This window comes from Vigna umbellata, chromosome 5 (assembly GCF_029865625.1).
Source record: "Vigna umbellata cultivar VRB3 chromosome 5, Vumbellata_1.0, whole genome shotgun sequence".
Classification (NCBI taxonomy): domain Eukaryota; kingdom Viridiplantae; phylum Streptophyta; class Magnoliopsida; order Fabales; family Fabaceae; genus Vigna; species Vigna umbellata.
The window spans coordinates 21,081,281-21,225,459 of record NC_142169.1 but is presented as its reverse complement, the minus strand read 5'-3'; the positions used below and the strand labels follow the sequence as shown (position 1 = coordinate 21,225,459).

General features: G+C 31.4%; 5 protein-coding genes across 8 annotated transcripts; 1 reads left to right on the top strand and 4 right to left on the bottom strand.

Moving 5' to 3' along the window:
* Nucleotides 1–29,420: 29,420 nt before the first annotated feature.
* LOC124844272 (ferredoxin-dependent glutamate synthase, chloroplastic-like) lies at nt 29,421–62,815 on the bottom strand. Of its 2 annotated transcripts, none has more exons than XM_088114912.1 (33): nt 62,402–62,815; nt 59,704–60,031; nt 56,334–56,776; nt 56,125–56,256; nt 55,264–55,362; nt 53,041–53,111; nt 52,316–52,412; nt 51,647–51,739; nt 49,589–49,734; nt 47,404–47,563; nt 45,755–45,865; nt 45,435–45,650; nt 39,624–39,781; nt 37,271–37,400; nt 36,508–36,566; nt 36,242–36,347; nt 35,492–35,588; nt 35,200–35,315; nt 34,923–35,120; nt 34,663–34,773; nt 33,837–34,076; nt 33,665–33,763; nt 33,457–33,552; nt 33,164–33,361; nt 33,002–33,076; nt 32,719–32,847; nt 32,522–32,620; nt 31,747–31,889; nt 31,572–31,665; nt 30,941–31,179; nt 30,576–30,654; nt 30,036–30,119; nt 29,421–29,899 (listed from the first exon to the last, which is right to left on the bottom strand). In XM_088114912.1, the coding sequence occupies exons 1-33, from the start codon at nt 62,660–62,662 to the stop codon at nt 29,738–29,740; spliced, it is 4,869 nt and encodes a 1,622-aa protein (XP_087971038.1). In that variant the 5' UTR covers nt 62,663–62,815; the 3' UTR covers nt 29,421–29,737. The 2 variants fall into 2 exon arrangements, with proteins under 2 accessions (XP_087971038.1, XP_047177128.1); XM_047321172.2 differs by having other exon boundaries at nt 59,704–60,016.
* A 12,438-nt stretch (nt 62,816–75,253) lies between these two features.
* On the bottom strand, nt 75,254–79,677 carry LOC124844271 (phosphatidylinositol 4-phosphate 5-kinase 5-like). The gene is made up of 8 exons (XM_047321169.2): nt 77,967–79,677; nt 77,683–77,850; nt 77,248–77,413; nt 77,041–77,157; nt 76,621–76,814; nt 76,206–76,336; nt 76,025–76,097; nt 75,254–75,818 (listed from the first exon to the last, which is right to left on the bottom strand). Exons 1-8 carry the CDS (start codon nt 79,169–79,171, stop codon nt 75,539–75,541), a joined length of 2,334 nt encoding a protein of 777 aa, XP_047177125.1. The 5' UTR covers nt 79,172–79,677; the 3' UTR covers nt 75,254–75,538.
* Nucleotides 79,678–80,860: 1,183 nt separating this feature from the next.
* LOC124844276 (uncharacterized) lies at nt 80,861–82,375 on the bottom strand. Of its 3 annotated transcripts, none has more exons than XM_047321177.2 (4): nt 82,186–82,375; nt 81,882–82,009; nt 81,684–81,756; nt 80,861–81,219 (listed from the first exon to the last, which is right to left on the bottom strand). In XM_047321177.2, exons 1-4 carry the CDS (start codon nt 82,291–82,293, stop codon nt 80,962–80,964), a joined length of 567 nt encoding a protein of 188 aa, XP_047177133.2. In that variant the 5' UTR covers nt 82,294–82,375; the 3' UTR covers nt 80,861–80,961. The 3 variants fall into 3 exon arrangements, with proteins under 3 accessions (XP_047177133.2, XP_087947962.1, XP_047177134.2); XM_088091836.1 differs by having other exon boundaries at nt 80,861–81,216; XM_047321178.2 differs by having other exon boundaries at nt 81,882–82,005; nt 82,186–82,354.
* An 8,625-nt stretch (nt 82,376–91,000) lies between these two features.
* On the top strand, nt 91,001–96,006 carry LOC124844277 (amino acid transporter AVT1A-like). The gene is made up of 12 exons (XM_088115677.1): nt 91,001–91,191; nt 91,972–92,246; nt 92,600–92,814; nt 92,929–92,952; nt 93,048–93,228; nt 93,315–93,534; nt 93,672–93,807; nt 93,894–93,910; nt 94,009–94,157; nt 94,322–94,365; nt 95,527–95,589; nt 95,917–96,006. Exons 1-12 carry the CDS (start codon nt 91,001–91,003, stop codon nt 96,004–96,006), a joined length of 1,605 nt encoding a protein of 534 aa, XP_087971803.1.
* Nucleotides 96,007–104,004: 7,998 nt separating this feature from the next.
* On the bottom strand, nt 104,005–104,785 carry SIB2 (VQ motif-containing protein). Its single transcript, XM_047301550.2, has one exon. The coding sequence runs from the start codon at nt 104,604–104,606 to the stop codon at nt 104,160–104,162; it is 447 nt and encodes a 148-aa protein (XP_047157506.1). The 5' UTR covers nt 104,607–104,785; the 3' UTR covers nt 104,005–104,159.
* Between the last annotated feature and the right edge of the window lie 39,394 nt (nt 104,786–144,179).

Here is a 144,179-nt window from a genome sequence, read left to right as displayed (position 1 = left end):
TATCTACTAGCTCAAAGAAAATTGCTTGTTCGTTGATCTCCCTCCAAAGTTTGATCTACAAACACCTCATCACTCTTTGCTCAAACCCACTAGATGATCGTAGCCAAGACAATCAAAGCACCAAGGCATACCAATGAAATACAGGGAAAAAAGTAAGCTAGATACAAAAAAAAATCATATTATACTTAAAGCAATGCATACATGAATCATATATAACATGAATTATATATAACATGAATCAAACTAAACATATTAACATGCAAAGACCTAGACTGGACTATCCAGATTTAGTATGAAGGTCGAGCTATATTAGGTTGTGCACTTGTGGTGGCCTTTACTACTTTGCAAAGTCATTGTTAATGGGTTCAACCCTACCACACTCACAAGGTTAGTCTATACCGCGTATTAGGTCATACTAAAAGCACCTAGACTAAGACCTCCTACTACTCTCACCACATGTGTCAATCTTCTCTACTTGAGAATGAATACCCATTAAATTGTTAGAATAACCCCTAAGATTAACTTTCCTGCATTCATACTAACAATACTCGAAACATTCAACACAAGGTTCCTCCTTGAAACTATTTCCACAACTTTCATTTCCATATACAATTAAGCATACCACTTCATATATCACCATAGAACTCATAATAAACCATTACACACACATCAAAGAATACAAAACATTGCATAAGAAAAACACAACACCCTAAAACTAAAAAACAAAAATTGGCTCAAGGACGCTCAACGCTTAAGAAAGGGACCCCCAGGCGCCAAACACACTGGAATGGGGCTCCTGGGGGGCACTCGGGCACCAAACCTCACTAGAATGAGGCACACAATGGGCACTTCAGGGCGCTTGGGCGAGTTCCTCTTGGCAAAAAGGGCGCTCAGGGGGAGCCCAACGTGACACCATATTTTAATCTACCTCTAATATGCTCTTTGCTACCCTCTATACAAGTTTAATTGAATCCTAATACCTTTTAGACACTGAGAGACATCTACAAACACATCTCTAACTCTGAATAGTTACCTCAAACCCAAATTGACTACTTTAAACTCATCTAAACTCTAATATACTACTTATAACAACAACTTCAGCAAAGGAAAATATTAAACCAGTCCTATATGCCTCATTAACCAACTCCAAACTCCTCCATTTTGTCCCAACCACTTACTTCACTACTCAAAACCCCAAATATGCACTGAAAACCCTCTAAAACACCTACAATGGACTATCCCCTGGTTCTATATCATTTTTCAACCCATTGACACTTCTAACAAATCTCAAATGACTCCATAATAGATTCCTTATGTCTTATGACTCCACAAGTCCCTTTAGTAGAATTTGATTCCTTATGCTTTCTTTGGATGATGTCACTTTCACTGTTAATAGTTTGTAAGATTTACAACAATTATATTCAACTGATAGTAGTTCTTAATCCTTTGACATTATTAAGGTTTGTTTTGAGCAAGAATTGAAAATAGCTTCTAAATGAGCTAATATACTTAATAAGAGGAAATATTTTAACTATAAAAAGTGTTATGAATCAGTTCAAAGAACAAGAAAACATGTAGGCTAAAGAAAGTTAATAGTAAATCCTCCAAAATAAAAATTTCTAAAAAGTAAAGATCTTTTTTAGATTGTGAGAGGATTTGCTAAATGATAAATTTTTTAATATGTTGAGGAATTTTCTATTTTCCTTATATAAAAAGTTTAAAATATGAAATGATTTTCATGAAGGAAATTATGAATAAATTGTGTGGTGTAATTTTATTATGGTTTAGTGTGGTCCTCATATTGTTCTTTATTTTTTTTAATAAAATCTTCATTTAATGAAAACTTTGTTTAACATGAATTTATTTAAAAATTAATTAATAAATTTATTAGTTTTAAAATTATATATTATTAACAACTTGATCTTTGCTAATTTTTTCTTTTACAAAAAAGAAATAAAATATATCCATTACTAATGTATGTGTCTTATTAAATCAATAAAGAGTTAGAAATAAGTTCCTAGAATACTTTATTAAGAATAAATTTAATATAGGTTAATCACAAGATTCTTAGCTCAAAGCATAAAATTGGAACCTGGTTCACTATTGGAGTTCTCCACGTTGGGAAATTATTCCTTTATATAAGGAACATTCCTAATATCCAAGAAACGATTCCTTATCTTACAATAATGGTTCATGCTTTTAAAAGAAGTACTCGTCATCATGTTTTGACCTATAGATGCTTACAAGTTGTTTATATGACTCAATGTTACCATTGATTTGTTCTATGGGAATAAAGGCACCATATATAGAGGAAGAATAAAGCAAAGGTTTTCATCAACAATTCCGGATTCACTGTGTTACAAATATCGTGGAATTGATTATTATACAATATCAGAAAGCATAGAATCAATTAAATAAGATACCTGAGATAGTTTTTTTTTTAATCTTTTATTCTTGTAGATATTTCAAGTATCTGTTATGCTCTATTAATGGCTATGTTGTATGTTATATATAGTTAAACAAAAGTAAATAATTTTTTATTCTTTTTTAATAATTTGTAATAGATTGTTTATATTTAAGTCATATATATAATGGAGGTAAAAACATTTGTGTTTGAATGGCATATTATATATCTATGTAATAATTATGATCAATAGAACACTTTCGATATCTTCATTTACCATCGAAAACACATGAGAGTATTAATAGACAAAAAATATGGTATAATTATTGTTTACCTCTTTTTTTGTAAAAGTTCAATATAGATAGAGACATAATGATGACAAAGATTTTGCAATCAAATATATGTTACTTTGAATAATTGTCCTTTTTTTTTTAATAATGTTACATGTTTTAAACATGTTCATCCAAGAAACAATATACTTTTTTGGGGGATAAATTTAGAAGATTCAACAGTGAAGAATAATAAATAATTCATCATTAAATTACAACAGTTTTACTTTAAAATAATTTGTAGGTTTTTCTTATTACATTTTACATTTTTTTTGTTTTTATTCAATTAAAACTCAAACCAATTAAATTCATAACATTAAAACAATATTAATGTGGAATGCATGCATCGAAAAAGAAAATAATACAGCTTTCTTAATATTTTAAGTTAAATAATTGAATATGATGAACAAGATTTGTCATTCAGCTCCGGAAAAGTACTTTTACACAAAATAATCATTATAAAATTACAAACATGTCCGAAATAGCCGCATCACAAAATTTACGAATTTAACATGATTTTTTAAAATAAGTTCAAATAATAACGTTAAAAGCAATTATAATATTTTGGAATATCAAGTTCTCACCATGCAGTGAATGAAACAAGTTTAATATTTGTAAGAAAAATATATAAGCTAAATTAGCTAAATTTGTCAAAACTCTTAATCAAACCTAACATATATTCAATAACATAATGTACAATGTAATTATCGAGAGTGATTCAAAAACACATATAATAATAACTTGTATTATTCTCGTTATCATTTCAATTGTTGAGGCATATAATGTGCTTTATCCCCATTTTGTAACATATTAAGAAAAAAAAAACTTCTTTATATCTAATAAAAAAAATCCATTGCCAATGTTAAGTAGACTTAATACACCATGTGATGTAGATTCCAAACATAAAGATAACGAAAATAAAATTTTATTTTAAGTAATGCGTATATTTATTATATTCTATATTTTAATTTGATTAAAAAATACTTCCTATATTTTTTAATTTGCAATGTTTCAAAGCATTAATTTTAAAAAATATGCATAAAGAACATAAAAAAAAGTGGAGTACGACATACTGAAATTGTTAGTAAATTCTCTATCAACAAAAATATAGTGTAATAAACCTAAGATTAGAAAAAAAGATTGTGATGCACTTGAAGAGATAAAAACGTTATAAACGTAAGAAATAAGATGAAAATTAGAAAAGAGAAGTTCAAAGAGATGTGAGAGAGAATGAAAAAGAAGAAGAAAAAAAATGGAAAGAGGAAGACAGAAGAGGAAGGGCCCCATAATAGTTGTTAATGGTTGTAGGAGGTAACCAGTTAAAAGTATGAGATGATGATGTTTAATGATTCCAAATGATTTGACAAGACAATGAGTGAGTGCATGTGAAGGATGCGATGCAGACATTTGAACTGACGTTTCGAGCAAAGGCTACAATCATAATAATAATAATAAATAATAATAAATAATAATAAATAATATAAATAATAATAATAATAATAAATAATGAGTAATGAAGAGAGAAGGATGAGTCCACTAAGTAACTCTCTCTGCATTCTGAGACTCTCTCTGACTCTGCTCTGAAGCATCAACACCTACACAGTGCATGGCTAGCCTTTCCACCAGAAAACGGCTACCGTCCGTACCATTCTCTATGGAGACGTTCTTCTGATTGGGTTCTCCATTCGATCGGACCCTACACGTGTCCATGAGGTTCTCTCTCTTCCATCGACCCTCCCTGCTCTCTTTCATCTTCAACAGTCTTTGCTTTCTTGTATGTTAAGGACAAAGTACTATTTTGGAGGAGGGCAAGCATTTATATGTTTTGGGGGGTCTCTCATGCATGGCACTGACTTCCACGTGCATTCTCTCTTTTCTTGCAGATGCATACATTACACATAGATACATGGACATGCATCAGTGATCACTGATGAGCGATCAGAGAGAGCCATGGGACTTCTGTGACCAAGAGAAAGAGAGTACCTTTTCCATTTCTTGAAATTACAAAACAAACACAGAGTCATGTTGTGTTGTGTGGCCTGGTGTGGGGCACCAACCATTTGCATTTATTCACCACTACACAATATTATAGAGTTTGTATGTGTGTGAGTGACAGAGAGGTATCTTCATCAATGCTGCCTTCATTCATCATCACTCACAACTCTCACGTCTCTTCCTCTCTATCAAGATCAAGTCTCACTCATTCCTTTTGCTCTTAACTCTCACACTAAGCACGTCACTCCATTCTTCCATTTCTTTTTTCTTTTTTTCTCTCTCTCAGGTTTTCGCCTGTTTGCTGTGATCTTCTATAGACCCCACAGTCCTAACTGCAGTTAAGCGTGTAGCCATTGGCTACCACTCGGGACTGTTGTTCAGACAGACACATCTCTCTCTTAATTACGAATAATACAAGCTGGTTTTAACTCCTGTTCTTACTGAACTTTTTTTCCAAATGGAAAAGTTACTTTTACATGCATTTTTAAAAGAAATGACACAAAGTAATGACCACTGACAATAAGTTTCTTTACAAACTCATTTATAACTAATTAATCCATCTCTTTTTTCAGTCATATTTATTATTATTTATTATTGCTATGCTTTTTAAGCTTGAAGTTTATTTGGAAAGTTACCATTAAGGAAAATAAAAAAAGTAAAATAATAGCAAAATAATCATGTAAACAATATGAATGAGAGAGGTTTTTTTGGTTGTAAAGTTATCACAGGAATCACAACTTACAACTTATGATGTCATTTACACTGTTCAAATTCCTTTAATATTTGATTGAGTAGAGAAAATTCTTTCATAATTTAAATTTATAGGTATTATTTTTAATTTGGAGGGATATTTGTATTTGAGCTGGATGCTTTAATTTTATACAAACCTTAATTTGTAGACCAATGAACTAATATTCTTTTGTAACAATAAATAAATTATAAAATTATGGAAATAAACAGTGTTTCTGAAACATATATTTGAAACAAAAATTTCTAAATATGATTTAAAATTAATGTGTTCATTAACTTTTTAAAATTAATGTGCTTCTTAGATGTCTATGTTTTAGAAAGTGAATTACTGTTTTGTTAAAAACATATGTATAATATTGTCAAAAGAATGAAAAAAAATATAAGAGAGATAAAGTTGTAAAGAAATGAAATATGAGTGTTAATTTTATTAAGTACAGGTGAAAAGAAAAATCATCATGGGAGGAAACATTCTTGTAACAAAGTTTCTAAGATGGTGTAAAAAATGCACATTAATGAAATATAATAGATTATGTGGGCTAAAACTTAGTTTAAGTATGTGTTTTTTTTATAGTGTGACGTTTTTTTAAGTATAAATGTTTTTTCTTTAAATTTTTATCATTACAATAAAAAGTAAAAAACCTTAATAACATTTTGAATATTAATTAATAATATATAAATTTATCAATAAGAAATAAAATTATTTTTCTACTTATTTATCTCTCATCAAACAATTTTTCTCTCTACTCATTTTTACTTCTTTCTATCTATTTTTCTCTCTACTCATTTTTACTTCTTTCTATCTATTTTTCTGTGTGTAGATGGAAGCATTAATAAAAATTCTCAATTGACTATTCAACCCCTACTCTTCCATTAGCACATATGTCTTGTCAATTTTTTTCATCTTTAGTTTTTTCTAATTTTTTATAATTTATAAGAAGTCATTAATTATCGAAAATCTTATGATGTTATTAATTATAAGTGTTCAAAACTTAAATATATAATTAGTTATACATTAACTAGAACTACACGTAAAGCATTAGTCTTTTTTTTTTACTTTCTATTATTAGTGAAAAGGTCTGATTAACTATTTTGATTTATGATGTTTATCACACTAACACAATGAAATCCAAATACAATGGCGTGTTGTAAATACAAGAAATTAAATTTTTTAAAAGGCAAAATCATGACGGTTTTCTTTAAAACCATAGTGGAAGTTTAGAAAATCATAATGGTTTGACTTAGAACCATTGTGGAACAAAATAATCATAACAGTTTGGTTACTTAACTATCGTTATATAGCTCACGAAAATTAAAAAAAAGTTTTATCTTTTCATTTTGCTACATGTGCACAGTTCTTCTCTCGTCTTCCTATTGTCAAAACCCACTTCACCACCATCATATCTTCATCGCAATCCAACTGCATAGTTTGTCACTTTTGTTTCTTCTTTCGTCATCGTTACTCTTCGTTCTTCTACATGATCACCTCATTTCATTGAACCAGCAAAGTCATCACCTCTCTTGTTGTTCTCTTCAAAACCAATAAAGGATCCTTTTTGTCTTCACTCCAGCCTAGTGTCTCATCCACTTTCTTTAGTTCAGCGTAGTGTCGTTGTGGTATTCTAGGCACACAAGTCTCATTTCTTTACTCTCTTGACTTTTCTCATAGTGTTATTCTTCGTTCCAAGGAAGTTGAATTTTTTATTTGATTTTTGAATTTGGTTAGTATTTTTTATTTTTAAATTATAAATTATCCATGATTTAGATTAGTTGAACATGTTGATATTGAGTCAATAGATGTCTGACCCTTGACAAATATTATTTACTATTATTTTTCTTGCACTATTTCATTGAGAAATCTTTAGATATACATTGATAGAAAAATAATTTCGATCATGTATATACAGAACATAAACATAGATCAAAGTTGAATTAATTTACGAAATATAAGTGATGATTACAAGAGATGATGGAAGAGTTATTACAGTTCACTCAACGTAATACTGATAATGTAGAAAATATAGTAGGGATGAAGTATCACTGTATGACTTGTTTGAATGGGAGAAGATTGGATGTTGACAAAATTAGAGAGCATCTTTTGTGTGATGGATTTCTGAAGAATTATATAAAATGAATGTCACATGGTGAGTTGTTAACATTTCAAGTGTGTTTGAAACATATGAGAGATTAGACTGGCCACATTGAGGGAAGTTGTTGCATCCATATGTATAGACCTAGCAAAGATTTCTCGGGATGCCACTAATTTTAGAAGATAAAGCGAGCTTCGATTAAGATCTGATTTGGAGAAGATCTTAATATGAAATCAAGAGTTAACCATATTTTTTGTCGAGTTATGGATCATGTAAGTTAATTTTTAATCATATTTTTTTCGTTACTTTATACAGAATGAAAATGTTATTAATGTATAAAATTTAGGTACTTGCATGGTTTGTACTTGGAAATATGGGGAAAGATGGTACATATGGGTTTATAGACCCTCAAGTCACGTAACCAGTCCATAACTCCCGTATAGAAAGACGAATATATATCAACAAAGCCATACTAGATGAAAATAAACAAATTTACATTGCTCAATATATAGTGAAGTAAGTCTATCCTTATTTAATAAGGTATATTTTAGTCTTTTAAATATGTTTTTAACTAATTTTCAATGAAGTCGTTATTAACACTTGTTAGTTATATCAATATTAGATCGCACCGTTGTATGGTTTTGCTCCTTGCATAAAAAGTCCCATAGTGCATTGAAAAATGTAATAGATACGTAAGTCTATTTTAAGAAAATCCTATGACTTTATTGACTTTGAACATAATGAGTTGTAGATCAAGCGCCACAAATCAACAAATCACATGAAAATTCCTTAAGGTATTTATAATACTATATCATTAGCTTATTATGTATTATCATATAATTTATCTCATAGTTTAACTATGGTGTACTACAATAGAAAAATTGGTGGCTTTGAGGTTGGCTACTATTTCATGCAATACCATTGTAGAAGTTGGTTATAAAAGCGTTTAAGATGAGGTTATATGATATATCTTATTTAAAAGTATGTTGTACTTCACTTTCATATATAATAATTTTAACTTCAATTTACTTTTATGAAATTTTGTTCACGAACAACCAATGGATTCAAAAACATTATCCTATGTTCAGAAAACATGGGCAAAGTATTTTATTTGTAGATATAAGAATTTAGAAGTTGATAGTTAGATTGAGTTTAGTAGTTTTAAATGTTTAAAAACTTTATTCAAAGATTATATAATTATTACACTTGTTTGTGAACTGAGTGCCTTTTTGAAAGTTTTAATAGGTTTTTGGTAAAACAAAATTGTAAATAGGTTATTTAAAAAAAAATACCAACTCCCATGAATGTTGTTGCGATAATCGTCATGATATATGGTACTTCCATGATGTTTATGACACAAACAGTTATGATATAGGCTCGCCAGAACAAAATACTTTTAATTTGAAAATAAAAAATATCATAATGGTTTGGTGCTTAACCATCATAATAATTTAATTTCTGATTTTAAATTTTTTATGTAATTTATTTGTATAACGACGGTGAATAACATTGTCATAGTTTACAAGAATCATGATTTTAGTTAATTTTTTCACGATAGTGTGACCAATAACAAGAAAGAATCTATAATAAAAAGACTCTTTTGACCATCGAATTACAATTTTCTTTTTTACACTAGTATATACAATTATATCTTGAACAATTATATACTACAAGCAAAATTCCTTTCTTAATTTTATGACATCAATAAGTTGGTTTTAGCTCATCTCTTCTAAACTATTTTGTTTAATTTTGTGAATCTTAGTTTACTAAATGTTTTACCACTCTATAATATTTTCTTAAACAAAAGAAAATTTTAATGTAGTAACAAGTCCTACACAAGAGGAATTGAATAAGTAAGTAGAATGATACTATAATATAATAGAATATAATAGAATTGTATGCAAAATACATGAAAAAAAAACGGTACACACATCAAACAATTCAGCATAAAATTTCACAAAAATATGATTGTTATAGTATAAGATTTATAAAAGTAATTTGTTCGCATACCGTTGCCTAAGTAGTAGTGATTTGTAACAATAGTTCAAAATGATATTGTAGGTTTGATGAGAAGTAGATTCACGGGGTGACACCAATTGTAGATTCTATGAGTAAACTGCTTAATTTCTTTATTATAAAGATAGCATATATACCTCACTTATTCAATGATCACGGAAAGTTTATAACATAAAAGTTTACACATAAACTAAAACAAAAAGAGTAAAAGTTAGAGAATAAGAAAATGCTCTGGGCAGTTTATAATTTTATTTTTATAAAATGTTTTCGTAAATTTAAATTAATTTATATATGACATAAAACTGAAGATTTTAAAAAATTATACATGAAAGTTGCTTCCAATTAACTTATATAAAAGTTAATTTTAGTTTATAGAAAAGTTAAACTGTTTTTTTCAAATTCTCCCATGAAGAATGTGTAAAGAAACTTTTTCAAATATATTTTAATATAAGTGAACACATGTATTGTTAAACAATAATATTTTCTTAACCATTTAAGCAAAAGGGTTGTATTAAATCAAAGTTAAAGGAATGAAAGTAAAGAACACCACGTTCCATATAAAAAGAATTCGGCAGTTAAAATATGAAAAAAGTGTCTAACATAATATAGATATTTTCTAATCGCATTAATGACGACAATTAGTATAAAAAATATTTAGTAATAGATAATAGGTTTAATAATTAAGTTTTAAATTTTTAATAAATTTGAATATTTTAAGAATTTTTATTAAACATTTTATCTACTAAGTTTTAAAAATAAATCAGTTATGTATTTGTCGTTCAATATCTTAGCTAAGTATATTTTTTTATTATTTTGTTTGCTTGTCTTTATTTAAGATATTTGAGGTCATATGATTAATATAAATTAAAAAAATATTACAGTTAATTTAAAATGGTTAAAGATTATTATTATTTTAATTGAAAGCTTATTTAATAATTAGATTATCATCTTCTTCGATAACTTTCATGCAATCATCTACTGTAACAACAAGGAAATGCTAAATTATCGAAAAAAAATTATTGATAAAAACCATTTGTGGATAACATAAGATTTACAAATTAATTTTATATGAATTTTAGAATTCTAAATACAAAATGAAATATTTGGCAACAATGGGTCCATCAAATATATATTGACTATAAATTTATCAATAACATCAATTAATAAAATTCATCAATAATTTAAAATGTTTCTTATTGATAAAAAATTTGTCGATAGATTTTATTAATAAAATACGCATCAAACTTTTTGCTCAAAGCTTTGACCACGTGCGAATTAGTAATTGAAATTTTTAAAAATTCATCACCAAATTCATTTGTAATGGATTGGTTTTGAAAAACCATCGATAATTCAATTTTTGTAAGATTTGTCGGTTAATCCATTAATAATTGTATTTTTTTAAATCTATTATTATTTTTAATGTTATATTTGTCAAATTTGATGAAATATTTGTTATACATTAATTGGAGAAGAAGAAGATATGAAGCAGAGGAGAAGAAGGACGATAAGAAAAGGAAGGAAGAGAAAGAGGAGTAGAGGAAGAAAAGAAGATAGTAGTAACAGTCGTAGGGGGTGATGTTGACAACGAGGTGATAACTAATTATGTAGGAGAAGGAAAAGGAAGAATTAACAATGATGATGATAGACTTGTTAATTTGACTCACCTCACAGAGGGTTGGCCCCAACCCATTGGAGTTAGGGCCAAAGAGACCAACATGGCAAACAAAAAAGTCTCAATTGAAAAAAATCTCATTTCAATCAAATTTCACAAATCAATCACAAACGTCATCATACAAACATCAATTACAACTTGTACCAATCAAATTCAATTAAACTAGCTTCCCTTAACTGATTAACACTCCAACGGTTCTAAAAATGCTAAAGTTCCTCCTACAATTCCAAGATCTCTATTTGCGCCTACAATAGTTTCATCATAGCATACCCTCAGTACCACTGATCAATAGAAAGTCTTATAAAATACTCAGGCCTCAAAGAATTTACAAACCCCGTACATGCAAAGACACTAAAATCAAGGGAAAAAGTGTAGTAATCAACTTACTTTTTAACTAAAATCAACCGGATAAGAAGTAAGATCTCACCTCAAGGATATCTTAGACAATTTTTTATCTTAAAATAAATGAATAGGGAGTGAGATTCGCTATAGAGGTAATAGAGGAAACTTAAAAAAGAGAATTCTAGAAAGATAAAACTTTTTAGATAATGAAAGTCTTGATTATAAAATTTTATTTATACTTTTGATATTTTTAAAAGAAAAATATGAAGTATCATTATTTAAAACAGTCTATCACCTCTAATATTCAATTTTCCGAGTGACTTACATAATATCTATTTATATTTATGAGCACCATTAGTTTATTTATTCATATATAGTTATTATAACTTATGGTTTGGTTATTGATTTTCAATGCGTTCATATGATTATTAAAAAAATCATATCTTATATCTTGAAGATGTTATTAATTCATTATGTGATTCCTGTTATTTGTAATTAAGGATGACTTCATATAAAAGGTAAAAAGTAGATTCAACCACCTATATATCTTCAATAAGTTTAAATTGTAATGGTGTAAAAGATGTAATTTTATATTTCTTATATGGATTAACAAGGATTTAGTTACTTTTTCTCCCTTTATTGGGAAACTTGTGTAAATATGTATTTTTATATTAAAATCAATCGATTCTAAAATAATATTAAAAGGAAGAAATAATGTTTGAAAAGAAAACTATACATGTAAGAGTAGGCTTGAAAATAAATTTAACTTTGTCAATTTTGTAAGTTGTGTTTTAATTTACAATGAATTAAAATACGACTTGTTTTTATACATTTTATGAAATTTATTCTGGAAATCTCGTTTATTAACATAACTTTTGAAATTTCTAAACAAACAAAAACAAAAAGTATGTTTGTTAGAATTATTTTTTCTTTCAAAAAATGTTTTTAAAAATATTAATTAAAATAAATATTACAAAACCCACTTTTAAAAAGAAAAATAAAAATTAATAAGAAAATTATAAAATTGTGTTTCGAAATACAATTTTTTCTATTGTAAATCATTGATCTTTGGAAGACATATTTTTTTTCAAATTCTTCTGAGATGTACTTGGATAAACTTAAAATGAAAACAGAAACTCGGCCTTTAAGTGCTTGATGTACTTGTCAGTTATTATCAATAAAAGTTGTGGAAAAGACTTTGTATGATTTGCCACGTCAGAGAATCTTCTCCCACTTGCCTAATCCTTTAATTTATGCTTCTTTCTAAGCTCACCTTTAGAAAGTGATTATGATTCTAATGAAGTCTTTGGGTGTTGAAAAAACAAATTAGTATAGTGATGATTATATTACTAAAATAATATATAATTAATTAGGGTTTAATGTGTCAAAATCGAAGTTTAAGAGCCACTCTACTGTCTTTTGGGACATAAAAAAAAGATAGAAGCTTATGAAACTTGGAAAGTAATAGGTGAGTAGGTGACACTACAAATTGTTTAAGCTTGTCCATGACTTTTGGGAACACCAAATTCTTTCACCTAATTTTGTTTAAAGGATCAAAATCAACCCCAAAGTTTTAGGGAACTTTAGGAAAAAAGCATGAAGGAAAGACCATAATTAGAATGGAGAGAAGTAAGTAAACTTAATTGCTTAATTGCATTGACTGAAAAGTGTTTTTATTTTTCTCTCACTTTTTTTTTATAAAAATTTATTAGGTTAATCATTTGGAAAGAAAGGATGAAGATGTTAATGATTATTCATGCACACAATTCAATCTTACCTCTAATGAATGAGTTTTTTTTTTAATATTTTATATTTGTGTAAATTTTGGACAAAACAATATATTCCATGAGATAGACTCTGAGTGCACCAAAGAATTGAAAAAATTAATAGTATATTAGTACTATTCCATAGTTAGACAGGTTTTTTCTTTATAAATTTCCTTGATTTTTAATTATATTTTCTTCTTAAACTTTTATTTTTATTTCAGTTAATAATGAAATACTGTATTTGCATATAGTCATTGGTTTTATTTTTTATTTATGTTATGAAATTATTAGTAATTCATTATATATTGTAATGATGACTGTAGGAACCATATTAGAAAGGTGACAACATGTTATAATGAGTTTTTTTATTTGAGTCAATTCAAAAAAATATTGCAGTTTGTACTAATTAATTTTAAAATTAAAAAGAAAATATTGCATCGATAATTAGATGAGATATTAAGACTCGGGAATAACATATACTATCTCTAATAATGCATGATAAAAGAAGAAAAGAAAATTTCACGGCACAAAATTCATTTGTGTAATAAATAAGAATTATCTTAGATTATTTTGAGAGAGAGAGATCCCTAATTAAAATCTTAAGATTTTATACATTATGGATAAAATCTTCATCGCAAACAATTATAAAAAAAAATATTTTAAAAATATCACAAAAAGAATTTATTATTAGAAATAAAAAAGTTACTTAAAATTGTAAAGTGAGTTATATTATTAAAATAAAAATTAAACGAAATCCTTTTGTGTATAACTCGAAAGAATCTACCAAAAAATAATATAAAATCTCAAAATAGGAACTTATATGAAAAGTTTCTTAAGAATTTTTTATTCATTTTCTTTATTTTTTAAAATCTTGAACATAATATATATTTGAATAAAAAATATTTTTCTTCCGAAATTGAAATTACCTTTATTCAATTCTATTGATTCAACTGCCAATGTAGTGGCATATAAAATAATATTGATAAAAGTTATATATAGTTAAAAAGAGAACGTTGTACTGTATTTTAATTATAGTATATTTATTATGAGATTCTAATATATTGCTGAGTTGACGGTGGGCCTTTCTTTGCCTAACACATACCACAATAATGAATCTTTCCTTATAAATAATTAATTGTATATTATCTTTTCCATCATCTCTTTTGCAAAGCACAACCCTTTTATTAGATGTCCCCAAAGAGGAAATATTTGACTTTAGATCAAATCATGAAAGTAAAGCAAGAATTAACTAAATTAGCAAGTGGGGTAGTGCACACAGTAATATATAATATATACTTACAATTCTAATGTTATTTATTTCATTGCTGAATACATATATACTGATTACATGTTGCATAGAAATCTGATAATGGATATAAGCATGTGATTAATGAAAGCAAACAATGATAATGTTTTTTATTTATTTAAATTGATTGATATTTTCAGTTTTAATAAAGTCTTTTATTTATAAATTTCCAATCAATTATTATTTTAAATTCATGTAAAAAAAAAAACTTAAAACAGTTATTATATTATGAAACGAAAGTGGTATATCTTTTGTTTTGTGTATTTAAAAGGTAATTATTTATGATTGTGCAATAGTCATGCAAAAGAATGATTCAGTAATAATAAAAAGTGATATTTAGTCTATAGACAGGCCTGATATTCAGCAAAGTGTACAAAAACATGAAACGGGTGGTTGTGGAGACATGGAAAGCTACTCTGACTATCTTCATATACGAATCAGAGAGCTTAAAATGTTGATGGAAGGGTTTTTGTTCTTTGAGAAAAATCTGGGTTTTAGAGTTATGGATTATGAAAATAGGTAAGAAGAATGATAAAGGAGCACGGGGAAATCCAGTGGATGATGAAATCGAGCACGATGGAATTGAAATCCCTCACGCGTGGAAATCCAGAAATATTTGTACACAATGATGAGTAGTCAAGTCAAGCATGATCTGATGAACACACATAGATGCATGCAGACACAGTGATAATGTTTTCTTGCTTCTGACCTCATGTGATTGCCATATAAACCAGCACAGATTTAACAATAGAAGAAGGGAAGTAGTTGTGTTTCCTCATGTGTGGTGACAATGGACAACACAGGCACAAGTACTGAATCCTTAAAACCCTTCAAGGGGAAAAAAAAATAAAAAATAAGGTATTGCAGAAGCAGAAGCAGATGGAAAAAAGCAGTGCCATGCATTATATAATATTAATTGAAAGAATGCATGGCATGCGATGGCAGAGAGAGGATTGTGTACTGGGGAGACATGGACGGTGCTGTCTTGTCATGTCACCTTCGATTTTGTCTCCCATTTATATGTTACCAAGTCTTGCTTACGTTGCTTGGTTCTTTCTTTTACCTTGTTGCCCTCTTCTGTATCTTATCATATCATATCAACTTCACGTTCCTTTATGGGACAACTTATTATTAAACTTACCTTCCTTCTCTTTATCCGTCTGCACAAGCTTAATTCTTCACCTGCAGTTTCGCCTCACACATATAAAATAGAGTGTGTTCATCCTTTTGTCTGCATGCACTTTCCCAGCACAAACAGCTTTTGAGGTCAAACAATGAATCGTGTTCTCTAGGATACTACCACCATACTAGACCCTGCTATTTCTTGTCACATTCCATGACATCTAAATGATGCAATCACTACCTGATTTCTGAGTGGTTTCTCTAGGTATAGCCTTCATTATCATAAAACAACAAACATGAAATATTACCCTTCTCAACTTATCCATCTTATTTCTATCACTTTCAACAATCTTAAGTTTAGGGATCAAACTTTCAAAAAATTTAAATATTTTTTCTTCTTTTTGAAACATTTTTTAAAAATAAAATAGTGATAGATAAAACTCTGATGAGCATTTTTCTTCTAAATAAAATTAAAGTATAAACATGATAATCAAATATTGATATTTATTTTATTATTGATTATAGTACTCTAATTCATAAACCGTTTTAAATATCAAACAATGAAGTTAAGAGATTGGATTTTTTTTTGAAATGAACATAACTTGCAGTATTCATGTCATTCAAATCTCTCCCTTTTATAATACGTGTAATTTTTGTCAAAACACAATTTTAATTATTTTTGTGCTCTTAACTTAGTATAGAAATATACATATGTTATCTGTAAATATTATATTTTATGTACTTATATTAATGCATATTGGTTAAAACTATTCGATTCAGTTAGTCGAATAAGGTATGTGAATTGTTATAACTTTTTTACTTGTGTTCAACTTTTCTTAATAAGAAAAATAATATACACAGGCATTCCGATCTACTTTTCCGATTTTTCGTTAGCAATTTGGACGTAAATATGATTAATTTTTAGTAATAAAAAGTATTGTGTTAAGACAAATTATTTAAAAGATATAAAAATAAAAGGCTAAATGTAAATATAATTAGGGTATAATACACAAAATGACATACACAATCAAAACTAAAAACAAATATTAATTAATAAGAAATTATCATTTGTATTTGTGAGATGATATCATAAAAGTTAGGAAATTATCCTATTTATAATCAAATCACTATATGAAATACTTTTAACAGAAATTTATATATTATTTACTAATAATTACAAAACATATCTTGCAAAACATTTATTTAGAAAATATGTATGTATTAAAATTTTATATGTTCTGAATATTAAAAATTAAATTAAAATTTTAAAAGATTATTTTGTATATGACATCACTATTTGAGTTATTAGAAATACATTGGACAAAATTTATAAAAAATTTCTTCGGATATTATTGTTGTTTTCCAATTAAAATGTCAGCCCAATAATATATATATATATATATATATATATATATATATATATATATATATATATATATATAATGAAGAATTTTGTTAAATATAAATGCAGATTACCTAGGTAAAATTCTAATTCTAATGAAAAAGCAATACCATTTGTAACAGTAAAACTACAAGTAAGCTATCTCTAATATCAAACCTCACCTATATGAATATCTAATTAAATTAATGTATGATATTCAATTAAATAAAATATAATTTCTGATAATGTTATTCGATGAAACTATTAGAATTTATAAACATTTGCAAATGTTTATGTATAATATATTAATTCTTAACGAAGTTATGTAAGGAAATAGATAATCGAGTTAGCAAATGGTTCAAGCTAAGGGTTTACCACCACTTCAGAAGCTACACATGTATATAGCTGGGCTTGGGTGGCCCATAAGATGGACCATCCTTTTTAAGTTGGGCTCATCAAGTTACTTTAAAACTATAGGATTAGTCCCTACACCACTCCAAATTGCTCCCTGCACCACTACATTTTCTTAAAATTCTAAAATTAACTTTTATATTTTAAAAAATCCTACACATCCACTTCTTTTCTTCAACGGATGTCGACATCCGTTAAAGGTAAAACGGATGTTAGCATCCGTTAAAGGTGAAACGGATGTTGACATCCGTTTTATAGTAAGGGTAAATTAGATATGGAGTGGTGCAGAAAGGATTTGGTGGTGGTGGAGGGAGTAACACTTTTAAAACTAAGGCGATTCCTTCTTTTGCATCTACGATTACTAATTCCACCCCCAAAATAAGAGGAAAAACTCGAACCTCCTTTGTAATTGCATATCGAAAAAAGAAAATGAGAGAAAATATGGATAAAAAACTCGTATCGAAAAACTCTTTTCAAAATGTATTTAATGTGTTAACTCTTTCCGAAACACATTTTATAAAAAAAAATCATTTCAAAAGAAATTATATGTACTCCAAAAAGTTTGTTCCGGAAATTTCATTATGGAAAACTTATTTCATATGCTCTGAAAATTATATTCCATAAATCTCGTTTTGAACATTTTATATAAAAGTTATATTTTAGAAACTTTTTCCTGAAAATCTTGTTTTGAAAATCGAAAAATTAAAAGTATTCTGAAAAGTTTCTGGAATATATAGTCCAAAGTCACTTTTCCAGAAAACAAAGTGGTCATTTTAAAAATTTGAGGGATGCAGGAAGTAAAAGCCTATAACTAATAATTTCCCAAATAATCCAGCTACGGTGCTGGTCCATTGACCCATAAACTCATTTTTCTTGTAAATTTACTTTTTTTTAAATAATTAATTTTATATGATATAATATAGATAAATATATGAGACACAATATAATGATATCAAGAGAGTATATATGTGTATGGTACACAAACAAAAATTTAATAACTAAATTAAGTTGATATAAGAAAAGATGAAAAAGAATATGAAAAAAATGTGTGAAAAAGCTGAGTGGTAGGTGTGTATGATTATAAGTTGTGGATAAGATGAGGATGGTTGTCACCTGATATAGAGACAAGATAAATTAGATAGTGCTAAATACCACAAAATAATAATATTTATGATGTCAATTGTAAAATCTTATGAATCATCAAAACCTCCAATCATAAACGCCAGATAAGATGGTCCTCCATCTTCTATGCACTATTTCCCTGCATCAACTATGATTCATTACTCAAATATACAAATTATTTATATTTTTATATTTGAGATTGAGGTTATGAGTTCTATACTATTAAATTATTTGCCAAATTAGAGAAATTAAAGAAATAAGAGAGTAGAAGAATATTGATCACCAATTATATAATTATTGTAGGAAAAAATAAACTACAAATAAAAGAGGAAAAATAGAGATCTATTACAATTCTAGAAGAAAACGGATCACCTTTAAATAAAGGGAAAAAATAATTGTTATGAATTGTGGTAAAACTATGTGACTCCATTTTCTAGTTTCTTTTCAATTATAAATTATTGTCATACGTTATGAGTTTATTAGTATATTTTTAGTAATTATATTATTTTCTAATTATTTCTTTTAAGAATGTTTTACACATTAAATTAATTTTTTTCTAAAATAAAAAGGTTATCTTTATGAAAATGTCATTATAAAGCTTTGACATATTAATAAGGTTGATAATTCAAAGTCATCTATCATTTATTTAAGAGAAAAAGTTTATGAAAAAAAATATCTTTGAATATTCACATCAAACACATACAATAATAAAAATCAAAACCAATTTCTAAAGAAATCTTGTCTATTACAAATCGATAATCTATCAAGTCAAATAAACTCAATCCAAAAATCAAGTCTCATGTCAGTTAACTTATCAACACATTTATTATCCTCTTGTAAATATGAGATATAAAACAAATTAATAATCCTACACATTGTTAAACAATAATCCCACCTTCCATTAGTAGCCAAGGAATAATGGAAGGATTTCTAGGTAGCAATGACCAAGGTAGTTACACTGTAACAATAAAGAAGACCATTCTTTAGAAATTGTCAATTCAATAACAAAATGAGTCACATAAACTTCATTTTTAAGGCTATATAACAACACCAAAAAAGGATAAAACACTTCTTATAAAATCTCAACACTCCCATTTGAAAAAACCTTTACATACAACAAGCCCTAGAGCACCTACCTAATCACATCAATGTTATATTTCACAATATCAAAGATAAAATTTTTTCCAAATAATTGAGATTATGTTAGGAGTTTTCATAATATGACCAATGACGTTGAAATGCTTTAAAATGGTGAAATCTCTAACACAATTATTTGTCACCTCCTTTGGTAGGTTATTGAACAAACCAATACTACCTATGATATTATGGCCAAAATATATTTAAAGGGAATTGGTTTATCAAACCTCAAACCATCTTACATTTTCCAAACCATCCAAATGATGTTGGTGAGAGCACTTAGACGAACATACTTTAAATTATCATTGCAACTACTATCTAACAAACCGATTACATTAGAAAAATACTTCATGCAACCATGTCCAAAATTTCCCAACAAGCATGCAATCCAAGTTGCATACTTTCTTAATATTCACAAAAACTAAAAATGAGCTCAAAAACAAACCACACTTTGGCAAGTTATCATTGAAAGGCAATCTATAATGCATGAATTTGCCCATAACCAAACTTAACCCTTTTTATATCCTACTTATTAATTAAGTTGGAAACAAAATCAACCCTTTAAGGTTAGTTCTTATCGAAATAAGGGACAAAGATCTTATGAGATTAATGGAGAACAAAGGACAAATCATAATAAGTCTCATATGTTTAAAGGGATGAAAACAAATGATGACAACATTCTTTGAATCCTACCATATCGACATGAATGACAACAATTATATTTCCTATGATGTTGATTAGAAGGAGAAGAAATATAGGATGGCTTATTAGATAGTGTAGAGTTAAACAATGAAGATGAGTTCTTCCTTCTAATAAAGAAATCAAATAAAAATTTTGAAAAATAAAGGTGGTTGCAAAAGTAAGAAGATGTATCATAGCAAAGACTATATGGATTGAAAAGAAGGAACAAGAACTATGTTATGACTAAGTACAATCTTACATATGGTGGTTCTCAAATTGTAAAAAAGATAGACAAAAATAATAAAATTTTTGGAACGAGGATGGTAATATGAAAGTGTATTATAGTAAATTTTCCTTTTCATAAGAAAAAACTTATAAATGTATGTATATAGAAAAGATAAGTTAGATTATAATATTGAATTAATTTATCAAGTATGTTGTTTTAAATTAAGAAGTCCAAAAGATTTTGATAATTATTGATGGCTTATGCCTATAACTTCATTTTATCTTCAAATCTTAATAGCTAGAATGTGGGTGGTGGTTTTCAAGTTGTAGAATAAGTGCAAATAAGTGCAACCAGTCCGCCTCTACATAACAAAAAGAACACAAGACATTAGTCACATTAATGATGATGTTGAAGATATCAATATTTAATGATCAATTTACAAACCAATTATAATTTTTTATTCATAATAGAGACTATTTTAGATATCAATATTTTTAGTTTATAAATTGGTATCTAAATTGGTCAATATAATGACTAATTATTTTTTGCCTCTAAAGTTTATTACTATTTAGACGTTTTTTTATAGTGTTATGACTCAAAGTGTCTTATGTTGGGTTAATTTTTTACAATTAACTAGGTCATGCCGATAAAAGAATTAAGGAATGGGATAAGGAACATTTAGTCCTATTTTTTAATTATGGAGTAACAAAAGAGGGAGTTGTGTACATTTAGGGAACACGTATTGGTAATAGCTAAAAGGTGAGAATAAGTTGCATGATTTAGGTGGAAATTTTATCATGTCATTGTCCAATTTATTTAGGCAAGTTGATTCATATGCGAAAGGAGATGACTTGGCACATGCCAAACAATATAGTAAGACACGTCATCGACCTTGACAACAAAGATGTGAAATATATAAAGATGGAAGTTGAAATTAATCTAACATGAGGACTTCTTTCCTTACCAATTTATGTTGATGTTATCTTGTAGTTGAATTCTAACTTGTTTAACTTTCATGCATAGAATGCAACACATCAACATGCTTAAAATGAGAAGATTCACACTTAGTAGGTTTTGCAATTTTATTAATATGTCTCTTTTATGAACCTTTTGTTTTAACTTTGTTCAAATGTGCATAGGATGATGTCCAATATATTTATGCAATTTTACAAAGCTTATATATTGTTACCTTCCTAGTAATATAACCTTTTTTAAATAGTCAAAAAAATATCGAGATATGGAAAAATATTAGCCTTGTCTAGAGTATGTGCACTCAAGAGAGTGGTATGCTACTGAGACCATATTTAGCCAATTCACAAGCATAAGGAAGACCATAGATAAATTTAAATGTGCATTGTCAATGACCATTGTCAATCTTGACATACTTAACTTCGTCATACTCTTTTATAATTTGGCTTAATGAATATTTTGAGACAAAGTCCTACAACCTTTAGTCTAATATGGTGTCAAGAGTATAACTCATAACATGAAAACTTTTTTGAAATGAGAATTTAATTTTATTATGTTGTGTGTCATTATTCATTGAATTTCAACAATTACACAAGTCTCTTGAACTACTTTGAAACAACATCCTTAGGCTTTAATGGACAACCTTAACCTTACACATTAAACCATATAGAACAATTATCTATGCAATAAAATAAATGACTTTGATGTGAATTAACATCATGTTACTTGTTTTGTTCCCTAAGTGCATCACCTTATCACACCAAGCCTTAAAAAACTTTTTCTTGTAAGAAGTTACCTATGTCCTACACATAATCACTAACTATAAAAGCTATGGTGAACAAATTACTTCAAATGTAGTAAGAACAATTCATAACATTTTCTCATCAATTTCTCCCCCATCTTCCTAGGATGCACTAAAATTTAACCTTTTGCTTTGACATTTTTTTGTTTATGTGAAGACGACATAGAAGGTTGATTGTATCAAGAAACACAAATGTCATTGCATTCATTAATGTTACATTCCCATCAATGACCAAAACCCAATGCATTGAATCAATTCTAAAAAAAAAAATAACCCTAGTAAAATAATTTTTAAAAAAGTCTTCAAGAGTACAAACAAAAATGTTTTCATGATCAAATTCCATTAAGACAAACATCACAGAAAATGTGATCCTAGTGAACGTTGCACCAATAGTTCTAAACTAATATTAACATATACCTATTAATTTCATATGTATTATCATTCAACAATCTTATATTAAATGTAATTAACAATTTTAGTGAATCAAGGTGTATTTGAAATTTTTTTATCACAACTCTTGAACTATCATTGAATCCATGTCAGTTGTTTGATATTTCATTATTTTCTTAAGTAGCAACATTGTGTATTTGTTTGTTGTTGGTGAATTTGTAGTTAGGTGGATAATCATGCTTTTTATAGCATACATCCACAAGATTTTGTTGTCATGCACTTTTATATTGGCAACAAGATTTCCACCAGCCAATTGTCATGTATCACGCTTTGTCTAATATATGCAGATAAAGACAAACTTGTTAGGATTATTAAGGGAAGAAAATAACTAGGGAAACACAACACCAATGATATCTAAGCCCAACTACATAAGGGATTGATTTCACTCTCAACCCAAAACCTTAAGACAATAGGCTAATGAGTCTTCACCTTTATATAGTGTTCCACTTTCTTATTTCTATCCAATGTGAAATTTAGACTCACATTTGAATTCCTCCTTATTGTGAGCAAGGAATGACTCCGTATGAATGATAATTTGTATTGTCCAACACTAGTTAAACAAGAGAAATAATGGAATTTTCATTAGAAGGAATGTAGACATAGGATGAGGAGTTATTGTTTTCTACCATAAGAAAAGGATGCACAACCAAAGAACAAGAACAAGAAGAAAGACCAAAGGACAAAAAAAGTCAAGAAAGCGAGAAAAGAAGGGCAAAGGATAAAAAATAACATTGTTATGCAACAAAGCTCTAATACACAGGATTATTCTAATATACATTAGCCACCAAAAGTGCTCCTATAACAGAGAAACATGTTCCTACAACAGAAAAACCAAACACTCTTAAAACAAAAAAAATAACTAAAAGACGTGCTTGAGCATGAGATACTAAAAAACCAACTTATATTACTAATAATTGTTTGTTAATTCTCTTGTATCACTTATATTTACTGTTTTTATTTTCACAATCTATCAAAATGTATGTCTTCCTTCTTTATCTAACATCAATATAACAATATCAGTCCAACTTAAAGATAATTACTCAACTTTAGTAAGTCATTTCTCTTAACAAAAACATATGTAATTTTTTAATAGATATATAAAAACAATTATAGAAAAGTATATTACTTCATTTATTGGGAAATCATCTCTACAATACCCTTTTTATTATTTCATATATATAGAAAATCAAAAGTTACACAATGCTTAACTCCAACAACAACGTCTATACCGAGAAACATACCCACTTCATTTGATAACTTCCTCCGATACTCCTTCTACCACAACTATATGAAAAGAGTTAAACTTATGCAAGGAAAACAATTTTCAAGGTTTCCAAAAGAAAAAATAGTCTAAAACGTTTCTTCTGTTACATTGTGGAAATGTATTTCCGGAGCAGGAAAAATATTAAACATTACTTATTCCAAAACATATAATTGTTGACAAGATATTAAGAAGTGGATTTTAAGTCATATTAGAAAGTGGTTTTTAAGTCCACTTAGATCTCGCCAGAAAAGGTTTCAATCATGATTCTGATACCATGTTAAGAATTGAGATTTAAGCCTAACTCAACTCCACAAAACTAGTTTGTATGGTAAGGTTTACACCCACTTATATATTATAATTTGGCATTATCTAGTCAATGTGAGACTTTCAACGTTTTTAGTTGACGTGGAACTTTCAATAATGGACAGGGTTTTATTTTTTTTTCCCATGGATTATCTAATCTAGAACATTATCACATTCTTGCTTCCGAAATTCATGATGTTTAAAGTCAAAAATTCGCACTGCGTACAATATTATGGAATACCTTTCTCGATAATAGTACAATTAACGCGAATATCATTTCCTAATGTCAAGGACTAGCAGTAGCTTAGTAAAATGAGAAATTATGTGTTTATCAATATTCATAATTAAATTAGTTGATCAATGTCTATACTTTCATAAAAATAAATTTATATAAATTTATGTATGTAGGAAGCATATCGAATGGGAGCAATAACTTTCTTGTCATTCTCATTTGTTTAGTAATATTAAGAACTGAATTTTGACACATACAAAGTAAAAAACCCATAAATATGAATATAATAATGGGGAACCGAAATTACTTTCTTCCTACATGTTTTTTCTTTCTTGTCTTTTAATACAAAATTTAATTACCTCAAAGAAAGGAATTGACTTTTAACAACGTAATATTTTGTTTTACTGCATGGTATGAAACGAAAAAGGTTAATGTATTATTTCTATTGGATGGTGCAATGTATCTCTCAAGTGTCATATAAGTTATAACACCACAATATATGGTAACTGCTAAATGTATAAATTGTGTTAATTGGTGATCGTATTTGTCATTAATCGATGCATTTTTAAAAGAAATTAATTAATATGATGCACACTCGCAGTTTGAACTAATCGAGTCAAAAGAAAATCCACATGATAGTAGTTTAGCCATCAAAGGGAGCTTGGTTGCCATATTGGAGAATGCCAGAAAAGTAGGAAAGTCTGAGAAAAGAAAAGAAAATTGATGACTGCTATGTTTTAGCATAACTACAAAAATACGTCTCTTCGGGTGGAACCAGGACAGTGACGCTGCTACAACAAAATAAAAGAGAGAGGCAGTGACAAAATCTCATCTTTTCTGTCTTTTCAAATTCAAAACAATAAAACACCAAGAGGGTTGTGATCACATAGAAGGAGGGAGATCAAAGATTTGTTTAACTGGATTCGGGTAGATCGATGAGCATTTGGTTGGTTCAGTGAAAGAGGAGTTTCATCAGCTTCTCATCAGCTTCTCATCAGCATTTATGAGAAGGCTTTTCGGGTGTAGATCAATCATGTTTATGGTGGTGCTGACCGTAGCAATCTTGGTTCTGCCACTGATTCTGCCACCTCTGCCGCCGCCGCCAATGATTCTCATGTTGGTGCCTGCTGTGATAATGCTGCTTCTGGTGATGCTGGCGGTGTCTTCCAAACATGACCCAGGAGTGATTCATCTGTGTAATTTTACTTGGTAGCTACCTCTACCTATATGCAATTCTCTCTGACATTGCCAAGGCATGCTTCTCTAGTTATGCTCTTCTGCATAATGTCTGCATGCATGCTTGGTGATAACTGACGAATGTGTGAGTTTTGAATACTCTCTTCTTCTGACATTTTTTCTTTCATTAGTCGACCTTTAACCCACAAATCAGAGCAATGTGAGTAAATTTACCCAGAAAGAAAACAGCATTTGTTTCATAATATTATATACAGTTATGTATGATGTGTGTTCATACATGATGTGTTTATCCAGACAAAGAAGATTGTATATTTGTGTGGACATGAAATTGAAGAACAAGTATAAGGAATCTGATAGTGTATATCTTATTGTTATTCAGATTGTCTTTAACTCTCCCTAAAATTAGAATAAGTTATAGTATCAATATCTGAAATATTTGACACCATGCAATACAGCCTATAATTCCTTTATAAATAATTTTAAGTTTTTTTAGTGAAACTCGTAAACTTTATCCAATAAAAAATGCGTCGATAGCTTCATCTTGTCGTATTGCAATCTTTCAATAAAGTCTGTAGATTTTTCTCATTAGAAATTCATAAAAAGAATAGACAAATAGGTAGAAGATTAGTTCGATATCAAATAGAAACTCACGTTCTATCCAATATTAAAAAAAAAAACAAAGAATTAGAGAGAGAATCGCTTTGGGAATTCATTGTTTAACATTTGTTATTCGGATTTCAACAGCATAAGCCGACATTTGGTGGGTATACATAGAATTTGGTTGGTTTGTTTTGTTTTCAAAGAAAAAGGAAAAGAAAAGCAATTGAAGCGTGATTGCAACTACACACATTTACCCTTCTTATCTATCATTCATCATCATCATCATCTTCATCTTTCCTTTCCTTAAAGTCTAACACCATAATTTGACTCTGTCATTTTCAGCAATTTCCTTACGGTATTTATGGTATTCCATACCAAACAGGAATAACACAGATGGTACGTGATATTTTTTGTTAGTTAAATTTAATGATTAATTTTGCATAAGTTTTATTTGCTAAGAAAAAGCAGAAAGTTAGGGATGATTAAATTGAGGTAATTGGAAAGGAAGTTAAAATTGAAAAGGATGATGGCTGGGATAGTAATTGGGTTGGTGAAAAAGGTTTATTATATTCGGTTGGTAAAGCAGAGATGGGGAGAAAGTAGCGAAAATGACAAATTCATTTTCCCTGGTTTTCTCGATTAGGATCATTTTTCACGTTTAAAATTGATTAGTTGAAAGTTGAAGGAAACAGGAAGAGGAACTGACAAATTTGTTACAGCGTAAAACAGCTTGGTTTTGGTTCCATGAAGCTCTTAGTAGGAAGTTTCGGCCATTGGGAACACACAAAATGGGTCATCATAGTTTAGTTTTGATTGTAGACGTCAATATTGAAACGTAACATTGAATATATAGTATAGGGTGTGGAAAACATAAACCATGTTTCTCCGAATCCCAGAATAAAAAGAGCCCAAGTTTGGTGAACAATTTTCCGTACAATGAATTTGGTGAACAATTTTCCGTACTCAGAGTGTCAACCTTCCACGTGAACAACAGGATCTCCTTCTTTATTGCCTCATAGGGTTTTATGCCGTGTGACGTCACTTTATATATATTGATTTGTTTGTGAAATTTTATTTACTATTTATAATTTTTAAATATAGTTTTAGCTAGGAAAATATAATTCTGTCTGTTCTATTTAGAATATATTTTAAGTACATAATTCAATCAAGTAATATATTTATTACTTAGCTTTTCTATGATATAGATGAGATATAATTGTGGAAGACATAAATTTATTTTGGTTTAATAATAAACATTTTCACATATAATATATTTAAATTTATGAAGAAAAAAAATCATATTTTCACTTAATTTATTCTTTTTTTTTCTTCTCTTTTTTTTTCTATCTACTTCTTCTTTATTTAACAATTCTAAACTTAATTAAATATCCAATATAAACAAAAAATTATGAAACTCACATTCGAGACAAACAGTCATGCGCACCAATACTATACAAAGAAGAATAAGAAACAAATGTAAAAAGAAATATTTAGAGGAAAAGATGTTTCTAGTGAATCGCACATAAGAATGGATAAAAATATAACTTTTGATCAACAATGAAAACCATACCTCACACAATATGATTGTCGTTGTTGAAATGAAGTTTTGCACAAAGGAGAAAATGATGAACAATAAGTGTTGTAAGTTGTTTTTAAGTGCATTTAACACAATCGTATTTAATTACAAAAATTCCAGAGCAAATTTTTTTTCACATGTGTTCTCTTCATATCAAACATAAATTTAGTTACCTAGTAAGCTCTTTTTGTATTAATTATGTATAGTATTCTTACTTTTTCATTCAATAATTTACATTTAATATCGCATTTTTATTAAAGTTAATTGTAATTTACTCAAATACTTGTAATTGATTTTCTATACATTAGTTTTGATATAAGATAGAATTATTGTAATATGATTTATATTTTAACTTATCACTATTTTGTTTCTAAAGAGAAAATGATAAAAACAACAAATTTTACTTTTAGAATTATCAATGATAATGTTTTATAAAATTGTTATCTAACAAATACTTATTACTCTACTTTTTCTATCCTCACAATTCAAAATTAATAAAAAGAAATAACTTTTTCATACTAAATTACATATATTCATTACTCATCAATTCTTACGTATAAATGGCAATATATAAAATTAGAAATACTCGCTGTTAAACAATTTTTTTAAAAAAATGATTTTATAATGAGTTTTTATTTTATAATTTTTGTCTTATCTAATTTGAGTGAGAGAGATGAAAGAAAAAGGGTTAAGAGGAATGAGAGAGGTGAATAAAAATTTGGGAATTTTTTTTTTATTTTTGAGAATGAAAATTATAAAAATGCCCTTAAACTTAAAACTTAGAATCTATGATATATAAGGATATTTTTGTCTACTAAAATCCGGTACACATTGCTAAAATGTACCAACTGAAAAAACGAATGCGCGTTAACAAACCCTATATATATTTATATATATAATGTGATCAATTTAAATACATAATACATCATTGCTAAATAGTACTAAGAGGCAATTTTCAGAACTTAAAATTTAATAAAAAAATATTGAAAGATGTCATGTTCACATAGGTTAAACCATATTTAAATATTATTTTTCATAATTGAGGAACAATTGTTGATATAACGTGGGGAAATAATAACAATACAAAACATCTTAGAATGTGAAGATTATAAAATTTTAAATTGGTGACTTGGTCTTGAGCTATTGAAAATTCATGTATAGTATTGTGTCATCAATGTATATTTTATCAATATTATCCTATTTTATTAAATGCAGAGAAGGAACGCATTTTGATGGTGCAAGGAGAAAACTAAATTTTCACGACCGCAAGAGAACAAAGATGACAAGGCGTATCAGGCCCCAACTAACTTATTTTCATCGTCCGTCAGACTCGAATCAAGTGCATTTTATTTACAGGTTTTCTTTCACACGGCTATACAAAAACTAAGGTAAAAGAAGACTAATGCTAGTGTATAGGGGGCCTTTTAGGCAAAAATGATCTTGAGAATCAATGCAGCAGCACCATGATTTCAAGGGATAGTTGAATCCCATAATGTGGCTATCATTTTCACCTTATTGATAGCCTCTCCCTTTCCTGTACACAAGTAGGTACATAGCCTCTATCGTTCGTAATCAATCCAACCTTGCCATTGGTACCCTAAGCAGACTGAAAACTGACCTGCTCTGCGGTAGTTGTGTCATACTTGGCATTTGCCTCAGGCGTATCCTCTTCACTAGGTGGAACCAGCTGCCAAAACAGTGATAAATACTTATCCCAGTCCTTCAGAATAGCCGCACCTTTGGTACTACCGGTTTTTTCCTTCATACAGAGAGGATAACATTTAATTGTGCATTATCATAATCAATTGATATCAAATTCTAAAAACAAGAACACGATTCTGCCTACTACATGATTGTACATGCTTAAACTCTTGTTTGTAAATAGGAGGACTTACAACATGAGCTTCAATCAGGCTCTTCAGTTGCATCTGCCCAACAGGGGCTGATACCCGTTGGATTTTTACAATTTCTCTGTTTACCTGTGAATTGATCTTAGATATAAGCATAACAAAACAATAGCATGGTTTCTTTCAAGCAGCATAAATAAAAGGCTTTCTAGATTTTATTATTATGAAGCATTTTCTTTCAACGAGGAGGGGCAGTCTAAAATCGTTTGTGTTTGAGAAAAATTCAGGTAAACTAAATAACTACTGCTACAAGACTTGTTAGAGCTTACAAGCAAAGTTTTAAAGGAAGTTTTGGCGTTCCATGCATAGGCACTTCTGAGATTTGGGAAGATCTCCAAACAGTAGTACAGTATAATGGTTTTCTTAAACAGTTGAAAATGCTTCCCAAACCCATTGATTTATTGTTCTTTCTTTTTGCTTACATTTGATGGGGCAATAAGCGAATCCAGATAAGAACAAGAATTTTAATATCCATGCATGCACTTATTTATAAAAAATAAAACAGTAAAGTAAAGGTCTCGCACAAACCTTGGGAATGAGAGTGTCATCCTCATCAAGAATGTAAGCCAATCCTCCTGTCATTCCAGCAGCCACATTTCTACCCACTCTGTTAAGGTATGAAATATGTGATAGCCTCAGTATACCACAATTTTTTCCAAAATAACAGATTTATTTTGTTTGTGCTTAAAAAAGTGATTGCAGAGAAAGAGAAGCAGAAAGCAAACTGCTTTTTTAAATGTTTACCCAAACATATAAAAATTTCTACTAAGTGATTATTTTATTATAAAGGTACTTTTTCTTGAAAAAAAGTTTAAACAAACAGACCTAATTACACAATGCGGGATGGGGAAGAAGAAAAGAGTGGTACAGCTTGGATAAGAAATATTACTCACTTTCCCAAGACAACCACACAGCCACCTGTCATGTACTCACAACAATGATCTCCTGTGCCTTCAACCACAGCTTCAGCAAGTGAGTTTCTGACAGCAAATCTCTCCCCAGCTCTCCCTCTGACGAAGACCTGTCCACCAGTTGCCCCATACAAGCAAGTATTCCCCACAATAGCTGCATCCTCAGGTTCAAACCCCGTCTTGTCAACAGGAGTGATAACCAACTCACCTCCAGCAATGCCCTGGCAACAGTCATAAATAAACATCAGAACATTATGCCTCAATTTCGTATCTAACTAAAAACATTCATAACAGATACCTCAAAAGAAAAGCGTCCATTTCATTCATTATGGTCACAAAAGGGGTTTAAATTCAAGATAAATCTATAGTGCACAACTAAATTACATTTGTCAAAGAACTATATCATTAAATCCTCACTTTAATAAAGAAATTTGTCAAGAATTTTACTGATTGAGTACAGTACCTCGCTGATAAAATAACACTAGGATAAAATAACCAAGTAACCAGGCCCCAAACTCTCCATCACCAAATAAATGAATCATAGGCACAACTTTCATGTTTAATTTCCAAAATCAGATCTTAGGCAACCCAAAGCAGAGTTTTAGTAAGATACCTTCCCAACATAATCATTAGCCTCTCCTACCAGTCGAATGTTCATTCCAGGTGTCAGAAAGCAAGCAAATGACTGCCCAGCACTTCCTGTAAATCTGGAAGCAGGGAAAACACCTTTGTTAACTTTAATTTAAATACAAATATTGGATTTTAAGCTGTAAATTTAGACATCTTACGTTATATTCAACTGTCCTGCAAAACCGGTATCACCATACTTCTTTGCAATGACACCAGCTATACGCCCACAAACAGCACGATCAATGTTGTATATGTTTACAGTCTTGTTAACCACCTTTTCATTTTCAATGGCATCTGCAATCTGGAAAATAAAGTATTTAATATTTCTGCCTTGTGTGACTTTTTCCTATAAATCACAGACAACTATTTTCCTCATCTCATTCCTATATTTTTTCAAAAAGAAAAAGACCCAGTTAATTAAAAAGGGAAAAACTGGCACGTTTCAGAATTATAGGTGTTGGGAATTTGGCTCCATGAGAAAGTCAACTAGGAATATTTTCACCATTCAACACTTCAGACTCTCAATTTTCACTTTTTACCCTTTTTATGAATTAAATTATCTTCACGAGACATAGATTGTTAAATTGTTAAGTGTTTTTTTAATCAAGGAATAAACATTTGTTTCAATAAAAAAAATTGAGAATTATGAAATCAACTCCAGGGAAATTAGATAACAAGCACTTCTTCCACGTGTAATACTACTTTAATAATATAGAAATATAAGAGAAAATAAAATTTGTATTAAGTAAATTTTAGAATGATGGCAATTGCAAACTCTGGCAAGTCATTATCCTGTCTACAATCTAGAACACAGGAATCCTACCATTTGAGCACTGAATATGATTGACATACAAACTGATCTAAAGAAGAAATATTGCCAAAACGACGTCAATAATACTTTTAAATTTTAATAACATCTACAGTTGTTTTTACCTCTGGATCTGCTAGCAAACCATCATCCAGAACAGGACCATTGGTATGAGGCTCCTGGTTCCTAATTTCTGTACTGCTCCATTTAGATAATCCAGCACTCTGAAAATGAAAGGTTAATCACACAAAAAGTAGAGATGCAGCCAATTCAACTTAAAGGAAATTAAATAGAAGATATATATGACGTAGGCAATTCGTACAGAGAGGATATAACTCAGATCTAGATGCTGAGTCTTTGCTAGAGATATGTCTCTTGGTTGCAACAAATCAGTCCGGCCAATAACATCATCCAATTTCTCATACCCTAGTTGTGCCAATATGCCTCTTACCTGAGAAAAAAAACAATTTATTATGGAAAGGATGAGGAAATCATAACATAATCCAAATTTCAAAGTGGTAAACGAAAATTAAATCAATAACAGCAAGTCCGAAACAAGAAAAACTAAGATGAACTTGAAAGATATCAAAAGTGCCCCAAAATACCTCCTCAGCTACATACAAAAAGTAGTTGACAAGATCACCGGGTACACCAGGAAAGCGTGCCCGCAATTCTTCCCTCTGAAATGCAATGATAAATTCATATTAGAAAAATGAACAGAAATGATCATATTTAAGTATGAAATAACAAATCAGTCTTTTAAGTACCTGACTGGCAACACCAACTGGGCAATTATTGGTGTGGCAAATGCGAGCCATAACACATCCAGTAGCGATCATTGCCACAGAACCAAAGCCATATTCATCAGCACCCATTATTGCTGCCATCATGACATCAACTCCGCTTCTAAATCCACCATCAACTCTGAGAATAACCCTTTCTCTAAGTCCATTTTCAATCAGTGTCTGCAAGAAAAATCATTCACAATCAAATAGCACATAAATAGGCGGACATAATGAAAATATATTTTAATCACACAATTTCATGATTCAATTATGACCTGGTGAGATTCTGTAAGACCGAGTTCCCAAGGACCTCCTGCATGCTTGATGGAACTTATAGGGCTTGCTCCAGTTCCCCCATCATGTCCTGAAATCTGTAAATTAATCACATTATGATATGTTATGCTTCACAAAGGAGAAACGCATATCCAAGAAACGTAATTGAAGAAGCTAAAAAGATGTAATGAATTACAGGTCAAAGTAGACCTGTATAATGTCAGCATTGCCCTTTGCAACTCCAGATGCAACAGTGCCAATTCCAGCTTCAGCCACCAGTTTTACAGACACCTTTGCCCTTGGATTCACCTGTTCAACCATAGATTTTTCTTCAGTATCTAATTACTAAATTCCAACGAATACAGAAAGCAAAGAGTGCCACCTGATGAAGATCAAAGATCAATTGAGCAAGGTCCTCAATAGAATAAATGTCATGATGAGGAGGTGGAGATATAAGAGGAACTCCCGGTTTAGAATTTCTCAACCTTGCTATATACATGCTAACTTTTTTTCCAGGTAATTGTCCACCTTCACCGGGTTTTGCGCCTTGTGCAATCTTGATTTCTAACTGATCAGCATTTGCCAAGAATGTTGGAGTGACACCAAACCTTCCTGAAGCAACCTGGATAAACACAATATGTTTGAGGGAGGTTGTTAGTATACAGTTAATAGTTGTTAGTGTACGTCTAATAGTTAGTGGTCAGTTATGGTCAATGGTCAACCACAATCTATGCTCAACCACAGTCAATGGTTGACCATAGTCAATCATTATTAGTATATTCCTGTATAGTTTTACTCTCTGCATCCTGCAGTATAAATATATAGATGTACAGAACTCTTGTATGACACTTTTGATAATTCAATAAATTCAGCTCAGTTAAACACGCCTCCTTTAACTTGCTCTCGCAATTCAACAATTCATGACCATCAAATTAAAACCACATACATGCAAGGCATCAGCTAAACAAATCAGATCAATGTATATAATTAGGTTGACTAAATGTCAACATTCAGCAGGGAATAATAGTTTCCATAGAGTTGTATGCTTTAAAGATCTTTTACAATGGTTAAATAATTTAACTATAGAAAGAACTAAAGGGCTTAGTTCGTCCATCTAACGTATTTCCCAGCATTACACAATTGGAATAATAATATTCCTACAGTAAAGAAAAAGTCATTGAATATGCTTTAATTTTCAGTGAACTAACCTGCTTTATGGCACTAGTAGCAGTGTCCCCATTTTGAAGACCCTTAAGATGTGGAAGTGTGGGAGAGTAACCATCAACAACATCTGTAAGTGGTTTCCAGCGAACAGGATCCTGAATGCAATACATGAATAGATTGGATCATAGTTGAAATGCAAATTAGTTCAGTAAATAAAAATTGTAAAAAATAAATAAATTGCTTGTTGCTGAATATTAATGTATCAACACCAATAGTTATACTAGAACAGAAGTTATTATATTACCTCGCCACCTTCCCCTGAATTTGATTTTCCACCTAATCTGTTCATGGCAATTGCGATTGCTTCATGAGTTTCTCTGGAAATAGCTCCAAGTGACATTCCCCCAGTGCAAAACCTTTGCACAATAGACGAAGCAGGTTCAACCTTCCCCACAGGAATTGCAGCACGATCACTCTTGAATTCAAGAAGATCACGGAGAACCTGAAATGAACAATGGATACATTAACCTGTGTAATAAAATGTATTTTAACAGTAAGAAAGTAGAATCTCCAGGAATCACATTCGCAGGTCGATTAGCCAAATATTGCTGATAAACTGAAAAGGCGCTTTGACTTTTCTGACGAACAGCTTTGTGGAGCAACTTTGACATTTCTGGGTTATTTGCATGATACTCCCCTTTGAGAATGTAAACCAAAACCAGTCAATATATATAGCACCCAGAACAACAGTATAGTGAAAGAATGAGATTCCATTGATAAAGAAATGACACTCATTCAGTTTTGTTCAAAAGCATGAAACAAAAAGACAACTGATTCCTTAAATTTAAATGAGAATCAGCACTGAACTCATACCTCCTGGTCTAGACTGTATAAATCCAAAATTTTCCAACCTTTTAGCTGTATCTTCAGAGAATGCCTTCACCCAGAAAGACAAAGTCTCTCTTGCCACCTGCACCGCATCAGAAGAGCAAAGTTTCAGAGTGATATTCATTACAATGAAAATTCAGAAATACAAGTCCACTCTTCCATTGATGCTCTGTACATGAACACAGTCACAAACTCTTGTGAAAAAGAAACAGTTCATGATTGTACCAGGGTGTTGACTAACATAAGATTTTATAAGCTCGAAGATGCAGTCCAATTATTAAAAATGAAGCTGTGAAAGTAACTGCTGCATATGAACATTTATCATACTCTGATTCAGAAGTCAGTTCATTCTTTCCTCGTACTGTACATGTAACTGTAGACTGTACCGTCCAATCGCTCAACAGTTTGTGAATTATGTTCAGTAAAGGAATACAAAGGAAACTGAAGCATATCCACATTTGAGTCTACAATGCAGTTCAAAAATGCACCGCAGAAAAATTTGTGACTGTCCTTTTTTCAGTAACAGATAAATTAACAAAATGATACATAAGATAAAAGTTTCAAACAACAAATAAGCTGAAATAAAAAGGGAAAGGTCTAACAAAATTGGCAATGTGTAGCTAGCTGTAACAACTATGATGATCTAGTGTTATCAGGCACAGTGAACTAATTCATATTGCTAGGTATAAGAATTTGAATTTTCATTCTCAGGCTTTAGTCAGTAATGTTCCTCACCTCATCAAAAGTCAATCCACCAATTTTTGACACACTTCCTCTGAATGCAAGATCAACAACTTCCTTTCCTAGTCCATAGACTTCAAATATTTGTGCACCACAGTAACTATAAACAAGGAATTGAACATTAAATTTTCCAAAAGCATATCAGTAAGGCAAGGAAAGAAAATAAATCAATAAAATATTATATAAGCTACGTATCAAAAAGAAATTATTATACCAGCAGTATCTGGCATTAGTTGCCCCCTATTTCATTTATCACTTACCTTGAAAGCAATGAGATGCCCATTTTGGAAAGAATTTTAAGAAGACCTGCTTTTACAGCCTGAAATGCATAGAAAAACACGTATTAAACATGCTAGTATTCCGTGTACTATACTATATTTGATCTGTATTATTAGCATGAAAAATAGATGTATGAAATTAGTGAGTTGTCAAATAAAATTTATCATTCAGAGACCTACTTTTCACATTTTTACTTTCCCACGTTTACTAATGTTAAAAATAAATCTCCCTTTTTCAACGTAATTATTAGGTAAAATTCATTTTGTATCCTACTTACTCTATTTTCCGTAATATGTTTAGATTTCCACTATTTCGTATAAAAGACCAGGGGTGAGGGTGGTTAGTGTTTGTACTGCAAACCCACCAAATTATTTCATGTTTTTCTGTCGTTTAAGTTCAATTTCAGAGGAATGTAACCAGGTCTTTCTCGGTTGCTTTGATATTTCATCTCCAATTTCCCTTCAATCTCACATAATCTTGATTCACTTTTCCCTTCTGTAAAAATGTGTTTATCTCATTCACAGTTATTGAATAAAACTCATTTTTCATGTATTAGTCAATCATTCTCTACCTACGCAGATCTCCCATGTTTTCCCTATTTAAAATACAAATTAAATAACCAGGGAATATACATGCCCATCATAATTACAAATAGATACACAAAAAAGGAATGAAAAAGAATTAAGTTTATTACTTTCATATCTGAAATAAAGCCAAAAGAGTGGTTTGAATTTGAGGACTAACTTTGCAATAGTTCTTTTGTGCCTGCTCAATTGATACAGTGGGCATCTTTCCATTCCTCATCAGATTAACAGTTTTATTACTCAAACGCCATTGCCGACATGTCTCCAATGCCAAGTATGGAGACACAGCACTGAAATAAACAAAACAAATATATCACATTATGCATAAGAAAAGGTAAATGGATTTATATATGCATTATTCCCATCTTCCATTGCTGCCATCAACGGGTAGAATTAATTTCAATAACACCAGTACACAATTGCTTAGTGTGGGGAAAAAAATTAGATTTGTTCAAGTTTAAATGAAAAAATGGCTTCTTCACAAATGTATGAATATGTCTGTAACATAAACCCTGGGTTATTATTATTTTGTCAATGTCATCTTTAGTGTTTTGTTTTATTTTATCACCTTTATTTGATGATATTTGAGGTCCTATTTGAGTTAATTTCTAACACTAGTAAAACATTGTTCAGTGTAAGGAAAAGAAATAGATTTATTCAACTTTAAATGAATTCTTGACAAGTGTAAGAATATAACTGTAAAATAAACCCTAGGTTGCTTTTATTTTATCAACATCATCTTCAGTGTTTTCTTTTATTGCGTCTCCTTTATTTGGTGATATTTGAGGTCTTATTTAGGTATTTTTTATTTTCTATTGAAAACTACTTTTGATGTTTTTTTCCAAATTAATGGAATTCAGTATTAGTTCATCTCTTGAATTAAAAAATTTCATGTTAACAATTCCAAATGCAACAACTGCCATTTGGTTGAAACAATTCATGATCTTCCTTCCCTAATGTTCCTCTTTGCTTCTTGGGTGATGTACTTCTTACAGTGTGCTACTGTCTTTGCTAGTGTTACCGTCTTTGCTAGAGTTAGCATCTTCAAGGGCAACCTGTTCTTCTTTTGCACCATTAAAGAAGGTTATCTGAATACTCCCCCCATTGTTCCGACTCCAACTGTTGCCTCTAATCCACCTCCTCAAATCACCTACCATAGGTGGGCATAATCCTCACCAATAGTCTCGCCTATTGTTCCTACAACAATTTTCTGTTCTAGATGGTTATCTGAATACTCCCCCCATTGTTCCGACTCCAACTGTTGCCTCTAATCCACCTCTTCAAATCACCTACCATAGGTGGGCATAATCCTCACCAACAGTCTCGCCTATTGTTCCTACAACAATTTTCTGTTCTAGATGCCCTTTCAGCAATGTTACTTCCACCTAACCTTTCTATTGTCCTTTGTAGATGTATTTGATTTCCTTGTAATTATAACCCTTTAGAAGAGTTCACCCAACAAACCCACTTAGCCGAACTAGACATCTGGAGTGTGGGGTTAGATATTCATAGGTAGTCCAGCAAGTGGCGTAATAGACCCCACAAGTCTTGCAAGGATAAACTTTGATACCATTTTAAAAAGTGAATTTCAAGTCCAACTTAACATTATAAAATTGGCTTGTAAATTGTGGAATTGTGGATTGTGGAATCTCAAACACTCCTTAATCTCAATTTTAGATTTTGTCTCCTCTAAAGTCTATAGAAGAAGTCATGCCTATTCCTTTTGGGCAACAAATTGATCCCCTCTTTTGATAAGGACATATTGTCCTTGTGGCCAACATCACTCTGGTAGGCTATTTCTTGCTATGGGTTATCCTTTATGTTGAGTTGCCAGAGGTTGATATGGATGAGCCCCAAGGTTTTTAAACTTTAGGTGACTCTTTTTTATCAACTCCAACGTTCCCTTTATGGTTTGAAGTTGCATCCTTAGGTCTTGGTTGACTATAACACTATCTTGCATCATTTTAGCATGACTCATTGTGAAGCTAATCACTCAATAATATTTATTAAAAAGTAGACTTTAAGTCTAACTCAACTCAAAAAAATCGGCTTGTAAAGTGAAGTTTCCATGAGCAGACTGAATGACTGACATGTTCACTAAAGTTGTCAAAATCTCACATGTTGAATATTAGTAACAAGTTTGGCTCAAATGACATATATTATTAGGCTTGAGGGAGAGTGTTAGACATGCTTTAATTATACGTAAAAATAAAAATATAGACAAATTTTATTTCTAGTGATTATTCCTTGCATTTTATTTCCTTAATTATATCCCTGGTTGTATCAGTATTAGATTATAAATAATGAATTATATATCTGGGCACACGATATGTATACATTGTCAAAGAAATAGAAAATAAAATTCGTCAACCTATACTACGCCAAGGAACATTGAGACTAGTAAATGAAAATTAGATCACCTAACATACTCCAAATATAAAATTAAAATCACGAAGAAACCACAAATGAAAACACTGCGTCTAACAGAGACTTGAGTGAGGACATTAAATAACCTTGCACCATATCCTATTAAGCATGCAAATTGATGAGTGCTAAAGCACTGGGCAGTATCTGCTATAATTGAAGCTGATGTCCGCAGGCCATTCAAGATAAGATGCTGATGAACAGTACCAACAGCAAGAAGAATTGGAATTGCCGGATGAGTTGGTTCCTAGGACCAAAAAGAAGGGAACACATTATTAGTTCAGATACACAAATCCAAAAACGTATTATATGTACCATATACGAAGCATATAAGAATTCATGCACGCATGAGAGGTGCTAATCTTGACCACACAATCATAATGGAGGGTTAAACTTAGACTTAAAAATAAAACAATCTTGACAATGAATACATAGCCAAGATTTTCTCTTATCACTATATATGCCTTATGTATGTATAAAGGAAGTCAACTAAAGAGCCAACTGCTCAAAGGGAATCTAAATGAATAAAACTACTTTCCAGCTAAATGATATATCAGATATTTCCCATTATTAGATATTGATTTTGTTCGTTATTATTGTATCTCTTTTCCAGTATAAATAAGAATAACATGTGCGTATACAACACACGGAATTCATTATATTCCTTCTCGATTTATAATGGGTTGTTTGTGCATGGAAAAATACATATGCTGAGGGTCTAGCCATCTGAGAAGGATGAACAATCATTGGACAGGACAACTCAAGTTAACAAATTTTACGGTTAGGCATCGTTTAGGCCATGACTCTGCCTCATGTGAGATTAATAGCACTTCAATTGTGAAGCAGTAAGAGAACTTTATAACTGTGGGAGGTAACAGCCAGGTTAAGGTTGTATAAAGTTATAGCAGAGGAATGAGTTTCGAGGTGAAAGGAAAAGCAATGATGAAGAGAACGAAGTTATTATGTTTGGATGAAATGTTTGTAATGAAAGAGGAAATATGTTGCATATGGTATTTCTAATGCATGCTATGGGATTGGCTTCGAGACTATTTATAGGAGCCAGGTTGACAGGAATCATGGAATTCTAATAGGAAGTTAGGTGATAGGGGATGGATGCCTAAGTCTCACGTTAAGTAGTAAGGGATGTTCGATATTATATTTAAATGTTTAGTTTTTCCCCCTAAATAGCTAGCTTTTGAGGATGAGTTCCCCGCTGATTGAATAACCCACCCAGCATCCCATACTACTTGATGGGTGACTTTGCACCTCATAGCACTCAGGTTCAGATGAGTTCTTTTAGGTAGGTCCCTACACAAGGAATGTTGAGGATTCATAAATATAAGAGGAATGCCTATTAGACGGTCCTTACCAGTGCATCTGAACGGTCTGATAGAACAAGCAACTGCGAACCGTTTCTGACAGCTTCATCTGCAGCCTCACAAAGCTTATTTAATGTTGTTAGATGTTAAGTTGTGTGTTTATGTTAATTGGGCTTAGCCCATTCTGTATTTAGGGTTTAACCCTTATCTTACATTATAAATAAACTACCCTATGTGTATGCTAAACACATAAGGGAGATTTCTCCTAATCTTCTCTATTATTTCACATGGTATCAGAGCCAGGTCAGAGCCTATCCTAGCGAGTTCTAAGTGGGCATTCTATTTTTCTATTCTACCCGCAATCGGGCCGTTATCGGACCATCCAATTTCTACTATCACGCACGAGATGTCTATACCTCGGCGTGAAGGGGGTGTGTTGGAAGTCCCACATCGACTAGAGATAAGGTCAATTCATAGTTTATAATTGGGTGCAAACCTCACCTTACAAGCCGGTTTTGTGGGGTTGAGTTAGGCTTAAACCCACTTTCTAATATGGTATCAGAGCACAGGAATAGTTCCCGCCAACTCCACGGTCTCCGGTACCCATCACCGCCGCTGTTGCTGCAGTCGCCGCCGCCGCCGCCGTCGCCGGAGTTCCAGAATCGACTGACGACCACACCATCGGAATCGTCTCGGCCGGGCGACCACCGTGGTCCAAAGATCGCGGCGAACGGACCACCCACGCGCCTCCACGCGCCGCCGCAACAGTCACCGCTGCCGCCGCTTCCCGCCGCGCGTGCCGGCGCGTCGCCGGTGATCGCCTCCTCGCCCTCTTTCTGGATTTGTGGTCGTTGCGTCAATCGGAGCACTTTGGATTTTTAGGGTTTCTCCCTCTTCATGGCTGCCCAACTTGATGATCGGAGTCGGTCTCGCCAACTAGGTAAAGGACGTCCAAAATGTGACCATTGTGGCAAGCTAGGCCACAAAATTGATAGATGTTATGCGCTTCATGGACGTCCTCCTCGACCTATAGCAATGGCTAATTCTGATCCACCTCCCCGATCACCGTCTGCAGACCATCCTACTTCATCAAATACCATAAATAACCCTGTACTCTTTCAGGAATTTCTCAGATGGTATGAGGACCGTCAGCACTCTAGTTCCACTACCTCTGCTTCTGTTATACGCACAGGTACCCCTTTTGTTGGTCTGACTCACTCTCTCGGATCTTGGGTTCTTGACTCAGGCGCCACCGATCATATCACTGGTAACAAGTCCTTGTTTTCCTCCTTGTCATGTCCGGGTAATTTACCCTCGGTAACGATGGCTGATGGGTCTAGAGTCTCATCTCATGGTATTGGTACTGTTCATATTTTTCCGTCCATATCCGTTGATAATGTACTTTATGTCCCTGGGTCTCCTTTTAACTTATTGTCTGTAAGTCGTCTAACTCGTTCCCTTAATTGTGTTATTTCATTTACCAAAGATTCTGTTTGGTTGCAGGACCGGAGTTCGAAACACATGATTGGCACAGGATGTGAGTCTCATGGCCTATATCATCTCAGCCCTTCTCCACATGCTGGCGTAATCGTGGAGTCACCATCCCTTCTTCATGCTCAGTTAGGTCATCCAAGTCTTGCTAAACTGCAGCAACTTGTTCCGAGTCTGTCGAAATTATCAAGTTTGTCGTGTGAGTCTTGTCAGTTAGGTAAACATACTCGTAGTTCCTTTCCTCGTAGTGTTTCACAAAGAGCGTCATCCCCCTTTTCATTGGTTCATTCTGATATTTGGGGCCCTAGTCGTGTCAAGTCAACTTTTGGATTTCAGTATTTTGTTACCTTTATTGATGACTATTCCAGATGTACTTGGTTGTTTCTCATGAAGAATCGTTCTGAGTTGTTTTCTATTTTTCAAACTTTTTTCAATGAGATAAAAACTCAGTTTGGGGTTTCTATTCGCACTTTACGTAGTGATAATGGCCGTGAATACCTTTCTCAACAGTTCAAACATGTTATGGCTTCTCATGGCATTCTTCACCAAACCTCATGTGCTTATACCCCTCAACAAAATGGGGTGGCTGAGCGCAAGAATAGACACCTTATTGAAACAACTCGTACACTTCTTATTCATGGTCAAGTACCCTCACGTTTTTGGGGTGATGCAGTTCTCACAGCATGTTATCTTATCAACCGCATGACATCTTCCGTCCTAGATAACAAAATCCCTCATTCTATCTTATTTCCTCAAGACCCTCTGCATCCATTACCTCTTCGAGTTTTTGGGTCTACATGTTTTGTTCATGATTTTAGTCCTGGTCTTGATAAGTTATCTCCTAGGTCTCACAAATGTGTCTTCTTAGAATTTCCACGGTCACAAAAGGGCTATAAGTGTTTTTCCCCTTCCCTCAATCGTCATTTTATCTCTGCTGATGTCACTTTTGATGAGTCTTCTTTTTACTTTTCACATCTATCTTCTAGTTCTGTACCTCTCCCTGTTACTGTTGATATTCCTCTTATATGTGATCCTCCTGGTGATGCTCCACCCATTTTGTCTTCTCCTTCTTTAGACTCTCATTCACCACAGGATCATCCTTCACCTCCACCCCTTGCAGGTTTATAGTCGCCGTAATCGTCTCCCTCCTGACTCACTTCCGGTGCCGCCTCAAGTGTCTCCTCCGGCTCCAGCAACTGAGTCTGACTTGCCTATTGCCCTCCGTAAAGGTATACGCTCTACCCGTAACCCTTCCCCCCATTATACTGTTCTTAGTTACCACAAATTATCTCCATCTTTTTACACTTGTCTCTCATCCATTTCTTCTGTGTCACTTCCTAAATCTGTGGGTGATGCCTTAACTCATCCTGGCTGGCGTCAAGCTATGCTGGATGAATTAAGTGTTTTACAGAAAAGTGGAACTTGGGAGCTTGTCCAATTACCATCTGGAAAGTCTGTTGTTGGTTGCAGGTGGGTGTATGCTGTCAAGGTTGGTCCTGATGGCACAATTGATCGTCTGAAAGCTCGACTGGTTGCCAAAGGCTACACACAGATTTTTGGTTTGGATTATGGTGATACTTTTTCTCCAGTGGCAAAAATTACCTCTGTTCGCCTATTCATTGCCATGGCCGCTCTTCGACAATGGCCTCTTTACCAACTTGATGTCAAAAATGCTTTCCTAAATGGTGATTTGCATGAAGAAATTTATATGGAGCAACCGCCTGGCTTTGTTGCTCAGGGGGAGTCATCTGGATTGGTATGTCGTCTTCGCAAATCCTTATATGGCCTAAAACAATCTCCTCGGGCCTGGTTTGGTAAATTCAGTTGTGTTGTTCAACAATTTGGTATGTCTCGCAGTGAAGCGGATCATTCAGTGTTCTATCGCCACTCAAGTGCTGGATGTATTTACTTAATAGTGTATGTCGATGATATTGTTCTCACAGGAAGTGACTATCTCGGCATCTCTCAGATGAAACAACACCTTTGTCATCATTTTCAAACCAAAGATCTTGGCAAACTCCGGTACTTTTTGGGTATTGAAGTAGCACAATCCAATGATGGTATTGTCATATCTTAGAGGAAGTATGCATTAGACATCTTGGAGGAAACAGGGTTAATGAACTGTAAATCTGTTGAGACACCTATGGATCCTAACATCAAACTCCTACCAAATCAGGGGGAGCCTTTCTCAGATCTTGAACGGTACAGAAGATTAGTTGGTAAACTAAACTATCTTATTGTTACTCGTCCTGACATTTCCTTCGCAGTTAGTGTGGTGAGTCAATTTCTAAACTCTCCATGTGAAGACCATTGGGATGCAGTTGTTCGCATACTGAAGTATATTAAAGGATCACCTAGAAAAGGTTTGCTATATGGCCCTAACAACGATACAAAAATCGTTTGCTATTCAGATGCTGATTGGGCTGGTTCCCCTTCTGATAGGAGGTCTACTTCTGGATATTGTGTCTCTATTGGTGGCAACCTGATATCTTGGAAAAGTAAGAAGCAAAGTGTTGTGGCAAGGTCCAGCGCAGAAGCAGAATATAGAGCTATGGCATCTGCTACTTGCGAGCTTGTGTGGCTTAAACAATTACTTAGTGAATTGAAATTTGGAGATGTCACTCGCATGACACTTATATGTGATAATCAAGCTGCTCTCCATATTAGCTCTAACCCTGTCTTCCATGAGAGAACCAAGCACATTGAAGTTGATTGTCATTTTATTAGAGAAAAAATCATATCCGAAGATATCAAGACTGAGTTCGTTAACTCAAGCAACCAGTTGGCAGACATATTCACCAAGTCCTTACGAGGACCAAGAATTGACTATCTTTGTAACAAGCTTGGAACATATGATTTATATGCTCCAGCTTGAGGGGGAGTGTTAGATGTTAAGTTGTGTGTTTATGTTAATTGGGCTTAGCCCATTCTGTATTTAGGGTTTAACCCTTATCTTACATTATAAATACACTACCCTATGTGTATGCTAAACACATAAGGGAGATTTCTCCTAATCTTCTCTATTATTTCACAACAAGGAATGTTGAGGATTCATAAATATAAGAGGAATGCCTATTAGACGGTCCTTACCAGTGCATCTGAACGGTCTGATAGAACAAGCAACTGCGAACCGTTTCTGACAGCTTCATCTGCAGCCTCACAAAGCTTATTTAATGCTTTCTCCAAAGAACCTTCAATGCCCTTAGTTATATCAAAAAATGTAGGTAACACTTGTGGATTTAACTGGGAGTCTTTTAGTAATGATTCAAGCTCCCCTTCGTTCAATACTGGACTGGATAACATAACCTGCTCCAAAACACACCATCATCTTGTGGGCAAGGAAAGATAACAAAATCACAGGTGTTACTCGGCAATGACAAACTAAATATTACAGATGCATGCTAAGATACCTGTGAAGCATTCTCTGGCCCAACTTCTAATAAATTCCCTCTTTTCCCTATATTCACTTCAAGAGACATAACCAATCCTTCTCGAAGAGGATCAATTGCAGGATTCGTAACCTGTACTTTGGAAAACAGAAAATTGGGGTGGTGGCATCAGAGTGAATTAAAGAACATTATCAAGAAATTTTACATGCAAATATCAATAAGAGTAGTAAATCCAAACCAAAAACTTATACAACATCAAACATAACTTCCCAATATGGTTCTGTAAATATGCATATTAAACCCCATCTCAGCAGTGCCATCTTTCTTTTGTCAGTCACTGAATATAGTATACAGAAGAAACAAAAATCAGGATGCACAAGACTTGTCTTTTTCAACCAATATGGTCAACCCTACTCACTAATTTGGAGATTCTATAGATCCAGGAATGACGCAGAAAAATAATAAAGCGCTATTGATATTTTATCAAGTCAAGTAAATGTACTTATTCCTAGAACTGCTGAAGAGTATATGGTTTTCTGTATTTCATGAGTTATTAAAGCCTAAAAAAGTGAACCATTATAATTGGGGGTCCAATTGATTATGGGCAGTCCAAAAGTGAGTCAAAGGTCATAAATTTAGTATACCAAGTCCAATCAGTTCAAGAGTCATGTGCAGTATACAAATAGTCATTTCACTTTTCTCTGAACAACATTCAGTAAAATATATTCAAAAAATATATTCCTTTGTTAGTTTTCAACACTGGATTGAAATTCTTACAATACTGATTTCTTTACAAGGAGATGGATTTCTCCCACATATCCTTTATCCAAACACCTACCCAACCCATACCAACCTTACCCTTACAATCCAACTCTAATTATATATATATATATATATATATATATATATATATATATATATATATATATATATAAAGCTAGGCCGCATCAACAAAGCATATGAAATTTGTCCAAGTCATCTGTATGGATACATGCATTTGGAATGCAACCAACCATAATTCTTTGACACTGCAAAAGACATACTCCACTGCACAATCTATACCTGAATGTCAATTACGAGTCCCAGATTGAGTAGCATAAGCTACTTAATGAGGCACTTAAGCCTAGAGGTTCTACCACCTAATAGCCTAGTCCTTTTTGGGTTGGACTCTCCTATTGTGCTAAAGTCTTCACAGTCAAGGCACCCAAATCCCAGTGATCATGTCCATGGCTTTCTTAGTTCATAATTCACTTCAACAAGATCATCTAACATGACTTAAGTGATTCATATTAGCAAGCTCTTTCATCAAAACAGTTTTCCATGTGTCCACATCCCACCCCCAAAAAACAAATAAGAATGAAAATAGACCATTTTCAAAACAAATGCACAGAAAATGTGAGAATGCTTGCCAACACAGTACCTCAGCTCTACATTGAAACACACAGACAGGGATATGCAGAGTGCCTGCGCAGTGACATACAACATAGACAACACAACAGTATCATGCAATGACAAAAATCCCATGACTTTGTGAGAAAACAATAACACATTTTACAGTAAACATGATCAAGAAAAATGACATAAGTAACTTTCCACTACCATAGGAAAACTGTCAGAGAACAGAGCAAATAAATTTATACAAGAAATTGTGGGAAAGTACTCCAGCTTACCTGCGCAAACCGTTGCTTGAAATAGTCAAAAAGCATGTGAGGTTTCTGAGACAGTGCTGCCAGTGGAATATCATCTCCCATGCAAAATGTGGGCTCCTTTCCTTGAGAAGCCATACTTTCAATCACCATCTGGACATCTTCACTAGAGTAGCCAAATGCCCTGGAAGTAGCACAAAAGATCAGAAAGGTAATAGCCATATGGGATGTTGTATTCTAAGCATCAACAAAAAAAGCAAACACTCTCTTATCGACATGCTATAGAACATTAGCTGGTAGGACATTCAGCATTAGCTTATGGAAACCAGCCACAATCTACTAATGTTGGTCCTGATCAAACAAAAGACAATAGCAACAACAATAATACCGTCAGGTGAGGTTTTTCTTATGAATTAGGCAATGCCATAATGCCCTATCAATAATAAGTCATCTCTAAAGACAAACCACTGACTTCTAAATCTTTCTTAACAGTTTCACTATCAGGTTTTCTCACTCTCCCTCTGCTGCTAGAGAAGGATCTACCCGCAATGTGCTACACCATTGTTTTCTCCATTTCGTTCATTCCTAATTATGTCTTGTCCAGTAAGCCAATCATCAAAAGCAATATTTTCATGTTTGCAACATTAAGTTTCTTCCTTATGGCTTTTCATTACCCAACATCATATATATTATGAAGTGGACTTTAAATCTAATTTAACTCCACAAAACAATAATTAGGCTCTGATATCATGTTAAGAAGTGGATTTTTAAACCTAATTCAACCCAAAAAATCGGTTTATAAAGTGAGATTTGCACTCACTTATATACTTTAAACTAGCCTTATTTCTAATCAATGTAAGACTTCCAACAATATCCATACAACATTGTTAGTCGTATAAAACACAATAAATTTTTCTTCTAAACTTGAGTAATAGACCTTTCCGTCACAGCTCCCAGAGCACCTCTCCATTCAATCCATCCACTTGAATCGTGAGGTTTAAATCTGTCTCTACTTCTACGTCGTTCTGTATAATGGACCCCAAATATTTAAAACTTTGTAACTTCTGATAAAGTATGTTTCCTAAATTTTACCTTTTAAGTCAGGAATTTAGAAATTCTTAAACATTCCACACTCTGCAGTTAGAGAAGGGACTTCCCATAATGTGAGCCCACTGTCTTAATCTCTGCTAGATTACATTTTCTCATAAGTCAAAGTATAAGTCATCAACTTTATCCCCTTATAATTTTACCAATTTTTGTATTTATCCGTTGTTCTTACAAATAGAGATTAAGAAAACTACTCCTCCACTCTTCCAACATTTTCTTAGACTACAATTCCGTTATCTAAATTTGTCAGCAAACTAATACCTTTCTCACCCAAATCCTTCCATAGCTCAACGAGTAAGTTATTTGAGTCAACTACTTTTCTGTTTGGCACCCTTAATACCTTGTTTGGTAACCAAGACTTTATCCTCTTCATCCTTATTGCATAGGACTTCAGTCAAGTACACTTTCTTTCCCTAAAATAAGCAAGCCTACAGTTACCCCTCACATCTCTGGCGCCCAAGGATTGGCATAACCCATCAAAGCCCTAGCTCACAGCCTTTTGGTATCTATCTTGGCTACAACATTTCCCCCCAATATTTTTTGCATTCTTACACAGACAATGCTTCATGAAAATTTCTTTTTACCAGGACTTTATCTAGCACACCTACATACCACCACCAAGATTCTTTACCATAGGTCATCAGCCTTTTTTATTCACCAAGAGTCTCTTTAGCACCTTCCTGAATCCCTTTAGTTATCTTGTCCCAAGTATAAGAATTTCCTAAGGCTTCCCCACACCATCCTCCATAACTCTTCGCTGAAGACACCTAACTTGCCTTTGCTGCAGCCTCTTTAGGGCTGCTAGTCTCACGTCAACTATACATGTGGCTAAAATAGAAGTTATAACCCAAATGGTCCTCACCTTAGAGGTCAATTTCGTGAGGTTTGGTTTAGCTCTAAGCCCAAATTCTAAGAGTTTAAATCACAATTCATGATCCTCACAAATAGTATGAAAAACGGAGAACCACAGCACATAGAATGCTTCAGCAATAACAGTGTGTAAAGCAACGGGGTTTGATAGGATTTATAAATATAAACACTTAAAAACAAGCATTTTGCCATTAAGGATAAAAGCTAAGTAATATCTGCATAGATCTCTCACTGTTGGTTTCTTAATACTGCCTCATTGTCCATCAGAGAGGCTGAAAGGAAGTTCCCAGGCTTCAAAGAGCGCAAATTTTCCTTGATCCACTTCCCGTATGGGTTTGATAAAGCTACTCGTTTTTTGACCTCTGTATTCTCATAGACCTACCACAAAAAACATTTGGAATGTGAAATATGCCACAAGAAAGTATATACTATTTTATACAGCAAAACAAAACATTCACTATTTAACAAAATTACTATAAGAACAAAGGGATGAGCAACCACAATTTCAAATTCACAGACCGTGACGCCCCACCCCATATAATATTATTTAATCATAACTGATATAAAATTATAAATTGATTTTATTAATCAATAAGCTTATATAAGTATGAAAAAACGAGGTTAGTGAAGTTCTCATTGGTAGAATGATAGAAACCATGATATGATGATTTTAGTATGTAAAATTCAAAGATACAAAAAGAATACTAAAATTCTGTTTACAGAAAACTATATATAACAAAGCTCAGTTACGAGATAAATCAGTTATAACTAACTCAAACAGTTATACTAATCACACACGAAACGAACTATAGTTACGGTCTCCAAGCAATCACACTTAAACAAAACGCAAATTGAGCTGTAAAAACATAACCAGCCAATAACATAGTCAAACAAAAGATACACTCATGTGGAATTTCTTGAAATTTGAAAGCCTAATTCATTTGCTTTGACAAGAAATTCTTAAACCTCGTATACAACTGAATATCATATGTAGACTTAACCATACAACAAAAATCATGAAATTAAGTGAAAGCATCCAAGTGGGATGCTACAACTGTGTTAGGAGGTCCAATCCAATGAAAATTGGGAGAAAACATCAGAACAGAACATACATATTGAACAGATGGTGTCAGCAGAACAGAATGACGACCTACAGTAACAGAATAAAGGCAGATGAAGAACACAAACCTTTCACGACACTTCCATTAGAATTAAAGGAACAGAGGATATGCAAACAATCGACAGAACAAAGTGTATGCAAAAAGACAAGGTGGATTGGAGATTTTACTAAACCATTAATTATAAATTCAACAATTGAGATTGTAACTAGCTTTAGAGTTGGTTGTGTGTGTATATGTATATATGTATGTTTATGTATATATGTATTTGATCTTATCACGATTTTCAACTGCTAATTTTATTATCAATGATTGTGAGATTACTTTATCCTGCAAAATGCATCGACTTGCTTTAAGACGAGTAAGATTTGAGTACGCCTAAGCCTTGGCCAAAAGCACTGCGCCTGGTCAGAAACAGCATCTCAAAGCATAGGGAACTCATGGTTTGTCACAAAACAGGTGAGAGCAATGCATGTTGCATGAATTAAGCTTCAAACAAGGTTTGTGAAAGTCATCAGAGTCACTCTGCTATAGCATGCAAAATAATGTGACTTTAGCCCCAATGGTTGCTTAAAACAGAGCTCCGTTGTTTGTATCCTATAGCAGCCCAAGGCTAGGACGCTATTAATAAGTACATTATTGACTATGTTTTCCCCATTCTTTTATAGGGCCACAAACCCCCAGGATTTTTTTTAAATGTACTGGAAATAATAATAGTTAATACACTAAGCTAGGAAATAGTATGTTCATGTATCCCGTGATAAATGCATCTAAATAATGACCTAGGAAACAGTCTCCAATGTGAGGGTGTGTGTCTGTGTATGTATTTCACATGGATGATATGCAGAACCTGTACACTACTATGTTCTCTTGAATAAGTGTTTCCATTTCTCCCTAAGCTCTGCCTCTTTAAATCCAACAGAATAAGTAGAAGAAAGTTTAGCTTCATACACTAAATTTCAGATTTAATAGAAAAGGCCAAGTAGAATGTGATTCAATGAATGACTTTATGTCACTTGGGAACATGGAACATTGCATCAAATAAAAGAAATTTTCTAAGTTGGACAAATATTTAAATCAATACTAATAATGCAATAACAAGCAGACACTTAAAGATAATGGAACAAGTTCAGGAGTAGACCAAGCGAAATAAGAAAAACTCCAGTACAAACCTGACCACCAGGTAAATCAACCGTTATCATCATGCCTGGACCTAATCGGCCTTTCAAGACAACCTTTGAATCATCCACTGGCACAACACCAACCTAAAAGTGAACAACACAAGGTAAAATATCTTAAATACAACAATTGAAATTCATGAAAGGAACTTATGGCTTCAGAACTGTGATTGTTATATTGCAAATAAGATCAGGAGATGCCAATTTTCAAACAAATGTTTTAAACAAACTAAATTGTTCTATATTGATCATTATCTTTTAAGAAAGAATAGTAAGATAAAGTAAAAACATCATAAGCAAAGCAAGATCATATTCACAGGATGTGCACAAAGAAAACAATAGAAGACAGGTCAGATACTAATATCTGAAATATTGTTCATCTCTGTTTAATTTAAACACTTAATGTGGTATTAATTGGAAAGCCACCAGCAAAAGGGACGTAACAGTTTGATTTTAATGTACCAAAGAAAATGACACAAGGTGAGATAACAGAAGATTTAGTGAGATGAAGTTTAACAAATCTTGGCTTTTGCCAGTTCAAATGGAGCCAAAACACATATTCACCTAAAATTCTAAATTTAGAAAATAGAGTAAGACTGCATCTAAAAGGCGACATCATACAACAATATATTAATTAGAGGGTATAAAGGTTTGGGACTTCACCTCAGAGGCAACATAGACCATATTGTCTGATGTTCGCCAATACCTTGCAGGTCTAAGTCCATTACGATCAAGGCATGCACCAACAGTTTTCCCATCACTGTGACAACAATGGGATTACCATCAACCACCGAAAAATGATAACTTCAGGTTAAATTAAAAAGGAAATGAAATAAAAGTATTCTTTATACCTATGTACTAGAAGTAAATTTACTGAGCAATGGAGAAACTGTTTGTTAAGGAAAATGAACAGCCCATAATAAAATTCAAACCAACAGTGATTTTCTATAATAAAAAAAAAATCAATGGCATGATGTAAAGAAATGACAAAACAGAAAGATACAAACAATAATTTTTTGCCTAACTTCTACATTATGTTCACACTGAATATCCCATTAAATACTACTATAGCAAATAACCATTAAAATCAATCAAGAGTAACACTGCAAAACAACACAGAATCAAGAACAATTAGTTCATTAAAGAAGAGTTGCTACATGAGAGTAAAACAATAATCACGTGGAAATTTTTTCATGGACACCTAACCCTCTCTTCCACAAGACTTTGCATGGATTAGGAGGACCATTAAATTCTGGTTTTGGTATAGTAACCACACTTTGCAGACTAGTGCTACTTACATTTTTTTTTGTCACTTGATATGAATAGGATAAAATGACAGGCGAATAAGTCAATTATGTTCCAATGGATTACTTTTTAAGCATTTATACCTGAACAAAAGCAAGGCTGGTCCATCCCAAGCTTCCATCTGGCCCTTGTAGTAGTCATAGAAGTCAAGTGCCTAAGAAGTAAAAGCAACATTAAGGACACTCTCATGCAGAATTTGAAAAGAATTGGTTCAGAAGATTGTAAGAAATATAAGATGCAACAAACATGACAGACTCTTCATTTTTAAGTCTTTTTACCTGAATGGTGTAGTTTTGCAAATAAATTTGGGCATATTTCATTTTTATTACAGCTTTTGGGTAAGTCGGGCATGAGTGAGACAACTTTAGGTTAAGTCCCATGCACATGATTTCAAACTAGGCTGAAAAGTAAAACTGAAGTCATGTCCAGGGAGAACAACTTCCTTTTTTTCATTTTTTTTTTCTGAAAATCAGAAGTCGTTGAAAAGGGAGATGACTTCACTTCAGTGTATCTGCAAAAAAGTCATGCTGCACCAGAACAACTTTCAAAGTATGAAATTAGAAGTTGTGCCCCACAACACGAGTTCAGTTGGAAGGTCAAAATGAAGAAGTCACTCTCAGTCATCACGGTTTTCAATTTTTTTACATGGAATTGGACGTTGTGGTGCATGTGCACGAGGTCAGTTAAGATTCAAAAATAAGTTTCACAACTTTCAATTTCGTATTTCCAATTAGAAGTCATGCAAATGGAAAACTATTTCAGAAGAAATATGCATATGATAATTTACAGCAACTACCACACCTACTCATTCTTTATTCAGAAAGATATTCAGCAGCTTTTATGCTGCATCACACTTTTCTAAACTTAATATTATTTATTCCATCAATCTCACTCCTTCTGTAGTTCTATACTACTAGTGCTCTTTCCACAGTTCCACTAACCTATTCAAAGCAATGATGGAGATCCTCCTTCTCCCACTGCTTCGGTGGCACTAACTTTCATTTTGAAAATATTTTGTCTAGTTTCTTTCCCTCTGTCTAAGTCCATCAGTTCCTTCACTCGGTTACCCAACTTGGAGGAACTCACTAACTCTTCTTTATTCCCCTTCACACCCAAACCCACCTTCATTTCCTCCACCAAAATCACCTTGTTCGGCTTTTGCTCTGCATACAGAGGCCACGCCGCCATGGGCACCCCTTCACACACAGCCTCAAACACTGAGTTCCACCCACGGTGAGTCACGAACACTTTCTACAATTTCCCCTACCATTTACTTATTAAATATATTTGGTTAAAATAACTTCCAACTAACTTCTATATGTAATAAACCAAAGAATAAACCTTTACAAACCACCTCTTGGTTTTAAAAATAAAATACAACAAAGTCGTTCCCACCCAAAATGACTTCAAACGACTTCTTCATTATATGTTTCAGCCAAAGTTGTGCTACAAAGGTACGACCTATAATTTCATAAAACCGAATAGAAAATTGTGACCCCTGTTCTAACTAACCACACTACTGTTCTAACTCTAACTGTCCACAATTACTTCTCCCTTTCTTTCTGTGCCATCAAAAACTTAATGGGATCATACAAAGAACTGAATAGGACAAGATACCAACACAAGTTGAGAACCATAAAATCAAAATCTTGCCAAATATTAAAATGGGTTTCACCCTATTTAGATTGACTAAGAAGCTATATTTCTATTTATTTTAGGACATTGTCAGCCTACAAAACAAAACATCATCAAGACCAAAATTCATTTATACGATCGAAAAAATTAGTCTTAGTCCCTATACATTAAAACACTGAGCTTGGTCCTTTTATTTTTCACAATTGGTGAATTCTGCTCCTCACCCAAGTATCATAAGAACAATACAGAGGGACAAAATTTATCATCAATCAAAGATTAAAAAACAAAATAATAAATAAATAAATAAAACTGAAATCTCCATTTTTAAAATATAGGAATTAAGACCTATTTTGACCAAAATTGCTAAAACACATTGTATCCAAATATATAAAACTTCCTCTGAAATTTTCTATTTCCATTAATAACTCAATATAAATAATAAGTGGCAATAAATTTCAAGCTACCCAAATTGTTCATCAATCATGCATCTATCTGCAGAATTTTGTATTATTTGAAAACAATAAGAAATAATAGAAACTATGACTTACAGTAAGTGATAAACTGACAGAACATGTTTTTCTTATTTGGAAAAATAAAGTTCACAGAACATGCAATAAATAGCATGGATATATAACATGAGATTGGACACGTCCGCTACATAAAACAAATACCTCAGGATATTTGATTGTCAGAGTTGGATGATTTTTATAAGCCTCTGGAACAAGAATCATCATAGCTTCCTCGGGACTTCGACCACTTCTTATCAATAACTGAACCATAGTAGACCATTCATCTCAAGATATAAACATGACTATTAAAACAAGTCTAGAACTTGATACAAAGAAATTAATAATAAAAATAATTATTATAATGATGACGATGATGAGAACAAAAGAAAATCTCAAAAACAGAGGATATTGAAAACAAAACAAAAGATGCGTTTCTATATCTTAAAAAGAGGAGTCAGTAAAAAGCAATACAACCAACTCAGAGCAACCATTGCAATTTGGACTATCAATTTCTTTCTTTCCATTTTTTTGTTTCACAATGCTTTATTTTAATAGAAGACGAAATACATTAAAGAGAAAGAAGAACAATAGAAATAAAGAAGCATAAAATCCTCTCATAAAGCAAACGAAAAGAAAAAGCAAGACGTAGAAACATATGAAGAGTAACTTTAAAGAGCTTAGTCCCTTGTCCATACGAAAATCATTAAAAGAAAATTGAAATAGTTACAAAAAGCCTATAAATATGTAAAATCACTTTGCTCAACCCTATTAAGCATCTTAGTCCAAACAAAAAGTAACCGTTTTAATAGGAGCATTACCTAACAAACAACTTCGATATATTGAAATTTTAAAAAATTGGACTATGAAAAATAATTTGAAATAAAAGATAACATTACAAGTATGACCGTAAGTGTAAAAGGATAATATGTTTTAAAATTTCAACAATATATTCCAAAATGAATCATTATTATCAAGATCCTCAAGCAGAAGGAATTAATAATTAATATTCGGTTATTGACATACTTCTGCAGCACTGTCAAGATTTGCTGAGTCAGATGCCTTTGGATTTCCATAAGGACGAATTTCATTTTCACGGTCTCGCCATACAGGTGACTTCAATGATGGTTCTCGTGATTGCATCCAGTTCAAGTTCCCCTGCACAAAACATGTGGCAATTTCATAAATCAATCAAAAGAAAAATTTTAGAGCGTTTTAATGTCAAAAAACGCAACCTGTATGGTGTTGATTTCTCCATTATGACCAAGAAGCCTCATAGGTTGTGCAAGAGGCCACCTGGGACTGGTATTTGTGCTGTACCTTCGATGATAAATGGCAAAAGGGGACTTGTAAAGATCATTTTGAAGATCAGAATAAAACAACCCAAGAACTTCTGAGCGAAGCATCCCTTTGTAAACTATGGTTTGATTGGATAAAGAACAGAAATAAAGCTCATTTCCCCAACTTTCTGAGCTTACAGCCTTTTCAATCAGCTTCCGACAGATGTACAGTTCTCGTTCAATGTCATCAACATTTTCTTCTTTCACAATCTTAACAAATACCTGTTGTATATTGGGCATGGTCTCCTTTGCATAATAACCTACAACAGAAGTATTTACAGGGACAGGCCTCCAACCAAGAACCTCAAGACCTTCTTGCCGAAAAATATTTACAATAACTGAACAAAAAAGGTAAAATAAAAGTCAGAACATAAACAGGTGTATTAGAGTGCAAAATTCACATTGGCCAATTTAAGAGAATGTAAACTAATATATCATATTTGACCATTTATCATGCACATAAAGTATTTATGAAGACAAGATGCACCACTAGTATTGCCCAAAGTGTGTTTGCATGGTCATATACAGGCTTCTTTTTCTTCAAAGAGGAACTAATAACAAGGAAGGGTAGCAAAAATCCAGAGTTAAAAAAGAAAAAAAAGAAGAGGGAGAGAAACAAAATAAACAGCAAAATTTAATATAGACATCCCTAAACTTTATCATTCTTTCATATGGCCACTTTGAACATTTTAATATAAATAAGAGGTTAAGAAACTTTGCCAAGTCTGCAAATATTTGCTTACTCCATGAAAATTTTTCACGACATGAGTTGTCTATAGCCTTTAATTAATATATATGGGAAAGAGCATTTGCGCACATCGTTTTTTAAAACATTAACCCTTTCAACTCAACTTTTTAATTAGCCAAAGTTTATCATGCTAGTATCTTTTGTTTATTCTATAAAGAGGCAGTCATGGGCTTAAGCAATAAATAATAGGGTAAAGGGTGAGTATAAACTAGGGCAATAAACATGCTTTCCCTTTGTACCCCTCCCCCAACCAATTCTTCTTGTTCAACCTTTTTCTTTCTACTTTCATACACTAGCAGGTCTTTTATATCAAGGCCGTTATCATTTTCGTTCCCGGTTAATCCTTTCCAACTATACACTAGCATAATGGCCCTAATGTAAAAGCTCTTGTATATTTTTATTTTATTAGAAATCTTATGTTCAGATTTTCACTGTGTTTCACTCAACCTTACAAAATTGACTTATAACTTGAGGTATACACCCCATTTATATGTTTTATATCTAGTTAATGTGAGATCTCCAACGTAACTCTCACACACACACAGAGAACTAGACATCTAGAACATGAGACTAGATATTTGCAAGTGATTTGATAGTGACCAAATAACGAGTGGCATAATAGGCCCAACAACCATGCTAGAATAGACTTTGATACCATTTAAGAAAATGGACTATAAACCTAACTCAACTTCACAAAGCTAACTTATAAGGTGAGATTTACACTCACTTATATGTTATATATTATGAGTTGATTATATCTACATTTGACGTGTGATCTACAATACATACCTTAGCATCATGGTTTAGACATTTCGAGCTTAGGATTAGATATTATGGGTGATCCAATAGCAAGTGACATGATAGGCCCAACAAATCTACGTAGGATATCCAATATAGTTTTAATTAGACATTGATCCCTTATTTTTAAAAGTAACAAAGTGAGGAAGATGCAAGGGAGGTAGGTGTTACTTCTAAAATAAGCAGGTGTTATTTCTAAAATAAGCAGGGTACAGGTGCAAATATTGCTAACCTCAAGGTCCTTCCATTGTCAAGAAGCTTCCATTCTTTGGGAAAACTTTGGCATTTTCAATTAATATTGGGTTTGTCCCAAGGATACTCAGAAGCTCTAGTTCATTAATTTGAAAGGATTTAGAACTGCACAACAGAAAGCGCTTGGCTCTCTACTTGCAATTATTTAGTGTATACGGTTGGAATAGAATTTTTTTATGAACGGAGGAATTTGACAAGTATGATGTTTAGAGTTTCATCATTTGAAGTGGTTTCGATTAAACTATGGGTATGACTAATTTACGACTTATATTTTTGGGGAATCCATGCTATAAGGCCATAGCCAAAGGGCACTACAAAGCACCCACACATGATAAATAAAAGGTTTAAGACAACTGCATGTTTAACAATGAAAATAAAGCTCCTATATAAATTCAGTTCCTCTTCAATAAAGTAATTATACTGAAATACAAAGATACACAAAGTAAAGTGATACCAAACAGCATATGCTGTACTACACAAACTATGATGCAGCAACAAATATTTACAATGTATGAACTCTTATCATTTGTTTTATTCAATGCCTTAATCGAAACATGCTTCAACTACAAGTTCTACAAAGCTTGTGTTTCATAGGTGTTGAAGATGTGATTAAAAAGGATGAGGCACATAGAAGATTGATTGTCACTTTAATAAAGAGAAAGACACGTTCAGGAAATATCAACGTTCTCTGGTCATTTTTTCTTTCTGACAGTTACCATGTCCCCTGAGCATTTTTCACTTTCCAGCAGCCACTGTCATTTATCCATTTTTGTTTCAGTAACCGTCATGCTCTCTGACCATTTTTAACAAGCTTGACTCATATGATACATAAGTTTCAGCTTGAAGGAAAGTGTTAAAAGATATGATTTAAAAGGACGAAGCATATTGAAGATTAATTATTATTTTGACTTTCAAGTCATAAATGTAACAATAGGCTTGTATGACATTCACATGTCATCAATGACTAAGCAAATTAGAGAATACCATCTTATAATGAGTTTGAATCTAAATCAGTCCCACGAAACCAACTTATAACATTATATCCCCTATTTATATACTCATTTCAAGCTATATTTCTAGTCAATGGGTTTTTCCCAATATATTTCCTCACAGTCCACCACCAATGCTCATGTGTGTGGATAATATGGTAGGCAACTTTTTTTGTAAGGGATGAGATAGACTTTGATACCATCTGAGTTTAGTACAATTTATCCCTACAAAATCAACTCATTAGCTTAAGGTGTTTCAACAGTCATACATACTCTTTATAGACTCTAGAATCGAGGTGAAACTCAGATTTTTTTCCTAGAAGAAATAAGAAAATTTTCGTTACACAAAAATGGGGAGAACATCATGCAGCATGCAATATGCAACAGGAGTCAACAAAAGTTACAAACACTTAAACATGACAAAAGACATTATTGGAGCTCAACTAATCATCAAAATTTCAAAACAAGACACATTAACCTTTCTTTGCCTCATTGAGAAGCTGTGCATCTTTTGGTAAGAAAACCATTCCAACACCAGTATGCGACTTATCAAAGGAAGCAATCCCTTGCTTGTTGGCCCAATTGTCAAGTAGATCCCAAGGAACTGCAGTCATCAGCCCTGAACCATCCCCAGAATCATTATCAGCTCCACAACCACCACGATGTTCCATACAACTTAAAGCATTTAAAGCATCCTTGACAATCTCGTGTGATCCCTTATTTTCCAAATTGGCAATGAATCCAACCCCACACGCTCCTCTCTCTGATAGTATGTCCTCCAAGTTTGCAACCTGTCCAACAAGTGACTAGGATACTCAACATGTTATCATGTGGATTACATTACAAAATGTCTAACAGTTGATTAGCAAAACCTTTGAAAAATTAAGTTCTAAAATAACTCAGACCCCACAATGGTGGAACTTCTATGCATCAGGCCAGAGTCACCTTTAATTAATTGAAAACCAAACTGCAAATTATAAACTGAAATACAAGAAGAGAAAGATGTAACACTCATTCTATGTTCCAGTTTATTTAGAAGTTATGATGTTTCATAGAATACTTAAACCAAATTCACACCTAAACCAGATTATACTTGTTACCCGTCCATTGCTAAAGCAGCATTTAAACAAAATTGAAAGTGGACAGCATATGTTGGTTCAATTCGTAAGGAAAAGGATCTTGGTTGTATCTTGTGAGTGGACAAAATATGTATTGGGAGAGCTTTTTACTGTTAAAAGGGTCAAGCAAAGTGGCTCAAATTAGTTGTAGACGTGTGGTCCAATGTGGCTTCCAACCAAGGGTCTAATACCAAAAAAAGCCCATTGAAAAACAAGCAAACAAACAAACAAGGGTACATTCAAGTACAACTAATTGCTACCATTCTACACATGGATTTGATATTGACCAAAAAGTCGATAAGGAATTTTACACATTCATGAATTAATAAAATGACACTCACAATGACATTTGTTTTCCTGTACATTTGCTAAAGCATCATTTAAACAAAATTGAAAGAACAAACAAGGGTATGTTTAAAAGAGCACACTGGGCTGGTGGCTTGCTATCATTCTATATATGATATGATTAACATCTCCAGTACATTTCCAAAAAAAGCAACTGGTAATCTGATATTGTAGAATGCATTCCATAATAATATATATAAAATAATTTAATCAACTAAAAAAAAACTTCATCAGTGGTAAGCTCTAGAGCCTGGAAGCTGCATTGTTACATTCTTCCCACATTACTGGAATTTCTTAAAAGAGCAACTTCATAGGGAGATTGATAGTTTAAACCAAAGGCAAGATATTCAACTGTACATGTATGAATCCAGTTCCACGGAAGTATATAATCCAAAGTTAAGGATGAACATAATAACTAGCTAATACAAACTGACCAGCAGAGTCCTCTCTATGTTTTTCCAGATACAGTTTCTGACAATTAAATTGGCTTCACATCGGGCAGGCAGATTTTAGAATTTAGATACAGTTTTTCTTAATAACGAAGTGGCGGAAGATATAGAAAGGGCAAGACATCGTGGTTTGGATTTGAGAAAGCTTATGATGTAACACAGATACTAACACAACACACGTGTAGTCTCCAAAACGTAAGACACGACACGGATCTACATATTAGATCATTATATATTTACATACTCAAAAACCATATATAAACAAGATTAATCGAATATAATAATGTAAACACATATATGAAAAGTAGTGTTCATATAATGTGTTCCTTATTTCTATAATCATAATAAAAACTTATACAATAAATTTACAAGTTTATGGGGGGTTTTTAGAAAATCATTATATTTGTCGTTATTAACATTGTGTTGATGTCGGAGGCAAAAAAAAATGTCTCAAATAGGACACTTCACCTATACGTATAGTACAAATCCTACAAGCCTTAGAGTGTCGGATTCATGGGGGGCACACTATTTATATGGCTAGGCAAGTTGGGGAATGTTCTTACATAAGTTGGCATTGAATAAAGACATTGGGGTTCTATTCTTCTGAACTAGCAGCTAGATTTTTCACAATTCAAAAAGTCTCCAAAGTCTTAATTTCAAGGACAGCGACGAATACGGTGAAGGAAACCTATATTGCTTGCTGTGGCCTTCGTTATTGATGCCTGGACTAGGCTTCTGGCCTCGAGTTTCCAGGTTATACAGATTCTCTTTCCAGACAAAGATAAATCACTTTTGGAATGGTCTTTTCACCTCAAAGTTCTCTGAATCTATCTCTTGTTAAAAAGAAATCAAGAGCTCCTACAAAACACTATTCCTCGTCTAAATGAACAGCAATTAAGTCAAGGAAATTCTTTACACAAAACATTCCCCAGCCAACTAAATAGCCATGGCATTTTGCTATAGAAATTTCCCCACCTATAGCGTAAAGTACTGAGTAACTTCATTTCAAGATGATCGTGAATAATCATGTGAACAAAATGAGCTTGTATATAGTTTCCTTAGAGTTCTTCTTCATTCAACTTCTATTTTCATTCTCTCGAGATTTTCTACAGTGTTGAGTTGACACGATTGACTGTAGAACAAATCTGACAGTGTTTTCCTCCACAGTTCAATCTTCCGATCCACAACTTCTCATCCCAGGAAAGATTACAAAACAGAAAAGTAATAAAAAAAAATGCTACATATCAGGAAAACAAAAGCAGACCTGCGGTTGGGAAGAAGAAGAAGAAGCAGGCGATGCCTGGAGGCTATTGTCAGCCGCGGTGCGGTCGATATGGAGAACAGCTTTGACGGAAGAATGAGAGAGTGGCGACGGTGCGGGAAACGCTCTCAATTTGCGAGTTCGACGCTTGGGTTTGCGGCGGAAAGGGACGGGGTCAAGGAGGAGGTGAGCGTTGTGGAGGGAAGGAAATGGCTCAGAGAGGCGCAGCACGTGTGGAACGGAAGAGACGGAGTGCAGCGCCATGGTGAAAGAGTGATGAGAGTGAGAGAGTGAGTGTGTGGAGAATAGAAATGGAATAGAGTGGGTGAGTGAGAATTAAGATAAAAGGGAGAAGAGGGAGAGGTCAGGAAGACGCTGAGTCACAGGGGAAGTGTCTGAATCACACACACGCCACCAACTCCAAACCTCACTCTCCTCTTCCTCTCTGGACCTGATCTCATATGAGTGCGCACTCTCTCTCTCTCTCTCTCTCTCTCTCTGCGCCACTCTCCCTGCCTGGGTTTCTGCACTCTGTGCTGCGTTCCACCATTACTTCCTGCGGTGCGCGCGTGGAACACCCATCTTCCTAGATTCCCGTCTTATTGGAGGAACATGATTCGTGCTCTCCCTTCACTTTTTGTCTTGTCATTAAATTCAAATTCTCAATCATGAGGTTTATTTTATTTCCACAAAAGAAAACTCAAGAAACAATGCAATTACATAGTTGTCCCACAGTATAGTTTGGCTTTATATTCATTAATAGTTTATTACATTCAATGAAGAAATCATGTTTTAAATATATTTTAATATTTTCTTTATATTGTGGATCTTGTCAGAAAAAAAAACATTATGAGTTTGGTTTCTCTTTGTTAAAATACGTAAAACTGTGTACATCACAATAAAAATAAGGTAAGTTTATTCAACTTTTAAATGATACCAAATCAGTTTACCACTTGTTTAACTGGAAAGGTTAATAAGAGTACTGGAAAGATAAAGAAATGTTAGAAATCAGAATCAGCTTATAACAATAAAAAAATACTTTGCAAGGACATAAAATAAAATAATGCATTATTGCAGTAAGACTTATAGGTATATATGGACACAATATGGTATCGAATGCACCAGATTATTTTGTTAAGCGAAGACCTTAGGATCAGAGAATCTCTGTCGATCACACGTTTCTATTGTTATATTTCAATGATAGGATACTTTTTTTGTTTAATTTTTTATTTAGAAAAAAGAGGATAACGTCACAAGATGCCTATATTGAAACTGGCAACTTTCCGTTCGTTAACAAAAGTAACAGTGCGAAAATGACCTGTATTTCCCGGTCACCAGTTAGATTACAATATGTTTATTGATGTGCTGGAAGGGAATAATTGTAATAGAAAAATCATATGTTGACCACGTGAGAGGAGGTGTAAGCAATTCTTTATATTTTAACAAAAAATATATAACAAATGGTGTATGTATAATTAAATTATGTAAACAAATATGAAAATATTTATATTAATTGTTATGTGAAAGTGAAAAAAGAAGGGAGTTGTTAACCTATAAGAGTAAGATGTGTGTTTCAGTATAAATGTTGGGACCGAGATATGAATCTCTTGAGTCGCCTCTACTCCTCCTATGATATCTTTATCTTCGTTTCCTTTGCTTTATCAACCAACTTCAGGGAAAATGGGAGGGTACCTATGAAGGCACTCCGACGCTCAAGTCAGAAAAATGGGAATTGTAGAACTCTCTCAGTTCAATAATAGTAGTAGAAAATCATAAATCTCGCTTAGGGAAAACGTACTTTTTTTCCTCTCTGCTTTTCATATTTAAAACAGTAAAATAAACCGTTTACCTGAAAATCCGGTCAGTTATAGAAGTTGACCACTTGGAAATTGTAACCGTTAGATCGTGCTTAATATTGGGTTAGTTATTCCCGTGGTTTGTGGCATTAAATTGATATTTCTAATCGTTTATTAAGATTTAATATGTTTAATTTGACTAAAGTTGACCGGAAGTGTTTTCTCTTGTAACTAACTGGATTGTCGCGACATTGCTGGTTAATTGTCGATCGTCTAGTGTATCGACACAAACATGCGAGCGCTATATGTCGCGACATCGCTGATTAATTGTCGATCGTCTAGTGTATCGACTTAAGAATGTGAACGCTATAATACGATCGTTTTAACGATTGATGTTCAGAAGGTAAGTTACGGGTTCGACATTGGCCTTGTGATGTGTTCGACATACGTACGATCGCAACATTACGATCGTAAGACTGCTCGGCATTGTGTATTCTTATTTTTGGTTTTATCGGTCGCCCGGGTTACTGGTCGACAATTGGTGAATTCAGGTATCCTATGGTACAATGTGTATCTCGAATTTTCTTTTACATATATTGCAATGAAATATATATATATATATATATATATATATATATATATATATATATATATAAAGACTAGGGTTAAATATGTTTTTAGTCCCTAAACTATTGGTTGTTTCTGGTTTTCGTCCCTCTTTCAAAATAAGGTACAATTTGGTCCTCATTCTTTTCGAAACTTTGGTTTTAGTCCTCGAAAACTAACACTGTTAAAAATGTGCTGACGTGGCTAACGGTAGACTGACACACGATTTTTTTTTCAAGTGTTTCTCACCTTTTCTCCTCTTCTCTCTCTCCTTCCATCTTACACCCAACTTCATCTTTCACAGCATCCCTGGTTACATCTTTCTCATGCAATATTACAAAGTCATTTGTTACAGTTAAGACTTGAAGCTGATGAGGTAAGCTATATCAAAACTGTAGAACAACCTCAGTTATATTTGGCTTTTACCTAGCACAGGTGTTTCATAAAATGAAAACCACTTTTACGTATATGTTGCTTCCCTCTAATTGTTTTCTTTTCAATGTGAAAAATTTCTTGAATTTAACTAGTTAGTCAATTTGCAGTTATATTCCATGCTTATTCGTTTTGGTTCACAGAGAAATATCTGATATCATTCCCAACATCTTTTTCTTTTGTACCGAAAAAACCTAAATTTAAAGAGGAAGAAATTAGTTCACAAGATTTTATTTGAAATCCAGCCACTGAAGCACAACTACTATGATCTAAAATATGCCAATTTCATTTGGTTAGCACAAAGAGAAATTATTAAATTACGGTACTGTTTTATGTCTTCAATTCGGCTTGATCTTGATATGACTATTTCAATGAGTGTTTATTGCCCTTCTCTATGACAATGTTTTTCTTGGAAATCTTACTTTTGCCGAGGGGAGGCAATGGCATCTGCAGGCACTCAGCTTAGGGCCACAGTGAAAGCTAAAATAGTTAGTTGCCTCATATGTCACAAGTCATGATTTTTGTCCATTTTCGACTGTTGGAAGACTATTAATTGGTTTATGGGTGAAAAACATTAGGTGCAAATATAAGTAAACCAACCTTCTTGTTCATTGCCTTTTTTTATTATTCATTATGTGCACTGCTCATGAATCTTCATATATGATCCTGTGATGGAATCGCATTTGGTTGATCTAATTGGCATTTAACTTACAGACAAGGCGACACTGTGACAGAGGTGGGTTTGAAAAAGAAACAGGTGGTCCTAATTCTCCCACTGCTCAAGCTGCTGCTGACGCGTCACTGGGATCTGAGAGTAGGGCGAAATGGGCGGGATCTGACGGAAATGCCGAAGGAGCAGGCGCTTATCTCTCCAAGATTCACTCTCTCTCTCTCCAACAAGAGCAACAACGAGAAGAAAAAAAAAGCTCTGTTTCTCTCTATGATTTCTCTCTCTACATCCACGACGATGACTACTACACGGATTTCATGACTCCTACGCGTGAATTTAATTTAATAAGAATTTCATTTCGCCCCAATTTGCATGAGAAAGATGTAACCAGGGATGAAGTTGGGTGGAAGATGGAAGGGAGAGAGAGAAGGGGAGAAAAGGTGAGAAATACTTGAAAAAAAAATGGTGTGTCAGTCTACTGTTAGCCACGTCAGCACATTTTTAACGATGTTAGTTTTCAAGGACTAAAACCAAAGTTTCGAAAAGAATGAGGACCAAATTGTACCTTATTTTGAAAGAGGGACGAAAACCAGAAACGACCAATAGTTTAGGGACTAAAAACATATTTAACCCTAAAAACTACTTTAGTTTTAAGTGCAGTATTTTCAAATCATGTGTTTAGATACATATTAAAAAAATTGTGTGAAATTAATTAGTTTATTGACCAAAATTGAATTATTTTACTTCCTACGTTATGATATATGATAATACAAATATGATTTTTTAAATGTAAATATATTTTTAATATTAAAATAATCTTAATTTTTTTCTTTAATTTTTAAATTTTAAATTTTTGAGTTTGAAAAAAATATTTTAATTCTTAGTTATAGTACTTAAAATACTTATGTGTTCTACCTTTGTTTGTTTGTATGGAATGTCTTGTTCGTAGTAATTCATGATAAGTTATTTATGAGATTTATTGCGTTCACTTTGGCTAATATAAAAACGAATATCGAAACATATTTTAGGGATTGTAGAGATTTCGAGTTATCGCATCTTAGCTTGGATTTACGTTAATGTGAAAGAAATGACCAAATGTCCATGAAGGTTTTATATGACTCCAAGCTTTCACCACAAAAAGCTACGAGTTATATCTAATTCTCCAAGAATGTATGTTCGGTTACGAGGTAGAGTATTGGATTCCACATGAGCTATGTTCTATTAGAGTCCTCTTATTCGATTCCACAAAGGTATATTTGAATACATATTATTCGGTTCCAAATCCCTTATTTAGTTTCACGATACCAAGTAAAATGTTATATAAATTCAATAATTTATTTTTCCACCAAGTTAATTATCTAAAATGTTTTAGATCTGAAAAAATAATTTCAAAATTTTAAAAGAATTATATATATATATATATATATATATATATATATATATATATATATATATTAGAATCAAAATTTCTATAAGGACTAAAATCTTCTATGCATTGTTTGGATTGGGAATAAGAATATAAATAGAAAGAAAACTAAAAAATTATAGAAAATAAAGAAAAATAGTAAAATGTGAACTTGTTTAAATTTAATAATTTAAAATTTTATATCATAATTAACCTCTATGCAAGCATGTGCATCCTTCAACTATTTTACATTTCACATATTTAAATCAAAATCTCATTCAAATATATATTATAATTAACTCTCCTTCACCATAAACGATATATCAAAACTAAAATACCACAATGTTCCTGTTAGACTATTTGATGTCTTTTTTTAATTTCTATAGAGGGAATGTTTCATCTTGTTAAAAAATTGAAAAATAAATAAATAAAGTCAACTTTGAAAAATTGAATATTTATTTTGATAAATAATTTATCCAAAATATCTTGATGTATTAACTCTTATCTCTTTAGGAATATATTTTATAACTTCTAAGTCAAAAACTTTAATGAAAGTTAAATTTAAAATTCTTGAATATTTAATTTTTTAAATGAAATAAATAATACACTATAATAGTTTATTTATAGATTTTTCCTTTTCTATATCCATTATAAAGTTATATCTATAAACCACTATTGATTAGGTTAAGAAGTCGTGGCACGTACTATCTCAAATATATATGGGTTATTAATTAATGCACACTTTTTTATATATTAAGAATTGATGTTTTACTAACTCTTTTACAACTACAACTCCGGGATAACTTAAATAGGAAAGAAAAAATCACATAATGTATGAAACTCATACATCTATTTTGGAAATGACATATGGTCTTAAAATATTTATCTCATATATATATCATTTAAAAATAAAAAAGAATGCACCTTTCATTTATTTGGAGTGGTATGATTAGTACAGTATCAATCATTTTTGTTTCTTCATACAAGTTACCTACTGTGATGACTTAGTTTCAAACTATAAAAGAATGGATAAATTCTAAAATTGATTTTTGTGCGGCAAAATGTTTATGCATAGAATATAGAAGGTTTCTGGTTAATTTATACTTTTAATCTACTTGGAAATGATTTATTTTTTAACAGTAAAAAGAGAATGGAAATATTTATCACGATAAAAAAAGACTTTGAAAGTCCGTTTTATTTTATCATACTTCTCTAAAAGTCGTTAATTTTTATTAATTTGCATTTTATTTTTTGTTATTATTTTGCACTAAAAGAAACTAAAATAAATTTTGTTTTGTAAAGGCAAAGTTGAGGACTAAAATAATTTTGTAAATAAAAAAGTACAATGATCTATAGACAAAAATAAGAATTTAGTCAAATAGAAAAGGATGTAAACAATACTACTACTTTAATGAAAACTTATAGATAAAGTTCATTATTATCACTGCTTCTTTTGAAATCACTTTTGACCGAACCTGATGCAAAGGGAAAAAACGCAAGTCTCTTTCTTTTTTTCTTGAAAAGTACTTATTTTAGGTAAGTGATTTTAGACACTTGGAAAGCATCACATTTCTATGTTGATCCAAGTGTCTTACACTTTTATGAAAAGAAATGTTTTCGAACTAAACACGAAAGCAGTTATTATGAATATGATGAATATAAACCAACAAGAAGAGAAACGCTTTGTTTCATCAAAAGAACCACAACTTGCTTAAATAGAAGAGAATATGCTACATTTCTTCTTTGTAGCACATTCTTATACTATATGCGCATATACAAACTTAACTAAAAATGTGGAAATGACGACATCATATCCAGAAACAGAGTGATTTACACATGTAAGAATTACTTTAATATTTTTTAATATATAAATATCAAATTGAAAATCAATCACATGTATGTACATATTAAGTGTTTATTTATAAAGAAATTATAGTTGGCTTTTTATTTGTTTCTACTTTATATATCTGTATGTCTATTTTTGCATGTAAGATCAAAATAGCTTGTGCCTTCCGTTTTACGCAAAACTAGCGCTACTATAAGAAAACACTTTATCATTCATATACCTACTTTTGTTTTTTTTTTTTTTGGTATAAAATTATCAAAGAAATCATCACTATAAGATTTGATATACAAGTAAACAATCATATGCTTTTAAATCACTCATAGCACACAAAAATATATAAACAAAATATAGAAAATCAAACAAAAATTCATATACCAAATTATGAAAATTTAAATAAGAGTACCATAATCAACGAAATCTAAGTTACAGATATGATTTTAGGCATGAGAAGTTATATTGAAATGTTTTAAACAACAAAATCAGCATCATTCCTCTAAATATATGTTATTTGTCATAACAATAAACTGCAACAAAAAGATAGGTTTAGCTGAATTTAGAGACGGCGATCCCTAATGTCTTAACATTCCTCTTAAGTAAAAAACTACCACTAAAACCTGGTAATTTTATAACCTTAATTTGAGTATTTTCTTTCAAACTTTTATGCATATAGTCATTCTCGGATAGAATTTATTTTACTAATTCAAATCATGGTTACATCATGTAAGGTAGTGGAGTTTTGTTATTATAAATACACCCAAAAATTTGTATTAATGTGAACTAGATGAGAACAAGAATAAAAAAAAGTTGGATAAGAGACACGTCAAGAAGTGAATACTCAAAGATCATGATGTTGGAGAATATTTTAGTTCTTATCTACAAGTAACAAGGAAAATTATATTTTGACACTCTCGTTTCTTTTACTTTATTACAACCCTTGAAAATAAAATATTATACTTAACTAATAAAAATAAATATGAATAAAACTTTAGGATAAAATAATATTTTTTTCAAATGAGAGTATAGGATGTCAACATATTTTCACCCTATATCAACAAAACAAAAACAAAAGGAAAGATGATAAATATGACAAAAGAAAATTCTCAGATGTTACTCAAAATTATATTTAAGAGACTCAACTTTTCTTAGAAAGACAATTTGAGCAACTTGTTATCGGACTTATATTAATAAGATATATGAATAAATAATTATAATAAAGGTATAAATCATCTATTATTTTTGTCTTTTTTTCAAAATATTTAATTAGGTTTTCAAACACAATTTAATACACAGCCAGTGACACCAATAAAAGCAACAGACTCTATTGGGCAATTATTTCATGTTGTTGTCATTCCACTTTAATACTCATCAAGAGGTAGACCAAACATCAATAACAAACTGAAGGCTAGGATAAGATGTCTTTTGAAGCCATGACCTTAGATATGCAATGTTTATTTTGTGGCTTTGTTAGCACATTTATTTTGTGGAGACTTAGTTGGATGGATTTACTTTGTGCATGTATTTCCTTTGTGTATTAGGAGGGGATGTATTATGATGTGTTACTTTGTGCCTCCCTTAATGTGTATTAGTAGCTTCATTTTGATGTAATTATTAAGTGAAACTGTTGAAGTTCCCTGTTTTTATAGTAGACAATAAAGTTTAAGTTGATGAACCAATATGTATTGCTTCTTGATATGTCAATTTCTTTTTAGCTTTAACAAATTCCAAACATGATGTTTTAACAAATATTGAAATTGCTCATTGAAAAACATTACATTAACTACTTTAACTTTTTACAACACACTAACAACATTGATTTTACAATTATATTAACTACAAACAACAAACATCATCCTTATTAACCATTTTCCCAACATAAAAATAAATTTATCTAAACCAACTATTTACACCCACTTTGTTCAACAAAACAACAAAAATTCACTTTAAATGTTGTGAACATACACTTTTGGTTTTTAATAACAAAAAAAGAAAATGAATTTTGCTTCTCTTACCTTGAACTAAGTGCAACCCAAAAAATGTTTCCTCTTTTTCTTAGGAGTTCTACCAGTTCTCAAGCATTGTTACCATAATAGCAAATGAATTTTACACCCAACCTCCTCCCCCACCACCATGAGAAGACACGTTAGGATTTTATGTCCTTAAAGATGAACAAGAATTATAGTGAGACATACCTAACTGAACAATCAAAAATGGGAAAGACATTATTTTCTTTCAAAGCCAGGACGTTTAAATGTTAGGGAAAACACAACAATCTCTTAAAAGGGTAGATTAAACATGTACAATAAATTTTAAAACCAAATGACACGTAACTCATCAATTATTACAGATCATCAAGTACAAACATCATTTCACTCAAAACAATAGAAATGACCTATTTATTACATATTGTCTTTTTTTATAAAAAGTATCCTACGAATCAAAATTTGAGGATCTAATTGAGATTTTTTTTAAAAAAAATGACCAAATGAGGATTTAGACTTATAATATATTAAAGTCAATTTTTTTCTCAAAGTTTAGTGAAAATGAATTATACCGAACTTCAAACTCTAAAATGCTATCATAACTTATTGTAACAATTTTTGTTATGTCTATCATATAAACTATAATTAATAAATTCATAAATATCTAATTTTAGAAATAAAATATACACGTTTCGGTACCAAAACAATATATTAAATCAAACTATAATATATAAGAAAAGCAAATTTCTTCGTACTAATCCAATTATTGATATATAGTTCCTTAAAACATTATATATGATTTAGTTGCAATTTTTTTTCAAAGATTTTTACGAATCTTATTTTTGTGTTATTTCAATTTAATACTAATATCTTCTAATCAATTTTATAAAAGTAATGAAAGAGACTATATAATTATAGAATTGAGCATATTTTGTTTAAATTATTATTATTATAAATAGAAATTTTGGATATATAATATGTTTTAGTGGTATATTTTAAACCATATATACCATATTAAAATTTAAAATAGTCAAAATGATTAGTTAAAAGAGTCCACAAACCTCATTTGTTTTTTTATTAATAAATATATTCTGTCGAAAAAAAAACATAAACAAGTCGTCTACAATCAAATAAACTCAATTACATATTTTTTAAAGAAAAAAACTATACGTGCCAAACACTTAAATTAATGTCATCTTGTACACTTTTTTTGGCAATTTATGTGATGTGTGGACATGGCTTCCCTTCTGAAATGATAACACAAAATTGTTATATATATATATATATATATATATATATATATATATATATATATATATATATATATATATATATATATATATATATATATATATATATATATATATATATATATAGTGGCTTTTCCAGCATCCTAAAGTCGACCCATTTGTCCTTTACTTATATCTGAACATAACAATACATTCCTTCCTGTTCCACACTTTTTCTTCTGCATAACCTCATCCACAAACTACATTTGAAAGGTATATATCCTTCCATCAAGATTATCAACTATCTCTATGTATTTTCATGCTATCTCAATGTTTTTGGGAAATTTATTCCCTCAATTAAATTATACACATATTGAATTTTGGTCAATGTCATTCAAATTCTATTGTTATTACTTAGATCTTTTCATTGAGGACTTTTTTTCTTCAAGGATATATGTGATATAACTCATGACAAGTTAAGGGAGATTATTGTCATAACCATGTGTCCAAGGTTTCAACAAATTTTCATAACACAATTAATAAAAAAGACAATAATTTACAAATAAATAAATAAAAATCAGTTAAAAATTACTTAACATTGAGACCATCTTATATTTAGATCAATTAATATTTTTCAACACTCACGTAATATTAATAGACTTTCATTTTAAAAAAAAAATCTATAACTTACTTAAGTAGTATAAGTTGTAAACTAAATATGATTGTGTTATTAGAAGAAGCACCTTCTTTCCGTGCAATTAATCTCAATGATAATTTGGATACATTTATAAAAATAAAAACGATTACATACAAAACTTCTAAAAAATAAAAACAATAGATTATATTATTCAATACCTTAGTATAGAAAAAGAAAGGTTTAATTGCTTCCTTTGTCCCCAGTTTGGTTGAATTGTGTCAAATTCATCCTCATTTTTAAAAAAGTTTCATTGTCGTCATCACGTGGTATAAAAGTGTCAATTGAATCCAAACATAGAAAAAATTTGTGTCAAAGTAGTCATTTTTCCTATATTTCTGTGTCTTCCTTTCATATGTCACTTATCTGGAGTTATGAAAAGCCTTAAATTGGATAAGGTAAAATGAATATCTGTACTTGATTGTATGAAAGGAAGACACAGATATATAGGAAAAATGACTACTTTGACACAAATTTTTTCTATCTTTGGATTCAATTGACACTTTTACACCACGTGAGGACGACAATGAAACTTTTACACCACGTGAGGATGACAATGAAACTTTTTTAAAAATGAGGATGAATTTGACACAATTCAACCAAACTGGGGACAAAGGAAGCAATTAAACCAAAAAGAAATATGTTAAAGACAAGAGAATAATATTTTAATATGATAATAATATACATGTTTAATAAATACTAACAATAGATGATTCTATCAATTATGATTAACATTAAGATCCTACAAATAAATAAATTAATGTTTTAGAACCGTAAACAAGAATTTGATTAGTGGATGGAACAAGAAATATAATTGGGAACACATTTCTTTGAACAGATTTCCTGAACACAATTTTCGGAATAAATTCTCAGAACAAATTTTTCGAAACATACATATTTTCTTCCAAAATAAACTTTCCTAAACACTCTTCTAAAATAATTTTTTAATGTAAATTTATATTTCAAATATTTGAATCCATAGTACAAATTTAGAAGAAAATCCATAATATAATTACATTCTGAATTATACTATCTATAACATAAATTTGAAAGACATTTGAAAATGTAAATTATATTCTAAATTGTGTTGTATAATTCATAGAAATTTGAAAAAAAAATCTGAGATGTAAATTATATTTCAGATTCTATGATTCATATTGTAAATTTACACTTTAGATTATATAAATGTAAATTTGAAAGTCAACATGACCGTGCAAATTTTTTATTAAGGGGTAACTAATTCATTTCACCAAAACTATGGGATATAAGAAGAAAGCATGGAAGTGCGAGAAAAAATTATTAAAGTTAAACACTTTGTAAAAAACTCATAAATTGAATGCCTCAATATTGTCATATATATATATATATATATATATATATATATATATATATATATATATATATATATATAATTTCTTCATGATAAACATCACATGTGAGAATGTTTTGCCTTCCATATTTGCCCACCACTTTGTTCTCTTTTATATTCTTTCAATTATATTATTTTCTGTTTTAGTTTATTTTTTTATCCACCCTCTTTTTCATTGATTTTTTCTTTTATGTTGGATGAGTTTTGTTTTAAATTTATTTTAATTTTTCTGTTTCTATTTCATGTTTAAATGTATAAATTTTAAAATGTTTAAAAACAGAACTAGTTCAAATTCTACTTTTAGATGGACATATTTGATATTGATAATATATTTTTTCATGTTAACATTCTTTATGTATATATGAGAAAACAATTTGGAAGTGATCATAATAATTTTAGGAATAATAATATCATTAGATAATCGAAGACAAAAATTTGAAAACATTTTTTCAATTTTATTTATTTAATAGTTATTATTTCCTCAAGAACTTACTTCTTGTAATTGCATGAACATATATATTTAAATGCAGTTTCTTATTAATTATATCATAGTAATTTACTATAAAACTTTAGAATTACAAATTTATTGTTTATTATTTCCATAAACTGTGGTTTTGAAATGTTGATGGTATGATATTATATTCATGGTGACTCACTCTCATGAGAATCTAGAAGTTGAGTTTACAAGTACACGTGACAACCCTGTTCTGACAGAAAAACCCGCATCAAACAGAAGTGAGAGAAACAAAAATAGTAAACATATACATTGATCCATTTAGTATATACATTCCAATCAGATAGGAATTCCATGTCATCTCTTAGAAAAGAATTACTAATAAACGATACAGTAATATATTCTAGCTACAAAATACACATACATAGTCGCTCTTGTTAGAGTGTTCTCCATCATGTATTCACTTACGCTATTTATGCTGTACGTCCGAACTATACAAAGAATGTAGGAAATTAAGAAGGTACAATAAAGAATAATGTCCAAAATCATCTTAATCTCGATTGTATAAACAAAATTTCCCTTCCCAACGTTGCTATTTCTGCAGTGGATATTTGCAACCATGCTGCACTCATAAGGAAATGAAAGAACCATGTATACCTTTCAAGAGTTTTCAGTGAATACTCTAAGTATGAAATCACGAAAACGCCTTGAATATTGTATAGGATCAACGGCTGATATTGAAGTCGGGTCATATTGAATGGATTTGTAGGCATGCTCAAGCTTCTTGCTAATGTCGTAGTCTTGAAGTATGTCTATGATTCCAAAAGTCAACGAAACATTATAGAACTCTCCAATTGGTTCTCCTATAAGCTGTAATTCACAACCACTTCTTCTCACCGTCCTTTCAACCTTTGCTGGCATGTTCACACCCAACTTCACACTACAGATACCCAGATAGACACAGACAACCATAATAAGCTTTAATCGTGAAGGAGTGATAAATTCTTACATAACATAGAAAGCAACATTAGACAATGACAGAAAATGTTAAAATGTTATATACTATACATTCTTAACGTAGTATAAGGCTAAATCCATATAACAGTATACTTATGTATGATAAAACAACTTTAAACAAACATTCACCTAGAAGGATCAGAAGGAGGTTCATCTTTGGCTTCACTTGTGGTATCGGGAGTTCCTTCATTTTCTAAATCACCTGAAGTTGGAGAGAGAAATGGTCTTCATTGGATTGTCAAAGCTCATATACTCACACATTTATTTAAATATAAGGTTAGACATAGTTCATTTAGGATAAGAAAATTACCAGCAGGAGTTCGAGATTGTATAGGAATAATTTCCCCGTCTGGCGAAATATCTTTGAAATAAATGCCCACCAGAAGACTATAGTCCATAACTCCCTCCTGTTCCAGAATCTCACAGTCCAAATCAACTTGTCTGCAGAACAAAATATATGCTTAGTTTAATTTGACATAAGACAATGAATTAAAACTGCGGAACTAATGTTGATTCCCAATTGTTTAACTTAGTTATTTGCTACAAAAAATTATAATCAATCATTGGAAAATCAAGTGAGTGAATTTTAATTTCATCATTTGTTAAACATATCCGTGTATTTGATCACAATTGAAATAACTGATTTTCAAAACCCACAATTGTAGTCCAATTTAACTTTTACATACAAAATTATAAATTAAGGTATTACAGCCAGCCCTTATCACCTGCAAAATTCTTCAAAATGTGACTTCTCCAGTTGAAATATGAAATTAAGATCAAGATCCTTAAGTATAGTGGTTTCACTAATTTCTGTCTCAGGCTTATCTGAGGTGCGTCCAAGTGAAGAACCCTTCAGATCGTAGCGTCTATGGGTGATAAACTCAGAACAGAAGAGGTTGCCCATTATGATAAACCGAACCTGGAAAGCCAAACATATTAAGAAGCTTATTATAGAAACTTCACAGAAATACCTATTTTCATACAAGAATAAACACTAGTTAACTCAATGCCAAAAGTTTGAAGTTTGTACAACATAAGATATATTCAAAGTTTAATCTGGAAAGGAAGCAAACGAGTCATCGCCGTTTCATACAAATTTCTGTTAGAGGGGACTTCGTGTGTTGACACTAACAATATGAACGTACCTTCTTCTGAATAGGTCCATTTAACTTCACACAATGCAGTCCATAATACTTTGTCAAAAGAGTATTTTTGTAGTCTCGAAAGTGATTGTAATAGGATGGAAGAAGTCTCAATAGAACCTGAACACAAATCAAGCAGGGCCAAATTTTAAGAAATGTATCATGGTTCCTGAGAAATTTCAAATACGGAAAGACCAGAGTGGAACTCACTTTCACTTCAGCTTTCTTCATTGTCTTAATCATGTATTTGTCGTCATTGGTCAAGTAAAAGAAGCTGCCACTTTTTCCAGGAGAGGAAAGTTCGCGAAGGGCATCATTTCCGCATAAGGATAACATGTAATCAGCTGGATCCACCATGAATAGCTTCCTAAGAGTTCTGAGGACAGAGTGCAATCTATGAGCGTTAATCTCATTCAGTAACTACATCTAACTACTTGAATATAGCTTAGTTTTGGTGGAATTCTACCATTTTTTTATCACTTTGATTACATGTAATATATCAAAATTAAACTGGTTTATGGAAGGAGGGAACCACTTATTAGCGTAATGACAAAAGGAAATGTCATAAATGTGTTAATTGGATGACTTGATTATATGCGCAGAATAACTAACAGGAAGAACAGATTAATTAATAATATGGCTGACCTAAAAACTACCGGGCAATAGTCCTTCCACTTAAAGTCACAAGATGGATGTGGTGGAGTATATTTGGATCCTTCGGGTGGAAATCTTGTCCACACTTTCTCCTTAGGATCAAAAGCTGCAGGCTTCAGATCAAGTGATGCTGTGGGAGCTGGCCTTGCAATAGAATGCCTATGAAGTTGAAGAAATTATAAAATATGAAATATTTGCAAAGTCACAGGCAGGAGGAAAAGGAAAGCAATGAGAGAGCCTGAAATTATGAAAAATTTAAGAACAAGAACACAAACCTGAGTCCGAGCTGCAAATTGAGCATGAGCTCATAATTTTTGTGTCCTTTGCAAATGGTCTCTCCCTGCCTCTTTGACTTCTTGGGTGCTTTGAGAGGTTGGAGTTGAGCCAAATTTTCAGCAGCATCTTCTACACGTAAAGCAGTCAAGTCTTCCTCGAGATCACTCCCCATGGTTGGAGTTTTAGCACTGCCATCACTCTCCCCACCATCCAACGTTTGCAACCTATCAGCTGTTCTGTCCAAGCCAATACTGACCCTTCCATCCACTGACATTCTCCTATTTTTAGCACTCTCCCCAGTCTTTGCGGACCTCCAAACCGCAAGCCTCTTCTGTGATGGCATAACCTGAACCTTATCTCCAGGGCAAACCAAATAGCCACTCAACTCACTATACAACTCTTGAGGATCCCAATTACTATGGCCCTCCCCCTCTTCTGATTCACTTGGATGGTATGTCCCATTCGGATCCTTCCCATCCTTGCTGAAATTCCCCTCATAAGAACTTCCATCTGCCCACCTGAAAATCCCATTCCCCTTTGGCACGCCATCTTCCCAAAACCCTTCAAACTTATTCCCATTAGCCCAAACAAATGACCCTTTACCACAAATACTCCCATTCCTCCATTCCCCCATATAATGGCTCTCATCTTTCCACTCATACCTCCCCTCCCCATCTTGCAAACCCTTCTTCCACTCTCCATCAAACCAATCCCCATTCGCATAACTCTTAAAACCATGACCATGTTTCAAGTTCAGTTCCCAGTGCCCCTTATAAGTATCCCCACTACACCCTGTGTAAGTCCCTGTCCCACACATGTAACCACCCTTGAACTCCCCTTCATATGTTGCCCCTGAAGGCCAACTGAACCTACCCTTTCCCTTTGTCTTCCCTTTGTACCAATCTCCAACGTACATGCACCCATCCGTCCACAGGTATTTCCCCAGCCCATGTGGGAAGTTATTTGCCCATTCCCCCGTGTAGTAATCCCCATTAGGTAGAACCTTCTCTTCAAGGTATACCTCATATACCTCGTTCTCATTCTCATCTTCCTCGTCATAATCATCCTGGTTATCTTCTTCTTCCGTAACCTGTGCCAATGATATCGTCCCAAATATACTGTTAGCACGCTTCTTCGCAACTGCATGCGTCTTTCTCATCGTTGCCTCCCATGCCTTCATCACACCGCTATCTTTTCCAATCATTTTGCTCTCTCCTATCTTCCTTATATCCTCACATTTGGTACTTATCAATAATATTCACGGACACCCCACGTATTCAAATACATTCAGAGAATGATTTTTTTTTTCATGCATCCTTGGAAAACATGCAATAATTTGTGTAACATGCAAAGGAGGCTATCGATGAAGCGGCCATTCTGATGTTTTTTGTTTCTGATGAACCAAAACCGTCTCGGATGTTGTCGCAGGCTTTTTTGTTTCTTGGCATCTTGATTTCCATAGAGTTCGGAGACATGTTGATGTTACAGGAGATGCACGATGCCCCTCAAACTGTGTCAAACTCCTGACAGCTGTCACTTGCAAAGTAAGTTAGAGGACCTGTCCTTAATTTGGTGCACGTGCCGTGTGATTGATTCATGAAGGTATGTTTTGATATTTTTGAATGGAACATTGAAAAATTCATGTTCCTGTGGGTCACGTCTCCTACAATCTCTAAGAGCCATGACACAAATGAGATTGGTGCTAAAATCAAGTTGTTTGCATGCTATTTTTAGCCTATATTTAACAAATTTTCCAATTTGTGTTTGTTTAATGTGCGCAATCACTGTCCAACCATTGGTAATTAATGTTTCGATTTCATTAAAGGACAAAGATTGGAAATATGGTTCATCTTTTTTTTCTTTGCATTATAAAGTATATAGAAAGTAGCCATAGAATTTCAGTGTTTTCTGATTAAGTTACGACTTCAAGTGTACATAGCTGCTATATTTTGACCTATCAGAACCATTAGTGCAGAAGATTTTCTTCGTCCTCTGCTTTAACCAATGTTTTCACTACAACAATTGTATGTTTTTTAAATGTTGATAATCTACAACAGCCCTTTATGTGACAAATGTAAAATGAAAAAGATGTTACGGCTGATAACAGCATATACTCTCACATATCCAGCTTGAGTTACTCTTCAACCATGCATAGTTTTAATGGATATTGAAGACGCTATAATATTATGCTGAATATATAAATAGTCCATGTGAAATAAAAGGGTCAATAGCTCAATGCAATTAAGTCAACATTATTTTTCTTTGTTTCAATCCAATCCCCACTTAATCCAATTTAATTCACAAAAAAATCCAAAATCATTAACTGAATCTTAGTTTGTTATGCTATAGTTCAGAAACTGCATCAAATTTGTTACTAGTTCTGTCTAAATTCATGTAAGACTTGAACTTTAAATATTAAACATATTATATTTTAGTTTCTTTTATCTCTATTCGATCTTTCATAATCTATTTTGATCTAAGCTTGTGAAAACGTAAAATATTTCTTTTCTTCTCTGTCATGCCTTCACTCTAAATTAACACATTAGGTAAAGAGTTTTACATTTCTTTTATAAAGCATTTCAGAAGAATATTATTAGATTGAGAAGTTCTCAAAAGCTAATAAAAAAGAAATAAATTTACAAACTGAAAACTGAAAAGTAGTTTTATATTTTGAAAAATTTAAAACTACAAAGAAAAGACCTTCACCTTTATTTTTCTGATTTTTTTTTTCTTTCAAACTTTTGGTTTAGCCTTTTCTGTTTACATTAGATTAATTCAGTGATGAACATTGGAACATGAGAATAGCTATTTAACCATTCCGACATTCCAACAATTAGGACTCATTAATTCCAGTATCTGAGACTGAATGCAGAGAGAAGTGGGTATGAAATCATGGAACCTATGAAATGCTGCATAGATACATTGAAGTAATGAAGTTGCAAAAGTAGAGAGTAACGCAATAATAACACAATGTTGGTGGGTGTATAATATAAATCAAATCTTGTTGAGAGCAGCAAGGGTGAAAACTGTCGCAGAAGTTACTCCTGGAATGAAAAATTCATCACGAACTGCTTCAGGCATCACTTTCTGCTTTATCAACAGAGCAGCCAATGGAACACCAAAAATGCACAAGATTGCTTCCTTTGCTCCTATTCCAGTGAATCCTGATGTCTTCACCAAATTTTTCATTATCTCCTGGAATTCTGTTTTTGTCAGTGCCTTGTTTTTCCCATCTTTACTCTTTTCACGCTTCTACATTTCCCATTAAAGCAAACAACAATCAACACTGTTAATTCTATCAAAAGAGAAACACTTTGAATTGCAATTTTTTAATCTACTTTTTTAACATACCCCTTTCCAACACAGATATAAAAAAATAATCCAATGCTAAAGTATAAATAAATTTTAAAGAATTTGAAAAATAAATTCTTGTTGTAAATATCTCATTTAGCTGCTGATTATTATATAGTATTATCATATCAAACTAATGCACATAAACTAAACAATAAAATATTAATTAAAAACCAATACAATTATAACATATATATATATATATATATATATATATATATATATATATATATATATATATATATATATATTGAATTTGTTTATTGAATTAAAAATTTCATAATAGTAACAGTGTTGCAGGAAAGATTGTACTAGCATATTTTCTTGTAGAAGTAACTTGGCTAAATCCTCACGTATGCACTTACGTTGAATTCTGTCTCTAAATCCTTGGTCGCTGGAAGTTTAATCTGCGTATTTCCGAGTTTTTCATTGAGTTTCCTGACAAAACATGACGCAAATTTGTGACAGAGAAAAGTGTTACACATAGCATAACAGAATCGTGTCACTTCATAATTAATTAAACAATAATTTGGCAAGCTTTTGATACGAAAATGGTTAAGTACTCGACAATCTCGCATACTGCTCGGTAAAAAACTGGGAATTCCACGGGGTCTTTCTCTTGGACCAATTTTGCATACCCTTCTTCTATAATCGGTTCAAGTTCTTTCAGCTTTTTTTGATCAGCCCCTGTCTCAAATTTTCAGAAAAAGAGAGATTATAATTGATGTAAGAACATGAATATGCATATAGAGCCACAAAACATGAGACAAAATAAGAAAAAGCAGAACAAAAGGTGAGATAAATATGACATGTTAAAATGTTTTTCCAAGAATAATGAAGAATAAGACAAGAAGTTGAATGTGGAACCTGGTGCAAGTTTATGCAGAGACAGGCCCATCTTTTTCTCTGGCTTTGGTTTGAAGGATGTGAGTTAAGACAATGAGGTTGGTGTTGCAGAGGTATATATATACACATAAAAAGAAACTACATTTCATGACCTTTTATGCAGAAAAAAAGCTGCAATAAAACTTGCATGGTGGGAAGAGAACATTGCATCTCTTAGGTTATAAGCAAACCTAATATATATATATGAAATAGGACGAGAGAGAGAGAGAGAGAGAGAATATGTAAATTTATTTCTCAAGAAAAGAAATGAATACTATTCGTTCAGTATAAAATTCTTGACTTGTTCCTATCACCAATATTCATCTTAAACCACTCATAAAAGACTGCTAGAAGACTCAATAAAATTTGAACAGACAAAATACAGTGTCTTGTGGAGTCAGCCATTTTTTATGGGTCTCAAACATAAAGTTAAATGTTTCTAAAATCGATTGTAAGTTGGATTAGATGTCAAAAGATTCATGGTCACTAATACTTTAAGATGTAAAGTAAAAGAAACAAACATTAAAAACATTCTGATGAAGTTTGGCGTTCTTTTTTTCTCTACATTTGTTAGACTTAAATCTATTAACAATTGCCATTACATTAAAAAAATAGTTACAGCTTTCTTTGAAAGCAAATTCATCATTCCTCTTATTTCCAAATGAAAAACAAAGATATATTCAAATAATGCCTTTAAATGCTAATTTTTAACCTTTTTATATTTATTCTGTCTTTATCTCAGTTATTTAGTCAAATGATTTTTTAATGTTTTTTACATGAAGTAAGATTATATATATCACTATTTCTTTTTCTTTTTATATAATGCATGTTGTATAACTATGAATTTCAAAGCCCACTAATCACCTAAAATATTTTAATAGCTGTGTTTAGATTTTTATTAACTTTAAATATGATTGATTAGATCTTTGACGCGTTTAATAAAAGAAAATTAACATTAATATATAAATAAATTTTAAATAACTGTTATTGGTTATATAATTTTAAAACAAAATAAAAATTAAAGAAAGAAACCTAATTTTGCAGTCCATTAATTGCCAACACTAAAAATATCATTCACTATCTCCCTATTCCACCCTCTTCGAAACAATTATAAGAGAGTCGAAGGTTTGTCACTATACAAAATTGAATTGCAGAAGCCAAAGGCACACTACATTGAAGGTAAGTTCCTACTTTTGTTGTTGCTTTTTGTTTTACTTTTAAAATGTCACAAAATTATACTTGCAGATGGAAACAAAATAACTACCGAAACTAATCCATTTTCGTTTTGCACTTTGTTTCAGTATTTTTATTTGACTTTTACCTGTTCATTTAATCCTCAAGTTATAGCTCACTATCGAGCTAGCGTTTAAAATTAGAAAGAAAAACAAAATCATACGTTCCTAACTTTCTAAATATGATATATGATTTCTTCCTATTTACAGGTAGTACGATAGTTTACCAAACAATATACTTCTTTAGATATATTATGAAAGTACTAGAAAACTAATTTTATCTTTTATCTGCAAATAATTTATTACTTTTTAACCATAGAATTATTTTTTAATATGTGAATTATAAAAATTGTATTTAATACTCTCAACTCTCTGTAATAAGTTACTAGGCATTTTTTGAAGTTATGGTAATATACTTGACCTTTAAAATGAGTTTGATTCCTCATAATTTTTATTGCATTTGACTTATTTCACCTTTTGGCCTTAATTAATTTATCTTAATATTTGAATTGTGTCAATTTGATTTGAGTATGCCAAATTTTTGTCTGAATTGACTCAATTAGACTTTCAGTTTAGGAGAACTTGTCTTGATCTTAAACCCATATCAATTTGACTTGGATTCATGGATTCAACTATGAAACCTGGTTCACCATTTTAAGTTGGGCTGGCTTATTCGGTGAGACTTGTTCCAGAATGTATGATTTGTTCCATAATTTGTTATCTTTGTAAAATACAAAATAAACATATATATATACTTTTTAATCCTTCACAAACCGTTACATTGAATTCAAATATTCACCTTACCACAAATAATTATCCTAGAACTCTTCTCGACTATTTTGAGGTTCACATGGCCTGAGTAGTTACCATCTACTAAGCTTCCAAGTCGATTGCTACTTTGTTCTCCTCGATTTATTGTTCTTGGATCGAATTTTGATAAAAATGAAATTGAAATGACTTTCCAATAATTGCATGTCCGTCTTATGCCATTTGTCTAATGAAGAAGCACTTGGTAAGATTGTACTTTATCCAGACCATATCTCTAGAATATAATTCTTTATAGTTTATATTGAGAATTTGTAGTTTTCACTAACGGATTCTGTTTTGTCTTTATTACCTTCATTATTGTTACTGGTTTCAGTTGATCAGAACTCTATAAATAGAGTTCTGTTTTGTGTTTTACAGACAAGAGAATATAACAATAGCTACAGTGAGAAATAAACAAAATAACAAAAGCTTTCATTTTACTTACTTGTTTCTTGGGTCTCTTCTTTTTCTCTTCTACTCCGCCACCGTTTGAAGCTCCAAACGTTGCCGGATCATCGCACCAGCACTGTTCTCTTTCGCCCTTTGGAAGAAGCCTCTGGAAGGCTCTGTTCTCTCTCTTCCCTTCTGCAGAAAGTGTTTTGGACACGTATGCGGAGATATTTCAGCTTCACGGTCTTAACAATGTTGTGGGCCGCGTATTATTGGGCTTCTTCTCTCTGCACACCATTTGGGCTCCTGCCTAATATGGTATCAGAGCAGGTCTAGTGCCTGCTCTGCTTCCGCTCTGTCTGCTGTTTTTCTTGATTCATTCTTGGACTGGTGTGCACAGCTATAAGTCTCATGGAACAACCTGAGTTCAACAACCCATCCAGCCCTTACTATCTACACCCAGGAGAGAATCCTGGACTTACTCTCATCACACAAACTCTAAGCGAAAACAACTACTCATCTTGGAGTAGAAGCATGAGAAGAGCTCTGCTCTCCAAGAACAAAGTGAAATTTGTTGATGGGTCCATAAAGAAACCCCAGAAAAATGAGATTCTGTATGATGCATGGGAAAGGTGCAACATGATGATATTGTCTTGGATAACCAAGACCCTTTCTCCACAAATTGCCGAGAGTGTCATATACGTGGAAGAAGCAAAAGAATTGTGGGATGAGTTGAAAGAAAGATTTTCTAAGGGTGATCATTTCAAGATTTCAGACCTCCTCCAAGATATACACTCCATTAGACAGGGGGAGAGGGGAGTTAACCAATTCTTTACAGATTTGAAGATTCTGTGGGAAGAATTAGAGTCCTTGAGACCCATACCCACCTGCACATGTAAGATACCATGCAGCTGTGCTCTTTCAAAGGTTTTCTTGAAGTATAGAGAAATGGAACATGTAATATGTTTTCTAAAGGGATTGAATGACTCTTACAACACTGTTAGGACTCAAATCCTCCTAATGGATCCCCTTCCAAACATCAATCGGGTCTTCTCACTTATCATGCAACAGGAAAGACAAGAAAAACATGGGTCAACTGATGCTAAAATCATGGTTAATACTGCTGACAGAAACAGCCAATGGAAAGGCCAAGGACGGGGACCTGGAATGCGTGGTCAAGGAAGAGGAAGAGGCAGAAATCCTAACCATGGCAAGCAATGTTCTTATTGCAACAAGATGAACCACACAGTTGATGAGTGCTACTCTAAACATGGTTACCCTCCTTGGTACAAGAAAACAGAGGGCAGTCAAGACAGAAAGAATGAGTGGGGTTCAGCCAATGCTTGCCAAAACACCACTGAACCAGATGGAAATCAGAAAACACACTCAAATAATAACAACAATGTCTTCAACTCTCTCACTACAGAACAGATGCAGAAGCTACTCAGATTGATAGACAAAGATGATGAACCAACCCACAAGATTAATCAAATTCAGAGGGCTGACAGTGGAGATAAGCAAGGTAATTTCTCCTGGATTATTGATACTGGTGCCACTGACCATGTGACACATGATAAAATGAACTTTACCACGTTCTACCAGATAAAACCCATATCTGTTAGATTACCTAATAATACTGTCTTAACTGCTAAACATGCTGGCACTGTACAATTATCTAAAGACCTTATCATTTTCAATGTTCTATATATTCCTGAATTTCATTTCAATCTGATATCAGTTCAAAGTCTTATTAAAGACTTGAATTGTAATCTAACTTTTTCATCCAAGATTTGCCAGATAAAGGAGAACCATACATTGAAGATGATTGGATATGCTAGTTGTTGGGGAGGGCTCTATTATCTGCAAGGCATTTCTAGACCTGACTATAAAAACACTGCCAAGACTACTTTTTCGTTTGAAAATGCTAATGTAAATCTGTGGCACTATAGATTAGGCCACCCAGGGGACAAAGTTATAAAACAAATATGTGATGATTTTCCTTATGTCAAACTAGGTGTTAATACTGTTTGTGACACTTGCCATTATGCAAAACAGCGAAAGTTACCTTTTATACAGAGTACTACTACTACTGCAAACTGTTTTGATATTATTCATTGTGATATATGGGGCCCCTTTGGTACTGCTTCTATTCACGGTCATAGGTACTTTCTCACTATTGTTGATGACTATAGTAGGCACACATGGATTTTTTTGATGAGTAATAAAGGCCAGACTAGGGGTCTGCTTCAGGATTTTATAACCAAAATTAAAAATCAGTTCAACAAGGGAATCAAAACCATTAGGTCTGACAACGGCCCAGAATTTAACTGTCTGGATTTCTATAAGTTACATGGTATTAATCATCAAAAGAGTTGTGTTGAAACCCCTGAACAAAACTCTGTTGTTGAGAGGAAACACCAGCACATTTTGAATGTCACTCGTGGCCTCCTTTTTCAATCTAATGTGCCTAATTCTTACTGGTCATATGCTGTTAGTCATGCGGTCTACCTTATAAACAGGTTACCTACTCCCACTCTGAAAAACAAAACTCCCTATGAACTGCTTTATAACTTGCCCCCTTCCTATTTAAATCTCAAAATTTTTGGATGCTTGTGCTTTGTCTCTACTCTTGAACAAAACAGAAACAAACTTGACCCAAGAGCTAGACAAACTGTTTTTCTAGGCTATAAACCTGGTGTCAAAGGATACCTGGTACTTGACATAAATTCCAAAGAGCTCTTTATAAGCAGAAACGTGGTGTTCCATGAGAACATTTTCCCTTATATGAATCTGCAAGACATCAATACTAATTCTTCTACTGGAAAGGATACAACCAACTCTCTTAGCAATCTCCTAGGAGATCCCTACCACAAGGTCACTGACATACATGACGAACCTGATGGTTCTGAGCAAGAAGAGGTACAACAGCCCACTGTGAATGAGGACAACAGTGACAGTGTGGGAAATAATCAAGCTGTGCAAAGAAGGTCAAATAGACCCAGAAAAGCTCCTGACTATCTTAAAGATTATGTGCATCAGGTCAATCAATCCCTATCTCTGAAAAATAATTTTAAAACACCTTACCCAATATCCAACCTATTGTGCTGTAATAATCTTTCAGGGAGACAACTAAGATATACCATGGCTGTCACTGGTAGCAAGGAGCCTAAATCCTACAGTGAAGCAAAGGGCATGAGTGAATGGGTAAAGGCTATGCAGAGAGAAATTAAGGCTCTGCAAGACAATGACACATGGGCCCTGACCCAGCTGCCTCCAGGGAAAACTGCCATAGGATGTAAGTGGGTGTATAAAACAAAGTACAAAGCTGATGGAAGCATTGAAAGATTCAAGGCTCGGCTAGTAGCAAAAGGCTACACACAACAAGAGGGAATAGATTACCTTGACACATTTTCCCCAGTTGCCAAACTCACCACTGTCAGATTGCTTATTGCCCTAGCGGCTTCCAACAATTGGTTTTTGCATCAACTAGATGTTGACAATGCTTTCCTACATGGAGACCTCAATGAAGAGGTATACATGGAACCACCCCCAGGTTTGATGACTCACAGTAAGGGACAAGTCTGCAGACTGAGAAAATCTCTATATGGCTTAAAGCAGGCCAGTAGACAGTGGTTTGAGAAACTATCATCTTTCTTAATATCTGTTAATTATGTTCAATCTAAGTCTGACCATTCTTTGTTCATTAGAACAACACCTACCAGTTTCACTGCCCTTCTTGTGTATGTAGATGACATTGTTTTGACAGGGAACTCTATGACTGAAATCAATTGCATGAAGGAACTCTTACACAAAGAGTTTCGAATAAAGAACCTTGGTGAGCTCAAGTATTTTCTAGGATTGGAAGTTGCCAGGTCGAAGCAAGGCATTCATTTATGCCAAAGGAAATATGCTTTGGACATACTGGAGGAGACAGGGATGTTAGGATGCAAACCTTCCACTACCCCTTTCCTCAGTGATATTGTTTCATTATACAGGGAGGACAACTATTTGGAAGATCCAGGACCATATAGAAGACTAATAGGAAAGCTACTCTACCTTACCAACACTAGGCCTGATTTGTGTTTCTCAGTTAACTTACTCAGCCAGTTCATGCAATCACCCACTGATCACCACTACCGTGCCATCCAACACATACTCAGGTATATTAAAGCCAAGCCCTCTGAAGGACTATTTTTCTCTGCTAACTCTCCTATGCAGCTAAAGGCATTCAGTGACTCTGACTGGGCTACTTGCCCTAATACTAGAAGATCCACAACGGGATTCTGCATCTTTCTAGGATCATCTTTGATTTCATGGAAGTCTAAGAAGCAGAAGACCGTTTCCCGGTCATCCACAGAAGCTGAGTACAGGGCACTAGCAGCCACTGTATGTGAAATACAGTGGCTCTGCTATTTGCTACGTGACTTTCAAATCATAGAGTCAGGGACTCCTGCCTTATATTGTGACAATAAATCTGCGAGGCACATAGCCCACAATCAAAGCTTTCACGAACGCACCAAGCACATTGAGCTTGATTGTCATGTTGTTCGTGAAAAGCTTCAGCAAGGCCTTCTTAATCTCCTTCCCGTACGGTCCGAAGAGCAGCTCGCCGACATCTTCACAAAAGTCCCTCATCGCGTCAGATACAGATCTATCGTTCCCAAACTTGGATTGGTAACTATACACCATCCAGTTTGAGGGGAGGCTATTGAGAATTTGTAGTTTTCACTAACGGATTCTGTTTTGTCTTTATTACCTTCATTATTGTTACTGGTTTCAGTTGATCAGAACTCTATAAATAGAGTTCTGTTTTGTGTTTTACAGACAAGAGAATATAACAATAACTACAGTGAGAAATAAACAAAATAACAAAAGCTTTCATTTTACTTACTTGTTTCTTGGGTCTCTTCTTTTTCTCTTCTACTCCGCCACCGTTTGAAGCTCCAAACGTTGCCGGATCATCGCACCAGCACTGTTCTCTTTCGCCCTTTGGAAGAAGCCTCTGGAAGGCTCTGTTCTCTCTCTTCCCTTCTGCAGAAAGTGTTTTGGACACGTATGCGGAGATATTTCAGCTTCACGGTCTTAACAATGTTGTGGGCCGCGTATTATTGGGCTTCTTCTCTCTGCACACCATTTGGGCTCCTGCCTAATAGTTTATGACCAACGAGATCCATGAAGCACCAAATGATGCTTGGGCTAACTTTGAAAGCAATATTAGCCTTCACTAACACCATTCCAATAACTTTTAAGCACTATGAACCTTGTTTTTCAATCTTCATAATGTTTAGCTTTCGATCGATCACCTACCCTAAAGTCTGATTATCGATTACTCTTGTGTAACTTACTTTATGATAATCTTTAATCTCATAACGAATCTCAATTTCTTAAATATTTTCTTCTCATTTCTCCATATCCCAACAATAATATATATAACGAATCTCAATTTCTAAGATAATTTCTTCCCATTTCTCCATATTCCAACAATAATATATATATATATATATATATATATATATATATATATATATATATATATATATATATATATATATATATATATATATATATATATATTTCCAAAGAAAACAAATACTAAGATTGGAGGTTATGTGTCTTACGTATATGTGGGGTTTGTGAGTATGTTCACTTTTGGTATTTTGAAACTAAAAAAGTATTGTATTCCAATATTTAAACATTATACAATGTATGAATGCAACATAAAAAAGTGAATCGTGCAAATGCATTTAGATATCTAAAGAAAAAAGAAATTTAAAATACAGCAACCTCAAGTTGGTTTATTTTTTGATGAGATGGATTTTGTCTGAAAACCGATCCAAATGGATTCATGAGCACGCCACTCTCAACCATATCCTGTAATAATAATAATAATAATAATAGTAACAACAATATTGTAAAGTAATGCATTAAAGTAATTGAAAATAATAAGCAAATGAATGTTCCTTGGTTTGAGCTTGTTTCCCGGAAAATTTGTATACAGAATGCTAAAAGCACTTGTTGACACATGTCAAATATTGGCTATATGGGTTCCTTCATTTATTCCTTCCGCTTCACACTGCATCTATTATGCATCCTTCATATCTATGCCTTTTACCACCTTTCTTTCCTTCAATCGTTCTTCATCATTAGAAGCTGAGACATACAAACATCTAAGTCAATTCTCATCATTACTTCCAATTCTTTTCATCTCCTGGTCGCATTACCATTTATTAATACAAAAAAACACTATACGAATCTTCGAATCCTTGTTGCCGAATGAATATCGAAGAATAATATTAGTAACAGAAAAGATATAAAGAAATATGGGTCTTGTTGCAAAGATTTAGTTGCATTACTGTGAAATTCTGAGAATGGCCCACAACCGAAGAGACTCCGAATCTTTCATGGATGATTTCGATGGGGATGATAACGAAGAACATAACACACAATCTGCTGATTACAGGAGTGAGCACAGTAATCAATGTGACAGTGACGAGGAGGGGCATCGTAAAACGCACCCTGAATCTTCTTTCATTTCTCAGCAGTGGCCTCAAACTTATAGGTATACCAATCTAAGTGTTTCTTTTGTAATGTACATCAAACATACATACAGCACAATTAATTTACATTCCACCTCGTTTTTACCTCTAAGATTGTTTTAATAAAAGAAATTAAATTATTCGTGGAGGACCAACTTAGAAAAAAAAAAAAACACCATCCGACCAAGACCATAAAAACACTGCTGCAGAACAATCGAAAAATAAATGCTACATAGGCTCACATTCTCCTTTACACAAAGAACATACACCATAATCTCCCAGCTTCAATCTATCTTCAAAATGAATTCTTAAAATCTTCGAAATACATATTGTAGAACATCAAAGATCATTCTAAAAAATAATTTCATCACCCTTCCCCACTATCCAAAAAGTGTAGCACAACATCATAAAAGTCTTTTATTCCTAACCAGATTGAAGTGGATTGAAAATAAGTAATTTGTTCATATTTATGTGTAAAAAACGAGCATGCACAAGTACTGTCCAAAGTCTACTACTATACACAAATTCACAAACAAACCCAAGAAGATAAGACTTATTTTTAACTATTAAATTCGTTACCTGCCACCCACCTTCATCCTTTGTAGTACAAATTGTCTTCCAATTGATTGTGAAAGTACCTTGCTTCTCTATATCAGCTGTCCAAATAAAGTTCCTCACTTATTTTTCTATCTCTAGATGTTGGCTTTATGTTTTCCCATTATTCTAAGGACATTCACTATTTTTCTCTTATTTCTCTTTTCTTTTTTCATTATTGCTGTTTATTCTTATTATTCTTATGACAGAGATGCCATTGATTCTTACACAATATCTGTGGCTCCAAATATTGAATCAATAATACGAGCACCAAGTGTTATTTATTCAAGCTTTATCGGTGGTGGTTCAAAGAGTATGTTGGAACATGATGAAAGGACTTCTTTTCTATCTGGTGAGGAAATCATTCAAGCAGGGATATCAAGAAGACAATCAACATGGTGGGAAAAAGCTTCAATTCAAATGCAAATTCCTGAAGAGTTACCAATTGGTTATGGATGCAGCCTCAGTCAAACAATATTTAACGGTATGGTGTTTTAAGAATGGATAATCTTTAACAGTAAAGTCGATCATATCTAATACCATATACTTGGAATATCTTAGTTATATCAAGTGTTCTCAATAAACATTATGAGTTTAGTAGCTAAGGAGAAAAGTTCCTAATTTTATAATGAATTGGAGTGCATTTATGCATAGTTTTCTACTGATGCTTAGTATATAGTAAACATGTTGATTTGGAAGGCTAGTTTTTGGATTAAACTTTTGCAGAAACATGATTGATCCCTACCCAAAAAGATGTTATTTTGTTTATGAATATCCAAACCCTCTTCATTCACTTACTTGTAATTACAACTTTGAGATAAAATTGTACTTGGGCAGGGATTAATGTGATGGCTGGAGTTGGACTTCTTTCTACACCATATACAGTGAAACAAGCTGGGTGGGCAAGCATGCTTGTGATGCTTTTCTTTGCAATTGTATGTTGTTATACAGCAGATCTTATGAAACACTGCTTTGAAAGCGAAGAAGGTATCGTTAGCTACCCTGATATAGGAGAAGCTGCATTTGGAAGATATGGTCGCCTTATTGTATCAGTGAGGATTTGTTTGGTTTCAGTTACAAATTTTGCAGAACAATCGTCTTCAATATGCACATTGGTGCTTTTATTAATCAATATTTCTTAACACTAATTTTTATGTTTGTAACAGATCATTTTGTACGTTGAGTTATATGTAAGTCTTAACACTGCATTAAATCCATACATATATATCAATAATGTTTCTCATATTTCAATATATGTATGAATGAACTCGCTTCATGAACGCAGTCATATTGTGTAGAGTTTATCATCTTGGAAGGAGATAACCTCTCTGGGTTGTTCCCCGGAACATCCTTAGATTGGGGGGGTTTCCACTTGGACACCAAACACTTGTTTGGAATTTTAACTGCGCTTATCATTCTTCCGACTGTTTGGTTAAAGGATCTACGCATACTCTCGTATCTCTCAGGTTCTCCAAACTCAACAAGATTCATTTGGTTGGAGGATGTTAAAGTTTAGCAGATATTTACAATATCATTTGTGATGATTCTGCAGCTGGAGGGGTTGTGTCTACTACTGTGGTTATTTTGTGTGTTTTTCTTGTTGGGACAAGAGATGATGTTGGATTCCACCACAGTGGTTCATTGGTGAATTGGAGTGGCATTCCTTTTGCTGTTGGTATCTACGGGTTTTGCTTTGCAGGACATTCAGTTTTTCCAAACATTTATCAGTCTATGGCAGACAAAAGAGAATTTACCAAGGCTGTCATTGTAAGGTAAACTTACGATCTCTCTACTTTTTGGAAGCATTATTTTCAGCACAAATATTCAATTAAGAACAATGTAAAATGTTTTCTCAAGGTGAATGAATCATATATTCTTTTTTGGTACCTAACTGAGTTCTTTGTTACAGTTTTCTTATATGCACAGTTGTGTATGGAAGCTCAGCCGTGATGGGATTTCTAATGTTTGGTGAAGGGACTTTGTCTCAGATAACATTGAATTTACCACGTAATGCATTGGCTTCCAAAGTTGCTTTGTGGACAATAGTAAGATACTAAGATCTTGTAGAGTTTTGCTATTTTTAATTTAATTTTCATTTTTCTCTAATTTTAGATTCTATTTTTTTTTCCAGGTAATTAGCCCATTAACAAAATATCCTTTTTAATGAATTACTTGCTTTATTGAAATCCAACGTGGACTGATTGCATTGAAGATACATTTTCATTTAGCTTTTCTTTAATTTTAAACAAATATGCTTTGATGATGAACCCATTGGCAAGGAGCGTTGATGAGTTGCTACCGATTAGCATGTCAAATAGTTATTGGTGTTTCATTACTCTTAGAACAGTGTTGGTTATATCTACAGTTTGTGCCGCTTTTATGATTCCATTTTTTGGTAAGTATTACACTTTTTATGTATACAATACATTTCAAACTGCTATATATATTTTTTAAATGTATTTAGATCAAACAATTGTTAATGAAAAACTGTTTGTACTAAATGTTAAGAGTGTAACATGTGCCATATGACCAACACGAAAATTATTATAATTATTTCAGGGCTTGTGATGGCTTTAATAGGTTCTCTCCTCAGTCTACTAGTGGTAAGCATACACCAGTTATGATTGACAGGAATATGCACATGCTTCTGAAAAAATCCAAATACATGCTATGATTTAATGTAATAAAGTTGAACGAAAAATAATATGGATCGTCTGTCCAATAGATGTAAAAAGAAAAATACAATGATACACTTATGCTATATTTAGATTTGCATAAAAAACAAGATGAAAATAATTAAAATTAAATATATTTTTAATTTCTGAAATTTAACATAAAATTAAAATTTATTTTTATTCAAAATTTTAATATATTTTAATCTTCAAATTTTAAAAATAAATAAATAAAATTATTTTTAATTCAATTATATTAAATTTTTCCACGTTTCAAATACTTTTTACATGACAAAAACTGAAACATATTTAATCTAATAAAATATTAGTTTGTTTTACCGTTGTACAAAAAAACTTTCTAATATGGTATCACAGCCATGTTAGAGTCCATCCTAGCTAGTTTTATGTGGACATTTTTGTTTCCACCCGTCGTCGGACTACTATCGGACCACTATTAATTTTTAGGCTTATAATGCTTACAATGTCCCCAGAGGTGAATTTCTGTTTAGTACCCGATTTTAAAAATGAAGACACTGGATCCCTATGTTATGAAAAGTATATGAATAAGGTCCACAAAGAAAGAACAAGTTCAACAAATCATCAAAGAAAAAGCTGAACAAGAGAGAGAAAAAGATGGACAGCAGAAGAAAGAAGAGAAAAAGTACGGCCACACCAGTATGGACTTAACGCCGTTGCTGTCAACTTAACGGACATGGACCTTATTCGTACACTTTTCATAACATAGGGACCAAATGTCTTCATTTTTAAAACCGGGTACTGAGCATAAATTCACCTATTAACATGAGGACGAAATAAGCATTTAATTCTAATTTCTACTATCACGCTCGAGATGTCTATACCTCGACATGAAGGGAGTGTGTTGGAAGTCTCACATCGATTAGAAATAATGCCAAACTATAATATATAAGTGGATGCAAATCTCAACTTACAAGCTGATTTTGTGGGGTTGAGTTAGGCTTAAAACCATTTTCTAATACATTCTCTAACTTGTCCTTTGTCTTATTAACAATCATGTTTTTATTATACGAAATATGAAACTTCTACGTAACGAAGAATTGCCATATTTTTCAGGCAGTGGTGTTGCCATCTTTATGCTTTTTGAAAATTGTGGGAAAAAACGCAACATGTACACAGGTATGAGTCTAGCTTATCATGATCCTTTAATATATTTTTTCTTTAGCTGCATTTAGTTTATGAAAATATCAAGGTCATTATTGTGGGTATTAATTTAATCATTAATTTTAGAGAGGGAACCTTCTTTATATTGGTTGAATAGGTGACAAATTAGTAATTAAAAACAACTATTTATTTATGTTTGTTGTTACAAGTCACTTCGTTTCCTTTTTCTAATTTCTTCTCTTAACACAGTTTAAATCGTGTGATTTTGTAAAAATGAAACTTATTCTAAAATTTTGATCTTTCAGAGTTTTCTCTTTTAACATTTATTCTTGGGATCATTAGGTTGTTCTTAGCGTCATAATTGCTGTGCTTGGAATTGCTGCTGCTTTGATCGGAACATACTCATCTGTATTCAAAATTATGCAAAAATAGCCAGAGTTACAGATGAGGCCTTCCATGTTTGAACATGATCTTCATCCTTTCATGGCAAGGTTTAAGTTCTTTTAGAGATTACATTCATGGAAAATTGAACTTAATGAATGTCAACATTGTTGTTCAATTAAATAACTCAAATTCTTGCTTATTTTTGTATTGTTTATACTAATATACATTATTGGTAAATTTCAAAATGGACATGTCTTTTCCCTTTTTAATCATGAGTGATGTCCTAAATTCTACATAAAAGTAAAAAAGGAATACAACTTAAAACTCTTTAAGATTTTCATACTCTCGACTGGTACTTCAAGGAAATTGATCCACATAATCGAATTTTCATTATTAGAATAACTATCAAATGAATCATGATATAAAAAATGATAGTAGAAAATACATTTTCAATTGACACAATAATTTGATGATCTAATTTTTCAAATCATCTAACACTCGAGGGTCAATAACTTTCTTTCAAATGATATTAAAAAAACATACTCAAATGTGTTATAATACCTCTAATAGAAACAAGTAAGATGACTTAAGTAACTATTGGTAAAAGTTATTGAATTAACACATGACAATTGTGAAACTTTAAACCAACTAACTTTAAATCTTGCATAGAAACAAAATAACTAATATTTGAAGAGTATCCTTCTCAAACCTTCACACTAAAACACTTACAAAAAAATATTTTTCTTTTTTAGAAAGAGTGTGACAGGTTGGGACTAGGTAGGTGCGTCTTCCAATTGATTGTGGATATCACTCAGAATAGATGTCCATGTTAGTCAAACATTGTCGTGCTTTTACTTCATCTTTTGTCTTTCTTTTTACATTTAGTAATATCCCGATGACACTATCACATACATTTTTTTCATCGTGCATCACATTTATACAATGTCGTACATCAAGTTTACACCAATATGGAAGATTAAAGAATATTGATCGTTTCTTCCAAATGTTTTTCTTAGTGGTTTTCTTTTGATATTTTTCGTACACAATGTTAGCGTTTTTCACCTGGTTGTATACTTCTTCACTATTGCGAGGTCTCAACACAACTTCATCCTCAAGACTTCCAATAAATTTTTTTTTTCATTGTACAATTCTACAGCAAGGATGATTTTGATGAAGAATTTTCTCTGTCTTGTATACACATATTTATGACCATGCTTCAATTGAATATAACTCGTGTTTTTTTTTCATAAATGGGACATGTAAAATGAGCTTTAACACTGTAACCACTCAAGTTTTCATATGATGAGAAATAATTTATGGTGCAAAACAACATTGCATGCAAACAGAAAGTTTCTTCAGAATATGAATCGAAAACCTTGATTCCTTCTTCCCACAACATTTTCAAATCATCGATTAACGACTTCAGGTACACATCAATGTCATTTGCAGGCTGTCGAGGACCTAACATCACTATAGAAAACATCATATATTTTCTCTTCATGCATAACAAAAGCAGATAGATTGTAATCATCAATAAAATTGGTCATGAACTATGTTTACTACTTAAATTTCCATAAGGATTAATACCATCTATAGCAAGTCCAAGTCTTAAGTTTATTGGCTCTACTCCAAATTTTGAAAATGTTTCATCAATCTTCTTCCATTATGGGGAATCAGCTAGGCGTCGAAGAAGACTATCACACTTTCTTTCATCAATGAGTCATTTCAGGTTCATCGCATCTTCTTTAATGGAAAATAACAATTTCAACCTAGGTATTATAGGCAAGTATCATGCCACCTTAGCAGGTGGATCATCTTTGTCTTCATCACCATTATTTTTACCAACTTTCTTTTTAAACTGCGATAAACCACATGTTGGACACGCCATCAGTGAAACAAACTCGTCTTTGTATAATATATAATCATTGTGGCATGCATGTATCTTTTGACATTCGAAATCCATTGGTAATAGAATTTTCTCTATCTTGCAATTACGAATAGATAGCGTGTTATTTTATGAAAGCATCTTCTTTAGCAATCCCAACAATTCTGTGAAACTTTTATTGGTTTATCCATTCCTTGCTTTTAAACTGAACAATTTTAAAGTTTTCGATAATTGTGTAAAGTTAGAGCATCTTGGATATTCTTTCTTTGAATTGAAATTAAGATAATCATATAAATGAGGCCCAAGCAAGACCAAAGAACTACTTAGTTCACATACCTACTCAAGAATTAAGGTTAAAAGCCAAAATTACAGTTTCTATAGAAAGCTAACTGTTTTAATCAATTATGTAAATACAATAATCAATTAAATTAGCAAACTACTATTTTTCATGATGTTGTTTATTTTAATAGATTATGGAATTTATATAATCTATTAAATCTGATAAACAAGAATGACCAAAAGTACAAGCTCAAATGAAATGTAATCTTGGCCCAAATACAATGCCTAAAGAAAAAACTTATTTACATATTTACAAAGCTTAAGATAAGGGAAGATAAGCTAATAAACTATTCTCCACAAGAGTAGACTTCTTTGAAGTCCTTCCTCCTCTTCCATTCTTCTAACCATGACTTATGTTGTAGCTCTCTAAATTTGTTTCCTTCAAACCCTCCTTCTTGAAGACGACTTGTCCTCAGATAAGAAAGATATCTAAGGATGCACAACTTTACCTTTATTTCCTCTAGGACCAAAGATGTACCTATAACAAATAACAAACAACAAACAGAAATTGAATAATTTTTGTATTGATAGAAAAATATATCTGAAGAAAAGAAAAAAGAAATAAGGCTTTTTATTTTTGCAAAAACCTTTTATAAGAAAAGTTATTGGCCTTTATTCCAAAATCATCTTTTCCTTCACTTTATTCAAAAAAACCTTTTGTATTTTTTGTGAAGAAAAATCAAAATGATTACCTTTTGGTGATGAAAAGTTCAAAAGCATCCATACCATCTTTTCTTTTCCAACATATTCTCTAGAGGGTTGTTTGTTTAACTCTTCTTTTTTTCTACTTTTCTCCTTTCAATTTTTATCTTCATTTTTATCTCATTCTCTCTTACTTGTTGAGGTGTGAGAGGAATTAAAATTATTTTGCATCCTTTATGAAAGAAAGTTATTTTATCGGTGTATGCATCATAGATATGGATATATGATCATATTTCCAAGGCCTAACAAGTATAATATGCCCAATTTCCATATGATCAGTGTCACACAGAACATTTTCATCATAATTGCCTATAGGAATGGGTATACTGACTTGGTTCTTTACTACTATAACACCATCATCTTTAATCCATTCAAGTTTGTAAGGCTTTGAATGGGTTTAGTAGTCAAATATAACTTTTCTACCAACCTTGAATTACAAGAATTACAACTAGATCCATTATCCACAATAACATAACAAATGTCATAAAAAAATGTGTTACATCTCGTGTGGAAGAGATGTAGTAAATTCGTAATAAAAGTCCTTACAACCATATATTTAACTTATATTTATAGTTTTCTTCGTAGGCTTTCGATTTGGTTTGGCTTAATTACATATAATTTCATTTAAATTTGATTAGATTAAATAAACAATTAGTTGATGTTGATTGCAACCAATTGGTCTCCTTTAAGTTTGGACGATTAATGTTATTATTTCGATCAATATGTAGCGAGCTATACATATAGTACACTCAAATGTTATAAAGTCATTATTAAAAGGAAAAAAAAATGTAAAGATCTTATATTGAATATTTATTTCTTGTTAATTAATGCATCACATCCAGTTTGAAAAGTATGAATAACATCATTCATACTTATGAGAAATAATTTTGTACGATAAAAAGTGAGAATTATTATTTGCTACTTGTAAAAGAAAAAATTTAATTGGAAAAAAATTATACTTTTAATTATTCTAAGCTGAATTGTAGGGATGTGAGATTTTCTCAAGAAAAAAAAATGATGTTTTTACATTTTGTACTAAAGAATGGGCTAAAAAAACAACTGGTAATATTGTAGAGACAATGGAGATAAAATAATAACTTCAATAAAAAAAAGAAATTATAAAATCACTTTTTTTTTTTATCAAGAAAGTCCTTCTGTGGGAAAGGGGTCAAGAGAAGACTTAAGGTTTCCAACATTTATTTAACAAAATACTGCAAGAAACTTGTATTAACTATGACCACATTGAGTTTCTTCAAAAAGCTGTTTCACATTTGTTTTATATGATAACAAGAAAATTCTTCAGATTTAAATGAGGTAGATCTTAGATTTTTTAGTGTTATACATTGCTCGAAATCACCTAAACCTAGTGATGAACTTAATGTTTATTGAAGAACTTATCCTTGCGGGGTCAAATCATTTTGAAGATTCTTACGAAATTCAACCATATACTTTTAATATTACATATATGTATTATTAGAATAGTTAATTTGGCCACCATTGGTTTTCACCTAGGTTGGGATAAAAAAAGCCTATTGAATAAAAAAGTTTTTCATTAAATGTCTATAAAAGTTATATGGAGTACGGTTAGTTCATATACTTTGTTTATGAAGAGTTAAATATGTTTTTCGTCTCTTAATTTTTAGTCAAAATTAGAATTAGTCTCTCTTTAAAACTTTGGTCCAATATTATTCATGAACTTTAGAAATGTATGAATTTAGTCAATGTTTAAAATGTGTTTCTTGATATAACATTTGAGTTATTTTTGTCATTTGACAAACACATTTCACAATTTAAAGAACTAAATTGGGTCAAAGTTTTAAAGATGAATTAATTCTCATTTTGACTCAAAAATAGTTGTTGGAGAAGAATTAAAGACCTTTTGAAAAATAGTTATATTTAAAACCATATTCTTAGAAATTAAGTTATGGGTTTAGCCATTTTCACCGCAACTAAAAATTGTATAATATTCTTACCAAACATTTTTATTTTTCGGAAAGAATAAAATTAAGGGGGTGAAACAAACATATTTTTCTGAAACTAAAAATAAAATAAAATACGTTATTAATCTTAAATATGTAATTCTATAAATTTAATTAGTTATTTTTTGTGTAAATCACAAACTTTTTAAATCTTAAATTAAGATTATTTACAGATAGTATTTTTAGAATTTTTATTTTATTTTCTTATTTTTAGTGGTTAACGTGACAACATTATTAAACAGTTTCAAGTATATATATCTAAAAGTGTTTTATTCTAATATTCTAAGTTAGAAGTTATTTGAAGCACAACATTTAGGAAGGAATAAAAGTTTGGAAAAGAAGCATCCCAGAAACTGACACATAAAAAGTCTAATCACACGATCAAGACATGCATAAACTGATAAAATGATCAAAGTCTGATAGCAAGTTGATAGATAGATAGAAGAAAAAGGTTCGCCCCACCAATACGAGAGAGGATCCATAAGAAGATGCAAGTTGCAGGAAATAACCCCAATTTTGTCCTTCAATTTGGTCCTGTTTGCATCACTCACACACATAACCTCCTTTTCTTTCCATCATATAGGTACTTCAAAATCTTTCTGATGAGACGCTCGCATCCTCTATTATCTTTCTCATTTAATTTAACAAAAATTCATAAAACCTTCCACCCTCTCGTTCAACTCCTTTCAATCAAATTAAACCATACATAGCAGACATGATATATCATAAAATCACTGCAAAAAAATTACCAATGCAGCATGAGGAAACAACTAACTTGTAGAAAGATTTAATACCTATTTTGGTCCCTCGATTTGTAAGATCCGTTCAAAGTTGTCCTTTCTTTTTTTAAAGTTCATTAACATCTTACTTTTCGCAAAGTATAAAAGCTCAGGACTAACGTGCACCGTTTTTGCGAAAAGTAGGATGTTAATAAACTTTTGAAAAAAAAAGAACAACTTTGAACAAATCCTTAAAAATGAGGGATCAAAATAGGTATTAAACCTTGTAGAAACAATATGATTAAAGGTGCAAGGGTATTAGCTTTACAGAGTTAACATGTTCTCATGAAACAAAGAATTAGTATGCAGATCAATTATGGCACCTTCTTTGATTATACATCGATTGAAACTCAAAAATATATTAAACTGTGAAATATGCGAGGATATTCATGAACATGTATAGGGTTCACTTTTTCTATGTTTGGCCGAATGCAATTGTATAATCGTCGAGAGGAAACTGAATGGGTCTTTCTCTATTCATGTTGTCTCACTGTCTGAAGTGACTACTACCTCATCTTGCCACTGTAATTCATGATCAAAGTTCTATAAGGTTGGTGCTAAATTTTCTATAAATAGATATGAAGGTTGGAAAGCTAACAGTACACAAATACCAGAACGTTCCAGTTTCAACAACGTTAAGAGTTTCATTATCCAACGTAAGGGTTTTTTATTATATGCATCATAAATAGTCAAGAAAGCTTAGGTAGTGGATATTTAATTTAACTTGATTACTGACTAAAAAGCAGATAAGATTCAAATTATCAGAAAGTTGATTTTGCAGATACTTCAAACCGTTAGAGCTACAAGAGTTTAATTTTTATATACTGCTACTATATTCTATACTATCAGAAATTACTTTTAATATAATTTTAACATATTATTATAAAATTAAATATATGTATACTGTATACTTATTGAATAATAATAATAATAATTAAAGATTTTTTTAGTGAGTTTTGTTGAATTAAGTCCTATATCTAATTGTCAACTGGAACTGAAAGATATTTATATATATATGAACATTGTTTACCTTATGTTTTCTCCATATTTTCGGTCATATCGAGTATTTTAACTCGGAATTTTCTCTATTTCCTTTTATCACTTTCTTTTTGGATGAAGTTTGTTGTACAGAACACAATTTATCTTTCTGGTTTCATAAAGTGTCACAATATAGGAAAATGTCATAGAGCTGTGGCAGAAATACACCAATATAAATATAGCGATAACTATATGCCGAAATACAGCAATTATAGGAAATATTCATACTATATATATAAAAAAAGGATGAGATATTCAACATATAGGAATATCTAACTTTCAGCTTCAAACCATCGGTTTTGAGTTTGCTCATTGTAGACAAACAGTAACTGGAGCAATGTTTATGGCTGGGTAATCTGGTGTCGAGGCTCAGTGAGTAGATTTAGTATTTTTGCTACCTTTCTCAATGAGTAAATCCAAGATTTGTATATGTTTTTGCATGAATATTATTTAACTTAACATCATGTTACTATCTCAGCAACCAAATATCAAAAATAAGAAAACTATATCCTCTTTTATAGTTATATATCAGAAAGATTTTGTTTTATCAATATCTAAAAAGCATCATGTCAAAATCACTTTTTGAATAAATAATTTAAAATATAATTAAATCACCGAAACCCAATTCTAATCGAAATCAATTGTACAGACTAGAACTTATCCAAACCAACAATGTTCTTCGTTGAAATCATAATTAGGGATTTTTCACTGCCTGCATCTGTATCCACTATACCAACTTGAGCAAAATGATCTTGATTAAGGAAAAAGATATGATTAGGTATACGGGAAAAGATTTTATCCCAAAAAACAAAAAAAAAAAAAACTCTAGTTGTATTAGAATCATGAAACGTACTAAAAATAAGTGGTCATTGAAGTCTTCTTCAAGAGTTGGGTCCCCATTTCCCTATCAGCTCTCTTTTTTACCATCAAATTCAATTCCAACCACCAAAACGATTCAATCAATTCTTGCACCCAGTTGCCTTACTTACTTATCCATCCACGAGGGTAATGAACAAAGCCGCCGGAGGAACCTCTGTGCAAAACCCTTCCAACCAAGATAAGAATCAACCTAAAAAACATGCACATTCCCGCAGCATCCCAAACCCCACATCCCAATGCCCTAATTTCCTTTTCGTGATAACCAAACTCACAAAAACACCAGAACCACTTTCAAATCAACAAAAGTTAGCATCATTAAGTCACACTTAATCAACCAATCATGAGCTTATCCAGTCACCTCGGTCACATAAAGTAATTAGATACGATAATTACATATAAACAAGCACATATATCTCTCAGATCAAGGGTCCGAAAATCAACAATCGAAAACAACCACTCATCCATCCATTTATTAGTATATATATAGATATATAGATAGAGAGACAATCAATTAAGTTGGATTTAAATCGGAGCTTAACCTTAGCAAAGAAAAAACATAATCATAGTGATAATTAATTACACTGCATCAGTGGTATAGTATCACCAGTAATTAAGATGGGGAGATTCATAGAATAGACTTGCAGGAAGCAGGGAGGAAATGCTCTCTATCATCTGGGGAGTGAAAACGTCGTCGTCCGGAGCCTCAAAGGAAGAAGAGGGTTGCGGCTGGTGTTGAAGCTGTTGTACGGAATTGTTGGGATCCTTTGGGAGAGGGATGAAATGGTCGTCAACATTGGTAACCTTGTCAGAAGAGGAATCATCGGAGGAATCGAGCGCGTGGAAGCGTGTGGGGTTAGGCGGCGACTGGGCGTCCTGGCCGGTTAGTTCTTGCACGAGGGCACGAAACTCGGAGGCGCTGGTTTTGATTTTCATGGGGTTGGATATGTACACTACTTTGACAGGGTGTGGGGTGGTCTTCTTCTTGGGTCTGGTTTTCTTTGTGGGGGCGCGTTGTTGCACGCTGGTGGTACGCATGGCGGTGTCCATGGAAGGGTGTCGTACTGAGTTTGTTAGAGAGGATAATGGAGATGGTACATGGGATAGGGGGAATAAAAGGATGGGCGTTTTTTCCGGGAAGAGGAGAGAAAGTGAAAGAAAATGATTTGTTGGGTGGAAGCAATGGAAAGTTAATACCAAGAGAAAGAGAGTGAGCAAGTGAGTGAGTGAAGGAAAGTGTGAGCAATGGTGCTTATGCTATAAGCGTGGGCGTGAGCACACTCCCAGCCGACACTCGGCGCGTGTTTCATTTTCTCTCTCTCTCCCTCTCTTTTTTATTTTGTCTTTTTCTCTTCCGTTGCCCTTTCCTTCTTCTACTCATCAATCTAAACCTAACGTATTCTATTTTATTACTTAATTACACCTTAACTCTTCTTAATTAATGCATAATATCCACTCATTTTTAGATCAGTTTTTCCTCCTAATTTTTCCATTCACGTTGCTCCGATTCCAAACCCTACTTAGTACAACCTAATCCTGTATTATTCCAAACCAACCATTTCAGACTAAACCAACTTTATCAAACTTTAATCATACAGATTGATCTTCAATATTGTCAAAGGCGTGAACATAAAATTTGAGTAAATAAACCAATTTGTTATTCTCAACGAATAATTAAGACGACCCTCTTAATCAGTCGTATTATAAATATTAAAAGGTATACCGAGTAGCTTTTTTAGTATTAAGAAAATTTAAATTAATATATGAACTTCACCAGAATGCAAAGAATACTTTATTATGTAGAGGTTATTTAGGACAAAGATATTCTGATCATCAGTATGAGGAATTTTTACGTACGGAAACGATCAAATACTAGTTTTCACTACGTTGATTGTCCTTAACACTATGTAAATGTCATCTAAGTAGAAAAAACGACAGCAGCTTTTCTGTGGTTAAATCACTTAATCTTTTGTTTATTAAAAAAAACTTCCTTTTATATTTTAAAACTTTTAATTTTTATAATCTAAAAGACCCAATATAAAATGCTCTAAGGTGTATAACAACAAACCACATACATACAGAATTTTGTCCAGGGATTGTTTTTAAATGTAATTTTGCCCAGGTGGAAAAATGTAATTTCTCCTTGAAACTATATATATTGCTCTATTAAATTTACATTTGTGGAAACATTTAAGTAACATTGTACGGACGAAATGGTCATTAAATTAATTAAAGTACCGGTGGAAAAATCATAATTCAACTATAATTAAATTATTGTTGATCTTATATTAACAAAATAATAATTATTAATATTACTATTAATGGAAAAAACTTGAAACGTAATATCATCGCTTTATAATATTTAATAGTAAGATAAAATATGACTTAATAAAATTTTAATATTCAGATAAGAAAATTAAATTAAATGTACTATAATATTTAAACCCAAGTTTTAATAATTCAAAAGAATATTTCGACAGAATAGATTTACATATAAATAAAAAAGAAAAAGAGAACTTAACATTCCTATAATTGATTCATTCTACGAATAGACATTTTAAGTTTTGTTTTTGTTTTAATGATTCTGAAATTTGTCTCATTTACAAACAGAGAATCTTTTGAACATGAAAAAAAAAATTTCATTGCCATGAATCAGTATTTTTTTTCTTCTTAAAATCAGATTCTTATGCAAAATCAAGAATCTTCAGCTGAACCAAATTTTCGCAGCAATATGAACAGTGAGTTTGTAAAAATAATTTAGACGGAGATTATATTTATAACTAAAGAGTATATTTTTAATTAAAGGGAGAGCTAGCTATGCCCACATGAAAATTTCTCCTAAAACCTAAGCTTGTTTTTAATTGGCTGGTTTGAATCTTAGTTTGGTGAGCATTCAATGCAAAAGCTATCTCTACAAGTCTAAATGTAGAACACTTCTTCGAAGGTGTAACTGCACGCGCGTCTGCGAGTAACAATGTGAGAACGAATAAACTTTTCGCCACGTGGCACACAGAGAAGGAAGGAGATAGATGTGGTGGCGTCACGGTGAAATCTTAACATGACGTCATCGGCGCAAGTTGGGTAGGAGAGCTGAGCGGGCCGTGCTTGTTCGGCTTCGACAACTGGTTCAAATATCCAAGTTGTCTGGGGTAGAATCAAGTGCAGCCTACCCACTGTTTATAAATGAACCCTCTTTCTTTCTAACTACAAATACGATTCTCTCACATGGCACGGTAGGGTGGGGTAAAGAAGGTGTATTTAGTTGTTAAATTTAATTAATAGTGGTTTTTGTTTTGGAATTATAGAAATGGAAGTAAAAGAATAGTGAAAAGAAAAGAAATCATAAAAAATATGTGAAGATAATTTTAAAATGAAAGGTGTGTTTCACACCTTTTATTTTTCACTATAAAATATGTGAAGAGAGATTGTGGAATTAATATTTTATGATAAGCTTTTAGATTATTTGTAATTTTTCAATATGGTCAAATAGTAACATATATTATAATCACTAACTCATGAGTCTAGTTTATTGTATTTAAAATTGGTTTTTAAATTATGATAAGTTATGTTTTCTTTTTCCTTTTTTTTATTTCTCTTAAATTAAAAACTCATTTTCATCCATTCTATTTATTATATTTTTTTATCTTATTATCTATTTTATTTTGCTTAAAAATGTCTCAAAAGTTAACTTTTTAGTTATTTGACATTTTTTATTTTTTGATTTATATTTATTTTATTGTGATGTAGGTATGAAATTTATTTTACCTTTCTATCTATTTATTTTATTTTATAAATTTTTGTTTATATTTATTTTCTTGCAACATGTGCATAAAATTTATTTACCTTTTTTATCTATTCATTTTATTTTTGTATTTGTGATATTTTATTTTATTCCATACTACTTTTCTTCTTTGCTTCTCATATTCCATGATACTCAATGCATTAATTCTTGACGTCATCACCACTTGCATCCATCTCTTCATGCCTCTCATTGTTGACATCATCAAGTTTACTATAGTTGATCATGATCTTCATAACATCAAAATCTGAAGAAGCTAAATGACAATTATCTCATGAAAAGGGGGCTTTTAATAAAAGGGTTTGTTAATTACGTCGTGTGACAGAGCAAACATCAGAACCTTTTTCATCTAGTTGTAGGTCGATTTTGAGGGTATTTTTCATTTTAATTTTAAAAATAAAATTTACTTACCAGAAGAAAAAAGTCAATATAACCCTCTTGTTGTAAAGAAAAATAGATTATACCTTGTCAAAATAAGGTGAATTAGTTTTTAAAAAATATTTTATTTCATTAATAGAATCTAAAATATCTTCTTATAACATTTGATTAAGAATTGGAGAAAGTAATTTTTTATCATTTTATACTAGTTCAATTCCTTTTGAATCTATTTATACTTTTAGTTAACACAACCTTAAACTTTATTTTATTATCTTGGATATAGAATTACAAACACACTTTACACACAGAAATATAATCAGTTAAGATATACATCTTTTTTTAAACCTATTAAGAATTTTATTAAACCATGTAAAGACCTACTACATCAAACACCAAACCTAGGTGCGTAAAAAACACAATAAGAATAAAAAAGTAAATAGAAATATATCACCTGATGTGATGGATATATAAAAAAAAGCGAATAAATTTATGCAAGTATATCACCCAATGCCTTCATACCAAAAGTTGTCAAGGGAAAAAACACTTTTTTTTGGAAAATTCTTGAATAATAGTTGAAATTATCTTTAACTATGTAAAATTTTTCTTTTTTGATAATATATAGAAATATTTTCTTATAAAATTGCATAAAATTGATCTAATAGATTATACTTTTTGACAATCAACTATTTTGTTCTTAATTGAACATGAAAACTCAATAAAAATAATTTAATCAATCATTTCTGAGAACCAATATTCAGATGATTGATTATTGCTTAAATTAATTAAGGGTTAAATATGTTTTTAGTCCCTAAACTATTGGTCATTTCTGGTTTTCGTCCCTCTTCCAAAGTAAGGTACAATTTGGTCCTCATTCTTTAGAAAAACGTTCGTTTTAGTCCTCAAAATTTTGTTTTTAGTCCTCGTTTTAGTCCTCAAAACGTTCGTTTTTTCGACTAAAACGAACGTTTTTTAAAGATTGAGGACTAAATTGTACCTTACTTTGGAAGAGGGACGAAAACCAAAAAAGTTCAATAGTTTAGGGACTAAAAACATATTTAACTCATTAATTAATTATGCTAATTATGATAATAAATTATGATATAAGATATTTTATTATTTTTTGAAAGCAGTGCATCATTATGTTTTAACATAATAATTATTATGTTCTAAAATAGTATTTTAAAATATTTGAAAAAAAGTTTACATTTTCTAAAAAAGCATATATAATGAAATATGGAATGAATAAATCAAAACAAAGTTAGGATTAATGCATGACTCATAATCATTCCTACATGTAAGCATAACAATAGCTTATAGTTGTTTAAAATACATCATCGAAACCAAATATATCATTCTTAAAGGGTCTTCAAGAACCTTGATCAATAATTTTTTTTTATCGATACTTTATATCCACACAATTTTCATGTCATGCGCCATACCTTTGTATAATAACAAAAATACATTTCTTCCTTTTAAGTGTACAAAAGAGAAATAAAAAATAAAAAAGAGATGAAAAAGAATTATTTTCTTAGATAAACACAATATAAATAAAATCAACTTGACAACAAAATGCATGATAAGAAGATTATATGTTATCATTCTTTCACTCTAATGTGATCATTTTAGAATCACCTTAAATTACTAAAAAAATCATCATTATTGTCTAAGTATATACTATAAGTTTCTTGGTAGTCGACTTATCAATTGTAGACCATATCCAACTAATTAAGTAAAGATTATTCAAAAGGAGAGATAATTTTTCTTATATTGTATTTTTTGGTTTATTCCTTATAAAATCTCAATATCTAGAAGTTTATCCTTGTACACCCTTGACCATTTTGTTCAATTAATACTCTTCATTGAAGAGTAGATTTTTTTTATTTTATTTTTTTAGAACTAGTAGTAAAAACTTCATCATAAAGTCTATCTTCCAAAACTTTGAAAATGAAAACAAATAAGAAATGGGGACGATATCAAATTTTCTTGCCTTCGTGATGTTGTTATGATGTTTGGCCAATTAATTTCGATGTTATTCTTTAAAGCATAAATAATCAACACATCATTTTTTTTAAGAATAAGTATACATGTTGTGATAGATGTTAGTAACCTTTCATTAATCTTCATGTCACTAGTCTTGAACAGGAAAAGGTTTTAAATACAAAGATCTTTAAAACAACTCCAATACACTTTGTTCTTTTTTTAAAAAAAAAAATCTATACCAATAATAACTTTGATGTCATCCAATTTGAACCTCACAATCTTGGTCTAAATATCATCCTTGAGTACAATTCAAACTATTTTGACTTTGCAATGTATCTCTCTTTTCTTTAGTCGTTCATTTGCAAAGAATGTCCTCACCAAGTCATGGTAAAACTTACCCTTCACCGTCATAGCAATTTTCATACCTTGATCCTAAATAAACTCTTGGAAGGTGAAGTCTTGACCTGTGAACCATTCCATCTCAAGATATTTATGGCAATAATTTTCTATTTGTTGAATAGTTCTAATCAAGTAGAGATAAAGTAAAATTATAATTTATATGCAAATTCACACCTCATCTTAAAAGCCAATTTTGTGATATTGAATTAGACTCAAGTCCACTTTCTTAATCATATTAGAGAGTTCCCTTGTTTGGCTCACATTTTAAGTTTGTGCTTTAAATGATCATCAAAATCAGTATAATCAAACAATAGAGATCATGTTGTTGAAATGGTAAAACTTTTAACATCATACAATAATGAGCTTGCAAAAGTAGTGTTAGAAAATACTCCTTATAATTCTAAGTATATTTCTCATGGAATTCAAATGGAAATCTTGCACATCAAAGTGAGAAGTTATATTAGAGATTCTAAATTTTGTATAATTATTGATGAATCATATACGGAACAAACGACTATTGGTTTTTAGATTTGTAGGTAAAGGTGGTTGTATATAAGAGTTCTTTTTATTCGGTGCATGTTAAGGTACCACAACTATCACTTTTAAAAAGGAATTATGTAGATTTAATTCTTTACATGGTCTAGATGTCTTAGATTTATGGTCAATGGTACGATGATGCTTATAACATGAGAGGAGAGTGAAATGGATTGCAAAAACTATTTCTAAAGAATTGTCATATGCATATTATAAATATTACTTTGCAAATCGATAATAACTTTCTTTGGTTGGTGCTTCTAGAGAATTTACTTTAATGCATCAATTTTTTTTTTCAAATTTAAATTTTGTTGTCAGTATTATGTGTTCATCTTGCAAGTGTCATAATAGTTATGCTACGTAAAGTTGGATGAAATATCACATTTACTAGATATTGACGAAATTGATATTTGTAAAGGAGGTATTTAAATTAGTGCTTTCAAAGGAATGACAGATACTCATTGGAGTTCACATTTTTCATATATTTGTAATATGATACATGTGTATGTAACTTGAAAGGTTTATCAAAAAATTAAAGTTAATGAAATAACTTATTGTCAACGTGACAATGTTAGTGTTGCCTATAATATTATGACTTTATTTGAATTTATAATAATTTTAAACTTAATCAATGAGATAATGAGAGTTATAGGTTGTTTTTGTCAAGCTTTACAACAAAAGTATCAAGATATTTTCAATGCAATGTAGTTGTTCCAAAGTATAAAAGCTCTAATTCAAAAGGTGAGAGATGATGGTCTACAAAATTTGTTGAAGATTTTGAAATTTTTTTATGATATTGTTTTCCTTAATTTTAATTAAACTCATATAGCATGTCAAGGCATTCTCAATATCAAAAAGATCACTTAACAATGGAACATCACTTTAAAGTGGACATCATGTTTGTTTTTTTATTGGTTTGTTTTTGAAGTTATAGTTAAACATGTTTTCAAATTTAACATCTTTTTAGTTTCAAATTGACAAATAATTACAAGAATTTAATAACAAGTTAAATAGAGCTTCTAACACTCGATGTCATTTGGTTCTTTAGGATATCTACAAAGATTTCAATGTGGGTGATATTATTAGTGGAAAATGATAAGTGTACTGGTCACATATAGCAAGTAATAAATATCGTTTTTTTCACATGAATTTTTGCAACACATGACAACTCTCACAGTTTATAACTTAGTTAGACAATAAAGATCACAAAACACAAAAAACTTTTTTTTCTATTTTTATTAAACAATTCATTCTTACGCATTCATAAACATGTCAATTTCATATTCAAGTCAAAATCAATTCACTAACATATCCAAATCATATTCATAAATCCTTTGAGCTTATGATCACTCATCAAGTTTCAATACCTTGAATCCTCAACAAGTGAAATCATGTATTAATTTCAAGAATATGAGATTACTAACGAACTAAGTTTTATTCCTATTAGATACAAGCATTTATTAGGCATTCAATTTGAAGTCCAGATTCTAAATATTTCCCAACACCTCAAGAATCACAAATCAAGCATGGGAACAATCCACATCAAGCAGTGAGCATGGAAATCAAATACAAACTTGAATTGGAAATCAAATACAAACTTGAAGAGATAAAGTATAAATTTAAACCATAAAGAAGATGAAGACCCTTTCCCAAGGCACCTAGCTACTCCAACCTTCTCCTTCACATTTTCACCTCCAATCTATATGCCATGTTCCTTTTCAACCCTAAATGGGAGAAAAATACCATGAATGAAGGAGGAAACCCAAGGAGAAAAGTGAGAGCTTCCCAACACTCCAAACAACCTCCAAGAGTTTCTTCCAAGAACCTTAGGCAATTCTATTTGCATAAAAAAGAGAAATGTCCAAAACCCTCACACAAACATGATTAAATACCAACTTTCGTGTATCAGTATCGATAGACTAGCCCAACGATTTCATTCTCACCCAACAATGACTAAAAATTAATGTTTTTTGACTTGTAACTCATTGGGTGATACATAGTTTTGCCCAATGACTAAAATACTGCAAGTTTGGGCTATCATTTTCGCTCAACAAGAAGTCAACTCACATAGGAACTCAACCTGGCACTCAATGGTGGTTTTTTGGTCGTTCAGAGGTTGTTCCATGACAATATAACCCTACAAGTGAGTCATTTCTCCATGTTTGTAACACCAGGTGAAATTCTAGTACACCTAGCGTGGGTATTTGTCTAAAAATCATTTTTTCTTGTTTAATCATTGAGTTTACAACTTGTTTTTCTCCATCAAAATTGCTTCCTGTTGACTTAGTTCACAAACTTAAAATATATATTAAAGATAAACAAGCATAAAACAACTAAAATACAAAACAATATTTTTTTTATCGGAAGATATAATACATATATAAACTTTAATAAATAAGTTTTATCAGAAGATTAATTTGATATTTCAATATATTAGAAAGAAAATACATATTAGGGGTTACTGAGGATGTGATATAAACCAGATAATTTCAACAAAATTTCATTCTTAAAAAAAAAGAATATATTCTAACATTGTAACTTATATGTTCTAATATTCTCCAAACAACAAAATATAGTCAGATAGATGTGAATTTAATTGAATACTAGTCGTATTCAAAATGAATATTTCAAAAAAGACTTAATTAATTTTGTATTGTCTCAACTCATCTTGAAACATTCACTTCACTCCAAAATCCAGCATTATATTATATTTTGAATAAACTAAAAAAAATATTGACCAACTCCCTTTACTTCAACCCTTGTGTTTTTTGAGCAAGAATATGCTATAATTAAATAAAGTTAGAGAAATCATAACTTGTTTTAAGGAAGTTTCATTAAGAAACTCAATAAATCACTTAAGTGCTATAGTAACAAATATCAATTTCTCTAGATCAAATCCCATTTGAAACAAAAAAAAATAATACTCAAAAAGCAAAATTTGATTGATTTATATTTGACACTACTCTTTAAACAATGTTTTCTAATCATAGAAAATATGTGAAACCATTAAAATTCTAAACACAAAGTGGAGAAAATTAAAAAAAAAATTATATAGTGAAATTTTATAACGAAAACTAAATAATTAAAAAAAATTATATATAAAATATAATTTATTTTAAACCATCCGTAAACTCAAAAATTAAGTGTTACAAATAATATGTTATAATTGTTAGAAAAAATCAAAGATGAAGTTTTGATGATGAACAGATTTGCACAAGTCAAGATCCATAAAGACAAATTGAAGATCTCTGTATTTTATAAAGCTTTTATAATAATCAAAGTTGATGATGTAATAGTGCTCAAATATGTATTAAGGTTGATTCTTGTAATTTATATTTGATTTATTTAGTTAATCGATTATTCCTGAGAATAATCAATTAACACTAGCCGTTGGGGGTTTCAGATTTGAAAAACTAGCCGTTGGGGGTTTCAGATTTGAAAAACTAGCCGTTGTACTCATTATTAATCGATTAATATTTATGTTAATCGATTAAATGCGTTAGATGGCCCGTTTTCGAAGAATGGAAGGGTATTAGGCTGAGTCTATAAAATGGCTCACTCTTTATCTCAAAAATAACTCTTCCCTTGTGCAAAAGATCTCTGAACTCTTTGAGAACTCTGTGAGATTGTTGAAGCTAAGGAAACTCTTGTCTGCAAAGTCCTGAAGTGCTACTGCGGTGACAGAGGAATAGCTTGTTCATCCTTGGTGTGTCCGAGGAAGTGCGTGGAAGAGAATCATCTTTCGTGAAGCATTCGAAGGAGGTGGTCATCCTTTGTGAAGATTCAAAGGAAGTGTAAGTTCGTCTCTTGTGGTTTCAAGAGAGGTGGTATCATCCTTTGTGAAGATTCAAAGGAAGTGTAAGTTCATCTCTTGTGGTTTCAAGAGAGGTGGTATTTCTAAACTCTTACAAATTGTTTTTCTTTGTGACTAATATTTGTAAGTGTTTTGTGTTAGTGAAAAAGGTTTATCTTGTTTGAGATAAGCAACTGGACGTAGGATCCTAGTGATCTGAACCAGGATAAAATCACCTGTGTAATTTTTCTCTTTCCCTTACTCTGTCATTTATATTTAATCATTCGCCCAGTAAGAAAAATTAAGAGAAAAATAATAAAAGGCAAAATAAAAGTATATAACCAATTCACCCCTCCCCCCCTCTTGGTTTGTTCCACGCTAATAATTCCGTTGCAGCGATTCTAACAATTGGTATCAGAGCTTGCTTTGATAGTCATTCAAATGGCAGGATCACATCAAACCTTTGCAGAGGGTGCATCAATCAATAGACCCCCACTATTCACAGGTGAGAACTATGCATTCTGGAAGGTAAGAATGCAAATATTTATTGAATCTATTGATTGTGAAATTTGGGATGTTATTGCATCTGGTTCTTCTGTTCCTACTAACAATATACAGGAAACAAAGCCCCATGGTCAATGGACCATTGAAGAAAAGAAAAGAATTCAGAATGATGTAAAAGCTCGGAATATTATTGCATCAGCATTGACTGTTGATGAGTTCTACAGGGTTTCTGTCTGCAAAACTGCTCAAGAAATGTGGGACGTGCTCAGAGTGACACATGAAGGAACGGATGACGTAAAGAGGGCAAGAAAGAAATCCCTAATTCAAGAGTATGAAATGTTCCGGATGAAGCAAGGAGAAACAATTTCCGACGTTCAAAAACGCTTCACCAACATTGTCAATCATCTCATTGGACTAGGTAAGTCATTTGATACTGATGAATTAAACATTAAAATCTTGAACTCTTTAGACAGGTCGTGGCAACCTAAGGTGACTGCAATCTCGGAGTCACAAAACCTCAACACCATGACTATGGCGGCACTATTTGGAAAGTTGAGGGAACATGAATTAGATCTTGGAAGACTTGATGAAGAAGAAGCAAAAGCCAAAACCAACAAGAAGAGTTTGGCATTAAAGTCGGAGGTTGAAAGAAGCAAAGGTAAATCGGAAGATGAAGACTCAGACGAAGAAGAAAATTTGAGACTCATGATAAAAAGGCTCAACAGGTTCATGAAATCAAAAGACAAAGGAAGATTAAAATTCAAAAAGAAAGAAAATCAAGGATCTTCCTCACACTATAAATGTTATGGTTGCGGAGAAAGGGGACACCTAAAAGCAGACTGCCCAAATCAAAAGAAGAGTGAAGACAAAAAGGAGAAAAGATTCTTCAAGAAAAAGAAGGCCTACATTGCATGGGAAGATGACAACGAAACAATTTCCGATTTGAGCGAATCTGATGAAGAAGCAAACATTTGTTTAGTGGTGAACGACGACGCTGGAAGCCAAGTAAGTACATCTAGCGATTCTGATAATTATAGTCAAATTAGTGAAGATGAATTGCATGAAACTTATGTTGCTTTAATAGTAGAATCTGAAAAATTAGATAAAACTCATAAGAAATTGAAAAAGGATTTCAAAAATTTAAAATTAAATTTTGAAAATATTTCTGAAGAAAATAAAAATTTGAAATCAGACTTTGAAAATATTCTTGAAGAAAATAAAAATTTAAAATTAAATTTTGAAAATATTTTTGAAGAAAATAAAGATTTGAAAAATAAAGTTTTATTTTTTGAAAAGGGTAAATTTACTAGTAGTGATGAATGTGCTTCTTGTGAAAATTTTAAGAAACTACTAGAACACACAACCTTAGGAGAATGTAGTAAAAATAACGAAAATAAGGTTGTTAAAAATAAGTATGTTCCTACAATTAAAAATAAACATAATAATAGAACCCGTAGAACATGGGTAGAAAAAGGAACAACTTATAGGAACACAAACTTTGTATCATGCTTTTATTGTATGAAAAAGGGTCATACTTCAAATAAATGTAAAATTAAGCATTATGGTGTTCCAAGTGGTAGATATGTTTGGGTTGTAAAATGATTTCTTTTTTCTAAATCTAACCCAAAGGACCCATACAAGTAGTTGGGTACCTATTGTTTAATATTTAGAATTTCTTTAAAACAAAATTTAAGAAAATTTTATTCCAAGGCCGATGAAACTATTTTTTTTTGGATATCTTCTAATATACAAAGCATATATAGTTTTCAATCGGAAAACATTTGAAATAGAAGAATGTGTGCATGTTGTCTTTGTTGAAATTGTAGACCTTGAGGCAAAACCTCTTGAGTCAGTTGAATTAGATGCAGGCAATGATGAAGATTTGTAGAAGACAACAAATGAAGCGAATAATGATGACAATTCTCAAGATGAAGATCTAAACAAAATGTGGAAACAACCTAGAGGATTATCATTACAAAGTTGGAGGCATATCTAAAGGGGTAAACATTAGAAGAGATCTAAGAATCTTTAGAAATATCTTAGGATTGAATTTTTAAATGCGTTCCAGTTTTGCAATTTTGAAAAACTAGCCATATTTTTGTATGCTTTAAAATCCTATCTTATATAGTTCAATGTATGTTTAAACAATGTTTTATAAGTTCTTCATCCTAAAATTATTTACTTTAAATATCCTATTGTGTATGTTTGAATGAATCTTTAAATTTGAAATATTTTTAGCTCATATGCATACATGCTTTTATGAAAGGGGAGTATTATCTTAGGCGGAGAACATCAAACACACCTTTTTAATTATGATCAAAAAGGGGGAGAAAATGTTTAAAGCTTATTTAAGCTTATTTGCTTATTTGTGTTTATTCACTAATGCACTTTTTCTTCCATAAGTTGTGTTTTTTCCAGATTATTACTAAAAGCTTTAAATCAAAGTAGTTTTTGATCATCATCAAAAAGGGGGAGAATGTTAGCAAAAATCAAAGATGAAGTTTTGATGATGAACAGATTTGCACAAGTCAAGATCCATAAAGACAAATTGAAGATCTCTGTATTTTATAAAGCTTTTATAATAATCAAAGTTGATGATGTAATAGTGCTCAAATATGTATTAAGGTTGATTCTTGTAATTTATATTTGATTTATTTAGTTAATCGATTATTCCTGAGAATAATCAATTAACACTAGCCGTTGGGGGTTTCAGATTTGAAAAACTAGCCGTTGGGGGTTTCAGATTTGAAAAACTAGCCGTTGTACTCATTATTAATCGATTAATATTTATGTTAATCGATTAAATGCGTTAGATGGCCCGTTTTCGAAGAATGGAAGGTATTAGGCTGAGTCTATAAAATGGCTCACTCTTTATCTCAAAAATAACTCTTCCCTTGTGCAAAAGATCTCTGAACTCTTTGAGAACTCTGTGAGATTGTTGAAGCTAAGGAAACTCTTGTCTGCAAAGTCCTGAAGTGCTACTGCGGTGACAGAGGAATAGCTTGTTCATCCTTGGTGTGTCCGAGGAAGTGTGTGGAAGAGAATCATCTTTCGTGAAGCATTCGAAGGAGGTGGTCATCCTTTGTGAAGATTCAAAGGAAGTGTAAGTTCGTCTCTTGTGGTTTCAAGAGAGGTGGTATTTCTAAACTCTTACAAATTGTTTTTCTTTGTGACTAATATTTGTAAGTGTTTTGTGTTAGTGAAAAAGGTTTATCTTGTTTGAGATAAGCGACTGGACCTAGGATCCTAGTGATCTGAACCAGGATAAAATCACCTGTGTAATTTTTCTCTTTCCCTTACTCTGTCATTTATATTTAATCATTCGCCCAGTAAGAAAAATTAAGAGAAAAATAATAAAAGGCACAATAAAAGTATATAACCAATTCACCCCCTCCCTCTTGGTTTGTTCCATGCTAATAATTCCGTTGCAGCGATTCTAACAATAATGTTGATTTCGATAACATAAATAATAAATTCAAACGAAATTTTTTAAATAATAATTAATTTTAGTGACAAAAAATAATTAATTATTAAAAGTGAATAATTAAATAATAATTTATAAATTAAAAATTATTAGTATCAAATTTAGAGACCAAATCTTTGGTAGCCAAAACATTAATAATTAATATTATTAACTAATTCACTATAATAATAAATTTAGAAATTAATTTAAAAATTATTTTAATTATTAATAATTTTAATTTATAAATTAGTATCTAAATTATCATATAAAGACTAATTATTCTTCATCATTAAAATTGGTGATAGATTTTCTTTTTTTAATTATGAAGACTCATTAAAGTAATATAAAATAATCTAGTTGCATAAACTCTAATTAATGTTGTGTACTTACAATCATGCTAGCTAAATCATTTTGAAACTTGTAATTTAGACAATTTATAATCCAACCTTGAATTGAACTCTTAAATTACAATATAAAAAAAAGGAAGAAACTAAGCAAGAAAGCATCTTAAAACATAAGCTTAGAAACTGAAATAGATAATTTATTAAAAGGAATAAGGTTAGTAAATGAGACAATTATTGACTGTGAGGAAGAAAACGAAGATTAGCTTGACCACATGACTTGTCAGAAGACTCAGAAGCTTGCTCAGTTGTTTGAAGATTCCAAGCATTGGATAAGATAAAATTTCAAAGACTAACATGCATCAGGTATCAAACCACATATACACTCTATCTATGTTTTCTCTGCACGTGCATTGACTTTATTTCGATAGAAAAAAAGGTGTAGAAAAATTATGTGACATTACGTTTTTTAAATTATTAGAGCATCATGATAAGATAATGACCCAATATCTCTCTCATATCTCGGAGGAAAGTTTATCTAATCTATTGGATTTAATGATTAAATGAATGTGGTGGGAATTTATTTTCGGAATTTTTTTATTTATTTTAGGTCTAAGAAAAATACCTACTATTGGATAATTGTCCTACTACTACTACCATATGTACAAACTTGTTTTTGTTTAACTTGGTAACTTTAGACAATAAAAACAATATTTTACTTTCAACGGTCAATACTTTAAAGTATATATATATATATATATATATATATATATATATATATATATATATATATATATATATTAGGAATTAAACCTAATTTAATTATTACACTGTTTTTTTTATTATTTTTAACACTTATTATCTTTTTGTTTGACTTTGTTAGCTTTCAATTAAAATGTTGTAAATTAGATTTTAGGTCTTTAAAAATTTAACATTTTCATTTTACACTTTTTTTTAGACAACTTTTTCAAGTAGTGAATTAATATTGTACGTATTTTTTTATTTAATTTAAGTGCTCTTTTCTCTTCACATTCCCCTTGTCTATTTGTTTTTTATTTTGTTTTTTTATTCTCTAAGACTGAAACTTCCTTAAATAAACATTTTATCATTTTTTCTAAAGGAACTTGTACAAAACATGTCAACTCTTACTATCATATTAGACAAGTTATATAAAAACATACAAAAATTCTTTTATTTTTATCAAACAATTGGTGTGTAATATAAAATTAATAGATTATTTGTAATTGTTAAGATTAGATTTGATCCACTTCAAGCATATCTAATAATCTCAATTCCAATTTATGTAAAAATCAACTCACAAATATAATAAAAAACTTATCTCTAGTGACTTTGAACCTATGATTACTCATTAATTAAGTTCCAATTTTTTAAATTCTCAATCAGTAAAACATGCCTTAAGATCACAAGTCTTAAAATTAATAGTGAATCATGTTTTATTCCTAGATACAAGCTTTATTAGATACGTAATTTCAGTTATAGGTTACAAAAGATATTTTCCAACACCGCAAGAACCAATAATCAGGCCATGAGTGATCAAGTTACAACAAGCATTAGAAACCAAAAACTAACATTGAAATGGAAGAGCATATGTATTAACAACACAAATACACAAAAATTTAATTTATTTCATCAAATTTCAAAAAATAGGTTTAGTTTTCCATGGTGGAGAACTTAGGGTTTACAAATTAAAGAGTTAGGGAAAAAATTGAAACCATAGAGAAGAAGACAACCCTTTCCTAAGGTTTTTAGCAGTTGTTCCATGTTCCAATTGTGTCTCCCATTTGCATCTCAATCTCTAATTTTCAGCTCCTCTTCCTCGCCAACCCAAAAGCGAAAAAAGCTTCATAAATGAAGAATGAGACCCAAGGAGGAGAAGGGAGAGCTTCCCAACACCCCTAGTAGCCTCAAAGGGCATTTCCCAAGCACCAAAAGTGTTTCTCTTGCGAACTGATAGATGAATAAAAACCCTTGGGAAGACATGAATAAATACGCTAATTTCATGCCTCAACATTGTTACTACCTGACTCCACCTCAAAACCATCAATTGCAATCAATTAAAAACGTAAAAGGAGCTCGTTGACTTTGTGTCGCTTAAGGCTACCCCATCACCCCCACAACGTTGTATGTTCCAGCTTGCCTCGTCAAGCGAGCTTCTCTTGTCGCCTAACGAGATTCTTAATGCTAATCAAGATTTTATGCCACCCAACACCATGCAACCTTACAGCTAGGTTTTCTCTATCTAAGCTTGTAATGTGTGGTGTTATTCTTGTGGCGCCTAACACATGTATTTGCTTCAAAATTCATTTTTTATTTTTCAATCATGCTTCCTTAAGTCCAACTTGTTTTCCTTCACCAGAAATGTTTCATATTCACTTAGTTCACACACTTAAACATACATTAGAGGTAAAAAAACACACAATATTAACACATAAAAAGATACAAAAATAAGATAAACTCAAGGATTAAAAAAGATAAAAGCTATAAGGAGTTGATTTTATTCATGGAAATAAACACAAAAAATAGGTAGATATTAACATCATCAAACTCCTTCAAACTTAAAACATTATCCTCAAACAATAGGTAACTTAGCTCAAAAAAACATATAATCAATAGATGTAAAATAGCTAAGAAACAAGTTCATACAATCATTTAAGATATATTCATGAATTCTCTCCTTCAAAAACCAATTTCAAGAAAATATGTCTAATCTGGTAAATCCTTAACTATATACAAATTAAAAAGAAAATATATAATCAAACTTCTAAAAAATAATTTATATATAAATTAATTTAAATTTTTTCCAAACATTCATTTTTTTCTCCTTAGTCACATTTCATTCATATATTGTGACTTATTTATGGTTATTGACTTTAATTAAGGGTCTCTTACTTTGTCAAGCCACATAAACCTTATCTTGATTGATTTCATGAAAAATTCATTCATAGTCATCGACCAATCTCTAATGCATCATCATATTTATCCCAAGTTCTAGGTTATTTGGTCTTAACATACTTCCCACTTAATTTATAACTCCATAAATATTTGTATAGTAATATATATATTTGATATAACATTGTTGATAAAGTGATCAAATTAATATTACTAAACTATAGTAATTTGTAGTAAAAAAGATTAGTGTGGGAAAGATAACCCAAAGTTGTTTCTAACAAACATGAAATTTATTTCTAACAAGAAACTTATGTCGAAAGTGAGCCTTTTCAATTGTGTGAAAGTGGAAAATAGGTTTAAGCTAGGGTTGCTCTATGAGATTTAGATTTGTGAGGAAGATGGAGGAAGCTAATCGAAGAAAGGTGGATGAGGGTCAAAAAAGGTATCACAAAAATAAAAAAGGTTTTTTACATGTTATTTTGGCTTTTTTCGTATGTTAAAGGTGTGAAATTATATGGGGAGACATTAATTAACGTTTTTTATTCCTACAACAGACATAAAATAATGTTTTTTGCATTTAATAGACAATAATTTACGTCTATTGTAGGGACAACACACGTTAATTTGTTGTCTCTTGTTTTTAAAAATTTTCGCCAAAACTTATCTTTAATGAAACCATGGAAATCAATATACAATACAAGAATACAGGTATCTCAAAATGGATGAAAAATAATAAGAAAATAAAAAAATGATGGATTTTTTTGAAATTTCAAACATCAATTTCTAATAACTTTCATTTTTGGAGCATCTTCATCCGAAGTTCGTAGCAAAAGTTATAACTATTTAAGTTTTTCATCACCAAATCTTGACAACTCTGAATTTGTGTGACCAATATCTCATATGTTAATGCTCTACATTTCACTACAATCTAATAGAAGTTATCATAAAAAAAATGAGTCAAAAATCATTTTCTATATCCGGTGGGAAACTAGTGATTTGAAAACATTTTTTTGTGTTGGTGTTAATTTAAAAGATTTCAAAGTATAGAATCAACTAAATTTTTGACAAATAACTTTTCTAAACTATTAATTTTAATTTAATAAAACTAAACTGTGTTGATGTTAATTTAACATAAGGAATCAAATTTATTATAATTAACAAATATTGAAACTAAATTAAGTAAAAAATATATAAAAACCAAATTAAACCATAAATTTAATTAGGTTTTTTTATTCTTTTAACTAGTGCTCATGATTTTCTTTATCAGTTAACCTTTAACTTTGGTTTTGTTCGTTTAAAAGGATTTATTATTCAAAGAGATTGAGAAAGACTTATTTGCAAAGAAACCGTGTGTTCATGTGTAAAGATTTGATATTGAATTAAAGCACGGATTTGGAGAATAAGTTCAATATCTCATTCCCAGATGGGAGGAGATTTGCGGAGGTGAAAATATTACCCCTATTTAATAATTTCTAACGTGCAAGGGGAATAAGAGTAATAGTTATTTAATAATTTCTAATTTAATAAATTCTAATGTGTAGGAAATAGGAATATTAGTTATTTAATTATTTAATAATAATAATAATTCTAAAAAAATATATTTTTTAATTATTTAATAAATTTTTTAAATTTAATATTTCAAAATAAGTTTTACCATAAAATATTTTACTCACAAAAATATTTTATATCACTAAATATAATTTAGTAATCTTTATTTTTATTTATTTAAACTTTTTTATCGTCACATCGATTAATTTTTATACTAATTTTTATAAATTTTATTTTCACTCACTTTCAAAAAAAATTTAAAAAAACAATATTTAATTTATTTTCAAATCCTTTTAAATTTTTTTTTTCTCTTCTTCAGTATCTCTTGAAGTAAACTAAAAAATAATTATTCAATTATCGTGGTATAAAGTGCACCACGTGTCTTTTCATCCAATTTAAAACCTTTTTCACCTATAATCATGTACATGTTGAATAAAGTCTATATCCAAGTCTATAATAAGATATTTTGTTGGAAAATCATATCAAAAAAAGAAGAAATAGTCATAACACTAATAAAATATTCAATATTTGTCAAGGTGATCACACTAATATGTACTGATAGAAAGGAAAACCTTTTGAATGATAAACAAAAGTTAAGTGCAAACGAAGAAAAATATATTGGTGCAACTAATAACTTGTCATCGAGGATATTGAGATAATAATTTCAAATACATGTTGTGATTTCTCATATTTAAATACCAAAAACTAAAAGAAAAATATATACTTTAAGTAATTATATAATCATGCAAAAAAATGTGATTATATCGTTATTAATTAGCTTTTAATATCAACAATTTTTATACATATGATTAATTCAAATTTTTTTTTTATTTCTGATAATATTAAAGAAATCTCATTTGATATGTGAACTTTTATGTACAACCTATTAAATGTAAGACCTTATTTTCAAAAATGACAACTACAATTTAACTGTTAATTGCATCACATAATAATCAATATTACAAAAGATACCGACACCTTTTGATAGTAATGATGTCATTTCTATTTGAAAGTAATATAGGAATAACAATGAGGAAAGTGAGGTTGTTTGATTATCATATCTCACTCGAAAAAATTATTTTTATTTTATTTTTATTTTTAACAAGTATGAAATTTTGGCCTTATTCTATTTAAAGTATAAGTAATTTTATATTTATGTTTATGTTTTTCTAAATATCAATTAAATGATTAATATTTATTATTAAATTTATAAATTTTATAAAAGTTAACATTATTTAATAAAGTTGATTCGATTTAAATTGTTAAATATATTTTTTTTATTTTTAGTTAGTTTATTATTAGTTTTTATTTATATTTTAGACTTTAATTACATTTTTCCTAGAATTTCGTGTATAAATTCAACACAGAGATCAATCTCATATAATTTTCATATTATTCAACATAAATAATTAAATTAAATTTTGATAGAAATTAATATTAAGTATTGTAATAAGCTAAAATTCATATTTAAAAAAAATTAATATTAAATGTTGTTAAATTTCATTTGAATATAAATTAGTATTATTAATTATAAAACACGATATAAAATAAAGTTGAGCAATGATATTAATAATATTTAAAGTATTTATCCTTTTTATTAGAAAATAGTAAGGTATTGATAAAAATGAATTATTAATTTTTATATCAATAATTATAAAAAATAATAGTTTAATAATACTTAAACAATTAAATTTTTTATTAACAAATCCAATAATAATACCAATAATTAAATTTTGAAACATTAAGATATCAGTTCAGTTGAGTAGCTAAAACTTTATAATAACATCTAAAATAACTTTAATAAAAATAATAATAATTACATTAAATTTAAATATACATTCAAATTAATAATATTAATTATTAATATAAATAAAATATGTATAATTTGTATTATTAGTTCATTTCAACTTTTTCTCAATTTATTGTATAATCATTTAAGTGAACATTTTAAATTTATATTTTAAAATAAAAAACTAATATTTAAATATATTTTTTATAAAAAAATTGTAAAATGGTTATTATTATTATTACTCATAATTGTGAGAACCTAAAAATTTTGGATTTAAAGGAGTGAATTAGTATATATTAGATTAATAGAACCATATTTCTATTTCAATATAAAAATATATTTTAGACAAACTTGGTTCATTAGCCTACTTCCATTCTCTCTCTAAAAAACTCAGAACTCCAAGTTCATCTGCCTTCTCTCTACCACATCTCTGTCTTCTCTCTTCAGTCTCTTTTCACTGAGTCAGTGGATTTCGGATTAGGTGACGCCCAAGCGTCCGCAACGTAGAGGGCTTCAAAACTGACCGATTCATTTCGGGTTCTAGGCTGGTAAGTCCCTACATGCAACCTCTTCTTTGTTCTTGAACCTAGCACATGCAATCTCTACCGGTTGCATGTAACTAGAAACATACTTCTTCCTGTTTCTGTAAAACTCTAGCTCTAAGAGCTGTTCTTAATCACTAAGTGGTGGTGTGTAGGGTGTTGTCTAGGTTTCTCACAACTCGAGGTACTGTTAGGGCATTCTTGTGAACTGTGTTGTTCAACTCTAAGGTAAGGGGAGCTAGAAATACATCTTTGCATTGTTTGTATGAGGCATATGTATGTTATATTTTGACTTGGAATGTTGTTTGGAGTGGTATTTCACTCGCTTGGGTATGACGCTTTATATGAACCTAACTGTATAATCTGTGATGCTGGAATTAATGTCTGTGTAGTTGTTTGCATGAAGTGGATATCTGAAATTGGGTATGTTTGATGTATGTATTATGTTGAATGGGTGATCAAGTGGAAGGTAAGGTAAGTATGCACTGTTTTGAATAAATTGGTAGTGGTTTAGGTCATTTTGAGAGGAAGTGAGGTAGTGATTTTGGGCATTTGAGGTCTAGAGTATTTTTGGGCTGTTGGGGGCATACTTAACTAGTGTATTGTGACTTGTTTGAGTCACCAAAGTGGTCTCAATAGGTGCAAAGTATCATAATTGGGTTGGGGTTCCTCAAGTTGTGGAAATTGATGTTGAGGAGTAAAGGTTGAGTAGTAATCCCTTTAGAAATGTAGTAGGAACGTTTAGGATCAATTAGACAAGTTTAATTAAGTATAAAACTCGAATTAGGGGTGTTAGAAGTTAGTAAAAATGGTTAGAAATTGTCATGTTGGGTTCTGGTAGCAATTATGTAGAATTCTGCAGAATTATGCAGAACGCTACAGTTAACCGTTCGGTCTTAGTGGGTGGTATTGGTAGCGTTCGGTCTTAGTGGGTGGTATTGGTAGCGTTCGGTCTTAGTGAGTGGTCTTGGTAGCGTTCGGTCTTAGTGGGTGTGGTATTGGTAGCGTTCGATCTTAGTGGTGGTCTTGATAGTGTTCACTTGGATGTGAGCAGAGGCGGATGAGGTGCCTCTGGAGCAGGCTTTGGAGGAAGGCGATGTTGCTGCTTAGTCTCCTTAGGGTTCTCTTAGTATTTCTTATATTTTGAATTACTATTCAGTTGTTAAGGATCTCCCTGTGAATCCTATCCTTTTGAAATATTTTATTCGCATTCAAGTTTTAAATTACGACTCATTTCAGGATGATTGTAAGCTTAACAACTGTATTTACAATCTTCTTCTAACTGTTCTATTATATTAAAATGTGGACTACTAGATTATATAGTTCTATATAATTTGGGACATTACAATAATCGTATTTTATATATATTTTTCATAACATTTACAAACTGCAATTAAATATAATAATCATTCGTCGTAACTGTGACATCCCAAAATATAGTAACCACATCATATAATTTAGGAGTCAACATTTCCAATAAAGAGATCAGTTAGAGTATGACTTGTAATTAAATACGAAATTACAGTCATCCAAAATATAATACAGAGTTTTAAACATAGACAGTTTAGAGTATTTAATATCCAAAGGTTTAAATATCTAAATCCTAAGTAGACTGTGCAGCAACATCATTCTCCTCCAGCTCTTGCTCCTGAGGTATTTCCTCAACAACATCTGCTCCCATCCAAGTGGATGATCATCGCAAAGAAAAACATATACAAGCAACACACAACACAGAAGCAAGGGTGAGCTAGATAAACAGGCAATAATCATAATATTCACTCAATTAATAATCATCATGCTTAGTACATATAAAACAGTTAATACATAACACTTTAAACCATGACTCAAACACTCACGCGACTCATCTGGATTAGTATAACTGTCGAACTATTGGTCGTCTTTGCACTTGCGTAGTTCAGCTGGCACTCCCCAACACTATGCAAGGTAAATCCCCCAATCTGTCTATGTCTAAACTCTAAGATTATAGACGAGGACCTCCCTCTACTCTCACCACTTACACTGCTCTCCTCTATCTGGGTATGAACAATGCTTCGAGTGTAGGGATAGACATACCAGTTCAAAGCTCCATACAGTTATACAGAACAACAACAACACCCCACACATCACTTTCAATCATCTCACCCTGAGATGTCCACTTCATACTCAATTACATTATTTCAAGCCACACAATTCAAATATATGGACATACATACATCCTGGCAGTCAAACAACATCAAACAGCTCAAACAGATGTGGAAAAATATGAAACTCACCGAACCAGGTCTCACAACGCACCAAGATGCAAGGCTAGACAGCAAAAATTCGCATAGCGCACCACCCTTGGGGCGCTGAGCGAATTTTCCTGATGAGGGGAGTGTTTTTCAGCTAAAATTCGCATAGCGCACCCCCCTTGATGCGCTGGGCGAATTTTCCTGACAAAAGGACAGCTAAAATTCGCATAGCGCACCCTATTTCGCATGGCGAATTAATTCGCAGCATACATCAGACTTCAAACCTCTCGTTATGCACCCCACTCGCTATTCGAATTAAATGGGCAGCGACCCCAGACCACCACCAGTCGCATAGCGACAGGATTCGCCATGGCGAGTCCGAAAACAGTGAGCATTACCCTCTGGAAATTCGCACAGCGCACAAACTCGCACAGCGAATTTCCAAGACAGTGAGAACCCCTTTCAGGGTCTCGCTATGCGAGACAACTCGCATAGCGACACTGCATAATCTGCAGAACGTGAATTCTACAGAATCACATACTCACACTAATCCTTACCATTTTCATTTATTTTCTTCAACTTCTAACCCTCATAATTCTTGTATCACACCTAATTAAACTTGTCTAGATGATTATAACCAGTCTTAGCATGATTCTAAAGTTATTACTACCAAGGTTTCAACTTAAACTTCCAAGTTCATTAACCCAAGGACCCAATTTTGATTCTACCATTTTAAACATGACTTTACTCAGTTTTATGACCCTAACCTGTTCTAATTGACTCATACAAGCTAGCCACACTGTCCAATTGCACTCAAGACCACCCATGCTCAAACTCCCTACCTCAGTTCCTCTCAAAGGACCAAAAACAATACTCTCTTAACCCTTTACTCATCTAACATGACTAACACAGGATTTCCACCTCAACCACATCTCTCTAACCCAATTGGTCATCGGAGAAGAATCAGATGTATGAACGCATCAGTCTCACCTTCGACGCCGGCACATATGACTAGTCACAACTGACTAGACCAGGCCAGGGCTGCTCTATGATCAGGGATGTGCCAACTCAGGTTTTTAAGATTCTTCTATCCTACCAACACAGTACTCTCAACAAGTCCCAGTTATTTATCTAAGTCATCCAAACTGTCTTATGGTGTTTTAGACTCTAAATTCCCCATTTCCCTATCTCACTTCCCTTTTCAGTAAGCTAAAATAGTACCTGTACAGTTAATTATTATTCCTTTTTACGTTATTATAGAATTCTCATTCCCAACCCTCTCCCCCAAAATTGCTTACAGCCAACCAACTCATCCAAGTCCAATAAACATCAGTATATCATGGTCACACAAATTTCACATTTTCACCAATACAAATCAACATGCTCACCACAGAATATAACTCAACAGTAATAAACCACAAATTATCAAGCATACACACCATACAGTTCAAACAAAACATAACTAGCTCCCCTTACCTCAGAGTGTATTTCCAAGCTCACAAGGACGCCCCTTTTTGGGTATCTCACACACGCGAACTCAATCCAAACCCTACAAACCACCAAAGTGGTGACAGAAACAGCTCTTAGAGCTTTATTTGGCAGAAACAGGAAAACGACACCTCCTAATAACGTACAACCAGTACTGTTGCATGCTTTAGGTTCGAAGATAGTGAAAGAGAAGGGAAAAACGACTTACCCGTCCAAACGAAAATACGATCGGTTCAAAAGGAAGCCTTCGGTGTGGTGAACGTCTGAGCACCTTCCAACCCAAGATTGAACGGTTCAGAGAGTTGGAAATTTAGAGAGAAGGCAGAAAAAACATTTAGGACAAGGGTTTTAGAGAGAGAAAAGGAAAGAGCTCAGGAAAGTTGAAAAAGAATTCTGAGAGGCCCTTCCTAAGGTTAAGCTGACCTTAGGCTGATGGACCTGGCTGCCCCACATAGGACCCAATGACCTTAAACTTTTTCAGGCTCTTACCATAACTACTTTTCAAAAATATATCTTAAAAATTATAGAGTTTTTATGCGATTGTTAAATTATATTAAATATATTAATTATTAATAAAAAATATTTTTAAATTTATTTTCCATTCATATTAATACAAGAAAAAGAAAAATAAAATTTAAAATAATAAAGGTCTCCAAAAGTCGAATTTTAACCCGAATTCATTCCACCGACCACACAGAGAAATCAAACTCATTAGTCGATTTCTAAAGCTGTCCAGCAATACAACTGTAGTTGCACAAAAGTTTTGGATGAGTTTATTTGAATATTTTGAAACTAAAGTGTACACATCAGCAAAAAAAGACTTGCTTCTTTCCCTATTTGTTTTCATTAGTAAAAAAAAATCGTAATTATTAATACTTATAGATAATTTTTTTTAATAAATGCTTGTAAACAATAAACGTGTACATTTTAATTATCTATTCATTTAGAAGGTAAGGGAGTATTATAATATCAAATTAGTACACTAAATTGTTAACCAAATAAAGATATGGATTGTTTAATAAACAAAAATAAAATTAGTTAAGTCGATTCTAACATTAAACAAAAATAATAAAATTAAATGTATTGAAGTCAGTACCAACTTAACTAATATTAACTTTATTTTTAATTTAAAATTTATATTATTAAATTAGTTTTGAGTCTAATTTCTTTTTAACATTTATTTAAAATAATATTAATTTAATTTATTTGTAATATTAATTAAAGTTTATAATATTATAATATTATTTAATTTTAATATTTATTTTTATTGAAGTTGATTTTTGGTTAGTATTTATTTAAATTGATATGAGTTCAACCGTTATTAATATAATTATTTTTTGATATTTTAAAATTTATTTAAAATTTAGAAGAAAATATCTACAAACATTCATGAATATCTGGAAATATTAAAAAAATCGAAAAAATACTTTATTTGGCATATATCCGACAAAAAAAGAAATAAAACAATAAGTGTTTTAGACGGAAGAAACAGCGGATGGTAACTCAATTTTCCATCGTAATTCCAAAGAATGAGCAATTGCAGAGGGTTTTGAGTGATGTAACTCAAAGCATCTTATTTATTTCCAGCAGTTCTCACACGCAAATAGAGACAAATGAAAAACGTAGCCCAATGTAAGAAAATTCATAAGAAAACAAAACACGTACATTCACACACCATATACAGTACATTTATTTGTATACCCTTATTAAGGAGCTAATTGTACAGATAAAGATAGGCACTCACAGTACGTAGCAGAAGCAGAGAGAGAGAAAGAAAAAGTAGTTAGGTAGCAGCTTTAGGGTAAAAGGAACTCAAGCTGAAGCCAGGAGTCTGTGACTCAGAGGAAGATGCCCTTCTTTTGAAGCAACTAACGTACCACGCTGTTGCTACTTGAACTCTTTCTATCTCTACCACTGAATTTCTCTACTCATTATCTACTTTTAGTTTTTCCACCTCTAATATTTCTATGTCTATCTCTTACACTATTTTCTATAATAAATTCATTTCATTTAGGCTTCTCCATATTATTAAACATCTTTCTACCGTTTTCTTCCAAATCTTCATGCTTAACATATTTAAAGGATAAAAATCCTTACTTAAATTACAGAAATTAAAATTCAACATACCTAATTCAAATTTTAATGTTTAAACCTTACTTTCCTTATTGCATTAATACTAATTAAGCTTGTTCATATAAAATCATAAAATAACACCTCGTATATGAAACAATTTTTTTAGTTTGGAAGTCGGTTAGGTATAGAAAAGATATTAGCACCCTACTGCGTCTGTCAAAGACAATATATTTAATTAAATCTAAGAAGATTTTGTGGTTTTCAAAATGTTATTTTTTTCCTGAAATTAACAATGCAAAATAATATGAAAGAAAAAAATATTTTTTAATTTTTTTGGGAAGTCCGACAAGGATTAGAATCGCTCTTACATATTCTCATTCAACATGAGAAATCAGGAGTACGTAATTCTTTTAGAAATTTTGTTTAAGAAATTGTTTGGAAAATTTATTTGGGAATGATCATTGATAATTTTGCATTTTTGGGAAGTGAACCTAACAAAGAATGACATTGTTTCTACTTATCTCCATTTTGATGGAGAATCAAAGATCAAGTAGTTTTGGCTTCATCATTTGGAAAGTTTGATATTTTTTATTTTTAAGGATTTTATGATTTTTTTGGTATTTTTGAATTATTAAAAAAAGGTCATGACATGGACAATGAGCTAGACACGAAATAAGTGGATAAAATTATTTTTGTGATTAAAAGCAGTGAGTGCTTAAAGATGTCAAAGTTATGGATGGGCTGAGATGAAGATATCTATGCTAAGATAGTTTATTTGGTGATTAGAAAAAGGTTCAAGAGGAGTTAGTGAGAGGGACCACACCAACAACAACATCCACACTTCATTGGTTCATCTGTCAAGCTAACAACATTAAACAACGCTTTTGGGAGGCAACTTAGTTTTCTTACCATTTTTACTTATGTTTATGTGGTTTTTGTGTTTTGATGTGTTTACTTATGCATTGGTGACTTATGTTATGTATGTTGTGCCTTGTTGCATTCTTGTGATGTTTGAGTTGTAAGGTTATGATTGTGGTTTTAATGTGTGTTTTATGTTAGTTATAGCTCGGTTTGTATGTGAGTGCATTAAATGAGAGTGTCAAGAACCAAAAATCACAAAGCAAAGTGAAAACACAAATACTTTTACATAACCTTTAAGTAATTATAAGTTATTGACACAAACCCTTTGATGTTTGGCAAATGAAGGATCTCTCAAAATCATTTTTTTCTCTTTTTTGGTATTTCTTAAATCAACCTAACTAAGATGTTTTTTCCCTCTTCAAATGAAAATTACATTTATATAGGCTCTTACAATTCAAACTTTTGCACCTTTCACAAAGTTTTTCTTTGACAATTTATTTGTCGAGCTACTTTTGAATTTTTCTTTTAAATAATTTGTGTATTGTACACTGTCGATTATATACTTGACCATAAGTCAGTCTATGTTACCTAATCATAAGCAGCCTATACTACCCGACAACAAGCTGACATATTCTACCTGATCACAAGCTGACTTGTTCTACCCGACCACAAGCTGACATGTTCTATCCGACTATAAGTCGGCCTATGCTACTCGGCCACAAGTTGACCTATGCTACTTGGACACAACCACCTATTCTACCTAGTCACAAGTAGACATGTTCTTTCAATCACAAGTTGGCTTATGCTACCCGATCACAAGCTGACTTGTTCTACCCGGTCACCTGTCAGCCTATTTCTCTCAGGTCATAAATCGTTTGTCATACTCTAATGATGTATTCTTTAACCTAGCATATTCTCGATCAAAAAATTGGATTATGAGATAAATGGGTCATTGGACCCATCTTGGTCCCTATAAGGGAGGACCCACAAAACGTTGCAATTACTCTATTATAGTATAATCATCGAGATAAATACTGAACATTCATATTTTACAGCACTAAAAACTATCTAAAGCACTCAACTAACTTAAACATTATAGTATCTTCTACGTATACGTCATCCGTCTATGAAACATGAGTATCAAAAGAAAGAAGAAAGAGTAATTGATGAAGGAAAAATTAAATAAATCCATGAAGTTACAATCTCTTTACATGTATAAACAACTATGTAAATACAATTTTCAATTGAACTTGAATTTGAAATCTTCAGTTTTTCCTGCTTCATTATTCTTTTCAACTTGATTCAAGTCGTTTTATGATCGTTCATTGATATCAAATCTATTTTGTGACCTTTATTTACTTCTAAATAATTCCGTAATATATTACCTAGTATTTCATTTTTGGGTTGTTTTATTTTATTTTATTTGTAGTTCATAGTTTTTTTTCAAAATTACTTACAGAAACTAATTTCACTTGGAGTATTCTAATTCTACTGGGTCTTCAGCTTGTTGCATTCATATGGTCCACTTTCTCTCCTGCAGTTATGATTAAGTTCATATACAATGTCATGAATAAAATCAATAGGAATAAAGATGACAACTCATAGAAACATATAATTCAATCAAAACATGTAATAATTATCAACGTTAGGTCCCGATCCTGGAAAGAAAAACAATAACACTCAGATAAGTTTGGCAGAACTCTGAAAAAACAACATCAAATGGATAAAGAGTTGTCATATTCCAATGTTTTAGTCCATGATGTAAGAGCGTGATAAGAGGTGGCTTTAAATTCAATAACTTAACTTTTAATTCGATGTGTTAGAAATTTAAGTACTAGCTCAAAATTAATGTTTAGAAAATTTATAAACTTGTAGTCCTTAAACAAATGGGAAACTAAACAAAATATCCGAATAATTAAAAACCCTCGTCATCAGCAATAATTAATTGATGCAAGGAAAATTACATAATTGAACTGTTCATGGCAATACATTATATCCTGAAGGAGTTTTTCATCAAAATGATAGGTTATACCGTATTTATCGATTTTAGTCAAATTTTGAAAAAAATTACTAATTTTAGATAAATTGATATTCAATTAATGATTCTATTTTGTAGAAATGACATCAATTGAAAACTTTACTACATACACTAAAGTTGTTGCTGATTTTTTTTAAGTTGTCATTTTTATGCAATGGTGTACTTCTTTTTTTATAAAAGTATATTTACTATATTTTTTCTTTGCCGTGCTCTTTTAAATTGCCTAAACATAACTCAATTTAACAAGTCTAAATTAAAAAATATTTAAAACTTATCATCTAAAAAAACAACTACATCTATAAAATAATAAAGACCTAAACATTACTTTCTAAATTAAACTATCAATTTTAACTGATAACATCTATAATTTTATTTTATATATTATAATTATTTTATCCGGATAGAAATAATAAAAAAAAGTAAAAAAAAATATCACTTAAATGATAATTTCTTAATAAAGTAAAAATATAACTTAAATAACAGAAAAAAACAAAATTTGTTGATTGAATCACGATTTCTTCAAATAGTAAAATAATTAATTCAAGGATGACTTATGCACCCTTTGAAATTTTATCCAAACCAATAAATTAGTTATAAGAATGTACCATTTTAATGAAATAAAAAAGAAAAAAAAACCTTCAAATTAACTACTTTTTCCTTTTCTACTAGAAAAAGAAAAAAGAGAAAAAAGAACCATTTCAGCAACGGCAGCGCAAAGTCTTGATTTAATTTTTTAAGTATGGCCCTTACTTTAGGTTTGAATGTGATAGCAGTGATTGCAGAAAGTGACTGGATATATTTCACGTGGGTTAGAAAACGAAACATGCCATGGAAACAGAAAATGACTATGTAACTTAGTTTTTATTTTATTTAATCAAAGCAAGGAAGGATTAAATATTAATTGAAAAGGACAGCGTTCATTTCTCTTTGTCAACTTGTTCATTCTCAATTTAGAGGGAACGTGCTCCAAGACATATGATACCATTATTCATTTTCAACCTAAGTGTCCACCTCCACTTAAAATTCCAACATGTCCTTATTTTTTGTTTTCTTTTGTCATTTTAATTCTCTCTCTAGAACTATAAAATTGTCAATTTATTATCATCATTACAATATTTTTATTTTTATTATTATTATTATTATATTATCTTATATTATTATTATTATTTATAACTAGTCTTATATTATTATATTTAAATACTATATTTATATATAATTACATATATGTATATAATATTTAAATAATGAATTTAATAGTAAGATAAGTTAAATAATTAATTATCACTGTTATTTTATAATGAATTTATTAAAAATAAATGTTGTTATTTTAATACTGATTTATTTATGTTAAAGTAATAAATTATAGAAAATACTGATACCAATACTAATAATAATAAAAATAATAAGTTTAAAAAATAATATTTGAATATAATTTTTTTTTGTTTTTTAGCACTCCTTATTTATATAAGTTTTTTATTCAAATATGTTGTTATAAATAAATTGATAAACTATAAAAAAAATTTATAAAAATTAAAACATGTGTCAACCACTTTCCATTCGTGTGATTATAATCTCAATCATTGGATTAAAATGTAATTTTTATAGAGTATTATTAAAACGTAGTTCTCCATTATGACCAGTGGAATTTACAATTAGAGGTTTATGCTAAGAAACATAATCCTTGTATTTTAATATAACACTCAGGTCTCTACATATTGTCTAGTTTTAAGTTGTCTTGGTAAAATTTTTAGTCATGCTTCATTAACCGTTAGATTGGAATTAAATTTTTATCTCGATTTCATAAGACATAGTACCTCATTTTGACGGTTAGGATTGCCATTTAGAGGTCTGTGGTTAGAGGAAAAAAATTTCATAGTTTGAATTAGTGTAACTTATTTCCTGTTTCGAGTTCCTTTATTAAATATTTGATTGGTTTAATTGCTTCCTTTGTCCCCAGTTTGGTTGAATTGTGTCAAATTCATCCTCATTTTTTAAAAAGTTTCATTGTCATCCTCACGTGGTGTAAAAGTTTCATTGTCGTCCTCACGTGGTGTAAAAGTGTCAATTGAATCCAAACATAGAAAAAATTTGTGTCAAAGTAGTCATTTTTCCTATATATCTGTGTCTTCCTTTCATACAATCAAGTACAGATATTCATTTTACCTTATCCAATTTAAGGCTTTTCATAACTCCAGAGAAGTGACATATGAAAGGAAGACACAGAGATATAGGAAAAATGACTACTTTGACACAAATTTTTTCTATGTTTGGATTCAATTGACACTTTTATACCACGTGAGGACGACAATGAAACTTTTTTAAAAATGAGGATGAATTTGACACAATTCAACCAAACTGGGGACAAAGGAAGCAATTAAACCTATTTGATTCGATTCCAACTTCGTTAACGGTTGGATCAAACTCATAATTTTAGAGCATATTCTTTAGATGATATTATTCACTCTGACAGTTCATATTTGCATTTATAGGTTTGTAATAAGAAATATCATTTTTGTGTTTGGAGTAAGGAACAACTCTTCTAGAAAATCAACAAGTTTTCTCCCAACTATCATAAGTTATCAAATATGAATGTATACAAAAAAATATTAAAGTAATAATATAATAATAATATAAGTTTTCTATATAATGTTAAGATAAGTGAAACAAGAGATTTTTGGTAGTTGTATCCATCAATCTTTCTTCATCATTCTTCTCCATTTCCATTTTCTTTTTCTACTTATCAAGATTTTAAAATTGTTTGGAGAAGTTATTCAATCTATTGAGAAGTAGAGTTTTACTTGGACAAGTTGTTTTAAGATAAGGAGAGTTTAATTAATTTTATAAGATCTAAATTTATTTTAATATTTATTTATTTTATTTTGGTGTCCTCATTCTTATTTTATTTATTTATTTTTATTATTTTTATTTTATTAGTGAAGTGTTTGTAATCTCATTTTTATTTATTTTTATTTTACTAGTAAGGTTTTTATAACCTTACTCTTATTTATTTATCTATTTATTGATATTATTTTAAGTTTATTAGTGAAGTATTTATAACCCATTCTAATTTATTGTTATTATTATACTAGTGAGGTATTTATAACCTCATTCTTATTTATTCATTGTTATTATTTTCATTTATTCAATAAGGCGTTCATAACCTCATTTTTATTTATTTATATTCATATTTATTTAAGAGAGATGTTCTTAATTCATTCTTATTTATTTATCTGTATTACTGGAATTAATTGTATTTCGTGGAGTGTTAATAACTTCATGTCATCTCACTTTTACTTGTGAAGTACTTGAACACAAAATGAGTTTTGTTCATTCATAAAACAAATTAAGAGGAGAACTAATATATAGGATGAAAACACTCATAAACATCTCAAATTGCTTCTCCTTCTCCTTCCTTGAATAAACTTTTGGGTAAGAAAGGGGATTCTCATATGTTTTTTCCTTTTCTTTTCTCTTCTTCTTCCTCTTCTTTGTTTTCTCCCTCAACTTTCTCACTTTCTTTTCTTTTGCTCTCTTCTTTTCTCTCATCATTTTCACTCACCTTACTTTTCTCTCCACTATTATGTTCCTTTTCATTTTCTCTCTTTTTCTCTCTCCTCCAACAACTTTGCACCTCTTGTAGTAATAGCTTGAACTTGTTATTTTGGGTTAACCTTAGTATTAGCCATAAAACTTTTCTCAGGTTTCTCCTCTAACTTTTTAGTTAATTGTCCCACTTGAATCTCCAAGTTGCGGATTGAAGCTTTCGTACTTTTGTGATTAGAGATAGATACCTGCATGAATTGTTAAAGAGTTTCTTTAAGCTTTGAAGTTCTGCAGAAAGAGTAGAATATTGTTGGTGTTGTTGAGGTGGTTTAGTTGATGGTACATCTTGTCCTTGTCTCATGCTTGGGTGAGGTTTCTAGCCTTGATTGCAGTTCCCTTGGCGACTTTGATTCGCCATGTAATTCACCCCTTCATGAGCTTTGTTTGGCAGGACATATTGTCCATTGATATGATCTCCGCCATATAGTTCACAGCTGGGCACTGGATGGTGTTGAGCTTGATAAACATTTTAGAGCTCTTTAGGAAGTTGTGAAAGCTTTTTCATGAGAGTTTCAAGTTGTTGAGTCATAATCTTGTTTTGTGCTAATAGGGCTTCTTGTGACTGCAGTTGTAAAACAACTTTATGTTGAGGTTGAGCTCCCTCATTGTGCTCTTCATTGTCATTAGAAGTCATGCTCTCAATTAACTCATGACTTCATTGGGTGTCTTCCACCTAATAATATCTCCTACTGAAGCATCTAGCATTAACTTAGTTTGTGATCTAAGCCCTTCCAAAAATATGTTAAGCAGTATAGGCTCATCAAAACCATGAATGAGAGTTTTTCTGAGCAATCCTTTGAATCTATCCCAAGCTTGACTCAAGGTTTCCTCAATATCTTGCTAAAACATAAAGATCTCTTACTTCCCTTTATTGACTTTCGATTGAGGGAAATATTTGTTCAAAATTTTTGATGCCACATCATCCCATACGATACGACTATTCTTAGGAAATGAATTCAACTAGATTTTTACATTGTCAACTAATGAGAAAGGAAAAAAACTGAGACGAATAACTTCATGAAGAACTTGGTGGATTCTCATTGTATTATGCATATCTCCATGAATGTGGTCAGTTGAGTATATAGATTCTCATAAGGTAGTTCATGAAATTGATTGTTTTGCACCATATGAAAAAGAGTTAGTTTCATCTCCATATCAATCATTCATCATTGGTCTTGCAATACTGTTGAAATGTAAAAGCCTTGTGATTGTTGAATAGTTAGCTAGTCTGTAGTCTAGTTTATCCTTCATCATCACCATTCGAATCAGCAACCATGTTTTCCTCTTCTAGATCATAAGAAAAGAGGGACATATTGATCAGATGAAGAGAGAACATATTAATAGAAAATAAAAATTGTGATAATACTAAACAAAATCAATAAAGAGATTAAGAAGGGCAAATAAAGTTCCTTTTTGCTTTTCAACTTATAAATTACATCCTTCTCTGGTTAAATTTTTCATGAATGTTTGTCGATTAAACCGCTGAGAGATCGTGGCATAAATGAAACAAACGGGTGAGCTTTGAGAAAAAAAATAAAAGTTGAAAGGTTACTACTAAAACAAACCTAAAAACATTACATTTTCTTCACTACTACACCTACTTTACCATCTCCAATTGATCAAGAATAATTTCATGGTAGTTGATCTACGTGTTTTAAATTAAAATGTAAAAACACATTGTTTTAGATTATATAGGATAGTTATTTTCAATTTTGATTTTTTATTTGAGGAAAAAAGTTTTAGAAGCCAAAATCAGATTCAATTTGTAGTTTTACTTTATTGGTTATTCCTATGTTAAAAAGTTGTAGAATTAGATACAAGAAATTAACTTGGGTGTGTGCTTTGGGAGTGAAGTATTTCTCTTTAAGCTTTTAAATTCTTATTTTGTTTATAATTAATTTTAATATTAAATTTAAATTCGTTACAAATTTCGATTCAATTTTATTTTTAAACTTTGAAAATAAATAAATATAATTTTTCTAATTTAAATATTGTTTGTTAATTATAATTTATGTTTGAATTATTTAAATCATCTAATACACTTTAAAATATTAATTTAAAATATTGATTAACGCTTAAAGCTTATAAATTAGAAGAAATAAATTAGATCAATTTTAACTTTTGTTTACTATGGAGGTCAATTAATCAAGTGTATTTCGTGTCTTTTTTAAAAAAAAAAATATCCTGTGTAAGATACAATGGACGTGTACTGTTATTTACCGTATATAGTTATCATGCACAGAAATATCATCGTACGCATTTCAAACCTTCATTAAATTCCCGACAAGTGACACAACGTGATTCGTAATTGCATGTTCATCCATAATAGTACTACAAAAATAATCTCAGAAACTTATCCACGGAAGAAAATCCTTATAAAAATATTGTTTACGACGACCTTGACTAAATACGATAAATATTTATTAAAATATGTGATGATGAATAATTATAGAAGCCAGCAAGTTTTATTGACCAAAAACTTAAAGTTTGATCATGGCTATGATTTTTATAATAATGGCCTAAGTATAGTCCAGATGGATAATAATCTAATATAGGTTTTGGGAGTTCATAGCTAGGCCTGGTAACACAGGTAATAAACGTGGAGGATTCCTGGATCTCAACTTCCTTGGTCCCATAATTTTGCAAGAAGACACGAATGGAATCTCCACAGTCAAAATAATCAAGCTACATGTATTCATGTTTCTAGCTTAATTTTATAAATATTAACATTTACAATAATTATAAACAAAAATTAAATTCTACATGTGAGGAACGAAACAAACTATTTTTTGAACTATTTTTTTTATTTACTAGTGTAAAAAGTATTTTTTATTACAAGTTATTTTGACGGTTATAATTTATCGTCATAATAATTAACGTAGTGACAAAATTATAAATATGATATAGAAAGTGGTGTAATGATAATTTTGTAATAGTTTAGAAAAGAAAATTATATTCAAAATTTATTTCATTGTTTTGCTAATGTACTCATCGACGACAATGAAGCATAGGTGTTGAGTATGGAAATAATGTCTTCTATGGAAGAAATAGACAATAAAATTTGATGATGCATCTTAGTTCTCAGAAAGTATTCTATGATATCATGTGAATATAATGTCATTGTAATGACCTAGTTGATTTTTTTTTCTTTCCTTGTGAGAATTATCCTGTAGCAAGTTGGCCATGTAATGCAACTTATGTATCTTATGCAAAGTATCTATTTTTATGATAGACAACTCTCACTAAGCACCCCCTCCCTTCTCATTTTTCTTTTTCCAACAACACAAAGATGGATAACCACAATCATAGTCTTATTTGTTATTAAATTATACTAAATGAATCAACACACCTTTAAACCTACTTGTTTAATTTATAATAAATAAGTAAATAAAACCTAATTGTTATTAAGTCAATTCTTTAAAGTACTTTTTAGGAAAATTGTATAAAGTACCTTTGGAAACCATTCCAAATGACGCATCATTAACCTCACTTCGTATGAAACAACCAAAATAACAGCTAAATATGCATCAAATTTTATGCATATAAAATAAAAAGTTTGATAAAAAAAAATGTTATATAAACAACTTAGTTTAATAAAAACAAAACTTAGGTAAATTTTACGTAGCTTTAAGATAGACAAAAAATAGAAAAATGATAGAAAGCATTTAGATGACAATCAAAGTGGAGTGTAAAGAATAAGGGGTTAGGGTTTACAATTTTTTAGATGAAAGGGTATAATTGGTAACACAAATATAAAGAAAGGGGGCAGGGAATGTGAACAGAAATCTAAAAGGGAAGTTCCATTATAACTACATATAATATAACTTTGATATGATTTGGGCCTTGTGCATTATTTTTCGGCCAGGAAGGAAATCCTTTTTGCTATTTACACTCCTCCTTTACGCTAGTTATCTGATGATAGACATTTTCCAATTTAACTTCAATATCCTTAAATTGGGCCAAGTATTTGATGTGGGAGAATTTGATTCCTCTTTCTTTTTTTTTTCAGAAGAAACTAAAGTGGTGGAGGGAGATGAAGATAATGGGAGTGTGTTTACTCGGGTAATTTGGAAAAAAAATGTTTATGAGGGCATTAGTATATAGGGAGAGTGTAAATAGCAATAATCCAAAGATACATATCTATAGGTCTGTCAACAAAGGTACAGTGCAACTTATTTGAAGTATTTATTATTATTTTATAATTTTAGGAAATAATGATAAACAATTTTTTTATCATTATTTTTAAAAAATTTAAATTTTTTGAGATATCTAAACATATTTAATTTAAATTAATAATATTTTAAATTATTTTATGTTTTAAATGTTGTGTTTATATACATCAATTGAATTTTTTTTCATTTAAATAAAGTATTTTAATTATTAATAAATGTAAAATATAATTTAAATAATAAAAAAATGTTAATAATTAATAAATATAAATATTAATTAGCTCTTTTAGTCAATATTGTTTGATGTTATTTTTTGTCAAAGTTTATAAAAAAAATCAATGATAAAGGTCTTTTCTTCGTATATTTCAACTGACATTATTTTTTAATTGTAGACCATAATTATTTACATAACATTATTTTTACTCATTTGGAGCTCTTTGACCGACTTAAGAAAACCACCTCAATCGATATCAATAATATATATATATATATATATATATATATATATATATATATATATATATATATATATATATATATATATATATATATATATATGATATTTGTTAACGCGTGTACGTCTCTTCTTCAGTGGGTACATTTTAGTCATGTGTATTGTAAGACCCATGAAAAATATTTATAATAGTAAATTTTAGCATTTTATTAGTAATAATAATTTTAATCGATAAAAAAATGTAAATTTTGGATATAAAATTATAGTAATTATAGAAGGAGAGGTTCAAATTTTTGATAACTTATTTAGGATTTTTTTTAAGAAAATTGAATATAATAGTAAAAAGTGAATAGTGAATAGTAAAAAAAAAGGATAAGAATTCCTTAGCATGGAAGGAATTAGAATAAGAATTCCTTAGCAGGGAAGAAATTAGGATCAGATTTAATCAAGTGGATGATTAAAATATTATTTTTAAATAATATTAAAATAATAAATAATATTAAAATGAATAGTAAATTTTTTTACCTATAAATAGTCATGGGAGGGAAGGGTATTCTGCACTAAGAAAAGAGGAATCAAGTGAGAGCTTGAGAAATAGAGAAGAAAGAGTTAGGGAGAAATTTTTAGTTACAAGAAGAGTAGAGGTTCTGAAGAGTTTTCGGGAAAACAAATTCGGAGCATGAGATTAAGTCTGGAATAGAGGTAGGGGAGCTAACCTTTCTATGTTTTTATATTATGGTTTAGTATTGTTTTATTACTATTCATATCTTGAAATTCTATGTGAATACTGTTAATGCTTACTGTATATCTATCTATGTTAAAATTCGGTGTAAATATTATATGCTGTTGTTTTGAATCTGTAAATAAGAAATTTGTTAAAAACTAGTTGAGGAACACTTTGGCTAAGGAAAGACTTGGTACTTAAGTTGTCCATTGTGACGCACCTCTCTTTCCTGGAAGTCTACTCGATAAGTTTTTAACTTAAATCCTATTGAACAGATTTTGTACTGTTAAATTATTGTGTAATATATCTTGTTGGAATATATTCAGTTTGTATGATTTCTGAAATAATTGGATTTTATTATATTTGAATTTATGCATCTGAACATGATTGTGAATTATAATGATGTGATTTATGTGGAAAGTATGTGAATGTATGAGATATGTTATATTCACTGTGATAATATGATGGTATATGGTTATTCGTGTCTTGGGTTAAGTTTCAAAGTGACAGTATGATTCATGAACGTAATTCCATGATCCTCAAGGAGAGGATACATGGTGGTGATGTGGGGGTGTATAGAATGATTACATGGTAGCTCAGTTTTGGGGGTCATCCTGAAACTCCAATGGTCTTTCTTCTCATGTAGAGAGGATTGAACCATGTGATGAGGAGTAGCAGGAGGTCCTAGTCTTGGGTGCTTCCATATGATCCAAGGTGAGTGATGACAGATTAACCTCGTGATTGTGGTAGGGCGTAGTGCCCAAGTTTCATAAGGCGGTAGTGCCCAAGTTTCATAAGGCGGTAGTGTCGGGCGGTAGTGCCCAAGTTTCATAAAGCCACCACGAGTGCAAGACCCGCCATAGCTCGATAATCATTCTAGTCCGGACGAGTCGGGTTATAAAGTAACAAGTTTTGTGATGTCATTTTACCATGTGTATCAAAGTAATGGATGAGTATGTATGATGTGATTGTTGTATGATGGTATGAGTATGTATGACATAA

Coding starts and splice junctions, on each gene's coding strand:
- LOC124844271 (XM_047321169.2), bottom strand. CDS start 79,171: ATGATTGGAAAAGATAGCGGTGTGATGAAGGCATGGGAGGCAACGATG. Junction 77,851..77,966: donor AATTTGCAGCTCGGACTCAG/GTTTGTGTTCTT, acceptor TCAACTTCATAG/GCATTCTATTGCAAGGCCAG. Junction 76,337..76,620: donor CATTTTGAAGAATTTTGCAG/GTGATAAGGGCT, acceptor TTTGTTCTGCAG/ACAAGTTGATTTGGACTGTG.
- LOC124844277 (XM_088115677.1), top strand. CDS start 91,001: ATGGCCCACAACCGAAGAGACTCCGAATCTTTCATGGATGATTTCGAT. Junction 91,192..91,971: donor CAGTGGCCTCAAACTTATAG/GTATACCAATCT, acceptor TTCTTATGACAG/AGATGCCATTGATTCTTACA. Junction 93,229..93,314: donor CATACTCTCGTATCTCTCAG/GTTCTCCAAACT, acceptor ATGATTCTGCAG/CTGGAGGGGTTGTGTCTACT.
- SIB2 (XM_047301550.2), bottom strand. CDS start 104,606: ATGGACACCGCCATGCGTACCACCAGCGTGCAACAACGCGCCCCCACA.
- LOC124844276 (XM_047321177.2), bottom strand. CDS start 82,293: ATGTGTATATATATACCTCTGCAACACCAACCTCATTGTCTTAACTCA. Junction 82,010..82,185: donor TCTGCATAAACTTGCACCAG/GTTCCACATTCA, acceptor TGAAAATTTGAG/ACAGGGGCTGATCAAAAAAA. Junction 81,220..81,683: donor ATTTAGAGACAGAATTCAAC/GTAAGTGCATAC, acceptor TGGGAAATGTAG/AAGCGTGAAAAGAGTAAAGA.
- LOC124844272 (XM_088114912.1), bottom strand. CDS start 62,662: ATGGCGCTGCACTCCGTCTCTTCCGTTCCACACGTGCTGCGCCTCTCT. Junction 34,077..34,662: donor CTACTAGTGCCATAAAGCAG/GTTAGTTCACTG, acceptor GTGTTTATCCAG/GTTGCTTCAGGAAGGTTTGG. Junction 32,848..33,001: donor TTTTGTATGTAGCTGAGGAG/GTATTTTGGGGC, acceptor TTTTTTTCTCAG/GTAAGAGGCATATTGGCACA.